At 42.6% G+C, this 124,164-nt stretch overlaps 2 protein-coding genes across 4 annotated transcripts; both read right to left on the bottom strand.

The window, feature by feature from the left end:
- Positions 1-10,617: 10,617 nt before the first annotated feature.
- Positions 10,618-12,911, bottom strand: LOC147905835 (14-3-3 protein 7-like). Of its 2 annotated transcripts, none has more exons than XM_087375061.1 (6): positions 12,657-12,911; positions 12,127-12,433; positions 11,809-11,896; positions 11,396-11,505; positions 11,154-11,302; positions 10,618-10,934 (listed from the first exon to the last, which is right to left on the bottom strand). In XM_087375061.1, exons 1-6 carry the CDS (start codon positions 12,727-12,729, stop codon positions 10,858-10,860), a joined length of 804 nt encoding a protein of 267 aa, XP_087231187.1. In that variant the 5' UTR covers positions 12,730-12,911; the 3' UTR covers positions 10,618-10,857. The 2 variants fall into 2 exon arrangements, with proteins under 2 accessions (XP_087231187.1, XP_087231194.1); XM_087375068.1 differs by having other exon boundaries at positions 10,618-10,931.
- A 12,359-nt stretch (positions 12,912-25,270) lies between these two features.
- Positions 25,271-72,638, bottom strand: LOC147905834 (DNA polymerase eta-like). Of its 2 annotated transcripts, XM_087381932.1 has the most exons (13): positions 72,414-72,638; positions 72,111-72,248; positions 71,397-71,504; positions 70,933-71,025; positions 70,478-70,635; positions 58,243-58,318; positions 55,254-55,322; positions 54,962-55,042; positions 54,695-54,830; positions 27,128-27,203; positions 26,414-26,918; positions 26,046-26,179; positions 25,271-25,799 (listed from the first exon to the last, which is right to left on the bottom strand). In XM_087381932.1, exons 1-13 carry the CDS (start codon positions 72,483-72,485, stop codon positions 25,298-25,300), a joined length of 2,148 nt encoding a protein of 715 aa, XP_087238058.1. In that variant the 5' UTR covers positions 72,486-72,638; the 3' UTR covers positions 25,271-25,297. The 2 variants fall into 2 exon arrangements, with proteins under 2 accessions (XP_087238058.1, XP_087238051.1); XM_087381925.1 differs by having other exon boundaries at positions 25,271-26,179.
- Positions 72,639-124,164: the final 51,526 nt, after the last annotated feature.

Raw genomic sequence — 124,164 nt, 5'->3', positions numbered from 1 at the left:
ATAGAGAGAGGGGGGGAGACAGAGACAAAGCGATACAGAGAGAGAAGGGGGGGGAAGAGGTGGAGCTGGAGACAAAGAGAGAGGGGGGGATCTAGCTGTTGCAACTACAGAGAGAGAGAGAGAGAGAGAGGGAAGGAGGGGGGGCGGGGAAAAGAGTTCTATGTACACACACACACACACAGTGTGTCTGTGTAAGAGAGAGAAATATATTTTAATCCCTTCTCCATTACATTAGAGAACTGAAAAGTCTTTGTGGAACTGTAGTTCCATTTCTTTTCTATTACAACTTTAGAAAACACATGTGTCTCTGTGGAAGTAAATTTCCATCACTTGACTATTACACCATTAGAGAGAGCATGTCCTCGAAAGTGCCTACTATGGCATTGGCTTTGTGAAAACAAGAGGACCTTAAATCCGGAGGCCATGGATAACCACGATTGGCATCGCAAATGTCCTCACAGACTCTCCTCACAACCTATTTTGAATCTTCCACCGACTTGTAAGCATTCAACAACTCCTCTTTTCGCTCCTGGTTTTCCTCATCTTCACCATTTCGTTCAATACAACTTCTAGCCGCTACCATATCCTATACGAAAATTTAGCTTGTTAGCATAAGAAGTACGTGATTAAAAGAAGCAGCCATGTGTGTATGATATTCACCTCTTCTGCTGAATTCAAATCAAGCAACCATGTGCGTAACATATCCTCCTCAAATGATTTTCCCCTCATGGGTCCATACAAAATGGATCTAAGACAGAATTTGAGTTCAATAAATGAAGTCACATAGTAACTGGCCATTGTTTTGGAAGGAAAGTGAGAGAAAGAAAGTGAGGGAGCGATAGTGAAAGATGCACACTGACTCTGCCCCTCCTTTAAGAGTGATAGAAAGTGAGGGAAGAGACAATGACGTAAAGTGAAAGAAGCACCCTTTTTGAGGTAGTGTTGTCCTCGGGTCCCTTTTGCTCAATTATTTATTTCACTTTTGTATTCTTTATATTGTGGATCACTTTCTTTCAACTCTATCACTCGTTTTTTCCAAGATATACCTCCCAATTTTTTATGTAGAGAAATTGAGAGAGAGAGAGAGGATAAGTGTGGGAATCCGGTCAGGTGTGATCAAGTTTGGCATACTGTAGAAGGTTCTGCAAGTGCCTTCTCTCTCCATTTCCATCCCCTTCTTTTTTCAATGTGGCTTAACATTACGATGTATTTTCATAGGTTCCAATGGCTCCAACCGAAGATGATTTGAAAACATATTTAGAATAACTATATCTCCAATATGGAGATATTATCGGACCCCCTATTGAGACGAGAACTCTGCCTGAAGCATTTCTCATCCCTAGCACACAAGACGGCGTTGACCGTTATGTCTCAGATTCTGACAAATCTGATCGAGAAATTTTAGAAGATTCAATTGAAGAGATGAAATGGTGGACCGAATGAGAAGGACACACACCTGTGGAAATGAAGCAAGAAGAGGACGAGAAAAAAGGCAAAGAAAAAACGAAAGGAAAAAAGAAGAAAGGCAAGGTAGAGTCAAGCAAGAGTGGCAAAAAGGGCTCTAAAAAGTAGCACTTTGGACTCTATTCGAAACATGTAAAAGAGAATGTATTTTGGATTTCTGTTTCCCATCAATAATGGACAATCGAAAATCATGTAGGCAGTGTACTTTCTTTATGCTTTTCATAAAACACAATGTCGTGAATATTTTAATGGTCTATGCATTATATATTTTCACTGATATGCATGGATATGGAAATCATAATTTTATTGTTGGTGCTTCATTTTGATTGTGGAGAGAGATATTGTAAATTGCTTTTTATAACTTTGATTGTATATTTTTATTGAAAGATTCTTCATTTAGATTGTGGAGAGAGACAGTAAATTTCTTTTTATAACTTGGTTTTGTAAATAATTGAATGGGCTATGCATTATATATTTTTTGTATATGCGTGGATATGGAAATCATAATTTTATTGTTGGTGCTTCATTTAGATTGCGTAGAGAGACAGTAAATTGCTTTTTATAACCTGATTTTGTATAACTTATTGAAATTGAAGGGGTTCCAAGACAATCGCCAATTATGTCGATGAAAAGGAGGTTGTAGGGACAATCTTTCCCTCTTCAAGGAGACGGAAGTTCAAGCAAGAAAGAGAGAAATGATAAAATCGAGCTATCAAGTGTTCCAGGGATGTCGTTTGTAAAAACAACAGTCCTGTTGACGGGGAAGACATTGAAAGAAATGCAAAAGCCTGCAGATTTGTTACTGTTTGATTTCCTTGAGAAGTGTGATGCTCAGTAGGATTACCATTTGTTTTATGACATGTGGAATAAAGAGTTGATTATGCTGCAATTTTGGAGAGCCACACATATTTTTTAGCAGGCGAGCTAGCAGAATTTTAGAAATTTTCAAAGAAGTAGAAAGTGACTATATCCAAGAAGTCGTATGTCCATGCCAAGGATTTGATTACAAACAAAAAGCTTCGGGTTGCCATCAATAGGAGGTCTGATAGCTTTCCAAAAAAGTACAAAGTGTTTTGTAATATTCATGGTCAAGGATGCAGGCTATTGGAGGTAAGCTTTCCTTTTGCTATGTTTTTAAATCTTTGTCATGAAGGTACGAAAGATATGCCAAAAGAGGCCATGGAAGATCCTGGGGAAGAACCTAATTGGAGACAAATGAAAAAATATAGAAGAGGCACAAGAACTAGATGAGCATTGACCTTTCATTGTCTCCAGTCTACGTGTTTCTGTGCAGCTGTTGAATTATCAAGTATCTCCCTTCTTCTATTCTTTTGTGCCATATTAAAGGCAAGTTTAACTTTTGACAATGAAACTTTTTTCTCGATTTGGAACCTTTGAAGTATACCTCTAAAAAACCACTGACATACTTCTTTGAGACTATTTGCCTTATGTGCTCCTCCAAAATGCTGTGTATGTCGGAAAAAAAGCATTTCTTGCTGTGTAATGAGACTTTTCCATTCCTTGTGTTGACCATATTGCAGGGCATCCATACTTTTTAACAAAATATGGAAGGTGGTTGTGAAGAATATGCTACAATCACAGAAAATATTAAGTCAAAATTTTGTAAACCATGTTTGAAAGTACAAACTATGCATATAAAACAAATTAATTCAACTTACCATGTAGTGTGTTATATTGCAACTTGTCCATGCTTGTTTCATGGATTTTCCAAAAGTTTTTAGCTCCTCTTCTAACGCATGATGATCGCTCTTGGTCCATGTCTTTTTGTCACAAAGTTGGAAAAGCTTGTCTAAGGATTTCCATACCTCCGCTTTAACATTTTGAGCAACACCATCTGCCATATCATCTTTAACTGCATTATGCACATGCTTCCAAAGTCCGTATCTCACCTTGGAAACATATCTTAATCGTCTACCAAGTTTCCCTTCTCTTTGTAGTTCTGATAAAAATCTTCTTGCTTTGGCTCCACCAATTGACGATTTGATAGAAACATCTTTTCCATTTAAGGACTTCTTGATATCTGTTATGATATGAACATCTCCTCCATGGAGACCCATGTCCGATAATACATTTTCTAATGCAGTAATTGCTTTCTTCCTATTTTTTTCTGGTCAAAGCTTCCAAGCAAATCCACTATACAAAAAGACCAACTTTTTGATGATTCTACATAAAGTGCAATGTGCATATATGTATATTACACAAAGGAATATCAAGAATTGCTTTGAATTCAGGATCAATCTTGTCCCTATCAGAGACGTGGGCTGATCCATGCTAACATGTGGTAAATCTGCATCCGATCTCTCAAGACCAATGATCGAGTCAGCATCTTAAATCGGTACATACCCTGTGGTAATGAATGGTCGAAGTAGGTTCTCTTTCCACTCATGGATCTCATCTAAAGACATGACTAGTTTAACATCAACTGTGTGATTTTAATAACTCCATGCAAGAGGTGGTTTGGTGCTCTGTGCAAGAGGCTTACCCGTATACCGGTGAGAGTGTCTACCCATGAGAACACTCAGAGCTGCTGCCACTGGGGGCTTACACTCAAACGATCAAAACCAAGTCATGTGAGAACATGCATATGCAAAAGATCAAGCCTGTAGTATAATGGCAAAAATTCTGTGTCGAAGTAGCCAAGAGGCTATACAAGGTTGATGGATATGTGTAGGAACCAATGCCAAAAAATAGTCAACAATGTGTGCTTTTACATGGGTGGCATGTGTGTGTGTGCAAGAAGAACGCAACAATCCGGAATCCAAGAGGAAGATCACTCTGCCAAGTGTCACTAATGTGTGGAACTACCAAATGCCAAGTGTACTAAACTGGTATCAAATGTGTGAATGTGAATACCAATGATAGGTCCAAAGGGACTAACACCGCTAGGAACTAATCGGGTAATGTGGTAATGGCTTACTTAGCTTGGTGGAGTTAAATCTCTTCTATGGTGGTGCTAGTCTATAGCTAGACTACATGTCAAAAAGCAAAATGTAACAAATGAATTTTATCTGCATTCATTTTATGTGTTGGGTATGGTGCAATGGATTAGGAGGTGGTTCCAACAATGAGGATTCAATGTTTTTGACCTATGGAAAAGTCAAAATGAAGATATGAGGTTTTTATCGCGTAGATCATGATCTGGCAATCATTTTATCTTTTTACAACTCTGCGAAATCCCACCTGGATCAAAAGTTATGGCTTCCAAAAGGATGGCCAAACTTCAATCACAAGGGGGCCCAAAAATGATGATGTGGCATATGGAGTGTGGGTTTTACGCAGATTACAAAATTGTTCCTATGTGACACTCTGTGCTAAAGGGAACTGCTAAGGATTCATGCTAAAATATTAGGCCCAAAAACCTAGACAAAGGTCTTCAAACCTGTCTCTTCTACTTTAGATTTGTTGTAAGCTGCAAATGGATTGCAAGTGCTGACACGGGTAATCTTTTTTAAAAGGTTCATTGTATTCTATTTGAGCTTTACTGCTACTTTAACATGATGTATGTGTGCATGTATATATTAGGTGAAAGTAGATTGTAAACAAGACTTCTCTACAAAGAGATAGCGTGTATATTGTATCTCACCATATGGATTTCATAAGCATCTCCATAAAGTCTTTGAAAGAAGGGAAACAAAATCTTCTGTTGTAGGTAGCTTGGTTACAAACCGATCTATTTATGTTGAGCTTGGGCACTCTACGGTTCTTACCCTAACCATGTTGTTGTCTGAGAGAACAAGCATCTAATGTGGTCTATAGGAAATGTGGCTTTGTCTGCTCTCAAAACCACAAAAGCCATTTTTCTCGCTCAAGTCTTTATTGAAAAAGGTTGCTTGATCTAAGGTTTGGCCAATATTTCCATGCTTACATCACAATAATTTGAGCTTGGATCGATCGTCCTTTGTTACATGTTTGAATGGAAGTGATGTTGCTTTTTGGCCTAAATGCAAGTAGTATCCTTAAGCTCTGATCAATGTTGCTTTGTAGCATATCTCTAATCAGTGTTGCTTTGCAACTTCAATGAAATAGAAGCATCATAGTGTTGCTTAAAGGAGGATAAAGACCAAAAGAGGCACAGTTAAGGAATGCGAGATCAATAGAGTACATTTTATGTGGTTGCAAACTTCCCTCCCAGTATGTTGGTGTAGGTTTGTCCATCTCCAATCTTATCCCTCCACTCCTTCCACATCAACAATAAGCAGTAGACGTGAGAAAACTCAAATGATGCTTTAAGTGAATTACAAAACTTGAAGTTAGAGTATTAGTGCACATTGCATAGATATTCTATCCCATAGTCATCTAAACATGTGGGCATCGAGTATCTTAATTTATTTCTTGGCCTTGAATGGCTAATTAATTTTGGTGAAAAAGGAGCAACTACAAATGGCCATTGTGGAGATTCTAAAAGAAATTTTGTTTCAAAGATGTTCATGCAAAACTAGAGGGAGGTGCTTCTGAGGCACAATCTCATGGCCTCCTTAATCATTGTGAACCCCTCTTGATCATGGTGGTGCAACTCACCAAGGTGGTTGCATCATAATTTTAGTCCCTACTAGTTGTAGTTATTAAGAGGATAGCCACAAGAAGGGGTAATGAGTTAGGAGAGTAGTTGCACAAGGAGGGGTGTTGAGTAGAGGTGAGGGGCTAAGGGAGTATCCACAAGGAGGGGGGAGGTGACTTGGGGAGTAAGCAATCATGAGGAGAGGGGAGGGGGGGAGGTGAAGCAAAGATGATGGGGGTGGCCTCTCTCTCTCTCTCTCTCTCTCTCTCTCTCTCTCTCTCTCTCTAATTTTTGGATTGTCCCTTCGTGATTGTCTTTGGCCTCAATGTGGCTTTCTTGACACTTGGTCAATTTATTTGAATCACCCCCTCCATGAATTAAAACAATTTCTTACAAGTTTTCCTTTAGTTTTAAGGAATAACATTTTGGGTTTTATTTAGGATCTTAGTATTGATTTTTTTTTTTAATCTTTTTGAATTAAATCTCAAGCATTGCTTTTTGTTGGAAAAAATGTTATGAATGTTGAAAAAGAAAATCTAAAAAGGAAATATACACGTGTTGTAAAATCAAGGTCATATAGACACATCTATATTTACTTCTATTATTTTATTAGGAAAGGGTTGCCATGTGGTAGCCAAAGGGGAGAGGGAGCCTAAATTTGAATTTTTCTGTGTGGATGTCTCCCGATTCGATGGTTTTTGTGTGTATGTGTGCATATATCCTAAGCTTGAGTGTTTGCGTATGTGTATGTGTATGTTTATGTGCGCATGTGTCTGTGTGTTAGGGGGAATAGTCACAAGAGAGGTATGTGTGAGAGAGAGAGAGAGAGAGACTCTCTATAACAAGGATGTACTAGCAAGTGTACATGAGAAAGAGAAGGGGGGCCGTCGAGGGGAGGGGTGGGGGGGGGGGGGGTCTCCTCTCTTACGTTTCTAAAGGAAGAAGTGCCATGTTCTCTTCTTACTATCTATAATTTGTAACCTCCAAGTTGCCATGTGGTGATCAAAAGGGAGGCTTCACATTGAGGAGTTCAGGGACATTGTAGAATTTGAATCCTTGAGCATGTGTGGTGGGTGTGTATTCGTGGCCTTCAACTACTCTTTTTTAAATATTGGGGAACATTTCCCTCCCCAACTTCAAACTTGTCAGCCCCTGACTCATGTGATGACATCCTTGTCCTCAACCTCCTCAACCTCAAGCCTGTCACTGTGTTTCCATTTCCCTTTCCATTGAACTCTTCATTTTCCCTTTCCATTGAAGCCATCATGGCTCCTTTCTAGAGCAAAAGTTGTCCAGTATCTTGAAATCTGTGATTGATAGAGAGATAAGCAAACATAGAAGGACAAAGCTTACTTGAAAGCTATTTCTTAACACATTGATGGTATGTTCTTTGAATTCAATGAGCTGTGAATGTGCCTCTCTCTCTCTCTCTCTCTCTCTCTCTCTCTCATGAATCACAATTTTTGGTTTGTCTAGACTTACCAAACATAGGTTTTGCTTGCACAGACAAAGTGATCTTGAATGGTTTCTTGAACCTTTCTTGACAACAAAATATTAAGTGAAAAAACAATTCAGTTCACAAGGGGGTGAGTTCTTGTTGAGATTAGTGACACAGACATGTAGGCATGGTTACTAACAGTGACGAGGCCATCTCTCAAGGCAATCAATCATTAGGGGATAAGGTTGTGGACATGGTTGTTGAGAGAGTCGGTAGAGCAAAATTGGTGAGGTGGTCATGCTGATAGAAAGGAGGAAGAATTGACACGAATATGCAAAAGAGATGTAGACGGGTAGGGTGCTTGAGATGGGAGTGAATGCAGAAAGGAGAGGATGAGAGCGTGCATGAGGGAGAGAAAAAGGAAGGATCAAGAAGTAGCAAAGCATGGGTGATCGACATCCCTTGCACCACCCATTTCGAGATCGACCCCCAATCAACCATTTTGGGCGGACTGGGTCGGTCACCCAATTGAGCCTAACCGACTATGACTCGTGAGAAGCACAAGTAAGGACGAAAAACAATGGGAGTATAAAACATAAGTCACTTGGGCTAAAATGGGAGTTGGTAATGAATCTACATGAACACAAATGAAAATGCAAATATTGTATAAGGGGAAATCCGAAGGTGACCCTCATACAAGGAGTTACTTGTTGGGGGATCCACAACCATAGTCTGTGCAGTTTGCCTTGCTCTAGGAACAACTGCAACTATTCAACAATTGAGACATTGCAGATAAACGTGAAAAGGCCAATGGATCATTCTAGCTCTAGTGAGATTTTTGTATTCCACCTCCCAACATGCCATTGCAACATTTAGGGACACAATCGCACTTAAAGAGTACGACTACCAAGCTTGACTTAGCAATGTCAATAAAAGCACCACTCAATCTAGAAATAAGAAACACCTCTATTTACACTAGGTGGAGCTGAAACAGCTAAAGTTATTAAAAGTCAAACACAAGCAACTCGCAACTCTTAATTATGGAGCATGCATATCCAAAACTTGTAGATTGCCTAATATATAATTGGTAAATTGGTGGCTGTATTACCAAAAGGAAAGGCCTTTCATGAGTAGACTCATTCAAAGAAAGACAAAGACTCACGGGTACACATAGCAATTATATTTACAAATATACTTGATCAAAACTATATGGGAGCAGCCAAAACATTGTGCAAAACATCATGGACAACACAGCTGTAAAAAGCGTGGTGAAATACTAACAAAAAGAGCTTGTAGTTTTGTAAGCATTAGCATGCTATATACACACCTTCAAAGTGGTGTTGAAAGATCAATACAAGCAAAGCATCATTATGAGATCATTAAGTTTGTACAATGAAAACAAGATGTAATGTGAAAGACTCCGCTATTAAAGCTTCACCATGCACTTATACACATTGCAATCCTCCATTCATGTTGAGATGTTTTCTCACAACACATTTCAAAGATGGATGTTTGGACAAAGGAACAAAGCAACTAAAGACTCTGCGTAATGATGTTAAGATCAAGGATAACATTCTTTACACCAAGTATATAGATCTTTCAAATATTCCATCTTGTAAGCCATCTTAATGCACCTCCCTCTTAAGCTCCAGCATGAATCTCATGAAAAGTAGAACTCTAATATAAGCTCCTTGTATGCATATAGACCATGATGAATCAACTAAAGGGATTGACAACCAAAACAGGCTACAAATTTAAATTTTGGTGAAATATTTAGTTCTTTCCTCTTTCACCTAAGAAACACTTTGTCCGAAAGCAAGCACAAGGGGGATTACACCAATGGAACTATGAGAATGGCGTGACAGAGTTCAACCCAACCAAAAGGGAGCAACTCCTTTGGAGAACCAGCTTCCCTTTACCCACAACAAAGGCAAGGACAAAGGGGGTTACACCAATGGCACCATGAGAATTGAGCGACTGAGTTCAACCCAAACAAAAGGGAGCAACTCCTTTGAGAACCAACTTCGCTTTACCCACAACAAAAGCAAGCACAAAGGGGGTTAAACGAATGGCACTTGGAGAATTGAGTGACAAAGCTCTTAACATGAGAACACAAAACTGTCGTTGGCAAATCTTGATATTTATCATTCTTAAGGTTGTTGACACAAAGCTTATAAATATCTTGTGTTGCATTGGAAACATGTAGTCTAGCTAGAAAATCATCTTAGGAGGTAACTAAATATGCAGTACTTAGTTATCATGTTAGCAAATGCTTTCAAGAACCATTCTTCCAACAGATAGTAGAATGAAACCGCAACAAGGTGAACCACTTGAATGAATAGACTCTTGCTTCAACCCTTAAAATTGTTTATTGCACCAAAGATATAAGTGATCCTTTAACGAACTTCCTGTCCTCTCCAAATTGTAGGTAAATCCCAACACAAATTCCCATGGATCTATCTAACATAGTTGGAAGGCATCACATTGATCTAGATCTGTTTCAACCCTCAGGATTTGTTTCATTGTGCACCAAGATATAAGTGGTTCTTTAAAGGAATTCCTCTCTTCTCCAAATTATAGATAATATCTCAAGATCCCAAACGCCTTTAACAGGGCACCTTCTGCACAACAGTAATAGCCTTCCATACCTATGTTATCGGAAAACTTCAGCCAGTGAAATCCATCTTAAACCACTCATAATCCCTCTACCTATGTATCAGAAAACATTAGCCAGAAAAAATCCACCTTAAACCACAATCACTTCTAAAGGTGTCCCATAGCTCTGAGCTGCAGTGAAAGTATCGTCCTGGGTAAATTAAACCACTGCTGTGCTGCCTTATGGAGCATGCAAGCAAACTAAATTATGTAATTTTGCCACAAATTGGAGAAAATTCGATAACTTGAGCATACAACAATGACTTGCCCAAAATCATGAAAGTAGACTCTGTTTCTCGACTTCCCCAAGGAGTTAGCATCATTGGACAGCCTTATGGAGCATGCAAGCAAAACTAAATCATGTAGTCTTGCAAGAAATTGGAGAAACTTTGATAACTTGAGCATACAACAATGACTTGCCCGAAATCATGACAGCAGACTTCAAACTTTGCTTGACATGCAGCCTATTTCTCACCTTCCCCAAGGAGTTAGCATCATTGGACATCTTTTTCCAGATGAGAAGGGGTAATCAGGACACAAATTTAACAAAAAAAGATTCATGGGCAGGTCAGCCAGAAGGCAATATCATAGCTAGGAACTAAATAAAGAAAGGTAGCTTTAGAAAACCTCTACACTACAATGCATTATTCACCGCTTCTACAGTAACCTACTCATTAACCTCAGTGCGGTGTCGGCCATCACACAGTATATGCATACCTTTTACAAGACCTCCTGGATACATTACAACCCCTTACCATACCAACTGCTACACCTGACTTTTTCAACTTAAAACACCGTTGGATACCTCTGCACTGTCAACCTTTCCAGAGTCCTCCATTCTTATCTGATCATCTCCTGCTGAAACAGACACGGTAAAACAGTTGAGCTCATAATGTAAAGGTGTACAAGAATTTCCCTAAGATAATTCTGCCATCCTATTCGTTTTGTTGCACACTATAACTTGTGTTAAAGACACAGTCACCCCATATTTTACAACAAAACTAAGTGGAGCTAGCAAGTCCCTCATGATACAAATCCAACAGAACTCCCCCCAAAACAAAACTATGGTCCACATACCTCCATCCTCCGGAAGATCTGAAGTCCACAGTGTCAAGTTGTCTCTTAACAGCTGCATAATGAGTGTGCTGTCCTTGTAAGAATCTTCGCTCAGGGTGTCCAGTTCAGCTATAGCTTCATCAAATGCTTGCTTTGCTAGGTGGCAAGCTCTGAACAACATTCAAGGCAAAAGCAACATTAACCCTATGGACAGCCATTAGTGCCTCGAGAGTACAAGCTCAACAGCTAACGAAATAACTCACCGCTCTGGAGAATTCATAATCTCATAATAGAAAACTGAAAAATTCAAGGCTAGCCCCAGTCGAATAGGATGTGTAGGTGGTAAGTCTGTCCCAGCTGTGTTTGATGCAGCCTGTGAAAAAAACGAGCAAACAAACAAGAATGGCAAATCTGAGAACCATCAACAAAACATCCTGCATATATTGAAGCATATTGTGAATCCTATTCAATCGAATTAAAAGATAAATCAAGCATTCATTGGGAGATATAGTGCAATTCTAAGAGCATAAGCAAGCCAACAGCGTGGTCATAGGGCAGCAACATAAAGCCACGCAGTCAAAAAACAGCCGGTGGCAGATATCTACCAATAAACTTCCATTACATCCAGGACAAAGTCAAAGGTAACAGTTAGTATGGAAAAGAAGTGATCAATCACCTGATAAGCTTTCAGGGATTGATCTGCAGCCTCTTTTCTTTCACTGCCTGTCTTGAACTCTGCAAGATACCTGAAGTAATCACCCTTCCTGTATATCCACAGGACAAACAGTCAAGCGAAGTCCAATTCGCTAGAAAGGAGTAATAAAAGATCAAAGCGGATTGCACTGTAGAAATTGAACAGATAAAAGCAGTAATGATGGTCTTGACATAGACAAAATATAGAATTGACATTAGTTCTTAGACACGACTATCAAAATCCCAAGCACAAGGCTACAACTACATTTCAAAACATATATTGGGCACAAAGACGGATTACATTTTGTAATAGAAAACCGTAGATTCTCCAGTCCCGGAAGAGGGAATTAGATGCTCGTCTATTATCATCAAAATGTCGTTACAAATCTTGGAGAGCTCTTCCTCGACCTTTTTCCGGTATTCCTTGATCCGTTTTACATTCTGTTCGTTAGCTTTTGCTTCCTCCTTCTGTTCTATAGAAGAAAGTATGCGCCAAGAGGCTCGACGAGCACCAATAACATTCTTGTAACCCACGGAAAGGAGATTCCTTTCCTCCACGGTGAGCTCCACATCCAACTTCGCCACTTTCTTCATGGAGTCCACCATTTCTGCACACGTCAAACAAATTTGGGTCTATGAGTTTGCAGAAACCTTGGGCAGCTCCGGCTATCACTGCACATTTGGGTTCTCTTACTAGGGAAATATCACTCCGCATCAGGGTAAATAGCATCCGCACCCGCAATCCAAACTTTGAAAAGGAAAGCAGTAGCGATACATTCTAAGAAAAAACGATTGGCGAGGCCTGGGAGAGAGGGAAGAAGGAAGACCTACCATCGTATCGCTCGGCCTGTTCGGCGAGCTTGGCCATGTAGACATGGCTGTCGCGCTCCTTCTCGGTGCTCATGATGGGCGATGGAGGGATTGCAGCGAAAGGAGGGAGAAAAGAGGAGAGGGGGGGGCGATGAGGGCATCAAAATGGAGAGGAGAGGGAGGAGAAGAAGGCAGAGAGATCAGAAAAGCTCCATAGCTTGGAGATGGAAGATCAGAGGCGCTCCAAAAAGCAGAATGAGATACCCTCCCTTGTGAAGAAGAAAGCCACAGCTTTGCCTTGAGATCGATCGGACGGCCCACATCCCACCTCCCTGCCAGCTAGCACCCATCTCGTCCGTCCAGTACCCCCCCCTTGGTACATTTTATACATCATTTCACATTTCATTTCAAAACATATTTTTTACCCACCCCCTTTTCAGGTGTTGACCTACTACTGCTACTAGTACTCCTCAACTTGGCCATGTGTCCCTAACCATCGCCATCTCTCACTTGGGTACCAGGCTTGCCATCTCCGCTCTGCCACCTACCATGGCATGATCGTGACTCGGCCCAAGCACACACTCTCGCTTCACATTGCTTCATGCCCACCCCTCGGCGCTCTGACGTTCACACCGAATGGAATGGGCAACAACACAAAGGTCACCGTCCTCAACCCCCTAGAAGTTCGAGTAGACAGACTATGTCTAATATTCCAAAAACAAAGTTCAACTATCCAACAAGGACCCACAATGACCACCCGATGGCCTTTCTCAACGCAAGCATATCCATAGGAATACAGATTTAGGCCTAAGTTTACTTCTAATAGTAGGGCCTACTGTGCATTGTTGGAGCTAGCTTCTTAATGATTTTAAAACACGGTCTTGGTCTCATCTCTTTTCATCTTTCGCACCATAAGGGTATCTTCATCTTCACTCAATAATTTCGTAGAAAAGATGTTTTAAACAACACATAGACAATTGTGCTTTATCTAACTGCGAGCTTTTGCCAACATAGATACTATTGAGTCATGCATTGTGAACACGCACAAAAAGAGTGTGCAAACTACAGCCCATTGGACCATATGTCACTTCCATTGAAGAATCCAATGTAACTTCTATCCTTTCAGTTATGTGATGCAGTTGCACGCAAGGGACATTGTTGTGCACAAGACGAATTGCAACCCCTCGGGATTCCACATGTGGTAATGTGGGACTTTGGATAAAAGGGTATGAAATGTGCACTTTTAACATTTGAATTGTTGAGATGAAGCATGGAGGTACCACCCTGCACATGTATCATTCCCCTTCTTAGGCCTTTTGCTTTAAGGACACTCATCCCATCAACACGCAAAGTAATGAATAAGGGCAATTAAACAATGCAACCCAAAGAATAGCCTAGCAAAACTTCACATGACTTTTTGGGGGAACTTAATTTAAGTATACACTAATTAGATATATTTTTGTTAAGAGAAGGGCTTATTAACCTATCCATATATAGTATGAGAATGCATTCAGAGAGTGTGAGGGGAAAATCAACTAGGTTGCCTATCCATGGGTGCCCTTTGCCTATCCATGGGTGCCCTTATTTGGTACTATCAAGAGCCTAGACTTTAAAAAAGGAGGAGATCTCCCTTCCTTAAGGAAGTCGTCAAGGCATTAGTCAAGAGGAAACAAAACCATGAGCTTTAATAATGTTGATATTGTATCGGCTTACGAAGGATTAAGTACCATGATAAGCCATGACCGAAGACATGTGTTCAACAAGTGAAGGAAATGCCAAGGAGGTTGTGAATTCAATACATTTTTTTGGTATAGAGATTAAGGAGCTTTTAATGGAGAAATTGATTCTTGCAAACATCAAGCATTGCTAGGGGACTCTAGTCCCCAACTTTGACTCTATTAAGATTATTTACGATAAACTTAATGAGACTTAAATTGACATCCCTTACGAGGATATCTTTCTCATAAGAAAAACTAGCCATGACAATGTAATCCATCCCCAATAAGTGTTGACGGAATTCAACGAGCATATCTTTCTCATAAGAAAAACTAGCCATGACAATGTAATCCATCCCCAATAAGTGTTGACGGAATTTAACATATGATCCATCAATCCTAGGTACTTTTTCTTCTTTTGTTTCACATAGTGCTAGAAATAGCTTCTTTTCAAAAAAGGTTTATGCAAATACAATAGATTTCCTCCATCCATCCTAACTACGGTGCATTTGAAAGGGTTCAATAAACATCCATGGCTATGGTGAATTGTAAAAGTAGTTCTTTTCTAAAAAAGGTGTCTATTTAAGTGGAATAGATTTATTTTATCCACCATGGCTATGGTGAATTCTAAAAGGTTGTCATAATGTTTTTTTCCATGATGCATTGCATTTGTGCATAACACTATTATGCTCTAAATATGCTTCAACATTGCATTTTCCACTCTTACTAGATAGTTTGTGTCACAACATGTCCATCACTTTTGAACAATTCATCAGCCCTTTCTTGCATTCTTTTTCTTTGAGGATATGGAAGAACATCTTAGTGGGGGCCTCTGGCTTGTAATAATTGTCCTAGATTTAAACCTTGAGCAATCTAAAGCTCTTGATCTTTGAGGAACATGTTTGCGTCTCAATAGGTGAGCCAAATAAGGATGTCATCATTTGGTTGTTGCTATAGATCTTCAAGGAGCCATTTTGATGCAGCACATATTATGATCGATATCACAACTTCAGACATTGTTGTTAACAATGCCTTCGAAAAATCTTTTCATCAAATATCTACATATCTGACATACACATGGAGTGAAGTAGGTTTTAAAAAAATGTCAATGTTTCACTGAGATTTGAAATATGACATGATGGTTATCACTTTACTACTTCAATTTTTAAATGTTTTGAAGGAACCAACATGAAGAAAGTATAAACTTATTCATTGCCCAATTAGAAAAGGAGTTTGGAGTAGGCTAGATCTATACTTTGCATCTAGGCGGGGGGGGGAGAGAGAGAGAGAGAGAGAAAGCATTTCCACTAGCTATTCTATGTGTGTGTTAGCATACATATTCTATGAATGTATCACACACAAAGTTCATCAATGGGTTGTGTACGTACAATGAATTCGTCCTTTGTATGGTAGGCTCATACATGTCCACACAAATCTATGACTCCCTTCACAAATGAAGAGCATACAAGGTCCATAGGAGGTGAAAAATCATCTAATCTCTCTCTCTCTCTCTCTCTCTCTCTCTCTCTCTCTCTCTAGCCTTCGCTCTAACTCTGGATAGCTTTGCTCCAGACCATATAGATTCTTTGTGGTTCAACCCATATAGCTCTACTCTTGCGTGTATAGTTCCTTCTCCTCTGCACATTTAGCTCTAGTCCAATCTGTACACTCGTCTATACACCGACCCCATAGACCCATCATTCAATATACACCCATCCCTTTGTGCCCACTTACCTCCCTCTAGCCTACTAAGCTCTAAACTTTAGCCCCTAGCTAGGCACAAATGGGGACACCCCTTTTGTCCTCACTCACTCTGAGTTGGGATGAACCCCTAGTCCTTCTCAAAGGTTAATTACAACCAAGCTATACCTAGGAAGGGCAAACATGGAGTAAATGGAATTTCCCAAAATGAAGGCCCTTGCTACTTTCAACCATGTCAATAGGAAAATATCCTCTAATTCCTTTCGAGAAGATATAATAGATACATTACAACAAGGACGATATAATGAAGTTGGCTAATTTCAATAGTATCAAAGTGAAAATAGCCAATGCTAAATGACATTTGGAGTCTATCAAAGGGGTCACATGCTCAAATCATTTGTAAAAATGAGGCAAACTCATAAATTAAAACACATTCAGATTTGGATATCAAAAGAGCTCCCTCCGAAATCAGCTTAAGCAAAGAGCCATAGAAATCAACAAAGTAAAGGAAGCCAAGAGGGTAAATGGCCTAATTACTTTAATTGATGTAATGAAAACAAAAGTATCTTACAATTAGAAAATAGTCATGCTGTAAAATAATAGTGGCATGATTCATGCATCCCATAGAGATGATTCATGCGCTCCCATTTTGGAGATTTGATGTACAAGCACTTATTTGGTCTAATAGTTCTCTCTCTCTATCTCTCTCTCTCTCTCTCTCTCTCTCTCTCTCTCTCTCTCTCTCTCTCTCTCTCTCTCTCTCTCTCTCTCTCTCTCTCCCCCCCCCTCTCTCTCTCTCTCTCTCTCTCTCGCGTGAAACCACTGATTCAATTAATTACTGGAATTTACAACCGCTAACACCAAGTGTGGCATCAAGAAGCAATGGGAAAAACTTCTAAAAGATGCAAAGAAATATCACCTATATGATAAGCATCATATAGTGATACAAGCAAAGAATGCCTAAAAAATGCATATGTATCAAAAGGGGCACGAGAGGACATGCCAAGGTTTCTATCATGCTAGATGGTCCAGTATGTAGTGAATCTAACCCACAAAAATAAATGGGTATAGTCAACAAGAGAGGAGTGAAATCGCCCAAATATCCAAAGTGCTTGGAAAAACTATGGGAAGGGAAGCAAATCAAGGTAATGCAGTAAGGGAAAGGAGCTTCAGGTTAGGGAAAAGCGGGCATAGTGTGAGCTATGTGGGCAAAGACGTATGAGGGGGTTAAGATATTACCCACATGAGCCCGATGTAGCAAGATAATGAGGTGACGGGACTTGATTTGTGAGAGGGAAAGGAGCTTTGAGTGAGAAGTGGAAAAAGTAGTGGGAGTTGTGAGGACAAAGTCCTACGAGGGGTTTGATGTATGGAGAGGATGTGTGGGTCGGTTGAGAGCTAAGAGGGCATAGCGACACAGGATGAAAGGCTGAAATTTATGGAAGGGGGTAGGGGTTGTGTGCAAAGTTAGAGGGTGTTGAGACTGATTAAGATTTGGTATGAGTGTGACAGCATAGGAGTGTGACATCACAGAGAGAATTGACAAGAAGGGTGAGTGGAGGCACTAAGAGAGAGTGCTAGGAGGGTTTTGTGATGGGTGGTGAGGTTGGAGGAGCGGGTGTGGGTCACAGAGATGAGCTTAAAGGTAAGGAGAGAATTGAGAGTTCAGAGGGGTGGTGGAGGTTGAGCGAGCGCATATATGGGAGAGAGATGGTGCAGTCGAGTAAGAAAGAGAGTTGGGGAGAGGATGGTGGGAGAAACAACAAACTGGAGAGGGGATGGCAATGCAAAGTCAACAGGGTTGTGAGTGGATGAGAGGGGTGAGAGAGATAAGGATGGGAAATTGCTAGATTACGGGAGAAGAGAGATGTGAGATAAGGGAGGGGAAACAATTAAACACAAGGAGAGTGAAGAGAGGGGAGGGGGAAACAAACATAAGAAGAAAGAAGGGGATGTAAAAGCAGCAAAGAAGAAGCAAGATGACCTATAGGAGTCACAGGGGAGGAAATAGGAAAAGGAGGGAAAAGAATGCAAGAGAGAGCACAAAGAGAGAGAGTGGTAGGGAAGTAACGCAGCAAGTGAGGAGGGAAAGGAGAGAGAGAAAAGGAAAAGAAAGGAAAGAAGTTGGGGGAGAGAGAAAATTGAGAGTAAGGGGAAATTATGGTTATAAAATAACTCTAAGCCCCTCCTCTCGCCATGAAAATCAACAACATGAACCCTTTCAAGGATATGAAGGTGCCATTACTATGCAGACCTTGATCTTGATAGCCACACAAAAGTTATGAGTCTCTATTGTGTCTTGACCCATTGAGGATGAATCCAAAGCATGTACAACTAGAGAGAGACTAAGGTCCCGTTCACACTGTCCGCCCGCCCCAAGTAGTGTAGAAAAATAGTGACAATGTCCACGAGGTGGTTGGTTTATACCACCTGGTGGACAAGATATAAATATAGACTGCCCATTTATTACAAGCAAATTCGATTGGCTTGGAAGTAGACATAAGTATTTTAGGCCCCACGGCGCGGGTTCAATACCCAACAAGAGCAATTTGCGCTCCCATTTTGGCAACCAGCCACTCCATGGGTGGCTTTCATATGGCAGAGGAGCTTTTTTTCAATCCCTGTCCGAGCCCCCTTTTCTATTGGGCCATGTAGGATGTGTGCCCTTCAATCCACAACTTGCCCATGTCCAGGGGGGTGGTGTGAACCCTGTCTAAATGGGAGAAGTGGATTATGCGGAAGAAAGAGAATGGGGTGAGGTCATGGTGGCATGGGAAAGGGGGAGAGAGAGTATGAACAAGAGTAGGAGGGAAAATAGTGTAGAGAAAGGGGGCATATATTAATATGGAAATGATACAAGTGGGGTTGATGGGGAAGAAAGTGTGTCCCTCTTCTCACGTCTCCCTTTTGTTGAAAGATCTAATAAAGAAAGTCTTCTTTGAAAATGTTTGTGTGTGTGCACACGCGTGCGCTTTCACAAAAATGTGTGTGTGTGTGTGTGTGTGTGTGTGTGTGTGTGTGTGTGTGTGTGTGTGTGTGAGAGAGAGAGAGAGGATCGGAGGAAATGGTTGTTTCCGATCTTCATCATGCCTAAAAAGAATGGGAATTCGCAAGAGTGTGTGGATTATAAAAGCTGAATGGACAATCCATTCTCATTACCATTCACAAACAACATCCTAGACAAAGGGGCAAGGCCTGAGATGTGTACTCATTCATGGGATGGATACTGTGGTGGATAAACTAGATCACTCTAGCAAAAGAAGATAGGGACCACCTTCTTCACAAAATGGGGGGCATATTCCAGGAAGTTCGTGCCATTTGGATTGACGAATTCACCAGCTTCGTTTCAAAGGTTTATGATGGAAACCTTTCAAGTGTACATTGACGCATCCTTATCCGATTCCTTTCAAGAGTATATTTATGAATTCTTATCCATTTCTTTCGATTATCTCTTAGCGTACAATAAAAAGCCAATGGCCTAAAAAATATGTTTCAAAATGCAAAGACCAAATCTCCCTCAACCCATACAAATGTGTATTTTGGGTCTTTTCAATGTTCTATTAGGGCACACAATTTCAAGTGAAGGGAAAATGACACAAAAGTCAAACATTGACACCATCCAAGAAAATGAAAATCAACTTCATCAATTTGTGGGATTCCTTAGCTTCTATCAAAGATCCATAAAGAAATTTGTTGGAGTAATTGAACCCTTGTATCGATTGACTAGGCAAGTAATGAAGCTTTAATGGAACAAAGAATAAGTGGATCATTTCAAACCTTGCAAGGGATGGTGGTGAAAGCACTAATATTGTAGAAGCCAGGCTGAAATAAATTTTATGTGCATTTGGATGCATCAAGAAGGGAATATGGATTTCTTCATTTTCTATGTGAGTCAAATGCTATCAACACTGGAAAGGAATTACTTGACCACAAAAAGGGAGGTCCTAGGAATGGTGTACATTGTTCAAAGTCTCTGCACTCTTTATTAAGCAAACCATTTGTGTTCTTTGTGGATCACCAAGCCTTGCTCTACTTGATCAACAAGACGTTCATGAAATCGAGATTGATCAGATGGATGGTTCTTCTTCAAGAATTCAACTTCAAGGTCATTCATAAACTTGGTTCATCCCATAGAAGGCTAAAGATCTAAGGAAGAGATGGATGATCAGCTGCCCAATGCAAGATATCGTTGTACGAGGATAATCACGAAGAGATCCTATGATGCCTTTCAATATCCACAGTTTGTGAAGATGTATGAACGGGTGAATGGCAAAGGATTGCATTCAAATCTTACAAATACACAACTATCTCACTAGCCATCTATACAAGAAATGGGGGGATATGACCCTCCAATAATGTGTCTTTTCACATGAAAGGGAGATAGTGATGGCCAAGGCACATTAGGGAGTGGCTCGACCAACATCACAATCAAGAAAATATTGAATGCTGGATTATAGTGGCGAAATATGTATGCACATGTTGCAAGGCATTGCAAAAGGTGTGATGTATGCCAACAAGTGGGTAGACCAAATTTCAAATATCAAATGCCACAACCTCACTTATCCATGGGAACCTTTCCCAAAATGGGGTTTAGATTTTAATATTATCTATCTATTCAAGGTCGCGGAGGCAATAGTGGTGGCAATAGATTACATCACCAAATGGCCCAAAGTGAAACCATTGCAAGATAACACAATCTAAAGCACAGTAAGGTGTTCTTTGTATGAAAATATTTGGACACCCGATCAATATCATGTCAAACAAATAAAGCCTCTCAACTAAGGGGGTGCATTACTAATAGACCATATGCATCACATGCATTTCAGAATTCCTCATTCACACAAGGAGTCAATGACCTACTATCCAAGGGCGAATGGTCAAGCAAAGGCCACGAGTAAAGTGCTAAAAATAATTCTTCACAAGATCCTGAACAAACATAGAAACAACCAAGATTTCCTATACCCCACTTAAGGATAGTAGTCCAATACGCGATTGGCCAAGAGGAAGCCTTGTACAAAAGGCTAGACAAATTGTCAAAGATCGATGAACTGTGCCATAATTCAAAGGAGAAGGAAGGCATGGCATGATTGCCACATCAAGGGGGGGGGGGGGATCAAAGAAGGCATGCTCATTTTGCTATATAGTACCCCATTGGGGGTGAGGAAACAAAGCTTCTTCGACTATGCGTTGAGCCATACAAATCAAGCACTATCTCCATAATGGGATAGTCATCCTCGAAGACTAGAATGGGGCGAATTGCCAAAACTAGTCGATGGATTGGACATCAAAGAATCTGAGTCTAAAGTTCAATTCGTTGCGATAGAGGGAGCCACAATAATCAACTGAATGGGCAAAGTTGGCAATTGGCAGTTTACCCCGTTAAATCAAAATTAATAATATGAATGGACATGATCACGGATGTAAGAGGCATCGAATCTGGCCACGTTTCTTCAAAATTTGGTGCTATTAAAGGCCCACGATGCCATAAAAGGAGAGAATATCATGTTGAAGAAGACATTTGAGCTGAATAGGTAGTGACCTAGCATACTCACCTATTCGATTTAGTTAATTAGTTATCGCCCCCCTCACTCTCAATTAACCTATGCCTAATATGCAATTCTCAATTAACCTATGCCTAATATGCAATTCTCAATTAACCTCCCCCTCCGTCTCTAATCACCCTCCGTCTCTGATCTGCCTCGCCTCCCCTCTTGCGCCCCTCCATCCGCTCAGCACTCTCCTCCCTCCCTCTCCCTTGCCACCCTCTGCTCTCCTCCCCTCCCTCTCCTCCCTCCCTCCCCCTCCCCTCCCTCTCCCTTGCGCTCAGTCCTCCCTCCCTCCATCCCCCTCCCCTCCCTCTCCCCTGCGCTCAGTCCTCCCTCTCCCTCCACTCAACCCTCCCTTCTTGTTCCTCCCACTTGTTTGGCAAGCGATCAATTTCCAAACTCCTAGTGTGAGGGAGTTTGGCTAGCAATGTAGAGTTCGGCAAGCAATCAACATGATCATGTGTAAGAGAATTTCCAACCTCCTAGTGTGATGGAGTAAGGACAACCTCAAAAAACTCAAGGCAATGTGTGCAACCATGGAGGAAAAGAAAGCGTATTAGGCGAAAGCTTAGAAAGTCGTTGCACAAGTGACCCAAAGAGAAGAGAAAGCGCACCATCGATTCGCTCAAAGAGAAGCTAGAAAAGGCAAAGCAACTATACACAAGAAGGAATCAAAGGCCAAGGTGACCTTTGAACATTTGGACCGAATCAACAAAGACAACATAACCCGCAAGCCCAAGTACAAATTCTTGAGGCCTATGTGGACACAAAGTGCCCATCTCTCAATCAAAGTTAAATGAAGCGCAAACAAACTTTAACTCATATTTTATAGCAAAGGTATAAGCTCCAAGCCAAATGGAAGAGTATTACAACATTTGGCTACACCACTTAGCCCTTCCAAACTATTGTGCTACAAAAGTATCTCAATAGTGACATTTTAACCCACCGTACAATGGCAAGTCAAATTCATCCTCGAACTACAATACAAGAGCTTCTTCCCCTGCCTGCTCCAATAGGTTCCACCTCTAAATTTGATATCATTCAAACTTCATGATTCAATCGTTTAGACCATGTAGTAGTCGAACTTCTCCCGAAGCAAATACTGGTGTGTGAACTTATTGTCAGTGCATGGGAATTTGTGGTCAACGCACAAAAAGATCAAATGAGCCACACTCACTATGTTCAATATGCACATGCAAGAAAGCCTCCGAACACTACAACCATACCTATATGAGAGGAATTATCCTATTAATCATGCAAGAAGGTTTCAAAACTTATTTGAGCTTTGTTAATTGGCATGAATATGACAGTTTGATGCTTGATCAACAAGTCTTGTGTGGAGTTCAACATAAGCTCAAAACCATGCAAGTTGTGACAGTTATGATGCCCTTTCTTCATCCTATCTCCATAAATAGTGGAGTTTGGTGTAAATGCAGCTCTCTACAAAGGGAAAGAATGAAAAACGCTATGTCAGAATAGCTTGAAAGACTTATCCAAAGCAAATAAAATATGGGGGCATGTTTTGCTGAGTGATATCAAAAGTATGTTCTTAAGAAATACCATCGTAGCAATGAAGGAACCGTCAAATTCCTTAGGCAAGCCAATCATCATTTGAATGAAGTTCGCATGCCTAAGTCAAGGAAGAGAGTTGCTTGCTGTAGCTGAGTCTCATACAGCTGAAATGGAAGGATTGAGATCATACAATATCACTCCATGAACCAATTCACTCCGTGTACTTCCATGTAAGAAAAGGCCCTTTAAATCCAGAGAGCACATACTCAGATGTACAGCGAAAAGAATATGTATTGATATGGAGAACCAATTACGAAATCTAACAATACATGTACCAACCACACCTTACAGCACACTGTCGCTGAGGTAATGTAACAAAATCGGCTCCTTATGCTGTCCTACTGAGATAGACTCCTCTCTGCCAGGCATCTTCCTGTAAGCTTTTCAGTAGCTACAAAAGTGAGTCCTATTGCTCACCCTCTTAAACAACCCCTTTGGGTCTTCTACTTGCGTGTTGATGTGCCTCAAATGTGTATCTGGGAAAGGCTGAAGTCCCTGCAGACTGAAGAACTTGGAGAGGGCAAGAGCCCTCCTTATATAGGGGATCAGATCTGGCCAACCTGCAGTCTGCAGGGCAACCCAGATCAGCCGACCTGCAAAGGGCCGACTGGCCCAGCTATTGCCAACTGGACCTGGCCCACTGCCGACTGCCACATGGCAGGTCTGTGGCCTGCTTCCCGTCGTGCAGCTGCTGCTGCCGACCAGGGTGCTGGGCCTATAAATGGCCCCAATGCTGCCCTGCTCCAGCACATTGGCCCCTTCCATGAGCACATGGCTGAGCTGTATCCGGCCCTTGTGTCAGCCCTAAAACTAGGCAGACAGTCAGCCCTAAATGTTGACCAGGGTGGCCTACATGGCTCCCCTAAATGTAATCCAAGAATGATATGAACATGCTGCTCATGTGGCAGCCAGATTGCGGCTCACATGGCAGCTCCTCTCCATCTCCCGTTAATCCCATCCTAAGTCATGTCATCCACACCCATGTCATTCCCATTCTACTCTAAAAGTTATCCTATCAAAAACCAACATTCTGCTTCGAGACTTTCGATTAGAGATCCTATTTTGAAGCCTAATATTCATCTCCGCAGCTACTAGTGCATCTTTTATAAACAAATCCTGCTATTATATGAGTAGGGCACCTTGCTCCTGGTTGGCTGACCTGTATGAGTGGACAAGGCTAGAGCTGAAAGCTGTGGAGGCCAAGCATGTAGAGTATTAATACCATTCTTCACAGTCCATATGATGACAAGACAGTTCTTCCATACCAATGTCCTAGATCCCCCGATAGGCAAGTCATAGGCATTTGAATCCTCGAGACCTTGGAAATGACTTCTCCTATAGTCAGTTGTTCCCATTCAAGGAGCCCATGCCCTAGTAATGGTTGGAAGGGAGGAGAGGGATAAGGCCAACACCGGCTTTGTTTTGAAGTGGAGCAACATCTTCACTTTTTTGGAAGGCCACTCAATGGACCCGCTACGAGTCTCAGCACCTTGGACTCTTGGATTTGGAGAAGGCATACGACAGGGTGGATTGGGCCTTCTAGGAACATAACATGCAGTGAAGGGGCTTCTCAACACATTGGACCAATGGGATCTCAATGTTATATGCATGCAGCTATTCATTGCAGTCACACAAGGAGGGCCTTTGATACACACTGTAAATAAGACTACCCACTAGCCCCTTTCTTTTTCTTCTTTGTCACTGAGGCCTTGGGTTATTTTCTCCATTCCTAGGAGGTAGAATTCATTGGGTAGCACTTCCCAATCCGCTAGGAGAAGGAATTTTTGATTCAGAGTTTGCAGCTGACATTGTGGAAAGGCTCAATACCACCAGGCAAGGGTGAGACTCTTTCTCGATAACAATTATGTGGCTTCTTGAGCCAAGGTGAACTGGAACACTCACTTGGAGAGAGACCCTTGGCTTTCATTGTGATTAGCATCTCCATAGGGTAACACGTGGCCCTGCATTGGTGAAATCTTCAATGGTTAACTTGTGACTATACAAATTTTAACGCACAGGCATAACATTTCATGCCATTTAAGTACATACATATACATACAAAAAATACTGAGAAATCAAACTGTACACAGATATGCCCAAGAACAGGAAAGCTTTCAAATATTGGAAGTTATTTATGTGGAGAACCATCGATGGACTGAAAATATTTAGACAGTGACGTTTGTCCAGGTTTGGAGCTTGTTAATTTTCTGCGCTTTGCAACCTGCCTCTCTTCACGAACCATGCAATTCTTCTGTATACTGATTGTGCTTCCTTTGCCCCTTGCTACATATATATCTTCTAAAATGCGGTGTTGCTCCTCCATATTTATATTTCTGAAGTCGACTAGCTCTTCAGTATCTGCTGAACTAGAATTATTGTCACCTGAACTCTGCAGTTGTCCAGAACTGCATGCAAAGACTTCTGCAATATCACCAGGACTAAAGAACGTGGGGATACTTTGAGAATCGTGCCCTCCACTTATGCTTTTATCACCTATCCTTTGCAGTTGTCCAGATTTGTACACATGGACCCTCGTCTCCTCATCAGGACAAGGGACTACAGGGTCGTTTTCAGAATTATCCCCACTTAAGTGGGCTGTAGGTCGCTGCTCCAGTTGACAAGGTGATTCTCTGCAGCACAACTTAAACTCTTCAATTCCAGAAGTGGATTTCTGCCCAGCTGATAATGCACTTGCATGCTTAAGTGGGCTTTCTTGTTTTAGGACTAACTCCCTGCACTCATGGTCTTCCAAGTGATTGCATGAATTTTCAGCATGCAAGCCTCCAATATCCTTGTTTGATGAGAAACATTCTTTTCTACTGCTACTAGGTAAGGTTTCCATATGCTTGGAGCCAGCACAATTGTTATTCATATACCTCAGAAGATCACTGAGCTTAGGTCGTGCTCGATCTGTACCAACAAGCTCTTGTACCACAGCTGAAGGCTTAGGAGGTGCCACCCTTGTTCCCTGGAAGGCATTCACAAAGAAATGCTGAATGGACTGAGAACCCTGCCAAAATTTAAGACAGGACATCTTTATTATCCTGTTCTCAAAAATCTTTACACAAATGTGGTCCAAAGCTTTTACATTAACAACTGGAGACACATGGAACAGAGCTAAATATTCTCCTTATAGTTATTGTATGTTGAGTCTTCTCGTTAGAAATCATACAAGATTGGCCATCATGATGATATTCGAACCTTGCATTGTTATTGATCAGCAAGTTAGGGGCAGCTGAAGTACCTGCATAGGTGCATCTTGAAAGCCACTTGCAGCAATGGCCAAGCGCGTGCAAGGAAATGTATCTTCGATACGCTGAAATAATTGGAAGGATGCTTGTTGCAGCAAATCGGCCAGGTCCTTTTCTGTCTCCATTGAACTACATACTCCAGCCATCTCTGTTTGGCTCCCTATTTTGCTCTTCCCTTCACAAAATTTGTTCTTGTGCTTTAAATGGCAAGCTTCATACTCCTCCGTTACTTTTTCGACAACAGTATCATTCTCAAGGACTACGCGTGCTGATTTACTCACTTTGTGCTCACTTGCAGATCTTGGGGTACTTAAACACAGAGAAGAAAGCAGCTGTAGTACTGCACGTGGCATTGGACATGACTTTGAATGATCCCCACTCTGCCTGGATAATCCAGACCGGTAATATAGTTGCAGACTGTGAGGTTGGCGGTGGTTTTCTCGAGCATCACGCAGCATTCTTATTGACAACTCCTCAGCTAAAACTCCAAGCCACTTCCTGCATAATTGAAGGATTAGAAGTGCAAAAGGGAGCATGGGTTTGATTAAAGAACCAAACAATAATTTTATGAAGTATCCATGATGGTTTATCTGAAGTGTGAAACTTGCATAAAATCAAAAAGTAGTCCGATCTTATAGTACCAAATCCTTCAACAATGCATAAGAAAAAGCATGGCAGAATAGCCTATTTGTACACAGTTTCAGTACCTGATTACAGCAAGATCTTGAGTTACTTGGAAGGACTTGGCAGCTAGCATGGACTTGGGTATCTGCTTTTCATGCACTGCATTTGTACCATGAGCATTTAAAATACATTATATAGCTTGCTGCTCATGGAGTTACAAGGTCATGCTTTATATTAATAACCATGAAACAAAGGCACTAGCTTCATTCACTACCCTACAAGAGCAGCACTTTCTCACTTCACACTTCGAGACCTATCAGCCAACCAAAAAAGGTAGTCATCCTGGAGGAAACCTGGATGCAGTGATTAGCTAAGGCAAATACTCCTCTTACAGAAAATTGAACCCATACTATCTGCTCACTAGGCTTTCCAGATTGCTTTCCACAGATCCAAAATGAAATGAGCTAAAATACTTCACCCTTTCAGAGCAGGAAGCTCAAGTGCTAGTAAGCATTGTTTCAAATGTGTGGATCACACTTACAGTGGCATTACCATGGCCTGTGGCGGCATGTGAGAGAAGGAATAAGGACTGAAGGTTTACTCGATCATCCGTGCAAGCAATAAAACCTGGAGCTCTCTACTCAAGCCCAATCCATCTCTGATAGGTCAGGGACTGCCATACGTACCAGCTGGACAGATCAAAGAGTTGAAGAGAAGAGACTTGGTCTGGGGACCATGGAAATGAGAGTGGAAGCACTGGTGCGGCAAGTACGGCATAGCCCCTGCTCAATCAACCTGCATAGCTGGCGTCATCGTGAAGATCTGCTTCACGATTTTGACACAATTTGGTGAGGCCTTGTCCAGGAGCTTAAGTCCTCAGATCAATCCCACAATAAGACTCTAGAGTGATGCCCACTACAGATTTCTCATCCTCCCTATGGATTCAGATATTTGATATCCGTGTTTGAGTTTGTATGTCTTGGATGCACATGTCTGCTTAGTGGCTCCACCCATTCAGCTCATTGTATTGGTTTTTTCAGTCTCATAGACCCTTGGGTCTTTTGAACACCTTAGTAAACTTTCTTTCTTTCTCTCTCTCTCTTCACACATTGTCACGCACAGTCACATGCACACACACACAAACTATAGTGCACAATGCACACCATACACGTGATCAAAAACCAAAAATACATACATGTACAAAAAATATTGCAAGTACATAGACTATAGTACATAGTGCACAGTACACAATACACAGTGCACACATGTGCACATACACATAGACTATAGTACACAATACACACACATACACATGATAAAAAAACCAAAAGCATACACATTACAAAAAATAGTGTACATACATAGACTATAGTACACAATGCACAAATGTACACATACAAAAAACAAAAAATGAACCCTCCCAAAAAAAAACATCACAAATTTTTACAAAATTTAAAAAAAAAAACAACATTTTTTAAAATCCTTTTTAATAGCGTTTTGTTTGGAAGTGCCAGTTTCCTAGAAAGTTTCTAGCATAATGAAACACATTTTTTGGTCACTATGCTCCACCTCCATGCCACATACATGCGCACCGAAATAGCCCATGCCCTCCCCTGGATCTCCTGTAGCAGCTCCTCACAAAGATGCACTACATGCCGGCCCAAGAGGTGAAGCAGCAGAGAAAGAGAGAGACCCTCAGACCAAATTTCCTCATGGTCCAAGCAGAGGCCTCTAATGTCGAAAAGGAGGTAGAGGACCTCCGACGTCGAGAGCTGGCCCCAAGAAGAATCTCTGCAATTGCCACAATGCAATCAACTATTGAAGAGGCCTCCAAGTGGGTGGATGTTGTGAAACGCATGCCTGCAAAGGCAATCGTTTCAGCCACCCTACTTGAGCAGCAGCAAAGAGCCAGTAAGACTCTCAACATCAGGGTCCACGGGATTCTACACACCAGCTCCCTTGTCTCAGATGCTACCACCTTTGTGACCTCGACCCTCGGGGTATCGATGCATGGCCTTGAGGGGGCATGGCGAATCAAACAGGACCTCACCAGAGATCACTCCCTAGTGATACATTGCAGACACACGCAAGCTTGATTGGCAGCCTTGTGAAAGTTTGAAGCTCTTCGAGATCACCCATAGGTTCACATGGATGAAGATCTTACTCCTCTACAGGTAAAGAAGAAATGAACCCTCCTACAACAACGGGACGCTGCTCGTAGGGAGGGGAAATAGGCAATGGTACGTGAGCAATGGCTCTTGTAATCCTAGACGAGGACCCATTGACACACCTACCTAGGGAGGCGAGGTCTATGAGACTCATAGGATCGAGACCTTGACTTGTACTATTGGAACTATAATGGAACCTTATGGTTAGAGCAAAGGAGCTTCTCAAAGTCCTACACAAGTGAGACATTGTGTTCTACATAGAGACTCATCAAGCTTCTCCATCCCACCGCCTTGACTTAGAGCTGACCATACCCACCTATTGTTTAGCTAATCCATCCCACTCCCACCACTTAGCACATCCCACCCCACATATACCACTTAACAGAAGATTCACTTTGATCACAAACTAGCCCCTGCCTATGCCGCCCGCCTCTCTACTATGCTTGCTTATCTCGATGATATCCCCCTACTACAGGATAGAGCCACGCTTATCATCCGCTCCCTCCATGATGCCGCTCTCCAGTCCTTTGCACATACCACCAAATCTACCCCGCCTATTGCACATTTGATCAGTTCCTGCAATAGCTGGTATGATGATTAATCAAGGCCTTGCGCTGTCAACTCGGATTCGAGATTAGGGATCACCTTCCAATTGAGATAAAGATCAAATGAGAGTAGTCCGTTGAAAGAAGAGGGACTTCATCCACCAAAATCTAGAAGAATTACTTAACATTATGTTTAGCATTAACTCCAATGATTTTTTGTGGAAGTCCACATCCCCAAACATATGGCACACTTATGCATGCACCCTTTGTGACATCCCTAATCAGCCGACTCTAGACCTCCCACAACTACCTCACTACTCACTCTTCACCACTAGTGATATACAACACGCAACTCTCAAGCTACACAATGGCCGAGCCAAAGATCATAAGGGGTTATGCACCGAATACATTGCAAATGGCTTAGTACCTTAGCCTCAATCTTGGCAAAAGTTATTCAACAAGGTAGTTTGCACAAGTTTTCCTCACACGGGCCCTTAGCACCATTGTCTTAATCCATAAGGCAAGGGAAAACATGAGCCCGCAAAACTACAAGACCATCATGATCGGACATGTTATGTCCAAGATATACGCATCAGCACTGGACAGTGAAGTTAGTTAGCTTGTGGGATCTGAGGGATTTAGACTTATGGGGCAGGCAGGTTTTCAAGCAATCATGCTATATGGGACACTCTGAGAGTTGTTATTGAGGAGGCCCGAGCACAGAAGCAAAGAGTTTATTGTTGCTTTGTGGATTTCCGCAAAGCCTTTGACATAGTACCAAAGGTCTGACTATTCAGACGACTACTTCATCTAGGGTGCAGTCAAGACATCATCTGGATAGAGTCTAAACACTATATGAGCACGTATCATGCAGAGTTAAGACATTGACTGGGTGGATTAAGGAGATCATGAGCACGATTGGGATCAAACAAGGTTGTCCTTATCACCGACCTTGCTTGGCCTATACCTTGATGAGCTTGTGTCCTTCATGAGGAGCAGTTTCACCCTTAGCTAGTTCTGGGATCCCGATTCTACTATATGCAAATGATGTGGTTTTACTCCCCTCATCAACCGAGGGTCTCTTGCAACACTTGGATGCACTCCAAACTTTTTGTGACACGCACAATTTGAAGGTCAACCTTTGTTAAACCAAGGTCATGATCTTCAACACATCTCGTTCAGCCACACATCGAAAGCAGTTTACCTTCGATAGGGTATCAGTGGAGATTGTTGTATACTGTACATACTTGGGGGTCCTTTTCTCAAGCCTAGTCTTCACAATGAGACCAACCATGAAGGCCAATTTGAGCAAAGGGTATGCTCCACTTGCCAGACTCGAGCGTCGGTGCTTTCATTCCCATTTCTAGGACCCCAGAACAAAGTCTATTCTTTTTTACTTGCTTGTTCATCTAGTTGGATGTACGGCAGTCCCCTTTTGGGAACATATCTATTCGCGACAAACTAATCCTGTGTAGAGAGAATACAAGTTCTACTTCTTTGCTTATATGATCCATAGCAATCCATCGGTTCCACATCATATTCTACTAGCAGAGTTTGGGGCTACCCCTCTGTAGCTTGATGTAGCCTTTCAAGTGGTCACATATCTTCATAGCGTCAAGGACTTTGGCACCACGACATTTGAATGATGCAAAGGACCGTGGCTTGCCTTGACCTCATCTACTGCACTAGAGGCAGAGAGGGATCAGAAGACTTAGTATGCTCAAACATGCAGATGTTTTGCAGGACTAGGACTCCATTGGGACAAACTCCTACCATTTCCATATAGCCTCGAGACTCCATCCACTCCGCTCACCTATAATTAGTAGAACCAAATCATCAAAGAAGATCTATTATAACTCCACAAGTATAAGACTTGGCTAGCACCTCATGAGCTTTCGGTAAAACTCAGCTTCTACAAAGATCATTGCTTGCAAATCTCAGAGGCTTTTACATTACCACTAGGCTATACTCAGATCCATCTTCCACATGCACTAAGGATCTCGATTGGGCAGTTTTGAGTATCTGATCATCGGCTGTAGAATGAGACAAGATGGGCAAAGGGCACTCCATGTGAGAGAGATATGCACTTTATGTAATATGCAAGAGATCGCATTTATATAATATCCAAGAGATCACACTTTATGTAATATGCAGGAGATTAAGATAGAGGAGCAATTTGCATTAGATACCCTATTTAATATGGGATACGTGGAGAGCACCACTTTCTATTTAGGAGCGATTTTGGCCCACTCACAGATTTCTTGGCCCATCTTGGTCAGCAACGTGTAGCAATTTCTTGGTCCATCCTGATCAACAACGCATAGCGTTTTTTGCCCACTCGGAGATCTTGGCCCATCTTAATCAGCCAATGGTTTTCTCCTCGAGACCTATACGGCTTCATGCGAGCACAAAAGAGAGCACAAGGAGGACCCATCACCAACCAGAGGACGATCATGAACTTTTTCTCGGTGACCCGAGCCAAGGGCGGCATGGGATGAGACGTAGTGTCACACACTCTCTGTTTTTTCTCTCTTCTAAGATCACGGGAGCAGCACCATTTATTTCCTCCCAGCCATCTTTCGCTAAGGCTCACGAGCCAGACAGAGATCTACGTTACAAAATCATATGAATCATTATCTTCTCTTCTCTCTCTAGCCTCAGCAAACCCCAATTCCCTAGATAGATCTAGATGCCACATGTCATCTATATAGGGCCTTCCTAATGCAACATTTCACCCCTCTCTTGGGATGCATTTAATTCCTTGCCCCTAGGCACAATCTTAGCACTAGGCCCTTGGTCTTAGATCTATCTAGTCTGGTGCTATCAGCCCTCACCTAGGACCTTGACATTAAATCCCTCCCGATCATTTACATGAAGCGCAAACACATAAATTACAGAGATAGATCCTTTAAGGGAAATGTCGACTGATTCTTCCGAGGTCATGCTACCTCGGCTAGAGCGTAACATTCCTTCCCTCTTCAGATATCAGCGTCCTCGATGATAGTCTGGGAACACTCTCCGCAACTGATATACGGATTCCCAGGTAGCTTCGGATAGAGGCTGACCATGCCATGCAACCAACACCGTGGGTATCTTTCGATTTCGTATTTGCATTGTTCCTCGGTCCAGGATTCTTGTTGGTTTGCGCCTTGCAATATCCTCTATCTCCTGAAACAAAACCACACCTTCGATTAGTGAGTCACCTGTATGTAAAAATTTCTTTAAGCGTGAAACATGAAAAACCGGGTGCACCTTACACCCCTGTGGCAATTCTAATTTATAGGCTACACTGCCTATTCTCTTTAGAACTAACCACGGCCCACAGTATCGAGGTGATAACTTAGCACACTCTCCTGAAGTCAACGACTTCGAGTGCGAAGGAATTCTGAGAAAAACTTTTTCTCCTTCTTCAAATACTCTTATAGACCGATTTTCATCCGCATACACCTTGGCTCTATCCATAGCCTGGCGGATATTAGCTCTCGCAAGCGCTAGCATCTCCCGCATCTGAACTACAAAGTTCGCGGCACTAGGCACTTTCTGAGGTACTCCAACTATAGTTGGATTGGCTGGCCTATAACCATAGTTCAGCTCAAACGGACTGAACCCAGTAGATGAATGTTTCCTATCATTGTAGGCAAACTCCAACAATGGCAACCACTTGTCCCATGTATGTTGCCTCAATGACACATATGCCCTCAGCATATCTTCTAAAGTTTGGTTGACTCTCTCCGTCTGACCATCCGTCTCAGGATGATCCCCACTACTCATTCCTAACTCAGTCCTCAGTGTGTCGAATACCGCTGTCCAGAAATGACCGGTAAATCTGACATCTCGGTCTGACACTATGGATCTAGGTAATCCATGCAGACGAAATATATGTCTAATGAACAAATCCGCCACTTGTGGGGCACTAACAGACTCTCTAGTCGGAATGAAGTGAGCCATCTTGGTTAGACGATCAACCACCACAAGGATAGAATTATATCCTCCTTGTGTTGCAGGTAGCCCTACAATAAAATCCATGGAAATGCTCTCCCACTTACTCAGTGGTATCTCCAAGGGCTGTAAAAGTCCGGGTGGCTTCACCCGCTCGGCCTTACTTACCTGACACGAGAAACACCGTGTCACATACTCATGAATATGCTTTTTCATCTTTGGCCAAAAGAAATCTCGCTTCACGAGATCATGTCTTCTCGACTCCTGAATGTCCCGCACACGGGCTATCATGGCATTGTCGAATGACTCTCTGCCTGAGATCATTCTGACCAGGTACTACAACCTTGCCATTTCTAACTAGCATACCATCCCTTATGGTATATCTTGCATAAGTTTGGCCTTTTCTGGATGCCAGGTCATCCTTTTCATTTTCCCCGGGTTTTAACACATGAGCCTTAAGCCATAAGTTCTGAACAAACTCGTCCACTTTTTGAGTTTCTCTTATCTCGGTCATTAGAGCACTCTCTAATACCGTGAAACTCAGGTTATGCATAATGCGAGACAACGCATCAGCCACCTTATTATCTTTTCCTCTTCGGTACCGAATCGTTAGATTAAACTCCTGCATGAGCTCTGCCCACCTAGCTTGGCGGCCCCTCAAGTCAGGCTGTTTACAAAAATGTTTCAGAGTATCATGATCCACATCCACATAAAACTCTGAACCATACAAATAATGCCTCCATGTTTTCAAAGCATGGATAACTGCATACAACTCCAATTCATGAGTTGGCCAATTCCTTTGAGAGAGAGAAAGCTTCTTGCTTTCAAAGGCTACTGGCCTTCCCTCTTGAAGGAGGACTGCTCCTACCGCAATGCCACTTGCATCGGTTTCTAGGAACAACGGTTTCTAGGGATCAACTATTTTTAACACCGGTCCTGAGACCACAGCTTGTTTTATGGTGTTAAAACTTTCCTGTTGATTCTGTCCCCAAATAAAAGGTACTTTATCCGAGGTTAGATCAGTCAATGGCGATACTATTCCGGAATATCCTTTGATATGCCTTCTATAAAACTGGACAAATCCCAAGAATGATCGCAACGCGGTCAGACTCTGAGGGATTGGCCAAGTTAGTATCGCAGCCACTTTCTTCGGATCCATTTCTACCCCCTGTGGAGTAATTATGAACCCTAAATACTCAAGCCTAACCATACACAGTATAGTTTTCTTTTTATTCACATAAAGACTGGCTTTCCTCAAAGTACTGAACACTATCCTTAAGTGTTCACGATGCTCAGTAACACTTTTACTGAATATCAAGATATCGTCAATAAAATGTACTACGAACTTTCCGATATACGAACGTAGTAAATCGTTCATAAGCATGACGAAGGTTGCTGGAGCATTGGTAAGTCCGAAGGGCATTACCAAAAACTCATAATGACCAAACCTGCTCCTGAAAGCGGTTTTATGCACATCCTCGGCTCTAATCCGAGTTTGATGATAGCCGCACTTAAGATCTATCTTACTGAAAATCACGGCTCCATGTAATGCATCTAGCAAATCATCAATCCGAGCCATCGGATACCTGTGCTTAACAGTGATATTATTCAATGCTCTGTAATCTATACAGAGGCGAAACGTATCATCCTTTTTCCTCTTTAATATCACTGGCGAAGCAAAAGGTGAAAAACTTGGTTGAATCTGCCCCAACTTGAGGTATTCTTCCAGTTGTCTACGCACCTCCGCTTCTTCAGCAAAACTCATTCTATAGGGAGGTCTATTTACAGGTTCTGCCCTCGGGATCAGTTCAATCTTATGTTGAACTTTCCGCTCTGGAGGTAACCCATAAGGTAGTTCATCCCTAAAACACTCAGAGAACTCCTCTGTTATAAGATTAGCCAGCTTGGCCATCTCACCACTTTGCGTAACCTCAGTGCTAGTCGAAGACTCATCCACCGGCTCTACCGATGCTGTGCAAAGGAATAAAAACTCAACTTGAGCCTTTCTGATTTCCATCACGGAAACCAACGGTCCCTGAGGTATATCTTTTTCACCTCGTAAGACATAAAGCACATCATTCATCTTGAATTGATATACGTGCTTTTTCCAATCAATGGCTGGATTCTTCCTAGAATGCCATGCCATTCCCAGGGCTATATCTGCATGAGCAAGCTTGGTCATTTCAAAATCAAGCTTCTCAGCATAGTCCTGAATCCGAAGCTCCAACTAGGTAACCCTTTGGTCCCATACTTCAGTTGAACTTCCATCCGCCATCCTAACTGTATACGCATAGTCAGATGGACTTGTCTTTAATTTCAGCCTCTTCACGAGCTTGGAGTTAATCACATTGTGAGTTGACGCTGAGTCAAACAACACAATGACATCATGACTGGCCACTTGCCCTTTCATTTTAATTAACTCCGTATCATTGAAGGCTGTATGCCCCGTTGCTGCGGGCTTAGATAGGATGTTATCAGGTGCACTCGTCACTAACTTAGCAACAGACACACAGAACAAACAAGGTACTAACCTCTGAGAAGATCCCGCTAGCTGAATCTGCATCTCTTCCGCTCTGGGACTTCCCTGCATCTCCACGTCGCACTCTGAGATCACCATCTCAGCCATCCGACGATCCTTATTACGTGGACAATCTCTCCACTGATGAGGTTGAAGGCAACCAAAGCACAAGCCTTCTCTCCTCGCTTTTTCCCTTTGTTCTGGGTTCAAGGGAGACTTAGACCAAGCCCGGGCTGCCATTGGGGTTACTTTCCTCTTCACTCCAATGGTGGTACTTGGTTTAGGAGTTTCAGCCGGTCTCGCCTGCTTGGCTTGACCACTCGGCTGCGAACCACTCCCTCTACTAGCCCACTTTTTCTTAAACCCAGATTTCTTCGGATACCCATACTGGGTTCCGACCTGTGCAAACCCACTTGGCTTGCTGCCCTTGGCATCCTCGTAGTTCATGGCTATAGCTATTGCATCATCTAGCGTGTTCGCGTACTTAGCCCGAACTTCCATTTTTATTCGATCATTCAATCCAAATATGAAATCTTTCACTTGGATTGATTGAGGCAGGGGTTCATCAACCTTCATTACACTCTCTCGAAACTTATCAGTGTATTCTGCCACTGATAAATTTCTCTGACGAAGGTTCCTATATTGATCCCAAGCTCGGGATGCTTCGTCAGGAGGTAAGAAGTGTTTCCTGAACTCTCGTTTAAACCCCTCCCAGGTAGTGGATGCTATGCCATCTTTTTGTTGTTTGATCCACCACCGATCCGCTGCCTCACTAAACATGTGGGTGGCCTCGCGGATCTTTTTGATGTCATTTCTGATTTCACAAATGGCGAACCCTTCGTCCCATTTGTGTAACCAGGTCTCAATGACATCGGAGCTACGGTCGTTCATCCGACCAGAATACTTTTCCGGTCTGTAATTCGCAATATTTGGCACTTTAGCCTTCCTAGGCTCGACCGTATGGACACTAGACTCCAGTTCCATTGGAGCCTTTCCCTTCTCTTCTCGAGAAGGTCTGGCAGACATACTCTGTAACGCTCTCCTAAGTTCAGATTGCCCTGCGTTGGCTTGTAATTGCTGCGCTACAACTGTTGCAAGGCATCCTCCAGCAATGCAATCCTGCCAGATAAAGTGTGAGCTACTGGGCGCGATCCCTGCTGGGTCGGCCGGACTCCTGACTCACAAGGGTCCCTTCTGGAAGCCCCTTCTTCTACTTCCATTCCGTTCAATGGGTGTTTTGTTTTATTTTGTTTTGTTTGGTTTTTTTTTTTTTTTTTAATAAAAACACCACTAGAAAACTGTATTTACAAGCTGACACAATTCAGTGTACTAACAGTCTGGCACAATTCCCTATACTAGGGAATTCCTGCAATCCCACATTCCCACTGATCAGGCATTTAATACAGGCATATATCTCAGATGGCGCTTTTCCCTATACTAGGGAAATTCCTGCAATCTGACTCTGACTAAAGCACACAGGCATATGCACAAGCATAATCTGTCCCTGCTACAACATTGAAGCCTCATGCATGCTGATCATTCACATTATCATGTCTATGAAAGTAGCGCATCACCCTACTAAATCGAGAAGGAAAAAAAACAACACGAAACTAATGGAGATCAAAGAAAGCTCCCTGGTCAAGTCCTGCGCTTCTGCCCCCTATCTGCGTCCTAGACTGTCGTTGGATCGTAGCCCCAGTCACTAGTTACGAACAGACTGCTGGTGTTGCAGATCGCTGCACGTACGTGTGCCAACGAAGCAGACCACGGCTAGCCAGCCTGCATTGCGTCACCTGGGATCCCCACGCTCCACGAAACAGTCAACAAGCCTCTGCCCACGAACTATTTTCGCGACCATGCATGGCCCTGACTCCATGGAGCACGTCGTTCGTCAACCACGCATCGTCCAATCCACTTGTCTGTAATTTGTCGGATGAGTCCGTCGCATGGAGGTCACAAGTAGCAAGACCCTCCTGCGCTCTTCATCTACCTCGTTTCGTCGAGTCACCTTACGAGACCCCTCCGCTCCAACAACAGCACAGACACCTGCGTGTCCCGTTCCACGCACGTCACGTTTCCCGTGCCAGGCTTTCCGTTGATCTGCGGTCAATCACGGACTGTCCACGTCGAAAGACCTGCCTAATTCCGAGTTCCAGCCATGGTTCGTCAACAGTCCTCTTTTCATTTGTGGAACACCTCGCAGATCATCGGCTGTCGACCCGTCACGTACGCTCCCGCCTATCGTCCGTCGTCACGACAGCTCCACTCTCTACGGCGAAGACCTTCTATCTCCCAATACTTGCTTGCGTAAGCCCGTTCGTAGGTCAGCGTCAGATGATCACCATGCTGTTCGTCAATCCCATCCTAATCATAGCCTTGAGCTCTGATACCAATTGTCACACACTCTCTGTTTTTTCTCTCTTCTAAGATCACGGGAGCAGCACCATTTATTTCCTCCCAGCCATCTTTCGCTAAGGCTCACGAGCCAGACAGAGATCTACGTTACAAAATCATATGAATCATTATCTTCTCTTCTCTCTCTAGCCTCAGCAAACCCCAATTCCCTAGATAGATCTAGATGCCACATGTCATCTATATAGGGCCTTCCTAATGCAACATTTCACCCCTCTCTTGGGATGCATTTAATTCCTTGCCCCTAGGCACAATCTTAGCACTAGGCCCTTGGTCTTAGATCTATCTAGTCTGGTGCTATCAGCCCTCACCTAGGACCTTGACATTAAATCCCTCCCGATCATTTACATGAAGCGCAAACACATAAATGACAGAGATAGATCCTTTAAGGGAAATGTCGACTGATTCTTCCGAGGTCATGCTACCTCGGCTAGAGCGTAACACGTAGTAGAGACCCAAAGAATACGACTCAACAGACTTGACCTCAGGCATACTCTCACATGAGGACCACAAACATCTCCTCTCTATTATTTGACTTGGGGAGACAAACCACTGGATTGACAGTAGCACTTTTCAAACGACAAGCTACCTCGCAGAGACTTCCAGGATCCACCGCCGAAGTCTTGGCTTTTCGACACTCTAGTGAGGCCGACTGCCATGTATGCGGCACCTTTTAGGGATGTGATATTTCAGCAGCAGAATGGAGGAGATTTGAGTGGCTACAGGTGATTATGGGCTCTAGGATGATTCGGAATAAGCCCTCGGTCCCCCATCAGATAGTACAGGCAGAGTTTGCCATGACCCCTCTCCAAGTTGATGCCATTTTTCAGACAGTGACTTTCCTCCACAATTTTTGGGACCTACCTCGCGAGAGACTTCCGAGGCTAGCACTAGAGTCCTCCATACGACTAGCAGAGAGTGGAGTAGGTATAGCATGGTTTGCACGCATCACTGCATGGTTTGTCAGTCACGGCATTCAAATGGATCGGCTTCACCCGTTTTAGTATAGCATGGATGCACCGCCCGAGTTGATCCCATGGGATGAGATTAACCGCATCATACAGTTAGATTTCCTCCAGCTCCACACATCTCGCACTTGGGGGGGGGGGGGGGGGGGGGGACCAAGAGTTCCCTACCAAGACCCAACTCTACTATGACCGCTTTCTGAGAGTATCGAAGGATGGGCTCATCATCAGACCTCAGTATCTCGAGGACAGAGGAGTCTCACACGCACTGAGGATTGACATCGGACAGATGCAGGTCTCGTTCCATCAGCGGAGGATCGAGGCAGGGAGAGTTGCACACATACCCAAAGAGCAACGGACTTACAGGTTGTGCACGATGGGGGCGGTCAAGACAGAGGAGCACTTTCTATGTGTCTGCCCAACCTACTATGAGATCTGAGGACGCTACCACTGCCTTTTTCAGGAGGAGTACGGCTTTGGCTCACTCTCACGACTGATCCACTTCCTGATGGATATGCGACGACACAAGGAGACACTACTATGACATATCAGAGAGCAGCACAATGAGACCACCGCACTGCAGGATATTGAGGTAGACCGAGCGCAGAGACAGGTCACAGATTTCTATGCATTTGACTCAGCTCCAGGGCACTCTGGGATAGAGGAGGAGGAGCTAGCCGACATGAGAGATATATGGATCGGTGGAGAGAGCCGACGCAGCACTGCTAGGCGAGGGACATAGAGACCGTACACAATGCGACAAGCGACCAGAGCACACACGATCGAGGTTCAACCTATTTCGGCTCTCCTTAGGGGGGATCGACCAAGGCGAGGCGTCACCCTTGACATAGCCCATCGGATCCAGAGATCGAGGAGACCCGCCCTCCACCACCACGGGAGACATCCCGATAGATGCAGATACGTGAGCTCTTTGCATCTCATCAGAGAGCCACCATGGAGCCTGGATACGTGGAGCCGGTTCATGCACTTGGGACTCTAGCTCTAAGCACTTGATATTTTCATGTCACCCTCATGCCATTTTGCTATTTTGTAGTATAGTATTTTAGTACTCAGCAAGGGTCTTAGTGAGCCCTTTGCCCCGACCCACAGTGGTTTGTATGAGTTACTTGATTCCATACTCTCCCATAGGCCGCGAGGCCTCCTGTGGACGTTAATATATCTTTCTTTTCTTTCTACATCATGGCTTTCCACTTGACTAGCAAGAGAATTGTGTATCGATGTCTTTGACTCTTAGTACATAGGCATGTCATGATTCATTGCTATGTCAGAAGCTTTGAGTGATTTGATTTTTGAATATCCTAGAAGTATTCTTTGATTTAAGTTCTCAATGTCAATATCCTAGAAGTATTCTTTGCTTCATACAAAGTTGCAAACATATCCCATGCCTCTTTTGATGTTTTTACTGTATTTAACCATCCACACATAACATCTTATACATTTTGCTCTATCAAATGCTATCCATATATATCCTTCTTATACTAGTCAAATTGTGCTTGTGTCAATGGATTATTGGTGGGTCTCTGTAATGCACCATCAACATATTTCTATCCATCACAAAAAATAATATTTGGTTCCATTTTGTATTTCTAAGTACCATAATTTGAGTTATCAATCTTTCCTAAAGTCTCAAGGTTAAGGTTGCTTGTGGTTGACATGATTTGGGTGTCAAATGACCTTAAAAATTGATGCTTTTAAATATTGCTATAAAAATAGACACAATTTCTTAAAATTTGGCTTGAGGATGTTATTTTGACTTACTAAAGCTATTGATGAAGATTAATATTGATCAAGATATGGCCCAAATTGCCAAAAAAATATATGTAAACTAATGTCAAATGCGCCACAATAGTGATGTCAAAAGTGGAGGAGAGTGTATAAATTATGCCACAAGAGTAATTGGTGTGTGTAAAACCCTTGTTCAAACGGCATCAAAATCAGATAGATATTGACCAAGACATGAGGTACTAAAAGTAGGTCAATTTTCAAGCTCTTGAAAGTAGAACTAACTAAGGCACCTAGAGTCCCCATAACCAAAGTCACAAAAACTACATAACAATAATGCTCAGCTCCACACTAGCTAAACTTTTTAGCACAGTGCTTGAAGCAAAAATTAGCACTTGGACGGAAGAGACCAAGAAGAGGGCCATTGGACAAGCAGGCTCCATAAAGAGCATAGGACTGCAGATCATCTAGTCACACTAAGTGTACTCATGGATGAAAGCGGACTAAAAGGAAAAACTCTTTTGTGCTGTTTTGTAGATTTTAAAAAGGCATTTGAGACAGTCCCGAGAGGGGGCCTATGGAAAAGAATGCAAGACCTCGGAGTTCCCTTGGCATTAATGTCACAAACTTTCCTATTCTACTACTGCATATCACGGGAGTAGCACCACGAGTATCCTCCTACCAATTCCTGTTAGAGCGTGAGAGCTGACAGAGAAATCGAATTCAGCCAAATCCTTCGTGAAGGTACATTCTCCTTCTCTCACTAACTCCAACAAGCCCCATCTCCCTAGATGGATCTAGATGCCACATGTCATCATCATAGGGCCTTCCTAATGCATCTTTTCACCCCTCTCTTGGGATACTTTAATTTCCTTTTCCCCTGGGCACATTTCTTGCATTAGGCCCTTAGCCTTAGATCCACCTAGTCTGGTGCTATCAGCCCTCACCTAGGACGATCATTTACATGAAGCGCAAACAGATATATTACAAACATAGATCCTTTAAGGGAAATGTCAACTAATTCTTCCGAGGTCATGCTACCTCGGCTAGAGCGTAACATTCCTTCCCTCTTCAGACATCAGCGTCCTCAATGATAAAGTCTGGGAACACTCTCCGCAACTGGTATACACATTCCCAGGTAGCTTCTGATAGAGGCTGACCATGCCATGCAACCAACACCGTAGGTATCTTCCGATTTCGTATTTGCATTGTTTCTCGGTCCAGAATTCTTGTTGGTTTGCGCCTTGCATTATCCTCTATCTCCTGAAACAAAACCACACCTTCGATTAGTGAGTCACCTGTATGTAAAAATTTCTTTAAGCGCGAAACATGAAACACTGGGTGCACCTTACACCCCTGTGGTAATTCTAATTTATAGGCTACCTTGCCTATTTTCTTTAGAATTAACCACGGCCCACAATATCGAGGTGATAACTTAGCACACTCTCCTGAAGTTAATGACTCCGAGTGCGAAGGAACTCTGAGAAAAACTTTCTCCTTCCTTAAATTCTCTTATAGACCGGTTTTCATCCGCATACGCCTTGGCTCTATCCATAGCCTGGCGGATATTAGCTCTCGTAGGCGCTAGCATCTCCCTCATCTGAATCACAAAGTTCGCGGCACTAGGCACTTTCTGAGGTATTCCAACTATAGTTGGATTTGCTGGTCTATAACCATAGTTCAGCTCAAACGGACTGAACCCTGTAGAGGAATGTTTTCTATCATTGTAGGCAAACTCTAACAATGGCAACCACTTGTCCCATGTATGTTGCCTCAATGACACATATGCCCTCAGCATATCCTCTAAAGTCTGGTTGACTCTCTCCGTCTAACCATCCGTTTCAGGATGATCCCCACTACTCATTCCCAACTCAGTCCTTAGTGTCTCAAATACCGCTGTCCAAAAATGACCGGTAAATCTGACATCTCTGTCTGACACTATGAATCTAGGCAATCCATGCAGACGAAATATATGTCTAATAAACAAATCTACCACTTGCGGGGCACTAATAGACTCTCTAGTCGGAATGAAGTGAGCCATCTTGGTTAGACGATCAACCACCACAAGGATAGAATCATATCCACCTTGTGTCGTAGGCAGCCCTACAATAAAGTCCATGGAAATGCTCTTCCACTTACTTAGTGGTATCTCCAAGGGCTGTAAAAGTCCGGGTGGCTTCACCCGCTCGGCCTTGCTTACCTGACACGAAAAACACCGTGCCACATATTCATGAATATGCTTTTTCATCTTTGGCCAAAAGAAATCTCGCTTCACGAGATCATATATCTTCTTGACTCCTGGATGTCCCGCACATGGGCTATCATGGCACTGTCGAATGACACTCTGCCTGAGATCATTCTGACTAGGTACTATAACCTTGCCATTTCTTTCCAGCATACCATCCCTTATGGTATATCTTGCATATGTTTGGCCTTTTCTGGATGCCAAGTCATCCTTTTCTTTCCCGGGTCTAAACACATGAGCTTTAGGCCATAAGCTCTGGACAAACTCGTCCACCTTTTGAGTTTCTCTAATCTCGGTCATTAGAGCACTCTCTAATACCGTAAAACTCATATGGTGCATAATGCGAGACAACGCATCAGCAACCTTATTATCCTTTCCTCTTCGGTACCGAATCGTCAAATTAAACTCCTGCATGAGCTCTGCCCACCTAGCTTGGCGGCCCCTCAAGTCAGGCTGTTTACAAAAATATTTCAGAGTATCATGATCCACATCCACATAAAAACCAAACCTGCTTTTGAAAGCGGTTTTATGCACATCCTCGGCTCTAATCCGGATCTGATGATAGCCACACTTAAGATCTATCTTGCTGAAAATCACAACTCCATGTAATGCATCTAGCAAATCATCAATCCGAGCCATCGGATACCTGTGCTTAACAGTGATATTATTCAATGCTCTGTAATCTATACAGAGGCGAAACGTATCATCCTTTTTCTTCTTTAATATCACTGGCGAAGCAAAAGGTAAGAAACTTGGTTGAATCTGCCCCAACTTGAGGTATTCTTCCAGTTGTCTACGCACCTCCGCCTCTTCAGTAAAACTCATTCTATAGGGAGGTCTATTTACAGATTCTGCCCCCGGAATCAGTTCAATCTTATGCTGAACATTCCGCTCTGGAGGTAACCCATAAGGTAACTCATAAGGTAACTCATCCCTAAAACATTCAGAGAATTCCTCTGTTAAATGATTAGCCAGCTTGGCCATCTCACCACTTTGCGCAACATCAGTGCTAGCCAAAGAATCATCAACCGGCTCTACCGATGCTGTACAAAGGAATAAAAACCCTTCTTGAGCTTTTCGGATTTCCATCACGGAAACCAACGGTCCCTGAGGTACATCTTTTTCACCTCGTAAGACATAAAGCACATCATTCATCTTGAATTGATATACGTGCTTTTTCCAATCAATGGCTGGATTCTTCCTAGAATGCCACGCCATACCCAGGGCTATATCTGCATGAGTAAGCTTAGTCATTTCAAAATCAAGCTTCTCAGCATAGTCCTGAATACAAAGCTCCAACTGGGTAACCCTTTGGTCCCATGCTTCAGTTGAACTTCCATCTGCCATCCTGACTGTATACGCATAGTCAGATGGATTAGTCTTTAACTTCAGCCTCTTCACGAGCTTGGAGTTAATCACATTGTGCGTTGACGCCGAGTCAAAGAACACAATGACATCATGATTGGCCACTTACCCTTTCATCTTAATTAACTCCGTATCATTAAAGGCTGTATACCCCGTTGCTGCGAGCTTAGATAGGATGTTATCAGGTGCACTCGTTACTAGCTTAGCAACAGACATACATAACAAACAAGGTACTGACCTCTGAGAAGATCCCGCTAGCTGAATCTGCATCTGTTCCGCTCTGGGACTTCCCTCCATCTCCACGTCGCATTCTAAGACTACCATCTCAGCCATCCGACGATCCTTATTCTGTGGACAATCCTTCCACTGATGAGGCTGAAGGCAACCAAAACACAAGCCTTCTCTCCTCGCTTTTTCTCTTTGCTCTGGGTTTAAGGGAGACTTAGACCAAGCCCGGGCTGCCATTGGTGTTACTTTCCTCTTCACTCCAATGGTGGTACTTGATTTAGGAGTTTCAGCTGGTTTCGCAAGTCAATTAGTGTTTTGCTTCTTTTTTTTCTTTTTTCTTTTTTTAAACACCGCTAAAACACTGTATTTTCAAACTAACAAAATTCTGACACAATTCCCTATACTAGGGAATACCTGCAATCCCAGATTCACACTGACTAGGCATTTGACACAGGCATAACCCAAATACCGCTTTTCCCTATACTAGGGAAATTCCTGCAAATTAACTCTGACTGAAGCACACAGGCATAGTCTCAAAGACTGTCCATCCCAAGTCTGCTACAACCACAAAAGCCTAATCCGTTTCTAACAAAACAGAAATGACAAAAACAAAGGGGAAAATGGGTAAAGTGCTCCCTGGTCTTGCTCCTGTCACCCGATTTAATACCCCTGGAGTCTTCACGTATCGCAAATGTCCCGAAACCTTCTTCTACCAAAGCCTTTGCAAGTCTCTAGGTTTTTGCAAAACTCTGTGTTTCTGACAAGAAATCAACTGACAGCGGATAAGTGGAAACTGGTGGCCAAAGAAAACTCTCTGTTTTTTTTTTCCACAGTAATTGGATGGATAACTGTCTGGTTATACTAACTGGACCAACTGGCTCTGGTTTGGTGAACAAATTGGTACCACCAATTGATGCGCTCCTCAACCAGAGTTTGCTGCGCTGACGACTCCTCCCATAAGCCAGATCTTCGTCGATGAAGTTTCGCTAATGAAACAGGTGGATCATAGATGAACACGCTGTCCGTGCGTCAGTCTACCCCGCTAGTCCGTCGTTCACTATCTGTATTTCGTCAAGTGAGTCCGTCGCGTGGAGGTCACGAGTAGCAGAGTCATCTTGCGCTCCTCATCTGTCTTGTTTCATCAACCTGCCTTACGGGAACCCTCCGCTCCAACAACAGCTTAGAAGCCTGGAGCTTAAGTTTTTTTTTTTTGTCACGTATCCCGCTCCTGCACGTCACGTATCCCGCGCCTGCACCTTCTTCATACGCGACTTCACTTCAATTCAGCAACAATAGACCGTTCGTAGTTTCTTCACAACTCACGAACCCCTCTTCACGTTCCGTTAGATCACCGCTCTCTTACCTAGCCTGAGCTCTGATACCAAATGTCACAAACTTTCCTATTCCACTACTGCATATCACGGGAGTAGCACCACAAGTATCCTCCCAGCCAATTCCTGTTAGAGCGTGAGAGCTGACAGAGAAATCGAATTCAGCCAAATCCTTCGTGAAGGTACATTCTCCTTCTCTCACTAACTCCAACAAGCCCCATCTCCCTAGATGGATCTAGATGCCACATGTCATCATCATAGGGCCTTCCTAATGCATCTTTTCACCCCTCTCTTGGAATACTTTAATTTCCTTTGCCCCTAGGCACATTTTTTGCATTAGGCCCTTAGCCTTAGATCCACCTAGTCTGGTGCTATCAGCCCTTACCTAGGACCTTGACATTAATTCCCTCCCGATCATTTACATGAAGCGCAAACAAATATATTACAAACATAGATCCTTTAAGGGAAATGTCGACTGATTCTTCCGAGGTCATGCTACCTCGGCTAGAGCGTAACAATTAAGGGTAGGCATCTCCCGAAGATACGAGAAAGTATTATGCAGACTAAAACAAGAGCATGGATAGTCAGCTGCATTTCAAAGTAATATGGGGGTAAAACAAGGCTGTCCTCTCTCACCAACACTGTTTGGAATCTGCATTGACAAGTTAGAAGAACTCATAAATGAATTTGCAGCAGAAGAAGGGATACAAGGACCCAAGCTCGGGCTATGGACAATATTGTTGCTTCTATATGCAGATGATGTGGTTCTTTTTGCCTATGACTCTGATTCCATGCATCAACTACTACAAACACTTCAGGTCTTTTGCAATGAAAGTGGGCTGCAAGTTAATGCCACCAAAACCAAAATGATGGCAGTATGCACCACCCAACCTGAACATCCTCCTATTATCAGCTTTGAGGCGCAGCCCATTGAATATGTCAATACCTTTAAATACTTGGGAATTGACATACCAGCCGACCACAAATGGTGGCAATGTGCACAAAGAAGGTTGGATACAGGTTGGGGAAAATACTATCAATTTGAAAATGACTGTAGGCACACTGACACCCGGAACTGGAAGATCCGGAATATGTTGTTTGATGCATATCTAGTTGAAATAGTGCTATACGGAGTAGAAGTATGGGGAGGCAGCATCTCTCCATCCACACGGAATGAGACTGAAAAAATGCAGAAAGCATTCCTACGACGACATCTAGGAGTCAAGGCTACTACCCCTTACTCAATAATCCTATTGAAAACGGGCAGGAGGCCAATTGAGTTTCATGCACTCATTGGAGTGATGCAGTATCTAGTGGACGTGCAACAAATGCCAACAAACAGATTACCACACAGAGCATGGACAGCAAGTATGAAACTTCAAAAAAACCATAAAAGCAAGATCATCTGTACAGGATGGAGGACAGACATAAGGAAATGGTTCAACAGATGGAAAGTGAAATCATACTTGACTGTGCCACCGGAAAAGGTCAATCTACAAGAATTCCAGTTGTCCTTACTATGCACCCTACAAGCTCAATGGTTGATAGCAGAAAAGAAGACAAAGTTAGAATACTACCAGGATCAAATAAACCCCCTATGCTGGTCCTCATTCATGACATCAAATGCCTCTGCTCAGCCATACATCAGCAGTCCCATCCCTCTTCTCTATCGCAGGAATATTGCAAGATTCCACACACGATCACACACCTTGGCAATAGAGAAAGGAGCTTGGCTGAATTTGCCATGACATACCAGAGTTTGCAGATTCTGTGATTCACAGACAGTCGAGACAGAGGCACATGTAGCCCTACAATGCCCCAGAGATGCACATATCAGGGATGACTACCTGCAGATACTGGCAAACACCACTCAGCTCTCATTAGTTCTCACCATTGCCCCTCCGGCAACGTTGGGATCTTTTGTCACCCGTCTTCTATCGTATCGTCAAGAACTTGAAAATTCTTGACCCCTCCACGTCGGAGGAGATTTTTTTACTGATGATTAGGTCCCATGGGTCATTTTTGGCCCCCCCGAGGATGATAATAAATTCTACTTCTACTTCTACCTCTCTCTCTCTCTCTCTCTCTCTCTCTCTCTCTCTCTCACTCTCTATCTCTCTTTCTGCTGTCCAATTCCTCTTCCCTATGTCTATCCCTTCCCCCTTTTATACATTGCTATCAGAGCCCTTTTCTCGGGCCCTATACCTTGTCTTCACTCCTCTCATTCCCAACACACTTCAGCCAAGCCAATCATCTCCTTGTGGGCATCTACACAGTAAAGCAGTACGGGCAAGATAAGCACACTATTGTGGACAGCATATTCACACAAGGCATTTTCACACATGGACGGTAGCTCACATTATATGCTTGAAGTAGAGCCCATAAGGCTCAACTAGCAGGTTTCCTTGCAGCTATCAAAAGACTACCAATACGACTGGCCACCCATCCATCCTATGCAGATCCTGGAAAAGGAAGAAAAATCTTGAAAATTTATGCTTGGATTGAACAGGGCCTACACAGTGTATAGTCGCAGGCATTTAGCTCGCACAGGCAAACAACACCCCAATTGTGCAGGTAGCCACTTGGCACATAAGTAGCCCCTTCGTTGTCCTCACTGCATGCACAAAGGCATTGTGACTTCTTCTAAGGGGGTGCTTAATATGCTTGGGATGCTGTGATTCTTTGAGACAGTCATAGACTGAAGCAATCAAGCAACACATAAGCATGCATCTGGCAAAGAGGACAGCAAAAGCTTTATTACAGAAAATGACACAATCAAATGCATGTGTAAGCAACATAGGTTAACATGCATCGCAATTCAAATGGCTTACACATGGCCTAAGGCAACATGCAAACAGCTTGGGGCACCGTCAAAAGCAACTTGAGCAAAATTCACAGCCCAATGGAATCCTTTTAATTAATATCCGCAAGTTGTATCCCATTACATTGGATGTGTTGCATGAAGTGGTTTCTCCCTTTGGGCATATTGAGAAGTTTGTCATGCCTCAAATTTGAGATGGTCTCTAAGCCTCAATACACTTTGCCTCACATTCTAATGTATTGCAAGCAAGAAACACTTTACAAGGTCAGGTTATATGTGGCGGTGGTTACACTTTACATATTCAGTTTTCAACTGTAATGGAGATGAATGAGGTGAGATAGAGGGGATACAAGAGGGCATATGAGAGGGCAGCTAAACTATGTTTGAGTCCATGATGCCTATTGAGTTTATGAAAAAAGCTAGGAAATCCTATGGGAATGGACAAATAGCATCCCAGGACAATACATATATGCCCATGCCTCTGATGCAGCCCATGTTGGAAAAGTGACCTCCCCATCTGTTAGCCCCCATACGAGGAGAGCATGTACTTAGGGTAGGTCTGCCGCATGGGCAGCATATTGGCTGCCATGTGGGCAGCATACAAGCAAGCAAAAGAGAGGATATGGGGCTGCCACATGGGCAGCACATGGGCTGCCATGTGGGCAACACACCCAAGGACCATAACTGGCTGCTTGAAGCTGATTGGCACGCAATCAGAGCAGCAGTACAGCATGGAAAATGCAGCAAGGACACATAGCACCAGTACAGACCAGTTGTAGAGGTTGTATGGCAGAGTTTCCAGGGGCTGAAGATGGCTACAACAGAGGCGGGGTGCACGCAGCAGGATTGCGCCTATGTGACAACAACCGCAGATTTGGGGCAGAGAATGACCTTGGCCACTGGCTGCTTGCCACATGGCCATGCGCTGACATAGAGGACTGGCTGGGCTGGTCAATGCAAGCCAACCAGGTCAGTTGGGGCAGACCAGCCAGTCCTCCAGTAGAGGCTGACTAGGTCGGCCATATTGAGGCTGTTGCGTCAGCCAGTTTGGATACCTTCAGGGCCTACACATCCAGGAGGACCAAGAGGGAGCTGGGTACTGCAGACAAAGCTGAAGGAAGGGCTGTACCTTGGCTGCCTTCCCAGGCAGCAAGGTACAAGGATCAAGGGATCCATTAGAGCAGCATTTGAAGAGCAGACTGGAGCAGCACAGCACCAGGTCTTGGGCCTACATCCAGGAGGACTGAGAGGAGCTGAGTACTGCAGACATAGCTCAAGAAGGGGCTGCACATATAGCCTGAATTCAGCAGGGTGCAGGGATCAAGGCAAGGTGACTAAGTCTAACAGAAGCCCGACGAGGAGCACACAGACTTAGGGATCTAGAAGTGCCACAGATGTGGGACAACACCTTTTGGGCAGCATTTAGAAGCAGAATAGAGCAGCACAGCAGCAGAACTTGGGCCTACATCTGGGAGGACCAAGAGAAGCTGAGAGCTGCATACATAGCTCAGCTGCACGCCTAGGATGACATTCGGGGATCAAGGCACAGTGGCCAAAGTCTACAGAAGCTGACGAGGAGCATGTAGGCTTAGGAATCTAGAAGTGCCACGGAGGTAGAAGGGCAACAAACTTTTGTAAGGGCAGAGGAGCACGATGTGGTGGGACTCTAGAATCCTTTTGTATTCCAACCTTTTGGACGGAAATACATTTTGTTGGTTCTATATCTCTGTTGGAGCATTGTCTATTTTCTGACTTGCACACATGTATGTTGAGTACACAAATTAAAGTTGTTTTGGATTCCGTAGTCAAACACTTCTGTGTGAATTTCTGGGCTATTTTATCAATCTTCCGCTATGGGTACCCCCTGTTCTGTGATTTCTAACGTGGTATCAGAGCCCTTGACGGAAGTTCACAAGAAGTGGAGCTTGAAGGCAAGGACCTTGCTAAAGGACGACCTTGATTCAAAGCTCGAGGGATAACTTCAAAGGACGGTACTCTTACAAGGGCGGCTCAGGTTTAGGCAGGTGTACAGAAATTGTTATTTGGTTGCATACCTTGCCAGATGGAGGACACGTTGAAACAAACCCTCAGAGCAACGGCCAGTTCGGGGCTCTTCAGGAACTATAAAAGGAGCCCCTCAAGGGGGCATTAATCATCCATAGTGGCAGCTTTCAATGAGCAGACTGGAGCAGCGGACCAGCAGGGTTTGGGCCTACATCCAGGAGAACCAGAAAGAGCTGGGTACTGCAGACAGAGCTCAAGGAAGGGCTGCACCCTTGGCTGTCCTCTAGGGCAGCAAGGTGCAGGGATCAAAACCTCCTTTGACACAAGGCCATCTCGGCAAATCTACTTTGACATCACCTGTGTCGTCTTCTATATTTTCTTCTTGTATGGTGATCATACATTCCTCGATACTCACCTTCTCCGCAAAGACTGTCTGCATGCTTGAAGGTGTCTAGAATGAGCACACCCGAGCACTCAAGCATTCTAGAATGTTGAGAAAGCGCCTGAACTTTTGGAGTTCTAGCCTAAAGTACAAGAGCTATCATGAAGATGATTTTTAGTTTTTCACATTTGGCACGACAACATAACAAAAAATGCAATGGATTTATGGAAAAGCAATGAATGCTTCCACTGTGGGCAATACAAGACAACAAGGCACAAAGAGATGTGCAAAGTAGCCTCCATGGAGACAGCGCGTGAATGTCCAAGGGTGGAGCATTGATTCTCTACCAACCCCCAGACTAGAGCTTAAGTCCAATATCGTGGTTTTGTAACCTATGTAACCTCCGGAGAGGATTAAGAAAATCAATTGATGTGCCAAGATATGCATGTACCATCTGGGAGGTCTCTCCTTTCTAGTAGGAGATATTCGTTGCCATGGCTCCGATGCTCGTACGACCTCAACCAGTTCTCGTGGTTCTTCCTCTTTTTCTTCTTCCTTAGGCCTAGTATCCAAGATCAATTGCTCGTCCATCAGCAATTTCCTACAGAATTGTGCACTTGGGAAGTGCTCTTGGAGCACGTTGTCTTTACAAACCACAATCTTCTGAGTGGTTGGATTGCAAAGACATACACTTTTGACTCTACACCGTATAATATGAAAATACATTCTTGATTTTTCACTTCAATTTAGTTATGTGTTCAAGTGAAACATGCAGAAAGCGCTTCGAGCTGAAAATCTTCAAATGCTTGACAGAACGCTTTTTAGCCGAATGATTGCCTCATGGGGAGACTTCCATTTATTGCCTTTGTTGAGCTCCAACTGAGTATATATACACTATAGTATGGACAGCTTTATCTTTGGTTAGTCCCTTACCATCTAGCATCGACCTTGCCATCCCTATTGCAAATATGTTCTTCCAACCTAATATCCCATTCTATGACGGAGTAGAGCTGTCAAAGATTGACAATTGAGACCTTGTCCATTGCTTTCTTTTGTACCTCTTGGTGTAGTTAACCATTTTTTTGTAGTAGAAACACTTGATGATCTTCTTCTTTGAATCTCAAGACTCTTCATCTTGGCCATCCTTCTTCTCTAGAGATCGAGCAAGGAGGGTAAAGGAAAGTCGAGAGCAATTGCCACAGCATCTATTGCCATCATACAACTCCATCCATACCTTTTCTTCTAGGACCATGACTCTGAGCTCCTCAAACAAGATCGGACTGTCAACTTGTGGGCCATGCCTTCACAAAGCCATCATACAACTCCATCCATACCTTTTCTTCTAGGACCATGACTCTGAGCTCCTCAAACAAGATCGGACTGTGAACCTGTGGGCCATGCCTTGGTATTTGTGTTCTCACCTATTGAGGCTAACTAGTCTTGAATCACCTTGTTGAGGAGCTCCTAGACCTCTTCACCTACTCCCAACGTCGACACATTAGTATCATCGTGGAATTATTGGTCTCGTACTACTCCTTCATAATAGTCCAAGCAGCATGTGCTATATCCACCAAACAAATTAGCAAAAGCACATAATCCTTCGTGCTTTAGATCAAGATTGAGAATGCATCTGCATATTGCTCTTTCCATGTCTTATAGTGCTATATTTGGTTGCACTTTGGGACCCATCCCTCTTGTATGGTGTATCTAGAAGGTCCCATTTGTCACCTCCAAAATCTCCAAGACGTGAGGAGCCTCTTCACCTTAACTTTCGAGAAAGAAAGAAAGTTTATTACTGTCTACAAAAGACCAAAGGGTCTATGAGACTAAAGAAAACCAAAGCTAAGGGGTGGGACCACTAAACGGATACCCATACCCAAAGCTAATGCCCTTGACAAGAAAAAAGTAAAAAAGCATGTTGTCACTGTGAGAGAGAGAAGACCCAAAACAGGAACATAGAGGAGCGGCGAGCCCCTAGTCATCTACCAATTGATCAATCGACAATCCGAGCGATTAAACCTATGTATATTGTCTATGATACTAACTCCACTAGACGACTTAGGACAGACAAGAGGAGCTCATCTGATAGTGGACCTCGATCTTGTGAAGGCTGACGTCAAGGAAGAAAACCAATGATCGGATCACCCTTGATGCACGCCCTGTCTAGGCACATCCCCTCCTCTTGTATAGACTCTGTGAAGTAGCCTGGTGTTTGACTAGTGCAATCATCACTCTAGTTGTTTTCTCCCCACATCGAAAAGAGAGGATATGTCTGAAGTCATCATATGAGTATCCACCTGGGGTCATATCTATACCGTCATGCCCTCTAGCTCTCTGCTACATCTGGTCCCATGTGGTCTTTGGCTCATGGTCTTTGGCTCAAGACACCAAAGAAAGTCCATGATCGTGCTCTGATTGAGCTTTGTCGATTCCACATGTGCTTGTATGAGCCGATCTCTATGTCTTTGGGCCTCAAGAACGAAAGAAGGCTGAAGCCACCCGTTGTTGATCAGGATGTGTCAGGACTCTCTGAGAGTGGACCAAAACCGCTACTGAATAGACAATGCTGTCATATGAATGCAAAGTGATCCTCTATCTCAGTCTTCTGCATATCACATAAAGTACAGACTCGTCTGTCACGTGGGATGCCCTTTTTTCGTCTCGTCTCAACCTATAACCTGTGTGAAGATACCCAGAACAAACCAATTGAGAACCTCAGTGCATGTGGGACATGAATATGGGTGTAACCCTGCGGTTTAAAAGTGGAATCGAAATCTCATGTTAGTAGTGAGAACACCATTGATTATAATAAAACTATGTAGCTTAAAAGTGGAATAGAAATCTCATGTTAGAGCAAGAACACCATTTTAATTATAAGAGATTGGAGTATCCTATGTTGTTCTTATGAGAAACACAAGATATGTTGATTACGCCTTTATGTTTGCAAGTTGTTAAAATAGTAGGCAAGAAATGTTTTTAGCCACCTTTATCTTCATGAATCCCTCTTACTGCTGCATAGACATATTGTCCCAAACGATCACCAAAAGAAGCCAACAAAGATTTTAGTGGCACTCTTTGAGCCTCTCCAGCCGTATTGCAGCCCCACTTCACAGAGAATTCCTATGAAAAAAGAAGCAGCAGAAGAAGCAGAAGAAGCAAAAAACCAAAGTGGAAGACTTAGCACAACTATGTTCAATAAATCTTGTAGTAAATATTGTAGGTGTCAAATGGAAATATAAAGTAATACAAACCTCACCAATCTTCCCACCCAACAGCTTGACCTTTTTTAACGGAAGTGTATTCATGAGGTCACCTACTGCCCTTGGTGGGATCTATAAACGAGAAACCTATTAGGGAGCATTTACAATAAAACCATGAAATAAGGCGAAAGAAATAAAATTATACAAGCAAATCCTTAGCAAGAACAAACTATAAAAGATCGTGTAAAGTGATTTGTAGCTTTTCACAAAACATCATTGCAAGAAATCTTCTCTGTAGGTGAGATCCACCCCAGCATCCAAAAATGAAAAGAAAAAAACTCACCAAGGTCTGTTGATCTGGCTTATGCCTAGCTGATGCAATCTTAGAAAGTAGTTTGTTTGTCGCTATTCCCTGTCAAAACAAAGAACCCACAAATGATAGTTTGATAAGCAATTTCAAGGTCCCTGTCTTGAGAAAACAAATGAGTTTAAGAGTTGACTTGGTTTATTTCACAAATGATGGTAGAAATGAAGGAGCTGAAAGGAAAGGGGAAGAGGGAGAAGTGAGAAGTGAGCAAGAGAAGTTATGAAGTACATTTGGGAGAGTAGGGATCACACCAAAACACAATGTATACATGAGAAGGGGGAGGACTTATAAAGCCTCTCTAATGTTTTCCCTTTTTACCCCTCTCCAAGCACCGAACATCCCTTAGCATTCTAAATTAACCCCCCATAACAATTCTTTCCTCTTTTATAATATTATAATTATCCCTTCCAAAGAAATTTTCCCTAAAAACTATATAGTGTGGCTGAAGAAGACAATCATAAATGATGCTCTTTAGGTACCACATTGTTTTGCAATGTAGGAGTTACTAACCCCTCTATTCGATTAACTATTGTGAGTATACTATGGATTTAAATTTTGAGCCACATAATTGGCCGAGAAATGAAGAGGATGCATCCTCCTCGTCCAAAATTGGCAAGTTTGAGAAAACTTGCCCGTTCCCACTAAAACAGCCCCAAACCAAGTCAAGTAACCATCTGACTCTAAAGGGTTTCAACTTCGAACCAGAGTCTTAACACTACGGGACAATCCACAAACAACCCATAGGTGTTTGAGCTAGCAACTCACCTCCCACTCGTAGGCTCATAACATCGAGCCACCCTTGAGCCTAAGGTCTAGACCACCACAAGAGCTAGCCAGCGTCAAGGTCAAGGCATGCGTCCCATATCACATGCCTCTTCCTTTAGTTGTTGCTCCCTCACCGTCCAGAGAAGGCTCCAACTCCAAGGACCCCGAAGACAAAGCCCTTAGCTCATACTTATAGGCCTAGCATTGGCTATCTTTAGCAGTATGCCCTAAACTTAGGTTGCATGCATAAAGTAGCTTTACTATACTAGAGTATGCCTTTTCCCTTATTAGGTCTGCTAATCTTGGGATAGCCATGCCCTTCTTAGGGTAGCACAATCCACAAGATCTAACCTCATCAATGCTAGCTCGAGTCCCAATCCTAGGTTAATCCAAACCCTGGGTTAGACCACACCCTAACCCGAGATCTAATCCAAGATCATAGGTTAGCTTGGCGTTAACCCTAGACAGTCCAATCTTGGTTAGGCGCTAGTTAGTCCAATTATGGACATGTCGCAATGAGAAATGAGACACGTCATGGATCTAAGAATTGGGTCGCAGCTCAAACAACATCCATGACCGTTTAGATAATCTTGTAGGGACCATAGTACTTGTGTGGGCTTGCTATATTGGTCTTCCAAGAAGGCATATATGTACTCACATGGCAATAAATGCACTTAATATAATTCCCATCATTAGACTCCAAATTCCTTCCTTGCTCATGAGCATACTTATCTTGCTTGGCTTGGGCGTCCTACTTGTTCTCTGCCACTTCCAATCTCCACTCTGACTACCAGCATGGTAAAGAATGGAAATCCATAGCAGTGGAAGACAATGGACAGCATGAGACTTTTTCTTTTGTTTAAGGCACGAGGCTGTAAGCATGGGTGTGGGTGTGGAAAAGCACAATGCACTGAGCAGCCTTGTTGGATTCAGAACACTTGTCTTTTCAAATGACATACCCAGGTCGATTCCTAGACACTCACATGATTACCAAACACAGACCTACGTAAGAGAGCAATCAGAACTTGAGATGCCTAGCACACAAGTAGTGGCCATGGGACACAGAAATGATGCATTCCTGCAGTAACAAAGTTATTTGCCAATATCAAGGTGAATGCAGGTCATCAGGAGCTGAACATAATGGTGGGGATGGAAACCAACCCAAGCATGCGGATCTCATGCATAACGTCAGACTGCACAACTCTGCAATTCAGGAGCATCACTACAAAGGTACAATCCTTATATGTTTATTACAGCTGGTAATACTCAAAAGTGGCGCATGAAAGAGCACACAGTGGAACATGGAAAGAACATCCTAAATGATAAAGACAATGGACAACAAAAGGTTGAAAAGTCACATTGGACAAGCAGCCCGTGATTACACCATTCATAATGGTTGGTTGTTTTACAGGGGATGCCTTTGTGTGCTTCCTTGGTTCAATCCAGCCTTGTTGCATGCTACCCCTGATTCAACTATTGGCTGCCACAGGCGTGATCAGGGCAACTTGAAAGAAAGAGAAGCTTTCAGAAGACTTGGCAGCTGTAAGTGAAATTGAAGAGTGTCACATGCTGCACAAAATAGTTGTATCTCAGCCTATTGGCAAACAGAATAAACAATAAATACTCTCTACCGGGGGAGGAGCATTTGCAACCCAATCCCACACCCCCTCACATACACCCACAGAAGCAAGCACATGAGTTTGTGTACCTTTCATTTCCATAAACGCTTCCACATTTATAGTCAGATAATAGTTCCCTTTGCTATTACACAATCTCCTCCTCTTCTTAGCTTTAGTCCATAGAGGACCACCATTAAGACATTCATTGACTGCTATGAGGGACCAAGTAGTGAAATTTCACGATTTTCACAAAATCACGACTCTCGATAATAACTTTCATTCATACATGGAGTACTGATTTTTTTATTTGCAGAGTCAGATAGTATCATTATCATTCCATAGATCCTCTATTAGCATAGATTCCAGCTCACCTGCTGCTGATTATTGCAACTAAAAATCTCCACAGTACTTTGAGAAGGATGGAAATTTTCCCAGTTGTATGTTTTATTAGGTGATTTTCTGACATTGCTTTCTAAGGTACTGAAACCATTTTAAAGGACTGAACAAAAATATATGACTAGTGAAAAGGAATGCTGCAACTTTCAATATAAATGTAACAGGATGAAGTCATATGGAATCACCACTGAGCAAGTGTACCCTAGCTTCGTTCTAACATCCATCCGTATTCGATCAGCAACAATAGCGCCTGCTAGTAGCCTGCTCTACATTACAAGTAAGCAAAAACGTAAGTGGGGCCTTCTGACAGATTCTTGCAAAATGCAGCTGCCAGAAAGAATAGTAATAATCCGCTGCATTTTCTCATCTTGCTCGAGACACACCATACTACCCACGTCCAGGATCATGGTGCTTTGAGGACAGGAACTTTGACGAGAATCGTGAAACTACAAGCTTAGAGGTACAAGGATCGAAATGCAAACAAGTAGAAATAAGTAGAACTTGAACTCTTGATCAAGGAATTCAGGATCCCCAAACCAACTTACAATTAAACATATTCACTCTTCTACCGCACACCATTTTACAGTGCTACTTGTAATCACATGCAAGCCCCTGTTATATATCTTTCAGGTGGCATAACTTTCTAGTCGTCCTTTGATCTAGCATTCCTGCTGCTGTGAAAATACCGAGCTCGGATACACATCTTAGAACAATGGTTATGTCATCTTCCCTGACAAAACAGCTCCCAAGCCCAACTAAAGAAAGCCTTGGCTCTATGCTCTACGCAATAAGCTTACCACCACACCTGAGCACCCCTACAGTTTTTTACCGTATATGCCCAATATAGTATACTACACAATGATTAAGTGACACCCACTTTCAACATGTCAAGCCACAGCTTATACTAGGCTAAATACATATCCAGCTCACTCCTTTGAATCCTCTAGCTTCAGAATGTCCATCTGATCATGAGCCATAAAATGCAGTCTCTCTCGAGCCCTTTGACATTTTGCATGCATATGAACGCATAAGTACCTAGTTAGCTGCAAGCAATGTATTTTTACTTCCTTCAACTGCTTATCTTCTCATACACGAAGAAATTTTTTAATTTACTTCCCTCTTTAGACAATCATGTCCTCATCAATCAAACACTTTGTCAGTCGAGACAAGTGATGCTTTCAAAAGTCCATGAAGTCACAGGAAAATGTGTCCCCCAAAGATGGAGCGTTTTCTACCCATTCCAAACACAACTTGAATGAGAAAATATAAGTAATATTCCACCACCAAGCACATTGCGGAAGCATAAAGCACAAGACAGCATGAGAGAGAGAAAGAGTGTGACTCAGAGTCTGAGGCAAGAAGCTCTTGTTACAGCATGGAAAATAGTGCCCAAACTCTGCGTGTGTGTGTGTGTGTGGAAATGGGACACCTACAATTGGGAGGAAAGGCCCTATAAATAGGCTCTCAAGTAGCCAACCCAGCGACAGTCAATCGACCCAGATCAGGTTGGTCAACCTGACCTAGGTCAGGTCGGCTAAGCCGACCTTGGTCATCTGACTAGCCCGATTGAGTTAGGTCAACTTGGTGGACTGGTTATATGGCCCCAAGCCCTGGGTAGACAGCCCCCAATACAGCCCCAGATACAACCTGAAACAGACCCAAATACAGAGAAAATAGTACTCCTTTCCAAGGTAGGCACACCCACATAGAAGCTCACTCATGAGATGCCCTAAATTCTAATACCCTCTCTAAAGCTCATAGTGAGCACAAAGTCCAAAGAAGAAAGCTGATGAAGATGCAACCCTGGACCCTCCAGCAACGTGAATATTGGATTCACCTCGGAGAGAGCACCTGACAACCCGAATCTTTGAAACATAATGCCACCTCGAACAGCAAACTGATATGTTGAGTTGTGATTTCGCATACCAATGTGCATGGAATTCCGAAGTTAAGAATGCTGAGCTGTATAACGCATCACACCCAAGATCCTTTGGTGAACACATCATGTCCAGGAATGCCAAAAAAATGAACTCTAAACACATCTTGTCCATAGTCTCTACTACTTATATGCAATGAACTTGTGAACACATCTAGTTCGTAGCTTTGTCTCCCAAGCCTTTGCCTGCCACACTCTTTGGTTGTATCATGTGGTGGAGACCCATTCCTTATTGCTAGAAAGCAAGAACAATCTGAGTATCCTAGGCAAGGGCTGCCCCCTAGGATCATCAAACTTGTCAAGAGTCTCGTACTTGTCTTTTGATTTGCCTTTGTCCTTCGATCTGCAATCTTTGGCCAGGTGAGCTCTCTTCCTACAAGCATAGCACCGGCTCTGTCCTTTCTTTTGCACTGTCAAAAGTGCCTCAGCACCACCCACCCGCAGCTTGTGCCTTGAGAAAGAAGAACAAATTCCTCCTCCAAGAGAAGGGAGCAGAGGTCATCAAAATCCAACTCGATATAGTGACCTAGCACCGCAAAGCTCCCATTGCCTGAAGCTAGCATGGATGACCTTGGCTTCATTAAGAACAGCTACATCAAGCTACCTGTGAAAATTCAATACTGTAGAGCTGACCTTGCAATGTAACAGCTCACATAGAGGAATCCCAAGCATAGAGAGCCTCTAACTTAGACTAGACTTCGGAGGCACTAGTCAAGTCACACTACTAGGGAATGGTCCATAGTACATACCAACGCCGAGCACCTTAGAGTCACAAACCTCCCAATCCTAAACTTCCTCAACGAAAGCTTCCTCATGGTAGGCGTCCCAAAGGATCGAATTCATTGGATGTTCAGACTTTCTCTCATACCCCTGAACGATCTCCTAGAGACCCTTAGAGAGAGATTGGGAGAGAGAGTAGGCAGCACATAGGAGGAAGGAGGAGGGAGTAGATGGGATTAGATGTCACATCAAAAGGTATACAATGAGTGGTGGATGGAGACTTATATAGTCCCTCCACATGTCCCACCTAAAATCCCTCTAAAGGGCCTCTAAATCAGCCCATTTCCCCCCTTCATTACAGCCACTCCTTCCCATAGAATTTTTCCCACAAAATTTTACATCCTGGCTGTCCAAACGGTGCAGCAAACAGCAACTACTAATCAGCCCGGAAGGAGATAGGGGTAGTCCTAGGCAATGCTTTCTGGCTGCCATGAATTTTCATCCTCAGGGAGACCTTGCCATTTGATAAGATACTCTATGTAGATCTTGTTTCTGAGCACATGGTCTCTGAAACCCACGATGCACTCCGGGGCATAGAGAATGTGACCCTCCTCATCCATGGGTGGTAGTTGAGGAAGAGCTTGGACATGCTATCCTACATGCAGCTTCAGCAAGGACACATGGAAAACATTGTGAATCTTGGAGGTACTAGGCAGCTCCAACTCATATGCCACCTCTCCAACTTTGTGGTTGATCTTGTAGGGACCGTAATACCTGTGAGCAAGCTTCGAATTGGTGTTACCTTTCAGCGAGGCATAACGGTTCTTATGGAGGCATAAATGCACATAATCCCCTTCTTCAAAAGGCAGATACCTCCTGCATTCAACCACATACTTCTTCTGCTTTGGCTTGGGCATCCTGCATATTCTTCTTAGCCAATTGCAAAAAGGCATACATTCTTTCCAAGTCACTCCTTGCTTGCTGATTTTTCACAGCTATGTCTGCCATTAAAGGCGGCACCCCAACCTTGCATCCATACATTGCTTCAAAAGGGCTCATGCCAATGGAAAGGTGTTTGGTACTGTTGTAGCAAAATTCAGCCAAAGCTAGCCACTTATCCCAGGACTTCTATGTATCATGACAAAAGTGCCTCAAGTATTCCTCCCCACATTTGTTCACCCTCTCTGACTGTCCATCTGTCTCCAGGTGGTAAGCAGTGCTAGGTGTGAGAAGAGTACCCATCACTGTGAATAACTCTTGCCAAAAGTGACCCATAAACTTTGCATCTCTGTCACTGACAATTTCCTGAGGGAAGCCATGATGCTTAAAAACATGCTCAATAAACTGCCAAGCAACCTGTGATGCTGAATACCGGGTCTTAGTGGGTATGAAATGAGCCTGTTTTGTCATTCTGTCCACCACCACATAAGTGCTATCCCATCCCTTCTCTGTAGAAGGAAACCCTGTGATGAAATCCATAGCGATATGAGTCCATTTGCCTTTTGGAATAGGGAGAGGCTGTTAGAGACCTGCGGGTAGCTGGCTGTCCACCTTATCCTGTTGGCAAGGCAAGCATTCAATGACATATTTAACCACATCTTGCCACATGCCATCCAAGATGATACTCTATCTTATTCTTTCATATGTCCTAGTGATACGATCATGTCCTGTTGTAGGAGATGAGTGCATTTCCTGCAAAACCAGCCATTTATACTTTGAATCTGGCACAAGATAAATTCTGTCCTTGTAGTACAACAGCCCATTATGAAGCTTAAATTCAGCATGCCCTTGGTTTGAAGGCTCCTGTAACTCCAGAACTATGGGAGCTGCCTTCGAATCCTGCATATACTCTTCCTGAATCCCATGAATCCAATCTTGATAGATGGTGGAAACGGAAGACAGACTGCAAGCCCACATTCTAGACAAAGCATCAGTAACCACATTTTCTTTCCCCTTCCTGTACTCAATGTCAAAATCGTAGGACTGGAATACAATCAACCACCTCTTTTGCTTCATGGACAAATTGTGCCACGTAAGGAAGTACTTGAGTGTCCTATGATCCGTCCTAACCTTAATCCTGCTACCGTATAGGTAAGTGGTGCCATTTCTCGAAAGCATGTAGTATGGCCACCATTTCCTTATCATAAACATGATAGTCCAATTCCTTGGCAATAAAGTTTCTACTCTCAAAAGCTATAACTCCATGTTGCTGTCTCAGAACAGCCCCCAGAGAGGGGCTGCCCTCTTGGCAAAATGTTTAATGAATCTCTTGTAGAAAGAAGCCAGACCCAAAAAGCCTCTGAGTTGGGTGGGATTTTGTGGTTGTGTCCAGTCCCTTATGCATTTTACCTTGGCTGGATCCACCCGAATTCCATCCTTGCTCACAATGTGGCCAAGATATTCAACCTCTTCCGCCATGAAAGTGCATTTGCTCGCTTTAGCATAAAGCTGATGCAATCTCAAGATTTCCAAGACTTGTTTGACATGTCTGATACGTTCCTGCTTGTCCTTGCTGTAAATGAGGATGTCATTAAAAAAAAAACCAGCACATATTTGTAAAGAATATCTTATTCATGAGTGCCTGGAAAGTAGCAGGTGCATTGATCAATCCAAAAGGCATAATTTTTAACTCATATAAACCTCTTTCTATGTAAAAGGTTGTCTTGTGCTCATCTCCTTCTCTCATTCTGATTTGATGATAGCCTGACCTCAAATCAATCTTAGTGAAAAATCAAGCACCCTTGAGTTCATCCAACAGGTCAATGCACATGCAGTATGAACCGTCTTTCTTCTTCACCATGAGCACTGGGGATGCAAAAGGAGAAGTGCTATGAGAGAGAAAGTTCTTCTCAAGCAATTCTCGCACCTGTGCAGCCACTTCTTCTCGCTCTACCTTCGAGTGACGCTACGGAGCCTTATTAATTGGCTTGCTACCAGGCTCAAGCACTATGGCATGATCAACATCTCTTCGTGGAGGCAACTGTGAAGGCATATCAGCAAACACATCTGCGAATTATGCGAGCAACTTCTGCATATCACAATCCTCAACATGGGAAGTGCTACCCTCCTGAGAAACTGACACATTCGGTGCATAGATGGCACACTCCCTCTTGAGCTCTCTGGCAAGCTGTTTCCCTGAAATGACCTGCAATTTAGGGGTTGCAATACCATGCAATGTTATAGATCTTCCCCTGTGAACAAAGCTGAGTGACAAGACATTTAAGTCCATGCTGATTTTGCCCAAGGATTTCAGCCAATCACAGCCCAGGACAGCATCGATTGGGCCCATATCCAATGCCGAGAGATCCCCAGCAAATCATAATCCTCAAAGAGCTTGATCCTTGTATCTTGGCAACAAAATTTACTGACCAAATGCTGTCCATTTGCCACCTCTACTCTCAGCCCATGATCAATCTCAGTCGCAATCAGTCCCACCTTCTATGAGGTCTTAGAATTAATGAAACTATGAGTGCTACCGCTGTCCACAAGCATTGAACAGTCATGCCATTAATTTGCCCTTTCAATCTGATAGTTTCAGCACTTTTAGCACCCATCAAGGCATGAAAAGAGATAACAATTTTGCGCATCCCAATAGATCTCCTTTTCGTCCATAGGAGCATTTCCATTTGCATCCTCTCGCGCAAGAAAAGACATAGCAACCTGATGCTCCATAAGAAAAGACATAGGTCTACGACCTTGCATGCCACAAGTGGGCTGAATGTCCAGTGATGACATATCATGAATATCATGACCAGCTGCACTCGGATCAAAAGGGAAATCAATCCTCTTCATGGCTCCATTGTCAGGAGCCTCATCCGCATCATGTGATCTTGTTGTCTCATAATGAGAGGCATCGAATGAATCTGTGGCATCAACCAAATCCTCATCATCAGAGATTTCAACGATCATACTGAGCTTGGCTGAACCAGTATTCCGCATCTTGCAAACATCCCAATGCTGAGGGGTCCATTTCTCCCCACACTTAAAGCATAAGTTTGCCTTTTTTCTACTGTCCATTATGGCCCTGGTATACTGCTTAATTTCTGATTTTTCATTTCCAGCAGTAGGCTTAGTTCCTGGCTTGGCATCTGATGGCCTGTATGGCCTGGCATAGGGCATTTTACTACCTGAAACAGTAGGAAACCTTGGAAAGGGTGCTACTGCAAATTTTTTATCATGCCAATCACCCATCGTAGGCTTCTTCTCAGCCTCATATGCAGCACCATGTATGCTGCCTGTTCCACTCTTATACTTGCTGGAATATTTCAGCTCAAATACCTCTGCCAGCTGGGCTGCCTCAATAGTTACATCCTACACAAGCAGGGAAAGCCTCCAAAAGCGCTGCAAATACTCTTGGACCATACCGGCAAGGCATAGAATTCAGCCAAGTATTGATCCAAGACGAGTGGGGATACGAATGTATTGACCATCAATTCTTTGAAACCCCTCCAAGTGGTTGGTCTCTGAGGTTAATCCCTCATGTATCGCCACCATGTGTGGGCATAGTCTCACATATGCATACCTGCACCTCATCAAACTTGGGGTAGAAGCAGAAATAGTCTTCCAGCTTCGTGAGCCACTCCTCTCATTGGGAGTGCGAGTGTCCCCTTTAAACTTATGCACCGAGAGCTTATCCTTCACATCCTTGGCTGCATACTGCTTATTGTACCCACCAGAATGTCGGGCATCCTTACGCTTAAGGCTCACATACTCAGGAAAGGGCATCTCATCTTGCACTTCCTCAGGCAAGGCTCTATAAGGGCATCTCATCCCACAATTCCTCAGGCAAGGCTCTGTAAGAGCGTAAGGCATCTGAGAGCATATCGTCTATGGTCACTTACAGCCCATTTACAGCATTCTGCTGCGTAGTAACATCACCAGCCTGATGCACGGGCTGTGTCTGACTAAAGGTGTTCATTGACGAAGCCATAGAAACATGCAGCCCTAGCAGGGTTTGCCTTTCAAAGGCACCCCTCTGAAAAGATGGTGCAGTAAAAGCCTGAGAAGAGGACTGACCTCTTTCCCAACTACCCTGTAACCCAAAACCAGATCCAAGCATGCTCACGGGTGCAGTACTGAATGAATGCATACCCAAAGGTCGGCCCAGTATAGATGGCCCAGCCTGCGTAGAAGTAGGAAACTGTGAGCCAAAAGGTGGCCTGGTATCTATCAAGAAAGTGATCTGCGACACTAAAAAAGCATCACCCAAATCAGTGTAATCCCCATGCTGGGGTACATGCTCATAAGCACAACGTGCATCAGCCATAAACCCTCTACATGGGCCCGAGAACTCATCATGGCTATCTGACTGATCCCCATGCTGGGATGCGGGTTGCTTACCCTTATCCTGCATAGCAGTGGCAGATGTGATCTGCTGACCAATCTGTTGTCCCATCTGGGCAAGATCGGTATCCTACATAGCCATGGCTGTGGTAAGCTGCTTGTTGAACTCTTGTCCCATCTGGCGAAAAGCACCCTGGAGCATAGAGGAAAAGGCATCCAAAAAACGTGTCTACGCTACCTATGCTTCCCGGGATGCAAGAGAAAGAGGCTAAGTGGAAGAAAGCTCTGTACCACCATTTGGATGCAACCACTGTGGCAAGCACTTGCTCATACTGAGCAGACTCATCACTGTCATGCAATATATCACGAGGGGCACACTTTGGTGCCATGGTGACTAGCCCTGGAGAGAGGAGCTCGAATGTAGGCAAAGAGAAATGGACAGCAATTCCCTACTGTAATGAGCACCTTAGATAGTGTGTGGAACCACGAAAAGGTCAATGGAGAGGCTCTAGAGAAAGGTCGTCGAAGAAGCTTCAAAGCCTGAATGAGCCAAAATAGGATTGTGGAAAGCTCCTAAAAGAGGTTGGAAATTTTTTAGATTTTGCCTCTTTTTTTTTCCTTTTTTCTTTCTTTGTGTTGGGGGGGGGGGGTGTTCCTAAGTCACCTAGGACAGTTAGTACAGAACTAACCTAAGACTATTTGGATTGTTAGGGCTCTGACTTAGGCTAACCTAACCCTATTGTTAAACCTAGTAAGCACTAACCTAACCTAGAACCAAACTAGCTAAACCTAAATGACTAAACCTAACCCAACCTACTAACTCTGGTTGGCCTACCCTAGCAAAGCTAAGGTTTGCGGGATGGAGGACGGGCAACAACGGCATTGCAGGCAGCGATGGACATCTACGACGTAAGCCACAAAAGGCGACGGGTTCACCATGACGCCACTTAGGTCTGTTGGGCGTCGGTTACAGGCATGCTCAGCCAAGGTCACAAAAAGCCACGAACAGGCCACGGCATAGCTCCACGGAGCTGTGGTGTGAAAGGAGGGCTTATGTTGCTTATGCTGCCTGCGCGAAGGTCGCCTATCTGGCACAAAACGGAGTTGCCTAAGCTTCGTGGCCAAACATTTGCAACACATTTTGGGTATTCCTACACGTGAAGCTTTTGTTGCCCAATTCCTTCGTCAACGCACGGTCCATCTCATCTTTCGTCCGATGCACGCGCAGAGGTTCAACTCTACGCTCCATCTCATCTTTGCCCTCCACCCGTGTGATCAATTTCGAGATTCACACTTGCGCTTGCTACACAAATCGCTGGGCCTATAGAGTTGTCTGTAGTATTATGTTGCATCCTGAGTTTGCAGGCTCTTGCTCTGCTGTAGATAGCTTTTTTCCTGCATGCAAGTCTAGCCCTGGCTTAGTGTGGTAGCTATTGGGATTCGGAGGTAAGGCTGAAAGGGCAGAAGCAAAAGTGCCAGAGAGCGAAGCTCTGATACCAATGCAATGAAAGGGGGAAGGGCAGATTAGAGAAAGGAGTAGAATTGGTGATAAAGGGGAAGAAGGAGAGGAAAGGGTAGAGGGAGAGGAAGAGAGAGAGAGGAAGAGTGAGGGGAAGAGAGAGATGGAGAGAGATTGGGAGAGAGAGTAGGCAGCACGTAGGAGGAAGGAGGAGGGAGTAGATGGGATTAGATGTCACATCAAAAGGTATACAATGAGTGGTGGATGGAACTTATATATAGTCCCTCCACATGTTCCACCTAAAATCCCTCTAAAGGGCCTCTAAATTAGCCCATTTCTCCCCTTCATTACAAACAGTCCTACTAAAAGGGAGAGTGGCTGGGAAAGAAGAAGAGGCAGAGAACTGGGGAAAGAAAGAGGAGGCAGCTGGAAAAGAGGAAGAGGAGTCAAGGAAAGGAGGAAAGGCTTCTCCTTTTGCTGTCTACTCCTTACTTCAGCCTCTCTCAAGCATGCCTTCAGCCCCAAGCTTCCTTGATCTCCTCTGATAGCTCCTGCGGTCCCAAACAGTCGACCTCTTCCTGCAGCTAACTCTGTCAGCCCCAACTAGATCTTACATGATCTTGTTCAAGACACAGGTGATGGTTTCATCCATGTGTGATGCAAAAAGGGTGGGCGGGATATGCACCGAACAATATCCCCGTTGACTGTCCACCACTCTCTGCCAAGTGCTCCAGCAGTCCCTCTCTTACCTTTGAACAGCAGCACACTCACCAGATTTAATGCTTGCTCCAAACTCACTTAAAACAGCAGCAAACTACCTTGATTTGGACACTTGCTGCCACAGTCGCTCCACTAGGTCCCAGCTCCAAAAACACAGCTGCTCTAATCCCATGTCAAACATTGCACATGCAGAAGCATAAAACATGAGATAGCGAGAGAGAGAGAGAGAGAGAGAGAGAGCGACTCAGATCTGAGGCACGAAGCTCTTATTACAGCATAAAAAACTCTACCCAAACTGTGTGCGCGCATGTGAAGGTAGTATGGGAGGAAAGGCCCTATAAATAGGCTGCCAAATAGCCGACCCAGGGGCTTCAGTCTTCCTCCATGCTCAGGTTTTCACTATACTTTCTGTGGACCAGATGATCGAGACAGGTCAAATCTTCTTCCAAGCTCGTTTCTAGACAAGGATCTAAGTTCTTGGTACGTTGCAACCTCTTTTGTGACACATCTAGTGAGTCACCATTTATGCGAGTTGCTTTCACATGGCTGGAGTGGGGGGGTTTCCATTTTCCGAGCAGAAACCCCCGAGCAACGAGTGGAGAAAAGGTGGGAAGGGTCAAAATACATAGTCTCAAGTCATTTTTAGGGAGCACAAAATTCCAAATTCTTTCAAAGAATATTAAGTACATATGAAATATTGATCAATAGAGATAGATATAAATATAGCTTTATATAATTTTCATATATAATATCCAAATGGTGACTTATTTTATGACTTTCAAATTCCTTTTTTTTCTTTCACCATTGAATAGATCATGAAATTTTGAGCAAATCTCCTCTTTTTAGTTCCTCAGGCTAAGCTGAGAAAAAGATATAACACCTTTTTAATAGACCCTCCCAATGGATTCTACCAGATGAAAATGGTTTGAAGAGCTTACCCCAACCCTATTCCTTTGACGTAATACCCTTGGAGGGCCTACAAAGAAGGGATCATAACTTTTGCGCCTTAGATCGGATTGAGGAGCTGTTAAAAGGAAAAATGTTCAAAAAATTTTTATCTATGCAATGGTGGGATTTAAAGTATAATTTTGAGAGGTATATAAGAGAAAATTTGGGAATTTCAAGATGTATATGAGAGATATAACTTCTCAATAATTCATATTATTGTAGGAAGGAGTTCAGTAGGACCACATTTCCTTACAAGTACTTAGGTTTGGAGAATTAGGAATATTTTGAAAATCCCTCTCTTGCCTTACCATATTTGATAATATCGTAGAGGTAAATTTATGATCGATTATAATGGCTTCAGGTATGAGGGTTTTCAATCTCTCTTTCCTACTCATCTAAGGAATATGGTATACATTGTTACATGAGAACATCTCAATATTTCAAATATGGAATTGCTAAAGCTAAGGGAAACTCTTCTAAATCTATTGAATTATCATAATACTCAAAAGAGAGTATGGTAGGGAGGGATTTATAAGAGTTTCTAAAGTGTTCACTATTTGTTTCATAATATATTAATGATGATTGAGGAATTAAGAAAGAATTGTATATTCCTTTGAGAAATGTACTAGCATGGATGGTGTCAAAAACTATCACTCGGACTTTTATGCTCGTAGGTTTTTGCTCACATCCGCTGGAGTGGTTGCTGGCCAAGAAGTAATTGCTCCCAATTTTGATTTCAGTGCTAAGGCATTGTGTGAAAATTTGATAGTTCCCATTTCTTTGGATTTCTGGCACTGTTTGATTGCTCCTACATGTGGTTCTGGTTATGATGCTTACCTCCACAATAATGCATCCATGTGATAGGCATTCCGGCTGTTAATTCTCAATTACCTCTGTTTACTTTTTTAGTTGTTGCACTCAGTTGGTTTGATAGGTTAGTTTTAGACATCACATCTTGTGTCGACCAAGTTCAGTATGACACCCTATCCTTTTAGGTTGGGACACTCAGTTGATCTAATAAGTTAGTTTGAACACACGTGTCCAGGAGGCTGAGTATGACTCCCTGCATTTCAGGTTGAGGATTGCTCCTTCATGTACTTCATTGTAGACTGTGCTTGTTTTCCCTTCTCAACAGGAATTCGTTGTTAGCAAAAAAACCCTTCCAGCAGGGTAATAAATTTTTTCCTATAGCCCCAGTTACATTCTTCATTTCAAAGGTAGTATCTATTCCTTTTCAAGCACAATAACAAAACAGGCACTGTATGACTAGCATCTTTCGAACATGGAATCTGCGATGAAAGGTTGTACGTTCAACCAGAAATGTATCCTTACACGATAACAAAAGAGCAATCACCTTCTCTCGGCTGTATCCCAGATTTTGAGTGGCCCATTTTCAATGTACATGCAACCCTTCTCCTCAATGCCTTCTGAATCTTCACTCATTCTTTTAGTACTGACTAGCCGTTGTAACTCATTGTCCCAATCATAGCCTTCTTCAGCCATTGCTTCAACCTGATAAGACCATTCACAGCTAATAAATGCATAAATCAAAGGCAGCAACGAGATATTCATACAATATCAAAACGATCCCTTTGACAAACACATCTTACACCCAAAGAACGTTGGTGCAACTATCTAACTTAAGCATGACAGCTATTAGCTAAAAGAAGATAAAACTAAACCTCCCTTGCAGACTTCAAGTCCTCTAGGTAAACAACCATCTAACTCATCTACTAGTCAGCCTTTAGATAAGAAGACAATAATAAATAATTGAACCAGGAAATAAAGACCTTGACAAAGAATAACAACCTGCCGAGTAATGTCTAAGTAAGCTTCATCAATGCTTGCTCTTTCACAAATATCAGCATGTTGACAAAATATCTCAAAGACGCACCTTGAAGCCTGCAGCATTAATAAAATGCATATCAGACTCCTAGGGGGGGCACGACAGCAAAAAAAATGAAAGAAACTACAATTGGTCAATCAAAATTATATTGGACCCCTTTAAATCAAATCCCTGGTTGGGCCAAAGCACAAAGCCACAAAAACGAGCCAGACAGAAGTTAATCAAATTGAATGCACAAAGGATGCCAACTGAAGCAACTCCACCAAAATGGTGAGTGCAGTACATTTAGTCATTGTATCAACTTGACAACTTACATAGACATAAAAATGAAAACTAAAACTGCAAGGAAAGGAGAGATGGAAAAGTAAATCAATGTTTTTCTCCACAAATCTGCATGAAAAGCTATATGGCCTTTCCATGGATGCACCTGTCGATATCGCTCCAATGATACCTTCGCACTGCCACGACTAGCAGCTGAAGCGATCCCTTCATCATTTCCAATAGTCTCAACATGCACCAGATGCAAATCTGGACACTGAAATGGGAAATAATAACAATTAAATCTACAATCTTTAGTAAATAAATGAAATGACACTCTACAAACACCAAAACTAAGAAGACACCATTCTTTTAAGGCGTAAAGAAAAGGGTAAAACATCGTAGTCGTAAGAGGTGTGCCGTAAGAGGCATGCAAGGTACAAGACTCTTAAACTTTAGAGGGATTAGTTATGATTTTATTTATAATTTTTCGAAGGAGAGGTTGGGGGGGGGGGGGGGGAGGGCGGAGGGGGGGTGACTTCAAAACTATCTAGAAATGTATATCTACTCATAGGAGACATAACCATCATTGATCAGCCTGCATTAAAGAAATTTAAATTGAGACCAGAGAAGTTTAACACTCAGTACATATCACAAGTCGAAATACAATCGAAGTCAAATTATAAGTTTAACACTCCCTCTCGGAGTGCTGATCGTGTGCTGAGACAGTTCTTCTTCTTTTCATGTTTTGACTCAACCTGTCCTTGAATATTATTTTGTTTATGCAGCTTACAGTGTAGGCTCGCGGGTCCAGACTATAGAAAGACTTCAATTGTAGCTGCATACAAGTGAACACGACTGTTATGCAGGCCTCCCTTCGTACCTTGCGAAGAGCTTCAGAAACTCGGTCGTGGCGGACCACGCCTGCAGCACGAGCGGCGTAATTGACAGCTATAAGACCCTCCCACTGCTGTACGGCGAGGGGCTTTTCCCGTGGAATCCCCAGTCTCACCTGCTCAACCTGCTCCCAAAAAACATTCGCGGGCCGAGGCATCAATAGCGCGAGTTACTTTGGCAAAACACATTATCGCCCATTATCCAATGCCCAATACAGATCATTTCCCGCCGATGCCAATCACTCTCCAAACAGAGATTGACGAGTAATGAGAGAAATTTCTCACGGTACCGCTGCGTAGAAGCAGTCGAGATCGACGTGCAGGATGACCGAGGAAGATAGAACGCCTGTGGCTCTCTCCATGGCCAGAATTACAAACAAGTTTCTTGTTCATTCGAATGCCAAACTGCGTGATGCTTTTCCCTCCATCGGAAAAATGAAGTTGGAAAGATTGTCACGTGTCATGCCATGCAGTGTCACGTGCTCACATGATGTCTCACGAGTCCATCGAAACATGATGTGCCCGAGTCTGATGTCGGGGGAAGCCGCGCTCGCGAGAGAGAAATTCCAAATTTGATTGGATGAACACTTTTTAGTAGAGCGCTCCTCTCCTTGACAGGCAATGCTAAACAAAAAGGGACGGGGAAGGAGAAACTAGGAGTGATCTCTCCTTGGTGGCTTGGGACGTTTTCGTAGCACGAAGGTAGGAACAAACGTCGTAGATGGGATGAGGTGTCCGAGGAAGGTTGTGCGGGGTCATCAATGAGGCGTGTCAACTCGCTTGATGGTGAAAGGGAGATGATGTGTGAGATGTCGAATCCGGCAAACAGAATCCCCAAAAGGTAGATTCGCAGTCACAATGGCCAAGAAACTTCGAGGGGGCGAGTCTCCTCCCTTACCGAAGAGGACGAATGGGGACTATTGCGAGTTGATGTGCTACGGAGGGAGATAGAAGTTGCCAAACAATGGGAGGAGACATGACTATTCCATGCGAGGTGCAGTTCGAGGCAATTAAGCCGGAATTGGAAAGATTGGCTAAGGAAGGAGTCTATCCCTTTTTCACGGGTCGTGTTCTATCAATGGAGGAGCTTGATCAATTTCAGGCCTTCAAATGTGAGTTGCCTTAGAAGGGGTATGCTGCTCAATTCCTGTGTAGAGGTTACTTCCTATGTGGATGTGTTTCTGAAGCTAATGATGATTTGGTGTGTCATTCATTTGTTTTTGAAGGCACTTCTATCTTGGTCATTTGTTAGCACTACCTCTCCTAGAGACAGTGCTTAAGGATTGGGTTGGGGCAAAGTTTTGTGATTATTCCTATTTTTTGGGGGAATTTTTGAAATTCAAAAACTCTATTTTGGGTGAGTGAGTTTCATATTTTGGGTTGGCTTTATAGCTTTTTTGGCTTAGAACTCTATTTTGGGTGAATGAGTTTCATAATTGGCTTTATAGCTTTTTCGGTTGGCTTTATAGTTTTTTTGGCTTACCATGCCTATTAAAAAGAAGGTTCACCACTCCATCAAAGTGTAAATTGGAGATGGTGTTCGAAGTGGGAGTTGTGCATCCTATTGAGATTGGAGATCGGGTGTTGAGATTGGAGTTTGGGAGCTTTAGCTGTGCAAGAGTGTGCAAGAGACAACAAATCCACTACGATCCTGTCTTATTTGTTGAGGAATTCTCCATTCTTTTACCTTCTCCTCCTCTTCCAACCCACTAATATCTTTAGAGAAAGGAAATGGGCCAAGTTACGAACTTCGAAACTTGAGATTTCAACTCACCAATTGTGGATTCATCCTGTCGATGCGCATGCTAAGAATATTTCTCAGTACTGTTGCTTCCCCCTATGGAGTCATCGTCAAAGAAGCTGCTCCTTGGCCCTGCAAAGTCGTCATCACCAAAGCCTGGACCTTCAAACTTGGCTTCATGTGCTTTGTTACTTTCTTCAATCCCAGTTTCAGTTTTCGAAGCTGATTTCATGAGCATCACCTTCTGATTGTATTGGATTAACCCTCCCTGGCAGTAAGAGCATGGCCAAGACGCGCCATAGAGTGAGCCAACTCTACTGCCATAATGAAACCATTGCCAAATTTGCGAAACAGAGCTTGCAATGGCTCTTCGCTATATGGAGGATTCTTGGCCTCCTCGGGTGCTGCAAGCACATTTACGAATTCTTCAAACTCTATCAAGCCATTTTTGTTGGTATCTGCTTTAAGCGTCAATGCCACCAGTTGTTGTGTGTGTGGCTGCAATCCCAACAATCGGAACAGAGATCCCAGCTCCAATTCAGTAATGTTCCTTTTAGTTCGTTCGGTTTCATAGGAGCTACTGCATTCAGAGCCCTCTCTGTATCAGCAGTCGACATTGACGCTGGTAAATCGTTGGTGGACGAGGTCTTGGCTCTAACAGCGCAAGAACCCGAAAATGCCCTCTCGCTTCCAACATGTTGCCGAATGGTTCCTTCATGTGCTAAGTTTCAACCCGTTTCTGTCTTGGGCACTTCACTCTGAGCTATGGCGGATTTTCACCTTTTTGCTTCTTCTGCCTCGCCATCGCTGGACTCTTGAGAGCTCTTCGCTTCTTCTCCCTCCTCCTCCCCATGATGCTCCCCTCCAACCCCTTCCACTTCATCTTATCCCAATCCTTCGTTTCTCCCTCCTAGGAAGAAATCCTCACGCGTATCCCTGGTTGGGACGATGCCACATTGAACGATAGCCTCACGCCCTCCCAGCCTCTCAAAACCTCCTCTTCCCCGCAGCAGCAGCCGCGACTGTCCAACCTTTGCTGCCACAGCGACTCCCCAAAGCAGTCTTCTCCAGGTGCGCTTCTCCGGAGACCGAAGGGGAAAAAGAGGCGGATAGTTACAATGCAGCCTTTGAGAGCGATTGTTCTCATTCTCCTAGCAGTCCTGGGGATGGAGTTTGCCCTTTGGAGGGCTTCGTGATCTTTTCAATGCTCAATTTCGCACATAGTCGCAAATGGGAATCGAAAACTTGCTGGAAAGCCAACTTGGGCCTTTAAAGCCCTTTGGAGGGCTTCGTGATCTTTTCAGTGCTCAATTTCGCACATAGTCGCAAATGGGAATCGAAAACTTGCTTGGATTGATCATCTGATTTTTGCTTGTGCAAGCTTTGAATTTCATCATCTGATTTTGCCTTGCACAGCAACAGTTTTTCGTGCCACAGCGTATGATGAGATTAATCTACGAGGTTTTTGGCAACACGCTTGCTGTGACGTTGTCCATGTTCTATCGCAACAACAGCTTTAATGTGCTCCAATTGTTGTTCAACCCTTCAGTTGCGGCATTTTTCTTGACAATCTCTGTGTATCCGTCCTATAAAGGCACTGCTCCCCAGCAACAAAGCCACACTCACCTTGGAATTTGGAAATTGAATCCGATTCAGTTTGAACTTTTGTGAGACCTTTCATATTGTGTAAGCCAATGCCTCTTTAAAGGCCCGCATCCGATACCAATAGCCACTATTGAAGTTTATAGTTTTTATCATACCACTCTGAAACAAACGTCGTGTCCTTGTCTGAGCCCTCTGGGTTTCGAAATTACCGAGTTCGGATTCGATTCCGGCTGCACATTTATTCTGCAAACAACGTAATTGTGTTGGCCCGCTCGTTTTATTAAAGTTGATAACGTTGTTGGTTGGAACGCAGCTTCAATTGCTTCTCTGAGATTTTGAGCTTCCACATCCGAGGTCTGAAATTCTTTTGCTTCCTGCACAACATAGATTTTGATCTAGAGATTACTTCCACAGCAGAGAAGTTTAAAGCTAGAGATTGATGTGGAAGCTTCAATTGCTCTTCTCATTCTTGCTTCCACAATAGATGTTTTGCTGTAGAAGCATGGATTGCTTTATCTGATTTTTGCTTCCACCACAGAGGTTTTAGTCTAAATATTGCTGTGGAAGCTTGAATTGCTCATCTGATTTTTGCTTCCACGACGGAAGATTGCTTTGGAAGCTCGGTTGCCCAGTGAATAATTCTGATCCTTCATGGCCTCCTTTCCTTGTTCAAAATCCCTCCCACGCCCACAATAACTCTTAGAGTCCTAATCCCGTTGGCAACTCTCAAATTCTATCAGTAACTTCAAGTCCTAATCCTGACACTTAGCTCAGGCAATCAGATGTTCTGTGTCCAAGCCAATTAGAGGGGAATTGCCATGTCTTCCAAGTCTCCCGGGTCAACGCATGTTTGACTGTGGGGATAGCGTTATCTGTGATGAGCGGTCCCTCTTGTCTCTTACTCTCAAGAGATTCTCTTCATGCCTTTCAATTATCTCGGTGTTAATTCTGCGTTTGAAGTATGCCTAACAATGAATGGTTTGCTGTACGATGGATTCGTGAATAATGAACTACATTTTGTTGGGAATTTTCTAATGAAACATGGGTGGAGATTACTTTGAGGAGGCATAGGTAGTTTGTTAGCACATTAGAAGGAGGTCCATAAATGCTAACCTCGAATGCGCGTGTGCCTATATTTTTTTATTCTCTATCTTTCTTTACTCAAACCTCTTTAGATAACACATGCCAAGGTGCTTGCATCTACCATCTCCTTTGGGGTATCCCTACAAGGGTTTGCTCAAATCGCACATGGGATTTGTAGGTGTTGGCCAATGAATGTGTCTGTTTTCTTCGTAGTAGTTCACACCTTTTAAATCATCCATTAAAGAATGCATGTTAGTTCCATTTGCCTTGGGGTATCCTCGAAAGGGTTTACTCAAATGGCACATGGGATTCATGTATAAGGGACTATGTGCGGTGGTTAAATATATACTTTTTAGGTACTGGTAGAATTTGTGGCACATGTCGCTCAAAAGTGATGATGTGCTTGGTTTTCTTCCAATGGTTTTTTGAAGCTTTGTTTACGTGCTAATGTGTCCTTTAATAACATGTAAGAATATACATGTACCTTCCATCTGCTTTGGGGTATTCCTGCAAAGGTTTGCTCAAATGGCACATGGGATTTGCATGTATTGGTCAATATGTTCTCTTCCTGGTAGTTCTTTTCTTCCGTATGGTTCATTAAAGAGTACATCTCAGTTCCATCTGCTTTGGGGTATTCCCGAAAGGGTTTTCTCAAATGGCACATGGAATTCATGCGTTAGTAATTTGAGCAGGCTTCAGGTATGACCTCGAATGCTTGTGTGCTTGTATTTTTTTGTTTTCTATCTTTCTTTGCTGAAATCTCTTTACATAACACATGCCAAGGTGCCTGCGTCCACCATCTGCTTTGGGGTATCCCTGTAAGGGTTTGCTCAAATGGCACATGGGGTTCACAGGTGCTGGCCAATGAATGTACATGTTCTCTTCCTTGTGATTCCTTTCTTTTAGATGGGTCATTAAAGAATATGGGTTACTTCCATCTGCTTTGGGGTATTGTCGGAAGGGTTTGCTCAAATGGCACATGGGCTTCATGTGTTATGATATATGTCTAAAACTACGTTTTTGTGCTGAGGTCTCCTTGAATAACTTGTAACAAGCCTGCTAGATCTTCCATCTGCTTTGGGGTATCCCTGCAGGGGTTTGCTCAAATGGCACATGGAATTTGTAGGTGTTGGTCAATATATGTGTCTATTATGTTCATAGCAGTTCCCGTCTTTTAAATCATCCATTAAAGAATGCATGTTAGTTCCATCTGCCTTGGGGTATCCCCGGAAGGGTTTGCTCAAATGGCACATGGGATTCATGTATAATGGAATATGTGTAGCGGTTAAATATACCTAAAGAATATGGGTTACTTCCATCTGCTTTGCGGTATTCCTGGAAGGGTTTGCTCAAATGGCACATAGGGTTCATGTGTTATGGTATATCTCTAAAACTACGTTTTTGTACTGAGGCCTCCTTGAATAACTTGTAACAAGCCTGCTACATCTTCCATCTACTTTGGGGTATCCCTACAGGGTTTTCTCAAATGGCACATGGGATTTGTAGTTGTTGGTCAATGAATGTGTCTATTATGTTTGTAGTAGTTCTCGCCTTTTAAATTGTCCATTAAAGAATGCATGTTAGTTCCATTTGCCTTGGGGTATCGCCAGAAGGGTTTGCTCAAATGGCACATGGGATTCATGTATAATGGAATATGCACGGCGGTTAAATATACTTTTTAAGTACTGGTAGAATTTGTGGCACATGGCACTCATAGTAAGTAATGATGTGCTTGGTTTTCTTTGAATGGTTTTTCGATGCTTTGTTTACATGCTAATGTGTCCTTTAACAACATGTAAGAATATGCATATACCTTCCATTTGCTTTGGGGTATTCCTACAAAGGTTTGCTCAAGTGGCACATGGGATTTACAGGTATTAATCAATATGTTCTCTTCTCGATAGTTCTTTCCTTCTGTACACTTTATTAAAGAGTACATGTTGGTTCCATCTGCTTTGGGGTATTCCCAAAAGGGTTTGCTCAAATGGCACATGGAATTCCTGCGTTAGGACACATGTAGGGTTAAACGTACTTTTAGAACTGTTAGGAATTCAATTGATTATTTAAAAGTGCTCTATGTCAAAGATTGGCCAAAAAATGGATCTTTTTGCAAAACAAAAGGGGACGGGAGGCATCGATGAATGCATACTAGTTCCAGTCTTGTAGTCAATATGTTCTCTTTCTAGCTATTCTTTCCTTTTCAAATGGTTAATTAAAGAGTTCCATCTGCTTTGGGATATTCCCGAAAGAAACCATTGATGTTACCTTAAATAACACGTATGAAGATGCATGCATCTTCCATCTGCTTTGGAGTATTCCTGTAAAGCTTTCCTCGATATATTCTCTTCCCAGTAGTCCTTTTCTTTCAAATGGTTAATTAAAGAGTACATGTTAGTCCCTCCTCCTTTTTTGTGAAGTTGTCAATGACTTATGACTGGTTGTTTATTAGAATTGCTCATGGGATTCGTTGTTTATTTACTAGGATGATGGATAGTATACAGTGCAGTGTGAGATTCAGACTTTGATTTGTGTTTACTCTGCTCCGTAGGGTAAATCAAAAAAATGCCACAAAGTCTCATTCAGAGATCCATGGATGTACAATGCTGGAGTGTGGCTATTGTGATAGTGCTTTATATCATCGAAGACTTGCCCTACTTACGGTATCTACTGTGGGCAAGTTTAGCCTAAACATATTTAAGAACTATTTATCTTTAACAATGATATAGGATGTATGGAAAAACCTTAATGGGAGTTAGTTGTGCAACCGTTGATGAGGCGCATCTGCAAGTTAGCAAGCAACTACCATATGTTGTTAGTTAGTCGTTCAACTCATGAATTTGTCAAACAGTATTCCGAATGCGGATATGGTGTTGTTGATCGGACTCTGTTTTGCCTAGTTCTATGCCTACTTTATATGCAGTTGTTATAGAACCATTTGCAATATAAGAAATATGTAGTTGTTCACGTCAATTGATCATCTCTATTACACTCAATCTTGAGTTAATGTATTCTCTTTCAGAAGCTTTGAATGCATTCATGAAGATATCGTATGTTTACTAATAGGTAGATTTTGGGATCTAATCTCTACCTGTTACACTAGCAATCCAACAAATAAATTGGGCATTTCGACCGAATGCGGCAAAGGAGTTGAAAGACAAAGTAGATAACATGTCGAAGCCGCAGGTGTTCTACCCCTAAGGGGATGGACAATCAAAACGACTAAATCGAATCCTGAAACAGTTAGTGATCAAAGAGATTAAGTCAACACAATCTGCGCCTACAAGCAATTTGATGCTGCAAAGCAATTAGCCATTGTTGAATTGCAAGCATGAGAAGAGAGAGCATATGGCTCCTTCAAGCGGAATGCATGTGGTAGAAAAAGCACACGCACGCAGAGTCTAGTCGGTGGAACGAGAACCTTCAACGCTTACAGGGAGAAATCAATATTCTCTACCATGTTCTCTAGTTGTTAAGGAAACTCCAACAAACAACTGTGAACATTGGGAATTGTGAAGCACTTTAGGAGATTATCAACAATGTGCGGGAATTAATCCGTGATTTGCAGTGGAAGAGGCGAGAATTCTTAGTCGAGGAATCAGGGAGTATTGAGGCGGGCGTAGATAATTTAACATGAAGACCGAAGGGAGAAAGAGTCGAGCAATCTTACAGAATGTTCATGGAGAGAGTGGTAGCGGATGTCAGACATGCAGGAAACGGAGTCATCTCCGTTGTCTCTACTTTACAAGGGCCCGAGTAAGGGGTCGTCTTGATGCAAATGAGGAAGGATCTGGCAAGACGGTTGGAACACAGGGAGAGGTAGGAGAACCATCCGTAATCCAGCTAGAATTGGATGAAACCGTTTCGAGTTCGAAAGATGAAGAATGGGTTCCTGGGAACACAGTGTCCGGTGAGGATCCCTCCACAAGTTCGGAAGGAAGTTCAGAATACCAAGATGCAGTTAATGCAAAAAATCTCACATGGTCTCCAGCAGAAACCTTCATTCGAGCAACTTTTAGATACCATGCAGTAGTTACATCTACCTAGAAAGTTGCCCGAATGAAGGTTGTTACATCTACCTAGATAGTTATGCAATAGCTACTATCTGCAAATTGGGGATCGTTGCATGGGTTGATGTGTGTTATTTGTATTTGGGCTGGTCCGCTCCTTACTTTGTGCATTGTCAAAACCTTTTTTGCAATATTGTACTAAAGGAGAAATTGAGGTTTTTCAATGGCACTAAGTGTGTGCCAGTCCTAGGTTTCCATATGGACAGGGCCATGCATCTAGAGAGTCCCCTAAATAAAGCCTTACCGGAAGATGAGCCCAAGGCAAAGAAATTGAAACACTCTTCTGATAATGCACTAACTTGGGACAATTTAAAAGGCTCCACATGTGACTTGTCTCGATGCTCACCGGGGGAAATGGGCATCTACCAAGCCTTACAATCTTTTGAGGGGGTGGCCCATAATATTGCAAGGTATCTGGTTGAGGACTATCCTCGTCTACTGGATGATGATCGTGATGAGAGGATATAGTTTGAGTGTGGGAACATGACCTGGGACATGCCAATGACAAAGAAGCATATAGATATAATGGTGGCTATATGCCATTTAGGTGTTGTCAAGACTCTAGATGTTAGTGATCAGTGCGTGGGTTGGTGGAGCCCAATTATGCTAATGCTCAAAATGTGCTTGTGCCACGTTTGCCTAAGGAAAAACTTAGGTTTTACCCACAAAGGGAAATATGCAAAAGTAATAGGATTACAACACTAATGTATGGCTTTCATATGTCTTTTTTAAATAAAAGTACAATGCCCTTTCAGCTTAAACGGTGTTTTCTACGCTTTTGTGATGCTACATCTCCTATCTTTGATTTTGTATCCTTCTCCTTCTCCCATTATCTTTCTTTGTGATCCATGCTATCATTTAAGGATATTATTCTTGTAAGTTCTATAATTAACCATCTCTTTGTTTTGAAGTGTTCTTCAACATATCTTTAAGGTATTTGGTTCATGATGTAGGTATGGGGAATGGGAGTGAAACAAGAGAATGGAAAAAATTATATAGCTATATATAGCGAAAGGTGATCCTAGCCATTTCAGAAATGGATGCAAGCATGATTCAGAAGATCGGTCTCGATGATAAATTATTAGATGCTTTCAAGAAGGTCATCGTGGAAAAAATTAGCAATTGAGATGATGTGTCGCCCATCCATGCTCAACTAGAAAATATAGCACATGATGTATGGTCATTAGAGATAGGCAGATGAATCATGACAATTATAGGAAACATTAAGCACCATGCCGAATTTTCTAGTAGCGTTACACTTTCAATCGAAAAGCAGGAACTTTGGAAGGAGACATGGGTAAAGTGAAAGGCACGAAGTACTCAAACTAAGGTAATTGCATTGGCTAGGCAGCAAAATGACCCTATAGAAGCACGTATAGAGCCGGACGTGTCGATAGGTGTAGGTGCCAAGTTGAGCGCAACTTCTATCAATACAATGTTCTCAACAAGCAGCTATGCCGTTTGGTTGCCACAAGAACGTATGAGGTGCTTACCGAGATAAAAGGATTGGTTCCGGGAGTGAGGGTGATATTGTTTTGGCTAGGATACAAGGAGTCATAAGTCTAGATCCAAGCAAGCATTTTGTAGCCAAATCTTTTAAGGGCACTGCAGAAATGAAGTTCACAAAGTCTCTGAAAGAAGGATCTTTGCAACTAAAACACAGTGTGTTGGTACAAGCAGTTGCTTTGACGATGGGTCCTCCACATTGGGTATTTATGCCTTATTTTAATGGAGACACATTATATGAGTTATTTTACATGGTGTGTAAGTGCTCAGCTGTGCTATAAACCAACTACACTCTGGCCAACAAACTGTGACCTTCATACCAGAGCTTGCCTATGCTCTTTGCCTAGGGTTGCAAGCTTTGCATGAGCAGAGTTGGATTCATAATGATTTACATAGTAGGAATGTTTTACTAGATTATACAACAGAAGGGCGGGTGCGGGTTGGCATTTGCGATTGGGGCCATGTGACATGTGGGAAAATATTTAATGAAAACTTGTTGCCTAGGCAGTTGAAAGAAACAAATTATGAATACAAAAAAAGAATACAAGTGGATAGAAAAACCTTTGCTGGTAAACAGTGGTTGGTGCTTGAAGTTTTTGACGATAAAACCAAATGACCTTGGACAGCTGTAACGGATATATTTTCACTAGGTTGAATACTGTCAGGGCTTTGTAAATGTAGTTACTATGTACAGGACAATGTGCCACAAGTTAATGTTTCATCGCGCCATAGTCACTGGACAACCAATATTAGGCTAATTAAGCACGTCTCAATAGGCATGCTTAAGGAGGATCCTAATAGGCGAATGTCTCTGGATGTTGCTTGTCACTTGTTTTCCTCTCGAGGCATCGATCCTAGTCATTGTATGTGGCCCATTGCAGAAGTTGATTGCAATGTAGCCAAGCTTTAATTTTTTACGTATGATGTTTTACCATAGCTACCTTGTTCCATTCTATTGCACACACTCAACAAATAAGAGGGTCATCACAAGAGATTATTCCTATTAGCTGTATTCGATCAGTAAAAGAAGCACATTGCATTGTGTCCCTGCTTAAACTTTTACATGTGATTGTTTACCATTGTTACCTTGGTCTATTCTATTGGGCTCATTTTAAAAAAAAGGAGAGAATGAGAGAAAGGCATGACTAAGCGTCTCTCATATATGATGTTGCAGCTCTTTGGATGCTCATTGTGTAATATGATAACGTTGCTTTCTTGCCTTTGTAAGCTTATAGCGAGATCTGTTTTGGGGTTTTGTCCACGCACACACACACACACACACGCACTCACACACTCACACACACACGTCACAATAGATATATGAATTTTATCTTCTTTCAAGTTGAAAGGACGGTGATCCTATCCATAGTTATCGCACTAGCTAAGTTATATTCCTATGCCCATTAAAGGGAGCATACGCTTTTTGTTTGTAGCTGCAAGTGCCATGGCTAGTCTAAAAGAATTAGCATTCTACTCAACTTCAAGGAAACGGATTGCCAGGGACTTTTTTGATAACACAAGGATGCAAAACAAGTTGGCATTTATTCAACTATTGATTGCTCTATCCACTCTGCATAAAATAGTCACGTGCTTAGTCAAGGCCCCTAAAGGGGCATCTTTCAAAGATTTCTTATTGCATGACGGCTTCATCAAGAGTCCAACTATAAAAAATCTTTATACTAGGAGGAGGAGCGGTTCAGTTGTCAGTATCCTAATTGTCAAATCTGTGTGTTATTTAATAGCCACAACAATCGAACAGTTGTATGAGCTCCGACATCAACTCAAAAACCAAATTGAAGGGTTGAGAGATTACAAAAACTCACACAAGTTCTTGAACATTACAATGCGATGGTCTAATGAAGGTAGACACGCCCAATGATGACATAGAAGCCTTTGTTCGGTCTTTGGATCTGGACAGTGTAAAAAGTAAACATTATATAGCTACGTTGGAGAAGCTGACACGGTTGGGTTTCCTATGTAGGCCTGATTTACTATATTATGCCTTTTTACTTATGAGATTTAAGGATGTGCCTACAATAAAACACTAGGTTATTACACACCATGCAATCCTTTATCCAAAACGGAAACAAGTAAACTTGGATTGACATATGATGGGTCTACTACAACTGTAGAAATACATAGCGGCATTTCGTGGTTAGGAGACCCAATGTCATGCCATTCGTTGTTTGGCTATTCTTGTACATTGGTTGGGGGTGTTTTTCGTTGATTGTGTGGTTTACATGAGGAGGTTGCAATTAATAAAACAGACTGCTACTTACACGGCCTCTTAATGGCCTCTAGAAATGTGGCATCTACCCAAAGTCGATTGAACTTGTTTCAAAATTAGTCAATGGGACCATGCATTGACAACGTTACCTGTACATGAGTCCATTGGTCGATATGCTTTCCTTGGGAAAGGCACAGCTGAAGCAAATAGGTGGCAATAATGCACTGGGTGCTACTATTTGTAGGGACAATGGCGATGAGCAAGGCATGGAGCTCTGTAATAGGCTCAGCTTAATTTATGATTAAAGACATTCTAATTTAGTTGTTGCTACTGTTACATCATTTGATTGTTTGGAGTACTGTACCTTCAAACTATATATTTTGCTTATACATGCTCCCAACGAATGTTTGCAGTTAATGATGCTTTAATTTTACTCTTCTTTTTATACATTGTCAGACCTACAATGCTTCGATATGTCGTTAAAGCACTACAGTACTTCACTGTGTTATTAAAGCACTATAGTGCTTCGCTATGTCGTTAAAGCACTATGCTTCACTATGTTGTTAAAGCACTACATTATGTCATTAAAGCACTACAGTGCTTCGCTGTGTCGTTAAAGCACTACATTGCTTCACAATGTTGTTAAAGCACTACCTAACAAAATGTCCCAAGTCATAACAGAGCCTTTAAAACCCTGTTTTTTTAAATCGCATCTCTAGGATAAAGGTGCATTCATTGAGGCTATTTTTTTAAATAAAATGCCCACCCTCGAATTTATTATATTGTAGGTGAAGCACTAAAGAAAAATGTCGACTACATCAAATAAAAGACCAAGAACTAGTGCTGAGAAGGAACCTTTGCAAACTTCAACCAGCAAGGCATCCAACGTAAGGATAGAAAACAATCATGCTATCACAAGTAGTAATAAGGCATAGAGAAAAGGCACATCTAAGTTGCAAGTGGTAATGATAAAGGATATGATTCCAAACATGCAAAAGATTCTTTTTGAGGGGTTGATTTTGAACCGTTACGGCACATATAAGAGGAAGAGAAGCTCATCCTACCCAAACATAAGAGCGGACTTGACTGATATAGGTGGTCTCACGATGATCACACTACAGCTTGACAAAGAGTTGATTGAAAAACACGAGGAAATAATCAAGCCTGGTAACTACGTGAGAATCAAGAACTTTTGGATTTCGAAGAAAAGGCTAGAATTTGAGAGAGGGGATTCTGAGTTGACATTAAAAGTGACAGTGAGTACAATTATCACCACAGTATTGCCAATCCCTATAATCCAATTGAATTTCTATAATAATAGTACCATAGCACAGTTGTTACAGAGTTTGGAAACACATCCAACTGGCGACATTGCAGTTGTGGTTTTGGAAGACACTAGAATACATACGAGCGAAAGATTCTCAAATTCTTTCTTAAAGGTGGCTGATGGAATGGGTCCAGATGACTACTCAATTGTAAGTAGCCTTGTTGTTGTCATGCCTATTTTCCAATTCCAATCAGTGCGATTACTAACATTATTATTGTCGTGCATTCTTTGCCTTCTTTTTATAGCTGGCATTCTACAATGAACATGAGCACATCAAGGATGAGATGTGTGCATTAAATCAAGGCTGTCCCGCTATATATGTGATTAAGAACGCAATAACTAGAAGATATACCACTAGGAAGCAGCTACAGTTTGCTGCCTACTCAATAGTAGCGCCAGCAACCGATAAGGACACCATAAAGAGGCTCATAGAAGTATTCGAACATTACCAAGACCAAGAGAGTAACGTTGACTTGGTGAGCGATGCATAGTATAGTACATGTGGTTTTTAACCCTAATTGTTATTATCGATCACTGTCCCATTTACTAAAACGCTGATCCTTGTGCAGATTTGCAGTGAATTGACATTAGTAAGCTGCAAACTGTGGGAGAATTTGAGCTAATGTCTGGCAATGTACTGGTTTCATACACACCAATAATAGATCTCGAAGACGAACATCCGATGCGCAATTTAGATACCGAGAACAATTTTGCTACTAAGGGTGCTCCCTAGCACGAGAAAAAAAAACTATTATTCAAAACTTATTTGCCAGAAAAAAGCCATTTTCCTGGAAAGAAAAAGCCATTTTCCAAGTACCTGTTTTCCAATTGGCTGTTCTGTTTTTCTATTATTGGGAAAAAAAAGATAGCAAAAAAAAGATTTTCTGAAAGCGTTGATTGCCTCGCAAAAGGGCTTTACACCTGTCGAATGGGCTTTACGCCTACCTAACGAGCTTCATGCTTGCCAGTAAAAGAATCCTGTTTACTGAATAGACGCAAAAAAGAAAAGATTGCCATCTAAACTTTGTATGGAACTACTAGTCTAGGAACTATTGTTATAAGAGTTTTCAATGTTTTAGTGCTTCTCATTGTATTTTAAAAATTTTCCAATTATGCAAGCCTTTTAGAAGGCTTAGTATAAACCCACTCGATTCTTTTTATATAAAAAAACAAAAGGAAAAGATAAGCCCGGTGTTCAGAATAACAAGAATGGATTAAAACAAAACATTTGATAACATCTTACACAAATAGAACTTGAGCCATGTTAGGCATTATGACTATACAACAAGTGACTATTTATTCGGTGCGATTGCATACTTGTTGGAAAACATAATGACCTCCGAACAACTCCGAACTAGAACCATTGAAAAATTTGTTTTACACTTGCACATCAACAATCAGCAAGCAATAGATTGCTTCAATACATATTTAGATTTGAGCTTCATATGTGAGTAGCACAAAGTTGAAACACACGATGAATACCTTACATGTATGAGTGTTCCACTACCATACGGTGGTCTTTTTGGAGATGGATTTGCTATTCTGTGGCTTTTAAAATTCCTTCAAAGACCAATACAAGTGTGGTCATCTAAACCAAAAAGATATGTATGGAATGTGGCGAAGGAGGTGTACTTGTTGGAAAACATAATGACCTCCGAACAACTTCGAACTAGAACCATTGAAAAATTTGTTTTACACTTGCACAGCAACGATCAGCAAGCAATAGATTGCTTCAATACATTTAGATTTGAGCTTCATACGTGAGTAGCACAAAGTTGAAACACACGATGAATACCTTACACGTATGAGTGTTCCAGTATCATACAGTGGTCTTTCTGGAGATGGATTTGCTATTGTGTGGCTTTTAAAATTCCTTTAAAGACCAATACAATTGTGGTCATCTACAACCGGAAAGATATGTATGGAATGTGGCAGAGGTGTGTCAACCCCATTACGGATCTTATATGATGACGGTCTTGCACACTCCCCCCACTTTGAGCCAATTATTGAAAAACCTCCTATATCCAACGTTGGTTTAGTCAACATGTCCCTGCTATAAGGCAAGATGAGAACAAACTCGCAGTAGCAACGCGTGCTACACTGGTTGTAACTCAATCTGATGATGAAGTCGTGGTTCTCGCAGTAACAACTGCAATAGATCTTGCACCAAATATTGAAACTCAGCACTCAATTGACATTGTTTTGCAATGTCAACAACTACGTCATGAAAGAAATTACAAATACACCCCTGGTGATTGCTTATTTGATAGAATGAAGTATCTGGTTGATATAGAATTGACATCTGCCGGAATCCGAGTGGTAGTAATTCAACAGTTTCTCACAAGCTTGCAGAATGGAGAGGAGCAAGCTATGAGGTGCTTACACACTTCTCTCTCTACAAATTTTCTCCATGATTTGCACGATGTCCAAACCTATGATGAATATTTAGAGCAGATGAGCAAGGCAGCAGCACAGGGGGGACTTTGGGGGATCAATTTGCTATTCTTTGGGCATCATTATTCTTACAAAAACCAATCTACATATGGTCACTACAAAACAAGTTTATATAAGACATGGCATGAATTTCAATGCCACGCCTTTACATATCCTTTATGATGATCGCCCATCACATGTGGGTCACATAGAACCTATAGTGCACATTGATACACCATCTATCGTAGAGAATCCAAGCAAGCCATCCAAAATCTAAACAAGACTCGCTACCAAAACTGCATGCTCTCCTGTATGAGGTGTATGAGTAGACACTGATCTAATAGATGCTGTACTGTACGAGAAAAACTTAGCGCATGCTGCAGACTATGCCTGTGCACCCGGTGACTACTTATTTGACACAATAAAATACTTGCTAAATACAAACTCACCAACCAAAGAAATTCAAGTTGCAATAGTAAACCAATTTATGTATTCTCTGACCATGGACTACACAAATGCTAAAGACTTCTTGGATAATTTTCTAACACGTAGCTTTCTGCATGATTTCCATGGCATGCAAAGTTGCGAAGAATACCTAGCACGCATGAGTAGACCTGCATCAGAGAGTGGACTCTGGGGGGACTATTTTGCTATTTATTGGGCTTCTAAGTACTTGCAGCGGGCCAATTTATGTATGGTCACTATTTGGAAGAAAGGTTTATATAAAATGCGACGATGCATTAGAAACAGAACCACTACAAATTCTTTACCATGATGGTCCAATGGATGCACCACACTTTGAGCCAGTTGTTCAACTAGCTAACGCACCTTCAGTATGACACTTAAATCCGCATTGTGAATGTGGAAAAACTACACACAACGAGATGATTTGTTAAGCTAACATGCACAGCACAGGCACTAGAAAGATACGGCATCTTTGGTTAAAGAAAGATAACGAGGCAATACAACTCATCATGAGCACTATGCCTAATCAAATGGTAAGAATGATCGTCGAGAACTACATAAAATTTAATGACAAAAAAAACTCTCCTCTAGAGAAGGTGATGGCTCACATATGGTACCTTAGAAGAAAACACCAGTTTACTAAGGTTCTAGTAGAAACTGTACTCGAACCTACTAATGAACAACAACCACAAACTCATTCTAGAAAATGGCCTGATACATCCGACAAAGAAATCTTATTGCTTGCAGAAGCCATGCCTTCATCAGCAAGGACCCAATTAGCAAGGATTATGTTGGAATAGTAGCAGGTGGAAGGGAAAATAGTAGCCCAAATAGTTTGTCATCTCCAGTATCTTGAAAACAGATTCTATGACCAAACACACAAAGGGACGAGCAAATGAAAGCGTAGCGGGCCAACCGATAAATTTCTATCGCTCATCTTAGACACTCCTACACATCCTTGCTATTGTTGTGAAAGGTTACTATTCAAATACCAGATCAAAGAAGTAACTGAAGAAATCATTGCGCTGCTAGTAGAGACTATAGCCACATATGAGGACCGTATCAGAGCAACCCGTAGTTCTATCTGTTCTAGCTGGCTATAAGCGACAAGTTGAGTGTGTCCAAGTGCCTACTTTTGCGTTGCCCATGAATATGAGATTAAATATCCCAATTGAACAAGTACAGCTACTTATTAAACTTGAAAAAAGGCTTGTTGCACCACGGGCAACCTTCAAATATGACTTTACACTTTGGCCAGTATTTGCTAAAAGGGAGTATCATAAACGTTGCAACTAACTTAGAGAGCATTCAAACCGTGCTTCTGTGAGATAGCTAGATGATAGCATGACAATCAGAGTCGCAATAAAGTGAAAACTAGAGTACCAAACTCCATACACTACTGGTAATGTTCACCCCAATCTAGTAATGAAAGCATTAAAAAGGCTCGTTGAAACACCCTTGTACAAGCAAGAGGGTGTCTCAATCTCATAACTGTGGCTTCCATATTTCTAGCTTAGGATGAATGCACAACACAATAGCGACGCTTGCTTTATAGATGAAAGTATGACTCCAGAACAAGAGGCGGACCCCTTCACAGACACACTAGTACATGGATATGTCGACACAGCCAAGATTCTTGATACAATCTCAACCATCACAGCGATTGTTCTAAGCGAAAACCAAAAGCCAATGGGTATATATAGAGACAAGCATTGCGAGGAGCTAAACTACCCAATGCTGTTCTTTGGTCAGCCAAGGTATGAGCATATGCTCAATATGCTTAGCTACCAAAAAGTTGCCCAGTGGGAGATCTTGCACAGGGACTGACGCTTTGCAACTCACATCCAAAACCTTTTCTTCAAAGCAGTAAAGATCTTAATACACTTTGTTGCTAGTTCAGTGTGGATTCGTATGCGAAATGCATAGTTGAATGGTAGGCTTATAACTACTAAGGATGTCAAAACTAGACCCAACTTAGATGTACTCTTGACATTAGATATTGGTTACTGAGAACTTGAAAGCATCCAAACATCTCCGCACTACTTGCAACACCAGTAGAAAATATTGTTTGCAATGGTTCACCAACTAAGCCCATCGACATTCTTTGTGATGTTTACAAGTGGAGAGAGCAATTGGTCAGCGTTGTTGGATGAACTAAGAGAGTTGCGGTCAATTGAGCACAACGGTAATAAAACCCAGCTTGCAACACACGAGCTGGTCCGTGATGACCCCGTCACTTGCACACGGTATTATGATCACCGAATGAAAGCCTTGAGAAAGCTTTTGAAGGCTGATACACAATTTTTCAGGAAGATCACAGATTTCTAATTTGTGACCGAATTTCAAAACCGTGGTAGCGAGCATGATCATGCCCTGCTTTGGGTGGAAGGGGACCCTATTTTTGATGGTAAATCAAGCGATGTTGTAACACGCTTTGTGGATCAATACATATCTTGTGATCTGTTATTGCTCCCCGAGTCATTGCAATTAGCACAATGCCATAGACACACATGCACATGCCAAAAAAAAGGCAAGGCGATTTGTAGGTTTCATTCTCCAATACCAGCAATGGTTGAAACAACAATCTTGGAACCTCTCCACGATAACTCCTTGCATGTCAAATCTAACCTTGCAAGCATGTATAGGGAGGGAGCTAAACGACTTGACCTTTGCTTCATTGCACAGTTTCACAAAATTTTTAAATAAATTAAGACTAACCAAGAAAGAATATATGTTGTGTTTGCGAGCAAATTTAAAGCGGCCAATGCTCTTTCTTCAGAGGAAGCCATCAGATGCTTGGACAAACCCATTTGCAATGTTGCTAGCACGGTTATGGGATGTCAACACTAACACTTAGGTCATATTAGACCCATATGTAGCGGCTGCATATTGCACTTTGCACCTCACAAAGGTGGACAACACAATCACTAGAGCATTTAACGATATAATAAAGAAATCAAACCAAGACAACGATGACATGGTTAAATGAATCAAGAAAATGGGAGCTGCATTTTTAAACTTGCAACAGATTCGGCATAGCAAGCAATCTACGTAATCCTTTCACAGTGATGCACCACGCTTCTCATACAGTGTAGTCCATAAATATGACACCATTGTAGCAGCGTGCAGCTATGCTAAAACCTAATAAAGTCTTACAAACATTACGTGATGACTTGACCGACATCATGTGCGCTTCAATTGCAGATCACTACACCACATGACCAGCAAGTCTCAAGCTAATTTCACTTGCCGAATTTGTATCGGAATACAACAGGTTAACATACAAAAAGTTGAAGAAATTGTAGGTGATTAGGTTCACACATTTCGATCAGCATCAAGTCCCAAATAACTATTATAGAGAATAGTTGATGCTCTACATTCCTTACTGTGAATCAAAAGAAACCTTGAAATGACCACATGAAACATGGCAAGATGCTTACATCAAACACAACCATCAAATTGATGACGTCCACAAAAAATCCAATTTTCGGATAGATGCAGATGATCAAAATGTGGAGGCTTGGTCAAACTTCAAGCAACAAGTGTATGAGATGGCTATGAAAGCAAATGATAATGTATGGGCTGAAATATTCAAGAACACTATTTTGCTAGACTCATCTGATATGGTGGACGTGACTCATTACGATTGTGTCAAAGAACAACCAATTGACATTCCTTCTATAGAAACAAGAAACGATAAGAAAAGATAATGTGCTGACACTTACCAATATCTAGATCCACCAGCAGGATTAATCTCCACAAAAGAGCATTACTCCCAAGTACAACGTTTGAATGTAGAACAAAGGCGCATGTTTGATGACATAATGTGGAAAAAGAAAAATAGACCAGATGAGCCAATTTACATATTCTTGGCTGGAGGAGTTGGAACAGGCAAGACAACACTCATACACGCTCTTTACCCTAGGAGCTACTGTGTCTATGTAATAAAGGTTCTACCTCCAACCCATTGACTATGAAAATACTAAAAATGGCTTACACAGGAAGGGCCGCTTGCCATATGAACGGTGCTACTCTTCATTCTATGTTGAACATACCAATAAACTATAAAAACTTGCCTAAATTGGTAGCTGACAAGCTACACAGGCTCACAAAACAATACTTGGACCTTCAAACTATTATCATGGATGAGGTATCGCTCATTGGGAAATGCATACTTAACTTTGTGGATAAGTGATTATGCACCATCAAGCACATTCACAACATCCCGTTCGGGGGCCTAGACATCATAAAAATAGGAGACTTATACCGATTACCCCCTATTCGTGACAAGTGGGTATTCCAACATTGAAACCATTTAAAGCAAATTTTTTAGAAAGAACGGATCAAGTTTACCAACTCAACACTATCATGCGCCAAAATGATTTAATGTTCACTAACATCTTGAAGAAATTCCAGACGAACAACAAAGTCAACAAGACATTGACACAATCAATTCAGTATGTTACCATAAGCCACCACTAGACTTGACGATACCTCATCTATTTTGCACAAACAAATAATGAAACGGTGTTTTGCCATATAGCCGGTAACATTTACACTTTCCAAGCAGTGGATAATAGACATGGCAATTGCCCGGCACTCTTTCCTTACCGAATGATCCGAGCAAAACTGCCAGCTTACACAAAGAAATAAGCTAAAACCAAATATCGTTGTCGAGCTATGTGCAGGGAACTACAACACAGCTGATAGTCTTGTGAATGGGGCCGATGGCCACTTCAAGGCTGTAACAATGTCCAACTCAAACGTATTTATGTGGGTGCAATTCTCTAGCCCCAATGTCGGAGCATGCACATGTTAGCAAACTCGGCACTTATACGAAGATCATATTGACTAATCCTGGACTGCAACATTGCCAATCACAAAGGAAATACAAATAGGGAGCAATAGCAACTATGTCATTTCATGAACGCAATTCCCAGTTCAACCAGCTTCAGCAAGAACCGTCCACCGTGCATAGGGCTTAACACTAGAAACATTGTGTTTTGATCCTACATGCCGCCTACAACACGGCATCACATATACTGCACTCTTTAGAGTACATTCTAAAGAAAACCTTTACCTCCTCAAACCCTTAGAGAGCAAACATTTCCATGTGGATGTAATTGTGGCTGCTGAAATGGAAAGACTCCTTACAACTATAGCTTGGCAGTTTGACATCCCTTGTCTCAAAAATTGGAGCCGAACACATACCATTATACAAACCTTAAATACTTGCTCTTTACACCTGCATTCTGAGGATTATACCAACAAAGAAACATTTGCTACTATTATAGCATTTGTAGGAATGGGTACATCACTTTTGTACAAATGCAGGCTTTCTTTGGTTTCACAAAACATTTACAATGGCTGGCCTTGAAACAATCATGGCTCACTTTTGACCAAACCCGAGGCAAGCGATGTTTATAGTGGCAGTATACCGTATCGAAGCATGCAACATCCAGAGTTTCCTAGAACAAATCGCACGTGTGTTGCACCAAAGGCCATCACTCTATCCAACTTTCATGCAGGGAGATTTCAACATCAATATGCTACAAACTTCTCAAAAGCACCTGCAGATACAAATTGTCATGGAAGAAAATCATCTGCTATTAGTGAACAAAACCTCCACAACAATTTATGCGTCTCAAATTGTTCACATTTGGACAGATGCACCTTTGATGAGCAACTTCTTGGAACAACGCAAGCGTACTAGTCTAATCATGACCTCTTCTACATCACATACCAATTCCCAACACGGTTGCCAATGTTCGAAGACAAATAGCTCCAATTACCTTCCAATACTCACATTTTCATTGTTTTTAACAAAAAAAGAACCGGTTTTACTAGCCTTTTTAACAAATAAATTCATATCCTAATCAATTTGATTGGAACTACATGCCCTAATATGTCTTCCATGTGTCTAGAGACCTGTGCAGCTCACAAATCAGAGCCAGTGCTCCTGTGTGGACATGCACTCTTGTTTTTGAAGGCACTACTATCTTGGTCATTTCATATGAGTTCATGTTTCATGACTATCAACTTTCCTCGCATGCCTGTCTTGATGGGAGTCTCTTTGTAGGTGTTGATCATCCATTGACACATATAGTTTTTGGGGCCATGGAGGCCTGGATTTTGTGGGATAGAACCCAAGAGATCCTTGATTATGTTGATGTTAGGTTGTCAGACAAATTGTGTTTGCTCGATCCCATTGTCCAGTTACAACATATATTTCGATGCCATGGTTGTGGATGAGAAAATCAGGTGTAGTTTGGGCCCTTCCTAGATTCTTATTTCATTTGTCACAAAGGGTGACAAGATGCCCGACATGAAGGAGGTTCCATAAGAGGTCTTGGAGCATGTTAATTTGCAAGCAAGGGATACTCTTCCAACGATAGATTTGCATGATGCATCATCGCAACCTGGAAGTGCAAAAAAGGTTCCAAATCCACCGAATGAGGAGCCCTGGAAGACTATTGGCAAGGTAAGGATATGGTCCAAGTTTTTGAATATGAAAAATTGACTCTGCAGAGTAGTCTCCTTGTGTCCCCAACTAGAGAGGGACCAAGTACTAAAGGAGGATTTGCCAATGGCTAATCACAAGAAGAGGACCCATGAGGAGAAACTCGGACCGAAGAAGCTGCTTATGGAAGCAATGTCAAAGGCAAACGCTTCGGCTCCGTGCAATGTCTCGAAACTCCTTAAGAAGGCAGCCAAAAGTTCAAAGGGAGGTAAGGAAAATCATTTCCATTTCTGACAAGATGCATGCAAAGTTCTTGCCCAAACAATACCACCATGAGTAGGAGGTGTGGGTCTAGCATGCGAGTGTATCCATGATGTCATGGAATCTTAGGGGTTGTTGTCACAAAGTGTAGATGAAAGAGTGTATTTCTGTAATTAGGAATAGGAAGCCTCATCTTTTTCTTCATCAAGAGTTGAAATGCAATGAGAATGATGGGCTTTGGCTTTCCCTCTGTCACTTTGGTTTTGAAGTCCTTTTTGAGGCAAGGGTGGGTGGCTATTTTAATGTATGGTTCTATAGTCTTGCATTACTTGTTTCGAGATGGAGAGGGCTGGTACATAGCAGTTGCATCGACAAATGTAGGTTTTGAGTTTAAGGTGGCTAGCATATCTCCTAATGTGAGAGAAATGATCATTAGAGAAGGCTCACTTGTTTCGGGATGGAGAGGGGTGGTACATATTGGTTGCATTGACAACAGTGTGGGTTTTGAGTTTAAGGTGGCTAGCATATCTCCCAGTCTAAGAGAAATGATCGTTAGACAAGGCTCAATGAGAAACTCTCTAAAAGCTGGTGGGGGGGTTTCATGGAGCAATAGAAGACAAAAGGGTGTTTCATGGAACAATAGAAGACAAAAGGGTGTTTATTTCTATGCTAGAAGATTGATCGGCTCTATTCTTCTGAGGGCTGGTGGATGAGAGCCCCTATGGGAGGGGAGTACTTTCTAAACACAGGGATCCCAAGTCATGTCCCCATAGCCTAGAAATTTTCCTGGTTGGTTTAAGCCGGCAAGTCAATGGATGTGTCAGTCAATTTTAGTTTAAAAAATTTGTAGTGCAAAGATTTTTTTCAGGCGATTTTGGGGGAGGTGGTGGGCTTGACTGGTTTGTAAGATAAGAGCTGCTCAAGAGCTGGAAGGAGAAGTTTTAGAATGTGTTGTATGAATTGGAGTGTAAGGCCTCAAAGGTTCAAAGGCAAATTTTGATTGGGCCCTTTATTGTGAGGAAGAGCTCTGGAAGGTGAAGATTTAAGTACCTAGGGCTAAATGGCTTCACAGTGAAATTTTATGTGGCATTTTGGAAGGTCATCAAGTAGGATCCTATGGCAATGGCAATTGCTACTGTGAAAAGGGGATCTGTCGATAAATGTGAATACCAAGTGAGTCAAACTATTTCCTAAGCATCATAATAGGGTAAAGGTGGGAGATTGGAGACCAATTTTGATGCTAAATACCTTCTATAAAGTCATTACCAAAGCGATGGCTCTCAAAATCCACAAAATTTGCATTTTGGTGGTAGACCATGAACAAAATGGGTTCATAAGGCTAGAGACATTTAAAAAATATCCTTAATGTTTCTTTAGACTTGGAATATGCATCTTCCATAGCCCAACAATGTTGTGATGCACTTTTGATTTAATTGTATGTTGGATTTTTCTTAGGTTTTGGTGGACTTTGATCTAGATAGGCCTATGACAGGGTAGATGGGATTTCATCTCTTTAGTCTTGGATTGTTTGGGGTTTGGGCTGACCTTTAGCACAATGGTGAGTAGTTTGCTTGGGAATACCTCAACTATTCTTTGCTTGATGGAGGGATTGTTGGTCAATTTGATTTCAACAGGTCAATTAAATAGGGCCACCCTCTTTCACCCTTGCTTTTTACCATCTATGCAATCCCCTTGAATAATGTGTTGAAAAGGTGTGTGGAGAAAGGCCTAATTAAAGGTGTTGCCCTTCCTTAAAGGGCAAGCAAGTGTGTCTGCAACTTTTTGCCAATGATATATTGTCCTTTTCATGGAGATTCAAGAGAGTATGACCAATTTGTGTAACACATTGACTAAGTTTTGTGAGGTTTAAGGATCTAAATGTAGTTGGTCCAAGACTTCAAGAACCTTCCAAGTTGGGCAACAACTCTATGAATGAAATGGATAGAGAGACGTGTGGTAGTCAAATATTTGGGAGACCCCCTGGGTATGGGCTTATCCCTCAAGCATAGTTTTGATTGGTTGAAAGAGAGAATCAGGCATAAGATTCATGCTTGCATCGGATTTGTTTGGGCTAAAGTGCCTAGGTCCTCTTGATTTAGTGGGCATTGATAGCTTCTACAACGTATTTTTCATCCCTTTGGAACTTTAGAAAAGCCATTGGATGGAGATTGAGAGACTTCTCCAAGCGTTCTTGTGGTTTGAGGAGCAAGGAACGCATAAGATGCATTACATTCCTTAGGAGGCTCTCAAACTACCTATATTGAAAGGTGGTTTGGATGTTCCAGATGTGGGATTGAGGAATGTTTTGTTGTTATGTAAGTGGCTACCTCTTCTTTTTAATGTAAAGCCCCTTAGGTAGAAATTGTTAGATGGTTCTTAGAGAACGAGAAGAGTAGAGGGGCTAGAACTTGGTGAGATCTCTCTTGGTGTGACAAAGGATGTCAATGGTTTGCTTTGAAGATTGTGAGATCTGTCATAATCTCCAGCCTTATAGAAGCTTCCAAGGCATGCAATCACCTGATATGTTGAAGAGGGAGATCATGCCATCATGTTGATGCAAGTCTTTGTGAAAGAGTTGGGTAGTCACTGTGGAGAATAAATTGTTGGTGCTATAAGATTTACCTCAAGCAAGGAATTTGCTCGAGGAATAAACTATTAGCAGTACTAGATTTACCTGAAGAAAGAAATTTGCAGAGGAAGGAGTGAGTACTTGGTTGTAGCTTTGGAATGTGAGGATGGCTTGCTAGAACCTGATGGAAGAAAACTAGGCTCAATTTAGGCTTAATGATAAGGAAATGGCTCTAGTGACTTTGGTAAGAACTTGTATCCCTATGGATTGGCCCTCCAATTGTGTGATCTCCTTAGATTGGAGGGTGAACTAATGGTGTATTTGGAAGACAAATTTGAGGAAGTTGTCTGCAAGGCTAGTCTATAGATGTCTCATGGAGAGGCAATCGTTGTTAGCAACTCTCAATGCCAAGTGGAAGTTTAGATGGTGGAGCCCTAGTTGCTGGTGGAAATCCTAGCTCAAGGAGATGTGGTGGGGTTGTTAGGTTGGCAAAGCTAGTTTTTTGTTGTGGAAAGTCTTGGCAGAGCTAGTTTTTTGATGTGGAAAGTCTTACATATCTACAAGGTAAAGAATAGCTAAATGGCTAGAGGTTAATTCTATTGCCCGCCCTATAGGGGGTCTATTGAAAAAAGCATTCACTTGTTGGTCATGTCCTATTACCAACGGAGCTTGCGGCTTATTGAGGGGGCTATCAGGCAAGTGGGTCTGATGGCGTGGTTTTCCTTGTCTTTGAAGTGGAGCTCTATTCTTGATGGTGACCCCTTGGGTATTGGTCTATTTTGGTAGTGTGTTAGCATTGCAGTTGTGTAGTTGTGATGTTGGCTATGTGGGCCATGTGAAATCAAGAGATTTTTTAAGAAGAAGGTGGGCTCAACCACCATGAAAGGTCAATTGTGGTCCTTTTAAAGTCCATGATAAACGACTCGCTAGTCGGGCCTTATTTGATCTAAGCTTTGCACTTTGCTAGTGTTGTTTTGACTGCCATGGCAGTGTGGGCTATGGGCAATGTGCTTTTGAAAATAGCCAAAATTTGTATTGTGTTCTTTTTTTAGGGGTGACCAACTGGCTTGTGTTTTTAAATTCCTTGGAAATTTCTTTTACCTACTTGCCAATCTCTTATAATTTGGTTCTTGGCACTCCTTCAAAGTTTCACTAAATAAGAAGAGATCACCTCCTTGAAAGCACCCCCGCTTAGGTTCTTCTAAAAAATGATGGAAGGAGAGAGAGAGAGAGAGAGAGAGAGAGAGAGAGAGAGAGAGAGAGAGAGAAAGATATATTAATGTCTGCGAGAGGCCTTGCGGGCCTATGAGACAAAGTGCAAACCCAAGAAATACCTCATACCTGAGGGCTGAAGCAAAGGGTTCACTAAGACCCTTGCTAAGAGCTAAAAATTGAAAAAACTGAAAGCAAAAGATAAAATGCTAACATGCTCAGCTAGTGAGCAAACCAAAATACTAGAGTAGCAAAGTAGCAGAAGGCGCTTAGGGCTAGCACTCCTAGTACGTGCTTAGGTTCCATATATCCAAGTAACCTGGCGGCACTCTGATGAGATGTGAGAAGCTCTCGTATCTATGTCTGTTGAGTTGTCTCACGATGTGGGGGAGGGCGTGGTCTCCTTGATCTCTGGATCTGGTGGGCTACATCAAGGGTGATGCCTAGTCTCTAGCAGTCACCTCTAAGAAGAAGGGATGAGATAGGTTGGACCTTCGATCATGCGTACTCTGGGCTCTCTCCATGTCATATGTGGAGTGTGTGTGACTCGCCTGATCACATCCTGGTGGATAGTCCTACTACTAATCCATGATGCTCTCATCTCATCAAGTTCCTCTCCCTCAGCTACACTGATATGACTCCGATGCATAGAAGTTTGTGACAAAAGTCTATGATCTGTCAATGGTGACCTGTGGCATCAGTCCATGCTACTCTATGGCATGTCGCAATATTGTGTCTCTCTATTAGTGCATCTCAAGTAGGTAGAGCCCAACATAGACTTGATCATGAAAATGTATCAACCGCATGAGTGGACCAAAGCCATGCCCCTCCTGAAAGAGGCAGTGATATCATCCTTGGATCTCATAGTAGACCGGATAGACACATAGAAAATGCTCCTCCATCTCGATCTCCCTAGCATAGTGTGCAAGTTCTTTGCTCTCTGGGTATGCCTACAACTCTCCCTATCTCAATCCGCAATTGATGTGATGAGACTCGTACCTAACCAATGGCGATCCTCAATGCATGTGAAACTCTCCTATTATTTTGTCCTCAAGATACCAAGGTCTGATGACAAGAGACGATGCTCTAAGAATTGATCATGGTAGAACTGGAGCTTGGTGGAGAGATCCTCTCCCCCCCAAGCCCTAGATGTATGGAGTTGGAGGAGGTCCAATAGTATGATACGATTGATCTCATCTCGTGGGATCATCTCGAGTGGTACGTCCAGACTGTACTAAAAGGGGGGAAGTCTGTCCCTCATCTGAATGCCGTGACTACCAAACCATGTGGATATCCATGCGTACCATGTCGTATCAACACCACTCTTTGCTAGTTGCCTGGAGGACTCAAGTGCTAACCTCAGTAGTCTCCACTAGGGTAAGGCCCAAACTCTGTGGAGGAATGCCACTGTCTGAAAGATGGCATCAACCTGGAGAGGGGTCATGGCAAACTATGCCTATATAATTTGATGGGGGACTGAGGGTTTACTCTGAATCATCCTAGATCCCATGGTCACCTGCAGTCTCTCAAATCTCTTCCACTATGTTGCACTGAAATATCACTCCCCCAAAAGGTGCTGTGTACATGGCAATCGGTCTCACCAGTGTGTCAAAGAGCCAACCCTTCATCGAGGGGTCCTGGAAGCATCGCCTCTCTAGTCAGGCCAGAGCACCCCGTCCTCATGTGAGTTGTGCTTTACTCACATGGATCATTGTGAAACCTGGCCCAGTGAACACTATCCCCAAATATGTGTAGGACTGCACTGTCTCCACAGGCTTGCCATAGTATCTAAAACTATGGTGACAGGATGCTGCTTGTGAGGTGTTGAAGACCATAACCGTGGTCTTTCCAAGGTTAACTGTCAAGTCTCTCTCCCGACAGAACATCTCCAGAGCCACTAGATGTTTCTACAACCCCCTCTACTGAGGATGATATGAGGACTATGTCATCAGCATACAACAATATTTGCACCATCAGGTCAGCCAAGAGCGAACCCTCTCTGCCTAGTCGATCGACAAAAGAAGTGATCTCATCAATATAGAGCTCGAAGAGACTTGGTGATAGGGGACAACCTTGCTTAACTTTGATGGTGCTCTCAATCCAGTCTGATAAGACTCTCGGGGCACGTATCCTCCCTCTTACAGACTCATATAGACTCATGACCCCCCAAATCATGATATCTAGGAGCCATAACTCCTATAACTTCTTGATTAGGCGAGAGCATGGGACAGTGCCAAATGCCTTATGAAAATCTACGAAGCAAGTGTAGACATGCTAACGCCTTGACTTCACCTCCTCAATAATAGCAATCAGGGTGAAAATGTGATCCAGGCTAGAGTGCTGTCTCCAAAATCCTGCATGCCCAAGTGCCCGCTATGCCATGGCATATGGCATAAATTGAACAATTGTGCTAATATCAGGGTCAGGATCTCTTGCCCATGCGCAAAATGCTTAGTGCGTATTCCCTCATGATCTAGTGATCATCGGTTATGAAGCTGAAGAAGGGCAACTCATATATTCTGTGAAGTAAACAGATGACATGTGGTGGGTCTAGGCATAGAGGACATATTAGGTGGTGCCTGACCTGGGACACCATATAGAGAGCAAGCATATGTGTGCTAGACTACGGGATTTGTGATGGGAATGGGTGAATTCCCTTCTCATAGGAGTCCCCAACCCGCTGTGGTAGGATCTTCTCTACAAAAGGAACTGATCACCTCATCCATCCTGTGCATGAGGAAAGCCGCTTCTTACACCGTGTCATTCAGCATGAGATCCAATGTGCCTCTAGTGGATTCAAATGTCCCAATGCTATCTCATGTGTAAGGTGGGATCTCATCTCTCTGCACTCATCATCAAACAATGGATTTTGGGGCATCTTCCCATCTAGAACATGTGCAGGTCATGTCGTGGGAAAGGATTTGGCAGCAACATCTTGTATCACCAATATAAGAGTGTTTGATGCATGTGCGAGGTCCATCCCATCACCAAGTAGTACTAGAAGCTCAGAAGCCAAGTGGCTCATGTACATCGGGTCAAGAGCACGGTCAAAATGGATCTGAACATGAGTGTTTGGCCCTCCTCATGGGTTGGCGTGGCGACCGATATATAGATGAGTGGTTGGCTTCGAGTGGAGGGGGCGGCATAATAAAATCATGTATCTGCCATGGAGCCAGTGCCATTGGACCGAGCAAGTAGTCTATCGTATTACTCCCCCCTCCATGTGGGAAACAGGTGAGTCCACTAGATGATGGACATCTTCAAAGGCCGCTATATATGATCAAGTCATGTATAGCCCCCAGCTGGAGTAAATATCTCCCATATGCTATCATCACTGGTGCATTTCATCTGCCGCAACTACCTCACGATCCCCGACTTTGTTGCATCCATCTTCGGTACTATGAGGGAATCCTCATCGAGATCTAATAGGCCTACCTGTCTATTCCTAGTATGTGCATTGAAGTCACCAAGGAGGAGAGTGTCCCCATGTCTGGAGAACTCCATGATATCATCATGAATAGTCTCATATGGGCTGTGCCCGTTTGTGGTGACTTCTCGTGCATAGGATGATGTGTCTGGGGGAAAGTAACATACTGCAATGAAAGTTGGCTGTGTGTTTATAGTAACTGGACCCGAATCCACATGTGTCATGCATGCTTCTCTTTTTGTATCATAGAAAGGAGTGGCCTCAGATGTGATCTGAAAAGAACAACCACACCTTCGGATCCTCGTACCCCAGTATCCCTCCTCAGTTCCTTCCTGTGGGTAGACTCCCATGTAGATTCTGTCACTATGGGTTAGCCATCTCTTTGGGCTTTCATGTGTCTCGGTGTAGAAAATCACATCTATGTTATGGTATGTCTCCAAGAAATCCCCTAGGTCTCAGACCATAGGGTGCCATTACAATTCCACACTGCCATCCTCAATTGGTTTTGCATACTTGCCCCATAGTTCAGACACCATCATGAGGACTGAACCATGTCCCTAGAGAGCAAGTTGAAGTAGAAGGAGCACTTGATACATTGATAGATGCATGGGTTGAACTAACCATGTTTATGGGAGAACAAACCATGATCCAACTTGGTCAACTTACAATACCCTTTTAGAAATATACAAGGGAATTCTTAGAGAGTTTGATTAAATCGAGATTCCCACATAAGAGGCACCCTTTTTCAATCATACAACGCAATGGCTAATATGGAATGGTTAAACACCAATTTCCTGATTACATCTACTGACAAATTAGTAGCTATCCTGGCCTTCATTTGTAGGAAACTGATTTTCTCCCTAGCGGAAGAGAGACTAAACAGCAAGGACTTCACACAAGTCCAAGAGGGAACATCCTTGATCAACTGGCCAAGGAGATACTGGTTTGCCCAACCAATTGAGAAATACTCACTACCCTACTTAATGTGCACATACAAAGCACATAAGAATACCTTTTGGTGGATAACAAATTCCCATCCATGCATCTTTTCGGAGATAGCATCCTTTATTGACTCAACTCTCAAGGTATGCCTAGAATTGCTGATGATGGCATGCGCCACGGTACAAGACCAAATCACCAGGGAGTTAGGGGTTCCATCCAAGGCATTTTGGATTGTGAAATCAATATATGATACAAGAATAAACTTACCATGAAAGATAAGCTTAGTATTCATGACAGACATTGGAAAATGCTTTGAAAGCATACCCCTCGAAGGGAAGGATGGACTAATCGAAGTCATGGAGAGGGTGATCGGCCTAGCATTTTCATAGACCAACAAAAAACTCATTGGCATAAAGAGGAACCACGAAGCATATTGGCACAATAAAAGGGGATCCAAAAACCCCTCAGTGTCAAAGGAAGAACTGATAGGGATCAATACCTGGCTACTTACTAATATGCACCTAACCCTAGGAGGAAATGTATACAAACAAATATCTAGTATCCCCATGGGTTTTGCATGCTCACCACTATGGTGTAAACTTTACCTCTTCTAGTTCGAATACAACTTTACTATTAGATTATGGAAATTAAAAGAGAAACATGCACTGGAGGGCTTTAGGCACTCTGCAAGATACATGGATGACATCCTATTGGTAAATGTACCAAACCCCAAACGATTCCTGGACCCTTCCTCACCAAGGCATCCCCTCAATCCCTATTGGATCTACCCATTGGAGTTCCCAGAAATAAAAGAAACCATGAGGATGTATGCCATGGAGCCTTATAATGAGCCCATGGGGACAAAAGTAACCTTCCTTAACATGGCCATCACTATAGCAAACAAGGAAAATGGAGTATAAATCATGAGCAAATACGAGAAATTTGAGAAACTGGACTATGAAGTATGCCAGTACATTTGGGTGGATGGGAATCGCAGCCAAGATCTTTTGCAGAAAAGGTCATCTTATCCCAAATAATGCCTATTATCTATATAGAGAGTCAAGACTTTAACACCTTTCTACAGATCAAGAAATTGATAAGGAGGTTTGCAAACAACGGATTCAACCCAAAAAGGAGTTGTGGGATCATTTTGAATTACCTCAAAAGGGACTTCCTAGGCAGTACAATAGACAATCGAACAATGATACGATGGATAGGTACACTCCACTCCCCTCTTATGAACCAATGACCTATGGTGCAACAGTCCAACCCAATTTATGAACTTGGGTGGACAACTGCCCACACTGACTTCATAAGCTCAGACCCACTGTGGGATTGACGATTTTCAGGCATAACACACACACACACACACTTTCCAAAGGGTGGACCCGAGATACCAAACAAGGAATAGAGACCCCTTGTAAACTCTAGTTCACTCCCATAAATGAATGCATCGGTATAATTAATAGCAATATATACCAATCTGAGCACACACCAGATAAAAGGAAAACCCAGTACCGACGATAGAAGTGATCGAACAAATGGATACCTTAGAGGAGAAATAGACCCTAAGTAGGGTAGACCTTGTTTTCTAAAGGACCTAGGAAATTATACACAGGGCAAGGGATATACCCCAACATACCCGCAAATATACATGAAACCTCTAGCTATTGGAGAGGTGAAAGGGAGTTTTTGAAAAAAATATTATAGTATTTGAGAAACACCGGATAAGGACAAAGGTCCTTGATCTCGAGCCCTCCACCACCAAAAGGCAATTATGTGGTGGCATGCCATGGAGCCCCATAGCAAGTAATGGGGAGGGGTACGCTTTTAATGCATCCCCTTCCTGCCCTTTCTCTCCCACTGGAAACTGAGGGTATCCAAAGCCTCCTGAGGATGGGAGTAGCAGACGAGGTGAGCCAAATCTGTGGTAGACTTGGCCCAAAGCTCTGATAGTTGGAGATGCCGAACTGCACATGAGGGAGGAAGGCACTGACAAGCATTTAGAGCCTTGGGAGAAGCACCCCGATGTGCCAACAAAACCTCAACAAACTAAAGTGGATGGCGAGCATTCAGGTCATCATTTCTCCCCCCACTGTTATTCAATCACCGCCATGCATGGCAGAGCAGATGAAAGTTTGCTTGTTCCTAAGCGCTACCAACACAAGCACTCTCCTAGGACTTCTTATGAAGCTTGCCAAGGGGACGAGGAGCTGCACAATAGAGCCAATGCCTCTATGCATCCTCCACGCATGGTAGACCAGTATCACGCATTAAGATAGGGAGGCATCTCGTAGCAAGACAGACATCTCCTTAGAATAGTGTGCCCTTCTCAAGTTGCCCTAGGCTACGGTAGTATCAAGCTGATGGAGTCCGAGAACTCCACGAAAAAATGGTAGAGTGCTGAACAACATAGCATAGGGAAGCCCACGAAAGATGGCAGAGTGCTAGGTAACACAGCACATGGAAGCCCAATGGAAAACAAAGTTGTATACACTCACAAACTACACATTAAGACTATGAGGAGACGTAGAGTGTGACAAGGTGCTAGACCTATTGGTAGTAATTCCATAGAGGTCAATGAAATAATCGGTGTTAGTTTCATATGCTATCACTAGGACTTGCTAGAACATGCTACTCGTGCGCTATCTCGCTCTTGTCCGTCTACAACACATGAGGATTAGCCTTCGAGTTAGAATTCAGAATACGTCAACAACTATCTACATCTTTATACTGTTAGGAAGGTCTTTTTGTGACAGAAAGTTTGTATCAAAGTAATAGTAGAGCTCTCTAGATCATATTCCCTTCGATCTGCCACAAGATTCATTGCTTATTGACTAATGGTATGTACGACTCCCTTTGATCTTTGGTTCTCACCCCCTCGATGTCTTTGGTCTGATGAAATGCATAACATTGAGAGAGTAGCTACAAGGAACTATGATAGATGTAGTTGCGGATTGAGAGGTTATCTGAAAGTTCCCTGATAATGCCCTTTATACATCAAAAGACATGCATGACCCCACAACAACAATTACTTTTGAAGGATGGCCAACTGCTGGAGATAGCACGGGGAAGCCTTGCTAGGGGAGACCCCATATGGTATACGGTCATGTATGCACGGGCTCGCAGATGCAATGAAGAGATGGCTAGTGGCATCGAGTCCCTTTTATATAAAAAATCCTATTCTTACAGTAAGGTGCAGGCACTCTAAGACCCCGTGACCCTCATTTCTAAGATCTTATCTCCTCATTGCAAGGAATACTTGGCTACAAATTCGATTACAGAGGTACTTATATTGGATAAAACTATCATGGATACTCCCTCATCTGCAATAGACAATTAGTTATGGCTAGATACTTTCACGTTTTTAAGCTTGGGCATACCTTAAATAACTAATGCTTTATAGCTTGATGACCATTTTTTAAATCTTGAACATGCTTGGATGATTGGCTGTAATCGTGATTAAGTTGCATCAAAGCAAACTCCCTAATTACTTATGGATGGATGCTCACACTTATAGTCTTGGTCATACTTTGAGGTTTGATTCTTTATAGCTTGATGATCATACTTTTTTAATTTTGAGCATACTTGCGTGACTATTTATAAATCATGATTAGATTGCAAGCTAATAACCTCCCCATAGAAGTGGGAGCTTTATTGGGATTTCAAAGGACCGATATTACAGCTAGCTCCCTACAGTTTTTTTAATCACATTTGACTTATGTCAACTGCCCCATGCCTGATGGCAGAAGCTTACAGGGATAAATAAGAGAAGCTGGCAGGAAATAAAGATAGTTCACGGATGAAAGGACTATTTTAGAGAAAAAGAATTTGAAAATTGTGGAAACGATACTATGTCTGAAATTTTTTTAGGATAATTTCAGACTGAGGTCACATTAACATGGTAAACTGAGTCTCTAACTAAGAAAGTCCCTTCCCCCATATTTCTAGTCAAAATGTTGGGTTTGATAGGGATGACAACCGTGGTTAAGCTATAAAGCTTGCAGTTACAAGATGGAGACAACAGTTCTAACTATTATTTTCACTTGATTGATGCAAGTGAGTTTGGCCACTTTTCCTAGAGGTTTGACGATTAGCAAAAAAAAAGGGGGACCCTTCATCTATAGCAATATAACACTACAGAATAAGATTTTTTGGAGCCAAGCAAAGGCCGTTATCTGCACTGCACCCAACAAAAGCTTGTTAGGGAAGCATGCTCAAAATACTCTATGGAAGACATTTATTTTTGAATTTATAGAATAACCCTAGTATTTTGAGTTAGTAAGATAATTTTGAGACAAATGAGACGAGTGTAATTAACAATATGCATCAAAGGTCTTGGATACCTTTGATGAGATATTGCAGGAATGACTTACAAGAACCTTACATGTTTGTATGAATTTGCATAAACTAGAATAGCATCATTGCTAAGTAAAAGTAAGAATGGAGCTCAGCATGAGCCGGCCTTTTTTGAAAAAGTTTCTTTTCATGGATAAAAATATAATTTTTCAAAGAGAAAAAGAAAAACCCCCTCGTAATTGTTGATAACCCTCTTACGGTGATGATTACCACACATAGGAGGCAGGATGTGAGAGTGCTCTCAACGGAAGCAAGAACGAAAGAGGGAGAGAGAGAAACAGAGAGCCACACAAGTTTTGGTGGCCATCCTAATCTTCTTTTTTCATTCATTTATATATGTGTTTGACCAGATTCCGTGCTAGCTGAATAGTACTCATGGAATCACTATGCAATGTCAGTACACCTGTATGAATCCCCAAATCTCCCACTAGCTGATCAAGCCATATAGCCTCCTTGCAACCCTCTGTGGCTGCAACATACTCAGACTCTGTGGTAGACAAAGCAACGCAATTTTGTGCATGAGACATCCACAACACTGCACCACCTACAAACGTGAGCACATAACCAGAAGTGGATCTCCTACTATCCACATGCCCTGCATAGTCTGAATCTGTGTACCCAAGTACACGCATGTCTCCTCTACCAAAGCAAATGCACATCTCCTTGGTACCCTTCATGTACCTCATGATGCACTTAACTGCCTCCCAATGCCTCTTTCCTGGATTAGCCATATACCGGCTAACAACTCCCACTGCAAATGCAATGTCTGGTCTAGTAGCTATCATAGCATACATAAGACTGCCAACTGCTGATGCATAAGGAGCCTTGGCCGTCATGGCCCTTTCCTCATCTGATTTGGGACTATCTGTATGACTTAGTTTCACATATGGAGGCAATGGAGTACTCACTGCCTTCCCCCCCTCCATATTGAAATGCTGCAATACTTTTGTAACATAGTCCTTCTGTGAAAGCCAAAGGAGTTTCCTACTCCGATCACACGTGATGCGCATACCAAGAATATGACTTGCAAGTCCCAAATCCTCCATATCAAAGGCCTCATGCAACTTGGCCTTTAATGCATCTAGCTCATAAGTATTCTTGCTAGCCAATAGCATATCATCCACATATAGTGCCAGGATTATCAGGCTATTATCCTTAGCCCTTTTAGTGTAGAGGCAGTGATCAATTTCACTCCTAAAACCCTGGGACTGAATGAAAGCATCAAACTTCTGATACCATTCTCTAGGCGCTTGCTTAAGACCATAGTGACTCTTCTTCAGCTTGCCAACTAAATGCTCTTTGCCCTTTTCTTCAAAGCCTTCCGGCTGCACCATGTAAATTTTCTCATGCAAATCCCCATGCAAGAAAGCTGTCTTGACATCCATCTACATAAGCTCCATATCTTCTGTTTCCACTAGTCCAAGCATGCATCTAAGTGTGGTCATCCTCACAACTAGAGAAAATATCTCATCAAAGTCCACACCCTTCTCTTGCTTGAATCCTTTAGCGACCAAACGGGCCTTGTACCTAGGGACATCATCACCTGTGACCTTCATTTTGTAGACCCATTTACATGGCAATGCTTTCTTTCCATGTGGCAAAGAAACCAAGTCCCAAGTCTTATTCTTCATAAGTGAACTCATCTCTGATTGCATATAGCATACTCCCACTTGCATTGATCCTCGCGCATCATAGCCTCTCTGTAGCAAGAAGGCTCCCCGCAATCAGTAAGCATCACATAGTCTACCCCTGGAACAAACCTATCAGGTAGCCTAAACACTCTAGATGATCTTCTCAAGGGCATTTCAGCTTGCTGTTCCACTTGCATATTAGCCACATTTGGCTCATCATTTCCACCAATAGATGATCCATCATCTACCCTTGATTGTATACCTGTGGGAGTACTTGGTGGTACCATTTCTTGCACATTTGGTGCATGGACAGCTTGTTGTCTATCAACATATGTATGTGGATTCACATCCTGGAAAGTGATTCTCCTCATTTCCCCATCCCTCATGGGTGCCTTATGCATCTTCTTCTCAGTGAAGACTACATCATGGCTTCGTATGATCTTCTTTGCCTTCGGATCCCAGAGACGATAGCCCATCTCTCCACTTTCACCATAACCCAGAAAGATGCATTTCCTAGACTTAGGATCTAGCTTCTTTCGAAGCTCTTTCGGCACATGTGCATATGCCTCACACCCAATGATATGCAAATGAGAGTAAGAGGGCTTCTTGCCACTCCATGCCTCTTCAGGAATACCACCATCCAAACTCTTACTAGGTGATCTATTGATCACATGTAGTGCAGTCTTCATTGCCTCAGCCCAAAAACCACCAGAAAGACTTGCATTGGAAAGCATGCATTGCAACCTATCTTGAATGGTACGGTTCATCTTTTCTGCAACTGGATTTTGCTCTAGAGTATGAGGGGATGTGAGCTCCCTCTTAATCCCATGTGTATCACAGAAATGCTGAAAGTCATGAGAGAGATACTCTCCACCATTGTCAACCCATAGGCATTTAAGCATTCTACCTGACTGATTCTCAACCAAGGCCAGCTATTTCTGAAATACCTGGAACACATCACTCTTCTGAGCTATAGCATAAGCCCACACTTTCCTAGTTGCATCATAAATGAATGTCACATAGTATTTAGCCCCACCTAGTGACCATGTAGGCATGGGACCACATACGTCTGAATGCACCAAATCAAGCTTTTCAAACTCTTTCTTTCCCCTTCTTTTATGGGCTGATTTAGTCTGCTTCCCATAGAGACAGTGCTCACAAAATTCAAAATCAAAGAAACTCAAATGCGGTACATAACCCAAATGGCATAAGAGTTTCATTCCATTCTGGCTCATGTGCCCCAACCTGCAATGCCACAAATAAGTGCTTGGTTGCTCGGTTATTGCAACAACATGATCAAATACCCCTGATACATGTAAGGGATACAAAGTCCCACACTTGGCACCCCTGGCCAAAAGCATAGAGCCCTTCTGGATTTTCCAACTCTGAAAGCCAAAAGTGGTGTGAAAACCAGCATCATCTAGCTGACCCACTGAAATAAGACTCTTGGTCAACTTAGGCACATGTCTCACATGTTTTAAAATAAATGCAGACCCATTTGCAGAAGAAAACTTTATGTCACCTACTCCCACTATGTCACATGTATAGTCATTTCCAAGATGCACACAACCTATCTTTCCACTGTCATAAGTGGAGAACCATTCCCTATGGGGAGTAACATAGAATGAAGCACCAGAATCCAAAATCCAATCCAGGGAATATGCATCATCTGAAGTGGTAAGCAACTCTGCAGATAAATTAGACATGAAGAGAATGTCATTGTCACTATCATGTGTGACTGCATTGATCTCCTCGATCTTCACTTTTCCTTTGTCCTCCCTTGGACTCTCTTCCTTCTTATTTGCACCCCAATTTGCATTCTTTTTCTTATCCTTTTTCTCTCTTTTCAGCTTGTAGCAATCCTTTTTCACATGGCCCTTCTTGCCATAGTGGTAACACTCAATGTTTCATGCCCTGGATTTGCTACAAGACTTCCCTCTTTCTTGGGACTTCCCCTTGAACTGTGATCTGCCCCTTTGCACATTTAAGGCTGTATCTTGCTTATTGCCATCCATAGACTTCTGTCTAATCTCCTCGGCCAACAAGCTACCCACAACATCATCAAATTTCAGTACTCCACTAGGTGCAGAGTTACTGACAGCTGTACGGAAGGTATCCCATGAGGATGGCAATGAACATAAGAGAAATATTGCCTTAGTCTCCGCATCAAAATTCATCTTCTAAGCCTGAAGCTGGCTGAAAATAATATTGAATTCATTCAAGTGAGAAGCAATGGAGACCCCTTCCTTCATTTGCAGCTCAAACAAACTCTTCATGAGGTAAACTTTATTAGAGGCAATTTCCTTCTCATAAGTGGCACACAGTTTCTTCCACAAATCTTCCATAGTCTGCTCATTTAACTACCGTGAAATAAACTGACTCTGCAAGATGAAATCTAATAGTAGACTTTGCTAATGCATCCAACTCATTCCAATCATCTTCGGACATATTTGCAGGCTTAGCTTCAAACCCTACCAAGGGTTTAATTTGCTTCTTTTGAATAAGCACATCCCTTATCTGTTCTTTCCACAAAGAAAAGTTTGTCCCATCAAAATTTTTAATGTTGAAAAACTCCTTTTCAGACATGGAAGAGGATGCCATAATGAAATGAAGCAAAATCCCAAATGCTAGTGCCTGTAAGAGAGTATCACACCAAATACTAGGTGCACCCAAAGGTGTATGCCACAATAGAGTGAAATATCACCAAAACTCAAAGCTCAAAGCATCAAAAGATGTAGCTGACTCATGTGCATATACTATGCATCCATATGAGCAAATCTGGCCCAAAAGAAAATGCCAACTGTAATGGCAATCCAAAATGCCAATAAGTGCCAAATGACTCAAGCATAAACACCGTCCACTGGCATATGCATTAATAATATCTCATCCAAGAGAGCATAGCACTATCAGTGCATCACCTGAAATGTGTCAAAGCTGTCCCTCAACATAAAATAGCATCCATGTGCAAAGCGTCCATAAAAAATAGCATCCCACAAGGCAATTTGGGCCTATCAGCGCATCCAATAAGGACCGCAATGCATCCAAATGGCCTATAAATCATCCACTATAACCCAATGCACACCACGAATGAGCGCACACTGCTCAAACTACAACCAAAGTGATCTACATAAGGTATGCTCAAGAAATCATAGTCCCACGGTAATGACCACTACTGAAAATAGAACCTGAGATGCCTCAAAACATGGGCGCCATTGCATAATCGCACTCAGCAAGAAAATCTGCAAATATCTCTCTTCTACCAGCGCTCCAAATCCCAACCGATGAGTGAGAAATGGGAGTCAACACTTATCCACTGCCATGTGGCATAAATCTAAGGTTTCAAAACCTTAGAATGAAAAATGCATAATAGAGAGAGACGAAATCGAATACACAGAGATCTATAACTCTGAAAATCCTCCACCGAATCATGTAAGAATTGGCAGGTAGGGGTTTTTGGGCATCCGGAATGCAATGGGACAGACGGTTTTGAAAACTATGGTCTCAGTCACTGGGTCCAACACACGGACTGAAAAACGTTTTTGGAAACAGAGCTGTTTGTAAACTCCACTGGAGTGCGAATGATGAGCAACATAGAAGTTTTAGGACCTCTTGAGTCCATCGGAACTGACAAATCTGCAAATGGTTGCTCCAAACTTGAGTTCCAATACCCGAGCAAAAAAACGCAGAAACTGACACAGTGAGTCAGAAATCCAATAAAATGATCCTAGATTCAAGAATGAGTGTTTCCAAGCTCTTGAAGTGAAGTGGATACCAAAAGCAAGCAATAGTTGCCTCTACAAGTCAATACGGAGTCTCTGTCATCGAACAAGAACAAAATAGGGAAAAGCTCAAAAAATGACTTTTTCTTTGAAAACACTTGACAGGCTCTCAAAACCACTTTGCAAAACCAAAGTGGCTTTTCCAAAGGTTCCTCCAAGGTCTCTACAAACTCAGATGCAAGTAAACTCACCCACAAAGCTTCCCACAGAGCTTCTCCTTCCTCCCACAGAGTTGCTGAGCTTTAAGCATTCACGCACGCTCAGCTAGATCACCCGGGCTCTGATACCAGTTGAGAGTGCTCTGAACAGAAGCAAGAACAGAAGAGGGAGAGAGAGAAACAGAGAGTCACACAAGTTTTAGTGGGTGTAGAACCACCCTAATCTTCTTTTTTCATTCATTTATATATGTGTTTGAGTATTGTGACATGAAGTTGGGGATAATAAACTTCACGCACCTCTTCACTTCCTGCAGCATTCGAACTGACTGCCAAAGATACTTATCATTGAGAATGAGACATTAGAAAGAAGCTTTTATGCCAAGATACCACACCATACTTTCCTCCCTTAGATGAGAATGAAGATGGTAACATCCCAAGTGATGTTGTAGTCAAGCATAGGGAGAAGGAAAGGATCAGCAGAGGCCATAATCTCAGCGAGCCGATCTGCACCAAAGAGAAGAGCGATACGTTGTTGAAAGAAGATCTTGCGGCTCAACATGACATGAACTGATATATATCGAGGAGTTTGAAGGGGCTGATTAGGTCGGATGGGTAGATTCCAAGGAAACATTGCACCTCCTTCATAGACACCTTTATACTTAGCTCAAAACACTCTACAAACTGTCATTAGACACATAGGCCTATAGCTTTTAGTAGAGACATGATATCAAAGATATTCAAGTACACAAACAGATGCGCCTTAGATGGGCTTCGTGCTGATATAAGTTTCATTGAAAATAGACAAACGGTTGAAGAGATATGGACAGTTTACTGGAAGGGGGTAAAAACTATCATGAAAACAGACTATCAAACATAGAGACTCATAACTTTTTGCAACAATATTTGATTTAAGATCTGATTATAAAGAAACATGCGCCTTGAAGAGAGCTTCGCGCTGATATAAATTTCATTACAATCGGACTATCGAGCAGAAAGTTATGAGCAAAACACTAACAAGGGGTCAAACTGTCATGAAAACTATCCTCCACCCAGGCTAATTTCGCCTGAGTAGGATGCTCCCTCAAGACTCCACCTTCATCAACGATCCACCCCTCATAGATTTCGCCTAGAAGAGGGGAAGAAGTTTGCATAGTGGCTCGGGAAACAAATGGACCATGTGTGCACAGTGAGCAGCCGAATAGAAAGAACTTTTAAAGCTTTGAAAGAAAGAAAAGGGAAGAGACACTCAAGAAAGAGAAAGAACCTGAAGTGACCTTCATTACAAATAGAGTGAGAATCCACCTCAACACTACAAACACAAGGGAGAAGAAGAGGTTTCATACATACAAGAGGGAGCGGAAGCTCCAAGACTACTCATAGAGAGAGAATAAACTAGAGAGAGAAGGACTCAAGAGTCTACATAAGAGAATATCTACAAGAGGAAGAGAAGGCTCATGGAAGAGGCTTGCGGAGACTAGAACTACAGCAACATAAGGCCCAATGGTGGAAGAGATTTTGATGAACAAGGGAGAGGAGGGCTCCTTTTATAGAGATTTTGTTACCCTCCTTCACCCATTTACAATTGCTGCCTATAGATTCCTTTCCCCATCAATCACATAAGCACGTATGTCACCATCCATGTCCTTTTTGGCTACTCTTGCCATGTGTCCCATCAAAAGGTGCTCAAGACTCTTAAAATATTGAGAAAGTCAAGAGTCTCCCCACATGGAGCCCATAGGGACCCTCTCTTTTCCACATGTCCACATCCTCCTTATTCCACATAGGAGTTCTAGAAGGATTCCTCTTGACTTCACACTCCTCCACATGCCTTCCACACGCTTGGCATGTGGCCTCTCTTATATTATTGGAACACATGGACATGAGCCCACCACTTTATATGACTCACTCTTCCTATTTTCTAAAAACTCCATAATATCCCATACACAAATAACTCTCACCCCATACCAAGGTATTTATAATTCATACCTATGGTATTTACAATGAGCCATTCCACTCATCCTCTCCATCCCATACAATATCATAGAAAATAGAAATAAGTGAGAGCCGCTAGGCTATCACTTGATACTCAAACTCTTATCAAACATAGAGAAAAACAATATCAATGCCAAGTTAAAAATATCAATTTTTGGCATCACATCTTTCCCCCCCCAGCAGATCCTCTCTAGTACAGAGAGGGTCTGCTGGCCCTCAAGGTGGTCGAGCATAGAAGAATTTAAGGCGATACTCATTGGTGCATCCGGGTATCACCATGCCATCAACATCCTCAAGTTGATAGGTTCCATTCGTGACATTCATATACATCCTTATGGAGGCGTGGCCAAAAGTAACCAATCTCTGCTTCTGTTGTGGAGTTAACCCTCGAGGAAACATGCCTTCTTCCACATATTGCTGAACATCTTGTAGTTTTGGCCATCCAGTGTCTACCCAAGAAACCACCCCCCGGTCTGGCACTACAATGGCTTTAGCTAACTCATCTGCCCTTTGATTTTCTTTTCTGTTCATATGAACAAACTTGCAAAAATCAAACTGAGTACATAGTGCCATAGCCTTTTGATTAAGCTCCTTCAAATGAGGACTTCTTGTCTTGTGATGCCCTTGCATTTGCTTTATAATAAGCTGAGAATCTCCTCTTACTTCCAATTCTTTAACTTGACTTTGAAGACAACCTTCCAAACCAAGAATCAAAGCATTATACTCAGCTGCATTGTTAGTTGTGATACCTGGAAGCTCTTGTCCTCTTGCCCATACCTCTTGACCTTCAGGATTCATCAAGACTGTCCCCCCGGCTCCTTGTTGGCATGAAGGACTAAAAGCCCCATCAAAATACAAAACAAAAGCTGTTGGTGGTGTATCCCTTTCATCTTTAATGTTCTCCTTACATCTCTTTTCTTCTCCTAGATCCTCCCGTCCTGTGAGCAAATCTGCCATAGTGGACCTAGTGGTATTTTCAGTGACAAAAGAGAAAGAGAACTCTTGAAGCTCTGACAACCATTTTGCAAATCTCCCCCCCGGATTAGGCTTGCGAACTAGATATGCTAATACAGACTGAGAGGTAAGGAAGAAAAATGGTCAAGGTAATAAATAGGAGCGAAACTTTCTGACAGAAAACACCAAAGAGAGAGCTTGCTGCTCCATTTCTTCATACCTTGTTTCCACATCTGTAAGCTGTCGGCTGGCATAATAGATGGGTTGCATTCTACCTGCCTCTCCTTTTTGTAGCAATACAGCACCAACTGAATGCAAAGATACACTTGGATTTACATAAAAGTCGTGAGACCAATCAGGGGGCTTCAATATTGGGCCCTTACTCATGGCCTCCTTAAGTAGCTGGAAAGACTCTTGTTGCTCCACACCCCATTGGAAAGAAACTCCTTTTCTTGTCAACAAGTTCATGGGATGCACTATCTCTATGAAATCATCACAAAAGCGTTGATAATACTTGCTCTTTCCTAGAATTCTGCGAACACCAGTCACACTCTCAGGACTTGGCAATGCCATGATTGCTTGAACCTTGTCAGGATCCATTTGCAAGCCTTCTTGAGACACAATATGCCCCAACAAGACTACTTTTGTTTGAGCCAAATGACACTTGCTAGGATTTAGACACCCTTTTGCTTCATCAATCCTAGCTAAGGCCATCTTTAACTTGTCCATGCGATCTATGCGTTGAGAATAAATGCAAAAATCATCCAAAAACACCCTTATGAGCTTTCCCAAGTAAGGCTCCAGGACTTGACTCATGAACCTTTGAAATGTAGCTGGTGCATTGGTCAACCCAAAAGGCATCACTCTGTAAGCAAAAACTCCCCAAGGTGTGACAAATGATGTTTTCTTTTGATCTTCCTCCCGAATACGAATTTGAAAGTACCCAGAATACCCATCACATACAGAATACATCTCATGCCCTGCTACTTGGTCTAGTATTTCATCTTGGAATGGCAAAGGGAAATGATCCCTCTTAGTGCATGCATTCAAAGGACGAAAGTCCACACAAACTCGCCACTTATTTCCTTTCTTTGGTGTGACAACTACAGGAGATATCCATTCTGAATCATCAACAGGAAAGATGAATCCCACCTCAAGTAGTTGTGTTACCTCTTTCTTTAATGCCTCAACTTGGATCACCCCCAATCGCCTTAAGCGTTGCACAACTGGCTTGCTTTCTGGCTTCAACTCAATCTTGTGCTCCACAAGAGATACTGGCCGAACCTGTGAATAGCTTGTTGCAAAGAGACATGGAAAATCATCTAGCATATCTAAGTACTGGAGCTTCTCACTACCTGATAGAGAATCACCAAGAAGCTCTTCATTGCGTTGGCGTCGTTTAATGTGCTCCACATCCTCCACATGAAGTGTCTCTACAGGATCTTCTTGCACCACCACTTTGTTCCTTCCTGACTCATCCCGATCAGCACCAAGACAAAGACCAAAGGCCACTCCTTCCACCTCACCCTCTGAGTTGGACTCCTCGGAGCTACACCTTGTCTCTTTTTCTTCATCGGTTAAGTCAGAGCTTGAACTCTCTGATGTTGAAGACTCCTCCTTGACAACTTCCTTTTTGCGGCTTCTGATGTTGTAGCGCACCTTCTTATCATTTCCCTGCAAAATCAATTCTCCAGTATCCCACTTTTGAATAGCCTTCACCTTGCGTAGCCAAGGCCCTCCCAAAATCAATGGATAGGCATGCGCATCTGGCTTGGTAGGGATCACCTGAAAAGTAGTCGGCATAGAAATTCCACATACATCCACTTCTAGATTCTATTGAGATATCAAGCTCTACCCCCGATACATCTCCTGGATGACTATCATTTATGTCACCGCCTATGTTAGTTGTACTCGTGGTGTAGTTAGACTACCACGTATGTTTTTGGTTTGGGTTCACATATGAACCACGTATTCTAGGGTTTGACATATAGGGTATTTCCCTCTTCTATTGTATTGTTGTTGTGTGCAAAAGTGAAGAAAGGCTTCACCCTCCAACCTTGTGTCCTCTCTCTTTTGTGTGTTGTGAAGAAAGCTGAACTTGAGTCTCCTATCTCTCTCCCTTATTCTTTACATGGTATCAGAGCCTTGTTCGTGGTAAGGAGCTCAAGAAAGCAAGCCAAGTTTGTGGTGTCCTGGTAAGAGGACTAGTGTTGCTTTCCTATTTCGAGTTTGGGAGCAAATCTCTACAGGTAGCACAGCCAGAAGTGCAGGAGTGCACTGTTTCAGATTGAGAGGCCCTTCGCGGTGTGGCGAGAGCGCAGCGGGCGATGGCGAAGCCCTCGGTGACTTTATTTTTTTGATTTGAGGCCGTTTCGGGGCCCGTTTTGAAGGCAGAAGTTCTTCGCAGGCACTCAGAAAAAGGCCCTATTTTTCACTGTGCGACCACTGCGTGCGGCTAAAGTCGGTGGAAAGGTGCCACAGAAATTGCATCGTATGCCTGTGTGTAGAGATATTGGGAGTTGCAGATTCATGCCTGTTGCCTGTTGATGCAAAATCGTCACTGGGAAGTGACTGTGTGGTGAAATACCACTTTCATCAGTGTTGCAGATCTGCCCCTGTGAGGCTTTTTGCAGAAGTTTTGCTATTTGCCCTTGTGAGGCATTTGCTGTATTTACACGTTGCTGTTGCAATTCGTGATTTGTAAAATGTCTGAGAATCTGTCTACCATTGTTAGTGAGAAGCTTGACAAGAACAACTTCCAAGCATGGAAGTTCAGGATGAAAAACTTCCTTATGGGAAAGGGAGTTTGGGAGTACATCAGTGGTGAAACTGCAGAACCAGTTTTGGGTGCTGCTCCCACTCTTGCTGAATTGAAGGCCTTTAAAGAATGGCATGAAAAAGCCAGAAAATGCCTGTATTGGCTATCTGTTAGCATTTCAGATTCTATGATTGTGCATATACAGGATGTATAGATGCCTAAGGAGGCATGGGATACATTGGTGAAGCTGTATAGCACAAATACCAAAGCACGAAAGATGCAGCTAAAGCAGGAGTTGCACAATGTGCAAAGGAAAAATCTGAATATCAATGAGTATTCCTTGAAGGTGAAAGGCCTTGCAGATTCTCTTGCCTCCATTGGAGCACCTGTTGATGATGAGGACTTAGTGTCCGTGACCTTGAATGGTCTTGGGAAAGATTATGCACAGTTTCGGACATCCATTGGAGTCCGTGAAACATTTCCTGATTTTCAGGAACTTATTGCTCTCTTGCTGTGAGTGAAGAGCAAAGGAATGGTGGTTCAGCCACCTCAACTTCTCAAGAGACTGCTTTCTACTCGAATTTCTACTCGAATACAGGTAGAGGCAGGGGTAGAGGAAGAGGCCGTTTTGGTGGCCATGTAGGAAATCAGAACCAACAGCAACAACAGGAAAACCAGTCCTATGGAGGAGGACGTGGTAGTTCTAGAGGCAGGGGGAGCCAAAGAGGCCGTGGTTCATGGCAAAGGAACCAGCAAGTAAATAGCAGCACAGAATGCTATTATTGTGGAAAGCCTGGACACAAGGAGAATACATGCTATAAAAAGCAGAATGACATCAAAAGTGGGAAGCAAAGCAACTATGCATCATCAAGTGGGCATGGTGACGACAGAAATGAGCACCTTTTTGTGATGCAGCATATGGTTAACTCCATGTCAGGAGATGCTGCAGCTTGCAATGATGTTTGGTATGTTGATTCAGGTGCCTCTAACCACATGACCAGTTATGGTGAGTGGTTTCATGATGTTAGAAATTTGGATAAGCCAGGTTATGTTGAAACAGGTGATGATACTGCGCACCCAATTACACAGGTTGGTAAAGTGCCATTGGCTATGCAGGATGGCAAAACGAAGTACTTGGCAGATGTACTTCATGTTCCAAAAATCACTAAGAACCTGGTTTCAGTTGGCCAGATGGTTGAGCAAGGTCTGCAGGTTAGATTTAATCCTGATGGATGCTTTGTTGAGGACTTGAAAAATAAGTGCCGCTTGGTTGCAAAAGGCAACAAAAATGGCAGAATGTTCACCTTGGATGTTGATATGCTTGAGGTGAAAGCTGCTATGTTTGCGCATGGGAGAGGTGTCATTGCAGATATTGAGATATGGCACAAGCGCATTGGGCACGTGAATATACAAAGGCTGAAATCTATGCAAACGAAAAACATTGTTGTAGGTTTGCCTAAATTCAGAGTTGAGGGAATGCAAAAGGTATGTAAAGCATGCCAAATGGGTAAGCAGGCCAGACATGCATTTCCCAAAAATGCTAAGGTGAGTAGAAGACCTTTGGAAGTGATCCATTCAGATGTTTGGACAACCAAAGCTGCTTCTATTGGTGGATGCCATTATTATGTGACGTTTATTGATGACTACACTAGGAAGGTGTGGATTTATTTTATGAAGCACAAAAGTGAAGTGTTCAGCCATTTCAAGGCTTTTAAGGCCATGGTTGAAAAAGAGAAAGGTGTGCATATTAAAGTGCTAAGATCTGATGGAGGGGGAGAGTACTTTTCAGAAGAATTTTGTGAATATATGAAAGAACAGGGAATTCAAAGGAAGTACTCATGCAGGTCTACCCCTCAGCAGAATGGGGTTGCAGAAAGGAAGAACATGCATATTGCAGAAGTAGGACGGGCGATCCTAAATGAGAAAAACATGCCTGATTATTTTTGGGCTGAAGCAGTAGCAACTGCTGTTTATATTATGAACAGAACCCCCACTGCAGCTGTCCATGGCATGACGCCTGAAGAAATGTATATAGGCCAAAAACCAGATATTTCTCACTTGAAGGTATTTGGTTGCATAGCTTATGTTCATGTTCCTGATGAGAAGAGAACAAAGCTGGATCCAAAGGTAGAAAAATGCATCTTTATTGGATATGCTCTGCACCAGAAAGGGTATCGCTGTTATAACCCTTCCACCCGCAAAATGCAAGTGAGCAGAGATGTTGTTTTTGATGAAATGAGCAGCTGGTATGCACCAACTGTTATGGTAGGAGATGCAGATGCAGGAAATGGGAATGTTGCAATAAATGCAGAGCAGCAATCTCAAGCCTTGAGTGGACCCAGAGAGTCATCTACTAGTGGATCTAATGCATGGACAAGGAGATTGAGATCTAGTGAATCGTCACATGGCAGCCCTGATAGTGTTGTGCAGGTATCACATAAGGGAAAAGAAAAAGTAGACCATGCTCCAGTGTTTGATGTGTCTGCTGGTAGCTCTCATGTTGATGGAGAGTCAAGCGGCTCTGAAATGAGCCTTGATGAGGAACTTGGGATTCATTCTGTTGTTACACCTGGTGCAAGGAAAAGCAGGCATGATTTAAAGACTCCTGCAACTGATCCAGTTGTACGGAGGTCCACTCGTATTAAGTATCCAGTTGACAGGCTGAGATATGATGGGTATACAGCACATCACTATGCTTATATGGTCAAGGTTCTAGAGGAGCCAGAGCCCACATGTTTTGAGGATGCAGCAGGGCATAAAAATTGGGAAGCAGCTATGGATGAAGAGATGGCTGCCTTGGATGCAAACCACACTTGGGATTTGATGCCTTTGCCTCATGATAAGAAGGCTATTGGCTGCAAGTGGGTTTACAAAGTAAAGCACAATGCTGATGGGTCTGTTAGCAGGTACAAGGCAAGATTGGTTGCCAAAGGTTTTGCGCAGACATATGGAATTGACTATGAGGAAACTTTCAGCCCAGTTGCAAGGATGGCAACCGTGAGAGCAGTAATTGCTATGGCTGTTGCAAAGGGATGGTCTTTGCATCAGATGGATGTGAAAAATGCCTTCTTGCATGGTGATTTGCAGGAAGAGGTTTATATGATGCAGCCAGAACGTTATGAGGATAATTCACACCCCGATTTTGTATGCAGGTTGCGCAAAGCCTTGTATGGCTTAAAACAGGCACCGAGGGCATGGTCAGACAAGATAGGGCAATATCTTGTCACTATTGGATTTCAGATTTCCAATTCAGATTTTTCACTTTATGTGAAAAGGACAAACAGAGGGATTGTGCTTGTAGTCATCTATGTTGATGACTTGATTATTACAGGTGATAGTGATGCAGACATTAATGAAGTGAAGCTGCTGTTGAAGCAAAAATTTGAGATGAAGGATTTGGGAGAGCTGCGTTACTTCTTGGGCATTGAGGTTATTAGATCCCCGAGTGGGATATGGCTGTTGCAGAGGCAATACGGTTTGGACATGCTGTCCAAATATGGGATGACAGGCTGTAAGCCTATCTCTGTTCCATTGGAGCAGAATGTGAAGCTCAATGCAGAGACAGGTGAGCTTCTTGAAGATATTACTATGTACAGGCGCATAGTAGGTAGCTTGATTTACATGACTATAACCAGACTAGATTTGAGCTATGCTGTGGGGCTGGTGAGTCAGTTTATGCAGGCACCGAGGAAGCCACATTTGGATGCGGCTAGGCGCATACTACAGTATGTGAAGTCCACATTGCATTATGGACTGTTTTATGAAGCTGGGTGTGCATTACAGGTACATGGATACACAGATGCTGACTGGGCTAGTAGTGTCTCAGACAGGAGATCTACTAGTGGTTTTATGTTTTCCCTTGGGAGTGGTGCCATCAGTTGGAGTAGCAAGAAGCAGCCAACAGTTGCCTTGTCGAGCACAGAGGCTGAGTACAGGGGTGCAGCAATGGCTGTATGTGAGGTAGCTTGGTTACGGAAGCTACTTGCAGATATGGGACAGTCAATTCATGCAGCAGTTGTCATTCATTGTGACAACATTAGCAGCATCATGCTTGCTAATAACCCAGTTTATCATGCTAGAACGAAGCACATTGAGGTGCATTATCACTTTGTGAGAGAGAAGGTTCTAGCTGGTGAGATTGATCTTGTCTATGTCAGCACTGAGGAGCAGGTGGCTGATATTTTTACGAAGGCATTGGGTACCGAGAAGCTTCGCAGATTTAGGAGCTTGCTTGGTGTACGTGAGATGGATTTGAGCTTGAGGGGGAGTGTTGAGATATCAAGCTCTACCCCCGATATATCTCTTGGATGACTATCATTTATGTCACCGCCTATGTTAGTTGTACTCGTGGTGTAGTTAGACTACCACGCATGTTTTTGGTTTGGGTTCACATATGAACCACGTATTCTAGGGTTTGACATATAGGGTATTTCCCTCTTCTATTGTATTGTTGTTGTGTGCAAAAGTGAAGAAAGGCTTCACCCTCCAACCTTGTGTCCTCTCTCTTTTGTGTGTTGTGAAGAAAGCTGAACTTGAGTCTCCTATCTCTCTCCCTTATTCTTTATAGATTCTTCACAACTCCCAAGGTCTTAACCCTAGTGTTGTCAGCCAATTTGATGCGATAAGGAGAGGTAGTACTAGAGTATTTTAAATCAGCATCAATCATGGTCTTCTCACTCATGACATTAATCCATGCACCTCCATCAATGTACACATTAGAAATCACTTGACCATCAATGATCACATCAACCATAGGTACATCATCACCAACATCTATATCTACCTTTTGAACAACAGGATTGGCACTTTTCTTCTTTTTCTTCTTTGACACCCTTGTGCTTGCTAGTTTTCCCCATTCCTTCCGTAGTTTTGGAGACAAAGCAAGTAATTGACCAAAGGTGATATGAGCTTCCTTTTCTTTAAGGTCGGACAACAAGTCATAGCTTCCAATTCCTTGTCCTAAAGGAAAGTCTGACCGGCTAATTCTCCTTCTAGATGCCTTCTTTTTCTTACTACGGTGTTCCTCTTCCTGATGTTCCTCATCTACTTCTTCCTTGCTTTCTTCTTCTTCTTTTGGTTTACCAC

Source organism: Dipteris shenzhenensis, chromosome 1 (assembly GCF_047967505.1).
Source record: "Dipteris shenzhenensis isolate YYH24624 ecotype China chromosome 1, Dip_SZ_1.0, whole genome shotgun sequence".
Classification (NCBI taxonomy): domain Eukaryota; kingdom Viridiplantae; phylum Streptophyta; class Polypodiopsida; order Gleicheniales; family Dipteridaceae; genus Dipteris; species Dipteris shenzhenensis.
This window is presented reverse-complemented; position numbering and strand designations above follow the sequence as displayed.

Coding starts and splice junctions, on each gene's coding strand:
- LOC147905835 (XM_087375061.1), bottom strand. CDS start 12,729: ATGAGCACCGAGAAGGAGCGCGACAGCCATGTCTACATGGCCAAGCTC. Junction 11,897..12,126: donor ACGGTTTTCTATTACAAAAT/GTAATCCGTCTT, acceptor GTGGATATACAG/GAAGGGTGATTACTTCAGGT. Junction 11,303..11,395: donor ATTATGAATTCTCCAGAGCG/GTGAGTTATTTC, acceptor AATGTTGTTCAG/AGCTTGCCACCTAGCAAAGC.
- LOC147905834 (XM_087381925.1), bottom strand. CDS start 72,485: ATGGAGAGAGCCACAGGCGTTCTATCTTCCTCGGTCATCCTGCACGTC. Junction 70,636..70,932: donor ACTTAGACATTACTCGGCAG/GTTGTTATTCTT, acceptor TGGTCTTATCAG/GTTGAAGCAATGGCTGAAGA. Junction 26,180..26,413: donor TTCAAGATGCACCTATGCAG/GTACTTCAGCTG, acceptor AAATTTTGGCAG/GGTTCTCAGTCCATTCAGCA.